The sequence below is a fragment of the Coffea arabica genome, chromosome 8c (genome assembly GCF_036785885.1).
Source record: "Coffea arabica cultivar ET-39 chromosome 8c, Coffea Arabica ET-39 HiFi, whole genome shotgun sequence".
Lineage (NCBI taxonomy): Eukaryota > Viridiplantae > Streptophyta > Magnoliopsida > Gentianales > Rubiaceae > Coffea > Coffea arabica.
Window position 1 is genome coordinate 26,631,011 of NC_092325.1, and position 144,179 is coordinate 26,775,189.

The window sequence follows — 144,179 nt, forward strand, 5'->3', positions numbered from 1 at the left end:
AAAATAAAAAAAAACTTTTAGTTAAATTTCTATTTTCTATCACTAGATCATTTTACAAAACAATAGAAATTCAAGTGCATAAAACGTAATAAGCTATATATGTATTATTACATCAATACATCTATTAATGCACTTATTATAATAATTACTCATTTCTCTATTTTCTCAATTCTATAGTATCAAACTTTGCACAAAAGAAAATCTCAATTTCTAGTGCAAATTAGAAGTACGCAAATAACATTGCTAATGGGATCTAAATCTTGATTTTATATGTTTACGAAGGGAACTTTTAATAATATACAAGTTTATTAGTTCAGATTTTACTTCTAAAATATCAAGTGTCTGTAGAACCAAGCATTAAAACATGCAATTTGGTAGTGCAAAATTGAATTAGAATGCAATAATTATTTGGAAGATTACACAGTTTAACTTTAAAGAAAATTATTTTTATTAATAGATTAATTTTTGACATGTCAATAAGTAACGCTAAAGTAGTTAATAACAAGTTGAATTTTAGCAAGGTCAAAAATATTGAAGAGGGTGCAATAAAATTTTGTCAAAATCTTAAGGTGATAAAAGAAAGGCTTTCTATGAAATTCTTCAACATTTCCTAGGGAATAAAACGAATATATCAAAACCGTTTTTTGTCGGGCAAGGAGAGAGGTGGCTGGGCCCCGTTGGTCCCCTGCCAGCTTCGCCACAACTATGTCAAAATGTTTTGTCTTCTACTTTAAAGCTATATAATGATTTGTGGGGGACAAGATCCACTTATTACTTGTGGACGTGGGTGAATCCTTTAGATTACTCTTAATTGGTCCTTTAACCGTTAATCTCATGAGTATTTTTAATTTAATTGGGTGTGTGTTTCTATCCCTCGACGGAAGAAAAAAAGAGATCCACTTATTACTTCATAAATTTAGGACCAATCAAAGAGAGCTTAAAAAAGATGAAAGCAAGGTAAATAATTTTTTTAAAGAGTTGGTCTATTTCTTCTTTTTATTTTTTTTTTGTATAGATTTTCTTTGCAATACCTAGGATTAATTGGGTGTGGATTTTCTTCTTTGGTCTATTATGTTTTAAGGCATAATTAATCTTTTTCTTTGTAAGAAATGTGGAAGCAAGTCATGAGAATTGGAGGAAAATCCTAGGAATACAAATTGCTGTCAACTTAACATGTTCATATATGACATGACAAAGCTAAAAGAAAATCCTTTTTGTAATTGCAACTTCTGTTTTGTTGGAAGACAAGGTAGTTAGTTATTGCGTGACAAAATATGCTACAAAACATAGATATAATGTAGAGTTGAATAATTGTTTCTCCATTTGGCTGAACTAAAACAAATCTAGTCCTTAAAATTTTTATTTCGGACAACGTAAGATAATTGATAGAAAGTCAACAATTTGGACTTTATATTTTTGGTCTTCAATATTCGGTATCTGGAGCATTATATTTCCTTATGTTCTAAATACTATAGTAAAGGTTTTAGAATGAAATAAGATGTTAATTAAATCAAATATAGGTCAAATGTGCACTAAGAATTTTAATAAATGAAAATATGGAAAAGCTAATTAAAATTTTTCTTCTTTTTATTTCATTTATTTATGCTGTTACTTTCTCATACTTTTCTTATCCTTTGTGTATACATGAAATCAAATTTCGGTATGCATAATCTTATTGTCTTAAAGTTGGTGCGATACACATAATTAAGTTTCTATGGTATGATTAATTGATCATGAGTTCTATCATTTTTTTCACTTGATACTCAAATAATCAATTAAAGGTCCTTTTAAACTATAACAACATATACTATGGATGTTGCTGTGGTATGTTTATTAGTCAAAGAAGAGGTGTGGAAAGGTGGGACTGAGTGATTGTGGCCACAAACGGTAGGGAGAGTGTGTTTGATGGGCACGTGTAAAGGGCTCTTGTGACCTGCAACCTGCGATTGAAGGGGATTGTAGTTGTAAATGTGAAATGTGGAGTGCCTAAATTAAGCAACTTGCAAAGTGAGAGGGTCGCACGCGAAAGTAAGATTTGGAGTGCCTAAATTAAGCAACGTGTAAAGTGAGAGGGTCGTACGCGAAAGTAAGGGCAGGCAAAAGGGCGCGAAGCTAAACAGTGCAGGCATATTAGTAAAGGAAGAAGCGCAAAACCGGACCAAGAAGAATAGCAAAAGATAGAGATTTCTTATGGAAGGGGCGACCGAAATAGATGCTTCGGATATGCAGTGGGATAGTGAAGCAGAAAGCGAAAATGTAGCATCGCTGATGCATAAAAATGGAACACCATCGAATTGTAAAAGTTGCAGCACTGAAAGGAAGCCGCTTCGGCCGACGGCGGAAACAATGGTAAGCCACTCAACTCATACTGTAAAGAATATGATGGATTGCCTGTTGCATGAGCAACGACAGGCTATCAGAGAGTTTGGGTTCGGGTCAATTCTGAATGTGAAGGGAGTAGAGGTTGACGAAGAGATGTTGAATTGGCTGGTGGATAACTTTGATGTAGATGGGAGGACATTGAACGTTCATGGGTACTGTCTACACGTGACGGCCGAGGATGAGGAATGTGTACTTGGCTTGAACAGCCGTGGGAAAGATATTGAAAGCGAAAAGCGAAGGCAAGAGATGGATACAGAGTTGGAAAGAGAATTGAATATCAAAATAAATAGCGAAAAAATTGTATTGGAGGAATTGAGGGACAGTCTATGTAGTTTGTACAACGAAGGCTTAGAATTCAAAGTGAAATTCGTACTGTTTGTTATTGGTAGGGTGTTAGCACCAACTTTGGATGACACAGTGAGTAGGGATCTCGTGGCTGTAGTGGGTAAAGAAGAGAATATGGAAAATTTGAACTGGTCGAAATTCATACTAGACAATTTGGTGAAGAGCATCCGTGAAAGAGACGGCAACGGAATAGCGGGATGTGCACTTTTGTTGATGGTATATAAAGACGCACCATTTTGTATTAGAGACAGGAATTGGTAGAATAATTAAATTTTACGTTGACGTAAAGGACCTGTAAATGATGATTGGAGTTTTTGTCCGTGCAGATTTACTATCTAGAACGATTCTATATCGAAGGTGAGGACGAATTTCGCAAGTTCCAATCGAGAGGGCCGAGACTAAGATTTTGGGGAAGGTACGAGATTAATGAAAGCATGCGAATATTGAGGAGGAATCGCACATTTGAGGGGGAACAGGTAATGTACTGTCGTGTGAATTGTTGTTGAAATTGCAATTGCATTCTGTGACATTAGTAGTAGGACAAAACTGAAGGGTTGTATTGACAGGGCAATGTGCAGTTTTACAATAACATAACCTGTAGAGAAAACATTGATAGAAGACTGATTGAAATTGAACGTGGTAATAAAGATGTGAAGGACAATATTGGTAGAATGGAAGCAATGATTGAAAGTCATTTTGAAACACTAAGGAGCATGTATGAAAGTGGAAGGGTGTGCAAAACAAACCGGCCACTTGCTGTGGAGGATGGGCAGAAGGACGATTGGCGAGGTAACACTAGAAGAGGCGGTGAAGTACATAAATTTAGTCCTAGAACGCCAGATGTAAGGTCCAAAAGTAGGAGTAAAAATGATAGAGTAACTAGGGGTGAAAAGACTACAGCGAAAATTACAAAGCGGAGAAGTAGAAAGAGACTAAGGATGGACAATAATGAGAAGCCTGTGTGGGAAGACAAACAAAACAGAAGGCAAGGTAAAAAAACAAAGGTATGCGAGTAATTGACAAGGTATTTGGTAGCATTAAAAAAGTAAAGTATAAATCGTAGTTTTATGTACAGATTGATAGTAATGGGATAAAAGAGTGTCAAACGAATATGGTTGCTTTATTGGCAAAGGTGAGTATTCCAACGTTCCATAATTACTAAAGGAAACAACTGTAGACAAGGAAAGATGACATATTTTTCTGGTAGCAGGAAACTAGGCTGGCATATGTCGGTGAAAAAGTGAGTGAGGGACACGCAAAAATACTAAAGTTCTTATTTGACACTCAACTCTTTCAAGGGTATGTACTGGCTCATGGATTTGGTAAATCATCAGTTGTATTTAGTTTTATCCTTTATTTGAAATTGCAATGACATAGGGGACGCAAAAGTAGTTGGAAGTATAAGTTTGATTAAATCGGTACTATGATTATCCCCACAGGGGACGGGGCATGTGAACGAAAATTTTATGAAGCAGTTAAATTTGGATTACAAGTAAGCGTCAAATTTACAATTTGTGTGCTGTCAATCATGCCTGGTTATCTAAATAGCAGGTGTAGGTAAGATGCTTGCATATAGAATATAAGGTGAGTATTTAATACATTGAGCGTGGAAGTAGAATGATAATAAACTATAGCAGTACTTAACTGACCTATGTTTTTGTCACACGACCCTTTATGGTCATTGAGTTAGCCCTAAGGAAGTTCAACGTAATTGATGGTTGTATTAATGAGGAAGAGTGAACCTACTCCAACGTGTTAACTCGAGTCATCGAAAATGATGATATCAACTTTGTAGATTATGAAAACGTAATACGCATAGCGAAAAGTTGAATGTAACTTTATAATGACAGGGAAGTATTGGTGTCAATTAAGGGGCAGACAGCAACTCGGGATGCAATGGAGTCCTTGCTGCCTGAAAAAGCCATGGCATGTGATATGAGTAAATGGAGGGATTAAAATTGGGTGGTGTTTCATGGACTGTTACATCACTGACGAAGTGATTTAACGTGAGTTTGGTGCAGATAATAAATTGCTATTGTGCGATGAAAACAGCAAGGCAGCAAAGGCGTGTTGTAGAAGAGTCAATTCGATGGTGGTTCATGCCAACTTGGTTTCAGGTACAAGTGTTCGTCCAAATTTGGGGGTGTAAGTATGTACATTCATTAAAAAATGACTTATTTTAGTTTTGTGTTGTAGCAAGAGATTTTGGAGTTCAACAAATCAGTAGACGAGCTGTATTATACATATCTACAGGAACGTAAAGTAGGAGGTAATATAAAGAAGTGTGAGAAGGTACGACAAGCCGCCCTGTTATCTAGCATAATGGAATAGATACAGATTCGCATAATGATAATTAACTAAGCGCTGCTGTTGTTAGATATTCGTGTCGATGTGGCACGATGCGCATTGGTATATGTGTGTGGTGGACATGACAAGCGAAGAAGTATTAATTTATGATTCAATGAGAGGACACGAGCAAACAGATATGATTAGGCGTGGGTTTGTGGAGACAATGGTAACCTAATCTGGTTTGTCAAACATTTCATGAACATGACCATAAACTTTTGAATTGGTGGCACTAAACTTCAATTTGCATATGTTTTACTACTATTGTCCTCAGATTGAAAGGTTGGAAGTAGCGCTGACTCATAGTTTGGAAGGGCAGTATTCGTCATGCCTTTGGCTGTACAAAATAAAAGCTGCAGACACATGTCCACAGGAACGGAATGCGCAAGTTGAGTGTGTATAGCTTGGCAGGTGTTTACATAGTTTAGCAGCGGTTGTGTCTAAATTTGTGGTTATGATTTGTAATGCAGGTGAGATTGTGGGTTATTCATGCTGAAGTACATGGATATGTTATCAAGTGAAATTGGAAGCTAGAAATGGAAATAGGTAAGGAAAAAAGAGTGCTGTAACAGTAAGTGTGCTTGCTTGCTTTGGTTGCGAACGATGGCGATAGTAACAAATGAATCGGTGCAGTACAATTCAGAACAGGAGCGTCGCAAATTAGCACTGTGTTTGGTTCTAGATGATGCCAACGTTATCCGTCATCAAATTATGCGCAAAGCGAATATGCATAGGAGCTTGGATATGAATGAAGTTGAGGTTGGATAAAGGTGGAAAGAGAGAGAGACAGAGTTTGGCTAGTGGTAGCGCCATTTTGTGGAAAGGGGCATGTAATAGGGGATATATACTGGGACGCACGTCGTCGTAGGCCAAAATCCAGAAGGGGGCGACGGAGATTCCACAAGCTGTCATAGTAAGACAAGCGGTTACAAGGATCTATCATATGCATTAGAAGCAGGACAAGCAATGTAATCAATAGCGAAGTTGAACTTGAACCTAGCAAAATCGCCGGCAGTGGTGTTGGGAGGCCTTGCCTTGGGGATAACGACTAGCACAATCCACATGTGCTCGAGAGTTAAGAGAAGATTTGTGGTTCGTTATGACTGGCTTACAATGATCCATGCTATGCAGTAATTAGAAATAAATAAAAATAATTTAAATATTTGAATCGTAGTAATAATTTACGCGTTTAAATTTATATTCCGTGAGAGTTTATGAATTAAGTGTTTTGAGTTTGTAAAAACAATTAGTCTTGAAACGGAGTTTAAACTTGGTACTTTCCATTGTATCCTAAAGGGCAATATGGCATTCAACCTAATTTAGTTCTGATTTTATTGAACAAATAAATTATCCATAAATAACTGGTGTTTTATTGGAAATCGGGTTTAATTAAATTATATCCGATAAGTAAATTTGTATTTTAGCAAAATGGATACTCTGTTGTTGTAGTGTTGGAAATCCATAAAGTGCTGATGTTCAATTGGAAAATGGATTTAATTTAAATTTAGCCGATAAATGAATATTTTTGTACGGAAAATGGGTACTATGTATGTATAATGAGAAAAAGCCATAAAGAGTTGGTTTTATTATCGAAAAACGCGTTTCAATATAATGTTGTCAGATAAATAAATATTTATTTAAGGAAAATGGGTTTATTGTTCTTATAATGGACGAAAGCATTGAAAAGTGGGGTTCTTTTATTCAACACCGACGTGTTTTTTTTAATGCTTTCCGATAAATAAAGGGATAATTGCAGAAACCTCCCCTGAGGTTTCTAACACTTGCATTGACCTCCCCTCTAGGTTTAGAAACGGCATTCAGCACCCCTGAACAGGAACAATTCATTGCAGAAACCTCCCTGATGCTTGATGTCCCATTAAAAAATTAGTTGTAGAAGTGAGATAAGAAATTTCTTCCAATTGTTGCCCTGATGTTGCTTGACAATTAGTATTAACAAGGGAGGGGACATAGGCATTAAGGATCAAGCAAGTTCAGGGGGTATAAATGCAACATATTTTTCATTCCAATGTCTAGCTTGGTTTGATGAGTGTTTCAGAATTAAATGCAATTAAATTTCAAATTTACCCCTGATATAATAATTCTTATAAAATAAAAGAATTACACATACGACAAATTAACATCTCCATAATTGTAACTACAATAGTTATTAATTTTTTGATAAACTATTAGAAAATCATAAACCATAACAAAAATTAATACTAGAAAATAAATATAGTGGCTGTATTAATAAGGAGTAAATTCCCAAAAAGAGAGAGTTTTTAAACTAATTTTCTGAAGGGTGGCGATTTTTGAGTCTCTTCCCAAAGGGTGAAAAACGCATCGAAGGAATGTGTTCTTCCAAATAAAAATGCAACTTTCAAATACGTTATTTTAATTTTCATAAATTTATTTAAATATGAAAAATTGGTTTAATAATGCATAACCTATTAATGGGAAATTGGCAGTTTTTGTAGTATGTTTTATACCAGCTCTTTATGGATAACATATCAGTTGTTTATGGAAAAATTGGTTAAATAGCGCCCAAAGGGAAACTAGTATGTTTTGCATTTAACATAAATTAAATATGTGAAAGTTTAAAAACAAATTTCCCATAACATACCATCTCTTTATGGGAAACTGGCAGGTTTTATTTTTAATGCGCTATTTAACCAATTTCGTTGGCCTGTGGAGCTAATTACCCAATTAGCACATTAACTAATTAGTTAATTAGACAAACAGAAATTAGTTAATTAGTTAATTAATGAATTAGATAATTATCTAGTTAATTAGTTAATTAATGAATTAGATAATTATCTAGTTAATTAGTTAAGCAGTTAATTAGTTTAACATGCAAATAGTTTGTTACTTTTGGACACATAACAGATTTAGTTAATTAGTTAATTAGATAATTAGTTAATTAGATAAATAGAAAGTAGCTAATTAGTTAATGAATTAATTAGATAATTAGTTAATAGTTAATTAGATAATTAGTTAATTAGGTTAACTATGCAGAAATAGTTAGTTAATTAGTTATTTAGATAATTACATAAATAGAAATTAGTTAATTAGTTAATTAATTTAACTGTGCAGAAATAGTTCTTTTATAAGTTTAATTTGTTTAACAAATTAAACGTTGGTTTTGATGAAAGTACTCAAACCTTTCATCTGGTAAAGTCAAATAGAATTGGGGGTACTCTAGTAAATTCACACACTTTTACCTTTTAAATTGGCTCCAACTTTTTCTAGGGGAGGTTACTGCTATTTCAAAATTGATAGGGAGGTCAGTGCAAATGTCAGAAATCTCAGGGAAGGATTCTACAATTTTCCCATAAATAAATTAGTATTTAAGGAAATTGGGTACTCCTGACTGTATGATTGACGAAAACCGTAAAAAGCTAGTCGTTTATAAGACAACCAGTTTAACTATATTTTATCCGATAATACATTTCTATTTAAGGCACCTTGGATACTTTGTCAGCATAATGGTCGAAAGGCATAAAGAACTGCTCTTTTATTCAACAACGGGTTTATTGTCATTTTATCCGATAAATGAATGTGTGTTTAAGGCACCTTGGGTATTTTGTTGTTTTAATTTAAGAAAGCCATAAAGAGATGAAACTTTTAAATTAAAACACGTGTTTGAATATATGAATAAGCCTTTACGGAAAATGGGTTTAATCTTTACTTGTAGTGGAGGAAAGTCATAAAAAATTAGCTTTTTTTTGAAAAAATCATTTGAATATAATGTTGTCCGCTAAATAAATTTTTATTTAAGGAAAATGGGTACTCCGTTGTTATTATGGACGAAAGCATTGAAAATTGGGGTTCTTTTAAAAAAATTAACGGGTTTATTTTCATGCTTTCTGATAAATAAATTAGTGTTTAAGGAAACTGTGTACTCCTGACTGTATGATGGACGAAAGCCAATAAAGAGCTGGCCTTTTATGAGACAACGGGTTGAATTATATTTTAGCCGATAAATACATTTGTACTCGAGGCACCTTGGGTACCCTGTTGTTGCAATGGAGGAAAGGCATAAAGAGCTGGTCTTTTATTCAATAATGGGTTAATTTTGATTAAATCCAATAACTAATTTTTTATTCACGCAAAAGGGGTTCTGTGCTCGTATGATGAAACTGAGTGCTCTTGCGTGATGGGACAAAACAAGTTAAGAAATCTTTACTGCACACTGTTATGGTTTTGACGCTACTAACAAGATTGGAATCATGTGAATTTAGTCATTCTTTTGTTCTACTCAAACCATACAGTGAAAAGCTATGGAATTAGTATAATGATCAATAATTTCATGTTAAGAATTAATGCAAAAACAAACCAACAGGAACATCACCATCAGTGTTGCTTTCCTACACTTAGCTACCATACCATCACATGTGTCTATACACATGGCATATTTACACTGTTTTATACTAGTAAAACGGGCAGGAATCATAGAATACAGCCTCGAACATTTTGAGTTGTAAACCGTTCATAAATAAATTCAATCAAAGTGCCCTTTGTACACAAACACGACTCTGGTATAACCAGGAAGTTTCCATGAATATTCTCTGGCTTCAATATTCCAATAATAATACTGATTGCTTTCTTCATGCAAGACAATCTCTTTCCTGCCTGAACTCACATCCGCAACAGGTTGTATGGCTAAGCTGTTGGGGATGTTACCTGTTGTGTCGAACCATTTGCATCATGGTTGACATGTGTGCCAGCGTCATGTGGATCCCTTCAATAACATATTCCAATTTCTCCAAGGAATCCATCAAGACAGGTCTATTTTAAAATGCAAGTTGTCGAAACTTGTCAGCAGCATAGACACTCCCATTCAAAAGCTCCAAAATCTTCACCTCCTCAGCCAGCAGCTAATTTTTCCTATCCAGTGACATATTCAACCATGGGTTATCTAAAGGAATAGATTAGTTATACAGACTTCGTGTTGGTAACACATTCCATTTTTGGACTTTATTTTGGTACAGACGCAAAAGGAAGGAGCCTAACTGAAATAATGTCAGGCATTGCTCCCTTAGCCACTGTCAGTATTGCATCTATCCGAGAGGTTAACCAGACGGACAGATTTAGTGAGTGGCATTTACGATTTCTAATGTTTAGATAAGAAAAGTTGCCAAGAAACAAATAGAGTGAAAAAAGGCAAAACTTACTACATTCCAACGTATCTAGCATGAGTATATGACAGGTGCATCCCCTATATGTAAGCAATTAAACACACATTCTGATATTTTTTCCTCATGTGCATTCGAGAACTTGCAAACCACATACACCATTTCCAACTTCCACCAGTTTAAAATGACATTCATAAATTAACTCAAAGACTGCCCTTTGTAAACAAAGAAGCTTAGAAAGTAGTACCAACATGCTCTGTTGTTTCTCGTCCCAATGTCCGACCAAAGCAGACCAGTTGTGCTTCTCTGTCCCATCAGAAGAGAGCTTCTCTACTTCGAAGGGTTTGGAGAAGCTTCCGTTACAATCAACGGTCCATAACCTGATTTTCCTCCTGCTTTCAAATTTTTCTTTTTTGCTTGCTTTGTGCGGATGATTAGCGCAATTTTAGATAACATAACCAGCTGTTGAAGTATTACCAACATATTCCTAAACATGTATGCAATGAATATCTCCGAAGTATATCGTTTTGGGGCTTCCCGTCTGCGCTTCAATTCCTTTGGTGGGTCCTGCAGTCCAAGATTGCTGACAATATTACTGTAAAAGTTCCAATCCTCACAGCCTTCTGTTATGGGTGATTGTCCAAAAGGGTTCTGTTTCCTAAATTCTTGTACATTATTAGCATCGGCCAATTTCTTCAAGTATCGTACAAAATCTCTTTCAGGATTTACAAATATTTTTTTTTTATTAAGGTAGCTAAACATTCTGTGGTTACCGTAGCAAAAACCAAATTTCAAAGCAACAAAAACTGCATCTTACCCAAATAATTGTCCTGTACATTCGAAGATGTATAATTGGTGGGGAAGATGGCATTGTACGACTAAAGAATTAGTAATATGGAAACAGTTAGACATGATCTTCTTATTTGTGAAAACATGAACATATATAACATAAGGATCAGATGGGCCGGTGCACTTACAGAATTAAGGAAGGATTTATACGGAGAATCATCGACTAATATTATGTTAGAGCTATTGTACGACTTATATTCTCCCCACACATGTTTCAGTTCCTTAAACATCACATTTTTTTCTGGATGTTTCCTAAGCCTGGTTTCGGTCACAGTGTAACGAGACTGATCCTGCAAAATATTGAATGTACCCGATTTTCATTTATCATAAGTTGTACACACAGACTAACATAGACGATCGTAATAATTACGATTGACGTCTCACCCAAACAAATAGCAGTTTATGCTCCAAACGTTCATTCATTTCTGTGGACATACTGTCCAACACTGGTTGAATGTTATGCTTGCAGAAAACACAAACGTCAATTATTGCATCTGATAAATAATTGTGGACGTCTGAATCAATTAATTCGAATATAGGTTGGCGGATACCTTAGCTTTGATGACCAAACAACCACATCAAAACATGACAAACAGACCTTCAAAAATTCAAAACAATGTGGTCTAAAGTTATGGTAACGATTTCTGGTCCTCTTAGTAAATGTACTGCCCAGAAGCACTCCATTCAAATCAAGAATAAGAAGCTTCTTGTTTGAATCTTTGGTAGACGCTAGTTCACGTATGCTTGTTGTTAGCCTTGTACCTTCGCCTGGGGATAAAACTTAAGGCATACAACATTACATGACTTGGATTTAGGGGGTGAAATAAAATTTGTGATAACATAATGCCAATTCAAGCAAGAGCAATTGGAAAGTGCAAAGCAAAGTTCTGGAAAGTGCGATTATTACGATTTCGTGAGATGCACCCAGGCAATTAGTATGTTGCTCGACTAGAAAAACAATTACAGAATGCGATGGTCATGAAGAGGTGCGTTGGAACAGATGCACATACATTTTTTCTGGTTTCCTTTATACAATGATTGATTTGGTATCAATAAATTCCTAAAGCCGTAAAGAATTCAAAATGACATTTAGGCAGTAATTTGAATGAACTAATTACAGTAAAAGCGAGACGTAATGTACCGTTCTCGGCCTGCACATGCCCCACATCTTTGGTAGCATCATCTTGCAAATCTCCTCTGCCATCAGCCTCATCTGCATGTTTATTTTCTTTCAGAAAAGCAGCATAAGCGAACGGGTCTGCCAGTTTCCCCAAAGCGATCTCTCACGCAATAAATTTTCTAGCAATGCCAACATCAAACTGTACATACATTCAGAAACAATGTTAGGGGCAATAAAGTGAGGTTATGTTATGCGCAACACAAGGAGTTTGTGCACCTACAACTTGTGGTCGACATCCCATTGCCCAGCATTGCGTAAACTTCAAGCAAAAAACCCCACAACTTGCTGCATCTTTCTGTTTAAGTTGGTGTTTTACACGAATAAATGTCCAAGGGCCTTTTTCATGAAAAATTTTCATCAAGATCCATTCCTAAAAACAGATAGAAATACAGCAAAATGTAATGTTAGGAATATGTAATAGTTGTTTCATATGGAGCTAAGTAAGTATTTTGAAGTATACTTACCACAGACTGCATTAAACCCTGGTAGAATGTGTTGTAATTGTGCATAGAATCAACTATGTACACTTCTTTCTCCTTCACATGTGCAATCATGAGAAACCAATGATTGGAATAAATGATTGGGAAAAAATATGCAATCGCACACAACAATTCGGGTAGAGTGTGTTAAAAGCTATGGAATATTAGGTTGCATCCAATTAAACTAAACAAATAGCTGCTACATTTTTCTATAACAGTTGCATCGAGAGTGATAACTAATGTTTATCTTTTCAGGATTTTTCATGGAGTCGGCATTGGTTTCATCAACAAATGTCTTCTTGGTACTGAGAGATATGCATGGATAGTCTAACACGCATTTCAACTACAATTCAAAGTAAATGACAAACAAGTCTTAGGTATACATTTTGCAATCCACAACAGCATATATAGAAATTTTCTTTACGTACCCAGAACATAGGAGTAAAGAAAACAAATTGTTGATATTGTCTCTGGAGTAAGTGAAGGTATTGGGTCATGACCTTCAAATAATGGAACAAATTCAGACATTCAATACAATGTGTGAATACAAAGACAGGTTGTGAAGAAACTATTTGTGTGCAATCGAATAAACAAATTAACCTTGTCATTGAGATATTGCTCATCATGCATGATGAGCTCCAATTCTTGTCTTGTAATATCAAAGAGATGCTGCTTATCTAGCACACTGACATAGCTGTGTACAAGATGCAGAAGATTACAATAAGCAGGTTAAAGTGATATCAGTGTTATCTATTAAGAGTACCGAGTCTTTCACATACATCTGAGGAACGAGTTCTCTAAAATGGAAGAATACAGCTTCTTTCAAATCCTCATGTGCTACGCCAGAACCTTCTGGCTTACACTACACAATAAAGGAATTAGCATATAAAAAATTAAGTTAAGAAAGCGCAATGAGCATGTCTTACATCTGGTAGAAATGGCAATGTCACAAATCCAAACTCTTTCACTCCGATGGCACCGTCCTTTCGTAAAATTTGGACCACTTTTTGTTCAACCTAGTAATACAACAATTAGGTTATCCAACTGGGTTACTTGAGAAGAAGATTGAAAAAGGAGTAAAATAGCATTTTCACATACACTATTCTGAAATCTGGCAACTTGAGAAAGTATAACAACATCTTCAACGTCTTCCTTATCTCTCACAACCGGGAGCATCTCGACCCCAGCACACTCCCCCCTTTATCCAATACTTTTGTTTCTTGAACTTTTTTATTTTCATCCCCACTCTGACCAATGACAACAGGAATAGTGCTAAATTTCTTCCACATCCAACTCCCATCTTCAGTTTTGAATGCCAGTTTCTTGAAGTACGATACTCCCATTTTCTAACCATAAAATCCTTTGTCGATATGGTCAACATAAAAAGGCACGCTAAACCGCCTAAAGATCCTGGTCAGCAATATACCAAAAGGGAGATGGGTTTTCTTATTCTCCCTACTCTTAATCTTCCTAATCTTGTTGAACATTGTTGCAATGATCAATTTGCCTATGTTCACAGGTTGTTTGTGTAAGAAATGCCACAATATAACTCTTTTCACTGCACTAACGAAACTGATAGTTCCAGTTTTAGGTACAATGTTATGAGTTATTACCAGATGTAGCAGCCTTGGCAACACTTTCAAATCAGGCCTATAAAATTTACTTTTTTTACCCATGTTCATTATTTTGTCACCATTTTGGCGAATTTCTCGCAGAAATTCTGTCACTGTACCCGTCTACAGCAACCTTATCAACGTTCTTTGCACTAATCTGTTTATATTGAACAGTGTATCCACCATCAACCAAACCAAACTCTGAAACCAAAACCTCACTAGATAGCTCGATTTGTATATTCGTAACCATTGAACGCACAACAGACTTCTGCTTATTTGCACTACAGTTGGCGTAGAATTCTCTGACCAGTCCATCATAGCATTTATCATTATTTGCCAGCAAATTCAACAAATTTTGGGCAGGAAGATATTCGCTTATATCAATACACTCACTACTGAGTGCTTCTACATCTACCCACATACCTGCAGAGACAGGAAGACTCAAGCAGGCCTTCATATTCGCAACTACGTCTGCTTCGAGATGCGATTTCAATTCTTGAGTACAATCAGCTGATATTTAAAGAAGCGAACGCTTTAAAACTGATTTGCCGTCGCCTTGCCTCCTAAACTGCTTGAAACTGCTCAAAATTTGAGAAGGGGAGAAAACTTAAACCGCAGCTTTTGAGAAAGTATGAACAACAAGCGAGCTCTTTATGGGTCGTAAGAGCGAAAAAACACTTCGTGCGTGAATAAGACCAGCTTTCTGTGGGATAATTGAACAGGCGGGAACGAGTTTGAATGGGATTCAAACCCAATTCAGCCTTCTAATTTTCAACTAAAATTATTTGAAAGCCAAATATCGATTTGGTATTTGTGCGTGTATTCGTAAGCGGGTTATGCGCACACCACGCTCTGTTCGGATTTAGGTGGGGTTTTTTTTTGGAAAATTAGGAAACGGCTCTAATCCAACAAATGAATTAGCTCATATGAAAGAAAGGGTACTTGGATAGTTTTGGCGAAAAGCGGTTAAATAGCTGGTGTTTTATTGGAGAAAGGGGTTATAATACATTTGTATTTAAGGCAAAAAGGTACTCTATTTTTTAAATGTACGAAAGCCATAAAGAGCAGGCATTTTATTCAACAGCGGGTCTGTATTGAGAAATGGATTTTTTTTCGATAAACAAATTTATGTATGAAAAAATGGGTACTCTGTGATTTGTTTTGAGGAAAGCCATAAAGAGCTGGTCTTTTCCTGAAAAATAAAATTTTTTTGTTTTATCCAAAAAAAAATTTGGGAGGTTGGAAACTGATTACCCTGTTGTTATAATGGAGGAAATCCACAAAGAGTGAAGTGAGTTATTGAAAAATGGATTTATTGTTATTTTATTTGACAAATAAATTTATTTATCGGCAAATGGGTACTCTGTTGTATTCATGAAGGAGGAAACCCATAAAGAACTGGTCTTTTATTGGGAAATTATACTTTATAGGAAGTGGCCGCGAGTTGGTTTATGAAATTATCCCATATAAAAATTTATAATAAATTTGTTTGTTTTGACAACATCACTTACGCCACGTGTTAACGAAAGCCATAAAGAGTTGGTATTTTCCTGAAAAATTGAATTTGTTTGTTTTATCCACAAAATAAATTTGTTCATGGGAAACTAATTACCCTGTTGTTATAATGGAGGAAAGTCATAAAGAACTAGTCTTTTATTGCAAAATGAATTTATTGTTATTTTATTCGACAAATAAATTTATTTACCGGCAAATGGATGAAGCCTGTTGTTATGAAGGAGGAAACCCATAAAGAGCTGGTCTTTTACCAGAAAATTATACGGTTCGTAACTCGTGGCCGCGGTTTGGTTTATGAAATTATCCCAAATAAAAATTTATAATAAATTTGTTTGTTTTGACAACATTACTTACACCACATTGGAACGAAAGCCATAAAGACCTGGTATTTTTTTGGAATATGGGATTTTTTTGTTTTATCCAAAAATAAGTTTGTTCACGGGAAACTGATTACCCTGTTGTTATAATAGAAGAAAGGCATAAAGAACTGGGTTTTTATTGGAAAATGGATTTATTGTTATTTTATTCGACAAATAAATTTATTTACCGGCATATGGGTGAAGCCTGTTGTTATGAAGGAGGAAACTCATAAAGAGTTGGTCTTTTACCGGTGAATTATACGGTTCGTAACTCGTGGCCGCGATTTGGTTTATGAAATTATCCCAAATAAAAATTTATAATAAATTTGTTTGTTTTGACAACATTATTTACGCCACATTGGAACGAAAGCCACAAAGAGGTGGATATATATTTTCATTTAGTCTTATCCTTTCATTTTTCCCAGTCTATACATTTTGTACTTAAGGACCATGGGTGCTGTGTTCTTGTTATGTAGGAAATCCGTAAAGAGCCGGTATTTTATTGGTGTAACTAAGGTCTCCGATGTGGTTTAAAACCTAAAATACATCTGCAACAGAATTAAATAGTTATACTCGTGAAATGAGATGAATAAACTTTTTCCAATAAGATTCAAGTGGCGTACGAATGTTTTTCCTTCTGTTAACACGGAGAAGGGAGTACATCTTCATTCTTGTAGCTAGTTATGCTCTCTGGATATGCTTATTATTTGTCAGCTTGCTCAGATTTTGCTTGCATAGATAAAATTTTTTTTTTCAACTAATCTAACACCATTACTTATGTATTTAATAAAGTTCTAACTTCAGTAGAGTAACCATACAGATTTTCAATACTTTATATCAAAAGCGTAAGATATATGGATGTGAATTCAGTTCATAAACATAAGGAATTTGTAGGTGGTTACAAAGTTGTGCATAAAATGGATTTGCAAAGATTGAAACTTACACAATAAATGGAGGTAAGGCATCACAAATTGTTGCAATTTCATCATCACAAGCACAGCCTTCACATGTGATGTCCTCTTCATCAATTTCATGCATAGGCCATGAACATCTACGACTGTTATGCTGCATGCCATAACAAATGGGCCTTTGGCTTAGAACCACAGGATTTTGTACCCAAATCCTCCTCAGAATCCTTCGCAAACTGTCACGGCAATGTTTCACTTTCCGTTTTTGAGTTTCTGATTTCTTCATGCCGCTAATCAGAGTCATACCTTTCGGATTTAAGTGGTCCCCACCAAAGAGGAAAATTATTCCCAAGGCATAGGCAGCTTCGTCGTGGCCTGATTGCGCAGCTTCGTCGTGGCATTCCAATGCTGCTTCCACATTCTTGCCTCTAAAATAATCAACCTAAGCAGTTCACGGTTGAAAGTACAATAAATGTTACGTAAAACATATTGAAATATTTACAAGACAATGAAAATGAAAAACTGCGGGGAACAGTGGCTTCAAGTGAACACAAAAAATTACTACACTTTGGGTATGCATAAACAATTCCTTCTAACAAAATAGATCAATCCATGATCTCTTTTGTTTCTTGCTTCTTACTTTCCAAAGAAACCCAAGTTGTCGAAGTGCAGAGCTAGAATTATAATGTCATAGACTAAGTTGTTCATTTCTAGCTTGAATGTAAAAAGCAGAATAAAATGAAGCAAATTGCCAAAAACCATGATGCCTACCACCCCTTTCCGATACAAGGCTTCTGGATTTTTACTTTGTCTACACTTCTTCAAGAATTTGGACACTCTATGATTTTTATGCCATGGAACGATTTCAAACTTGTCCAAGGACACGCGCTGGTAAACATTGTTGCCTTCCAAAACTTCGGAAAACAGCTTACAGCTACAATATAAGAATCGTGATCCATTAAACTCAGAAGAAAATGACATGTTTTGCAAAATTAAGGCTGCTCATGTTTCTATCATCAATAGCTGAATGTACCATAGTTTTGCCCAGAAAAGATCAGTGGATGAAGAAGCCGCGACACGTGCAAGAACATCAGCTAGCACCTCTCTCGGAAGGGAGGAGATGGAGGCTATTGTCGGCAAATTTTGTTCGTTGGCCATGCCGGGTTGCCTCCTTTTCTTGGTTGCAGAGTATTCCGGGTAGCACCAAGAATGATGTAAAATTTGATCCACCACTATTTCCTAATAAAATGAAATAATGATTGAACAAGCGTAATGTCTTAAAATATGTTCATTCGTAGATAACAGTAACGGTTTCAAGAAAGTAAGCTTCATTAGTTTTGCAATTAATTTCCAAAATGGAATAGGATTGTAGAAGCTTCAAATAGGATATGAAATTGTTCTGTTTTTGCTATCTGGATTAATTAAGGAATCTTTTACAACAAAACAAAAATAAAAAGGAATTTGCTGAGGCAGTGGAGTGGGAAATGTACCATTGCATCAGTTCAACTACAGTGCATATTTTGACAATTACATTATTTTTTGTTTCCACGATATGAAGTGCTCAGACATAACTTTTGGGGAGCGTCTCACCATAGCAACAAACCAACACAAGCAGGAAAATGGCGATTTGTACTCAAGACGAAATATCAAACACACGTGCAAAAACCACAGCACAAAATTTTTTTAAACACAACAAATTCTACACCGGTAGCAAATCAGTTAACACCATTAAAGTACAGGACGATAGTTATGCAATACGTGCAGAAACAACGTAAGCAGGACATATTGATAACCACCTAGGATCCAAGAACGTACCTGCAATCGAATGTGAAAAACGAAATTCAAAACTTGCTAACAGCGCTTTGCAGACGGGGTCCGCGGGGTAATGGTCAAGCAGAAAGTCGCATCGCTTTGATATATACCCGCCTGACTCCTCAGCTACTGCCACGGACGTCCTTTCATGGACCCCATTTCGCTTATCTCCCACCCATAAAATCTGTTGACTAATTCACTAATTCACTAATTATGTAATTAATTAACCCACTGCACTAATTTCTGTTTATCTAATTATCTAATTGTCTGATTATCTAATTAACTAGTTAACTAAAATTGATGTGTGTCCGAAACTTACAAAATATTTGCACCTAAACCTAATTAACTAGTTCACTGCTTAACTAATTATCTAGCTAATTATCTAATTAATTGTTTAACTAATTAAATTTTTTGTGTTTATCTAATTAACAAATTAACTACTTATCTAATCAATCCCCTATTTTTGGGGTGTTTTTCAAAGAACTCATTTTTCAAATACAATAAACAATTTTTTAAAAGTACTCTAAGAGGTTAAAGGGTTTAGGAATCACAGAATGGAATAAACCCCTTATTTATTGCTTGGGTTAAGCCTATTGGAATGTAATTTTTGGAATCATTTCTTAAAAATCGGACATTGCCCCATTTTCGGGCAAATTGGGGGGTTTTGGACAAAATTCACAACTTATTTCCTTAGACAACATTTGTGACGGACCTACCCTCTCTTTCTCTCCATCACATGTCGCACCTTCTGTTCTTCTTCTTCATCAGATTTCCTATAAAGAGCTGGTATGTTAACCATAAACACAAAACATGTGTGGCTGGTATGTTATGGGCAGTTTTTTGTTAACTTTCACATATTTAATTTATGTTAAATACAAAACATACTGATTTTCCTTTGAACGCTATTTCCCATAAAGAGCTGATACAAAACATACTATCAAACCTGCCAGTTTTTCATAAACAGCTGGTATGTTGTATGCTATTTAACTCAATTCAGGTGTTTTATAAGAATTGATATATCAAGAGTAAATTTGGAATTTTATTGCATTTAATTCCGAAACATTCATCAAACCAAGGCATAATAAATTGGAATGATACTAATTCCAATGTATGAACCAAGTTTGATATTGGAATGAAAAGTTTAATTCGAAAACCAGAGTCTAGAATTCCATTTCCATTTCCAATTCCAATATGTGAAAAAAGCACCCCCTTAATTCAAATTTTTTAAAAATTTTAAAAAAAATCTCAACATACATTCTAAAAACTGTTCTATTTTTAAATATTCCAAAATATTATACACAGACCGTTCCCTGAAACGTCATTCATGGTAAAAAAACTAGGGAACGAGAGCTGAACATGGGGGGAAAGTAATTTGTTTAAAAAAAAAGACAAACCAAAGGGAGGGAAGGCTCATCACCCTTCGTATTTCAACTTCGAACGCGTGGATCGAAATGTAGCCAACTCCGGGTCCGCAAGGGGTCCAATTGTGCAGGCATTCATTAGTCTAAGGACCCGTTAGGTAAAATGGTTGCGAATGGGGGAGCGGTTTACATTGTATAACTAATATTTTTATAATAATGTATATATTTTATAACATTTGTATATTTACATTGGACTAAAATATTTAATGTACCTAGTTACACACAATTAATGATATTCTTATTAATTATACACAATTATGTCACGTCTATACATGTACGTAATCTAATTGATCAGTGGATTTTACTAATAATTATACATGTGTATTGATACAATCTATAAGTGTGTCATCTGCTCACTTGAATTTTTTTCACACCCGGAAAGAAAAACACCCCCCAACCAAAAGTGTCATTCGCACAAAACCTGATTTATTTGGACTCAATTGGCCTTTCCAATTCCCAATTTTCCCATCCATCATCGCCCGACCTTGGCCGCGGTTGGATTGCATTTTTTGTAACTGTTGATTTAGAAAGATTTACTAGAGCAATTTGAAATTCATTTACACAAATGGTGATAGGGTAACGTGTTCATGGACGACGTTGTAATAAGACACCTATAGTAATACTGTGATAATTTATGGTAAAAAAAGAACGCAACGGGTCCTCCAAAAGCAAACTTAGACAAAGCAATTAAATATTACAAATTATCTGTCAACAGTTTTCAACAACAGTTTTCGTAAAGTGCGGAAAATTTTATCACAATTACACAACACACGTGGCGATTGCAAGATTAGGGTTTTATGGGCCCTGGGTGCTCATCAACCAGCAATGTCAATAATCGTGACCTTTAGCTCAAACAAGCTCATCCGTAAATGTCAGTGTCCCGGCACTTGTGTTTCGACGCTTACATCCGAAGGTTTCCCGGCCAGCAATTCCACTGCCACGACAGTGTTTCCCTATCCGCTCTTGGAGCTTCAATGTACTTTGCAAAATGAGCTGTATTTGTTCTAGCCTTTGCTCCACCACATGTGTGTTCTGCGATACATTCGATGTTAAGCGAAATATTTCTGCATTTTTTTCTAAAACTTTCTTTTTCAGACCCATGCACTGTACAAGCAAGCCCTCATACTATTGTTTAGGCACCTAAGTGAAAAAAACACAGATGGCAGTATGAATTTTAAACAAATTGCTCAAACTTAATGACGGCTGAAGTACAGGAGGAAGAAGGCCATACCACATCACCAACAGCACCTGGAAGAGGCAACCCTAATACATCATCACCAACTCTGTGAATGCCCTCTTTCTCCAGTGATCTATCAGTTTGTATGCACATTACTGACCAGGGAGGGTAATTAATTGGATGTTTTAGTGACGGTGTTGCAGTCTCACTTAGTGGAAACTGGTCACATATATGAATTACGCACTCTTTGCCACTGGGTGACAAGGAGGACGAAGTCAGTGGTTTCATTAGCCTGTTGCGGACAAAATCGTCATATGTAGCATATGGCCCGACTCTTGGGTATAGACTTGCAATGGGCAGTCCATGAAGCACATCATGTAGCTGGTTTCTCGAAATTGTATCAGTGCTGTACATATCTGGTGGCCGATGAGGAGGTTGCTTTGCAGATACACCTGCATACACCTGCCTAATAACCCTCTCGTCAAGGTAGTAAAGTCTTCCCATGGGCCCATCCAAAATCAATCTCGTTGCAGTTAGTTCCTTCGATTTGAGATACCGATTCGGCATTTACATTGCAGCCCAGGGCAGCCAGTTGACCTGTGATACAGAATTAAAAAGCGATTTAACATTGCATTGTTCAAGAGGCGGAACTAAGTCGTAACAAATGTAAACACTTTCCCGCTCAAAACTAATGGATGTTCTGAGTACGGCAATAAACATTTTTTGGGTTGACGGTGTCAATAGTGCGGCGAAAATGTTCAACCGTAGACGGTGATTGTCGGATGCCTCTGTTGGATGAACGCCATCACCACATTCTGGGCAATATGTCCCTCTCTTCCTGTTTCAGTTTATACGGACTTAATTGAAGAATTTCATAAGCCCATACCTACACGTTGTTATACAAATTATGTCCACCATTGTAAATGAACAAGTAACTGCCACACCGTTGATATAACAGAACATGAAATTCTCCAAATGACAAAGCGTGAAGTCAATTTTGGACTTACCTCCCACACAAAACTGTAACCGCCAAGGCTTTTCATCAGGCGTCAGGAGACGGCAGACATAAATCTGTACAAGGTTGCCATCCCCGCCCCTCCCCAGTTATAATTCCCTATACGATCTACGTCCTCCAACGCAGACAGATACCACAGGTGAATTGTATCGCCCGTATTGCTAAGCAAAGTGCGGCCAAGCATGTATAGAAAGAAAGCTCTAGTCAGCTGTGGCAGCTGGACATCGTCGTTGTGGTCAATCATCTTGTCTTTGTAGAAAGACAATATATCGGTAACTCCGATCGCACCCCCAGAAGCAAAAGCTGGCACCCAACCCAATTGTTTCTCGATGTAATTGACATTTTCCTTAACATTATAATCCCACGGAATGGGCAAGCCGCCCACTGCAACACCGGTTATATAGGTGAAGTCCAACGGTGTCAGTGTCATCTCTCCGAAAGGCAAATGAAAGGAGTTTGTTGAGTCTCACCATCGCTCCGCAAGTGCGACAGGCAACTTTCTATCTCTATCGGCCACTGGCAATTGGCTCAAAAAATCCCCAAATCCAGCACTAACAACTTTGGCGGCCACCTTTAAAGGCAGCCTCTTCCACCACTCCATAATTTCCACTGACGACCCTCTAGGATAAATTGAGCAGACTTCCTGTGCAGTAATTTAGAACCAATTCAGCCATTTATTGTTACATGTAAACCAAATGAGAGGTTAGGGCTTGTAAGCAGAACTAATTAACGAGATTGATTTTGCAACATTTACCCCCTGTGCAAGGAAAATGTGTGATATGTAGATGTTCCTATCAACCAGTAGTTCTTTCGAGTGTTCTTCATCCCGCGGTGGCCGGTAGCGATGGAGCCTTCCCATTGCAAGTCTGTTGGGGTTGGATGTTGAACGAATACTGTGACGACGCGTACTTTCAGAAACTCACTTTCATCCCAGCCGCGATTATGAACAGCTATGGCGTTAAGTGTTGCGTCGTTGTATGTGCGTAGGGGTCATTCCTCATGTGAAATTTTTATATCAAACAGTTTAGACGGCTGTGGGCAGGTTGGGCGAACAATTTCGTTGTAATACCATTCGTCAAATTAGGGTTGCAAATTAGAAAATATCTGTTACAGTGACGGTCGGCGCGTGTGCTAAGAATGTTTGCATTAGCCATTTAGTTCTGACGTGCATAGCCATTTCGGCTTGTATTGTACAAGTAGCAATACAGTATTGTGGCCAACCTGTGCAGCCTAACCAATTCAATGTCTCGTAGCTTTCGGTGATTGTACTTATGATTTCAAGATAGCGAGGGGGAAATTGGAAAACAAAAGATTCAACAATGGCCACTTCGACAGAACCGCAAATTCGAGAGATTAAAAGCTAAAATTGAAAAGCACCTGTAATGGGTGCTACGGGAGGTTGATAACTATGGGTTGCCCTAACTCCAATCACGTGCTTCCAGAAAAAATACTCATAATTGTGTATTACTGTACATAAAGTTTGACTGTTTCCTTTTAAGGCATAATACAAGTTGTAGGGACAAAATCGTCAAATCAAATCTCGACAGAATTTCTCTGTAAGGGAGAAAACAATTTTTAAGGGCGAAATTGTCTAATAAAATCTTTGCAATTTAAAAAAACTGGCGTCTTTCCCACTCGAGAAATATTTTCCATTTTCATTTTGTTTTGTTTCTCACAAATAATAACTTGATTTTGTTCGATCTCTCGCATTTTCCGTAACGCATTTTTTCTTTTATTCATTTGTCATGTGCACGAATACCTTTTTCTCTATAAATCCACGCACGTGTCTGTTTCATTTGTTCTGAATAGTTTAAATACAACGTAACATATCCGTTCTTTATTTAATCTAAGCAGCCTAATCGTAATTGTGTACATATTCAATAGATATATACAAGAGTTTAAAAGAAAATATTTTGTTTGAAATCCATGTATATAATTGTATGAGTTCACTATTTCAACCTGTTCACATATGTGTCACCTTTCTCTTTTGGTAACAATTTATTTATTGAATTGTATAGTGAGGTTATATTATTAACGGTTCGTAACTCGAATTCTATAATCGTGCTGAAAACTTTAGTTCAAACTTTAAATTTCCAGTTATTATGCAACAAATCAGCAATTGAAGTACTTGACTTGTGAACGTCTCTTATTTTGAAAGTGTGGACCACTTATTTTGCTTGTCCCACCATATTTTTCTTTGATTTATTTTTTCCGTCCAACATTAATGCGATACAGATACTCTATAATATTTAGGATCGAATGTGTTCTTCATTATCAAATGTCAAGTCTAACAAAAAAACCAATGTTCTGCACAATAATGATTGTTGTAGATATATATATGTATATATCTGTTTGATTCCATTTGAGTTGTACAAATAGTGTGCGGTATGGCTGTATTTCATTTCACATTCTATTCATGCTGTTCATATGAAATTAAATAAACATATACACGGAGTAAACAAAAATGTGCTAACACACACAATCAATAATAGATGAAAAAACTCTTTTTCAAATATGTTAAGGATAAAAAAACGGTTTTGTTCAATGTGATGGATTATGCATCGAAAATCTGAAGTTGTGAATTGATGATTTTGCACTTAAAATATGATTACATGCAGTAGGATTGTGGGAATTCAATCAACAACTACAATGACGTGTCATGTATCCGGACCTATTAGTTAGGGGTGCAACCGAATTTCGGGGTAAGGTTTAATGCATAACCGCATTGAAAGTAACTTTGATCACACAAAAAGGGATTGTTAAGTCTAATTCCTAACCGCATTCAATTGCTTTGCTTCAAGTGATGCTCCCCAATGTTTAACAACAAAAAAACTTAATCTAATCCATATGCATTCTATATCTATATAAATTTAACCACAGGATTTTTAGCAACAAGCTTTCACGTATTTTCCCACTACCAATTTTTATTTTCTAGCATTTCACATTTATTTTAATTTATAAAATATATTTCTTTCAACTTCCACATCTACTCTTCACTTTGTTGGTAATTTTTCAAAATCATTTCATTTCAAATATATTCCTTTGTTGGTAATTTTTAAAAATCATTTCATTTCCAATTGTTGCAATTTCATGCATGTTATCCTATTTGAACTTCAACCAATCACGTTTTCGATTGCCTTGCATTATTTATGATTCTACAACAATTAAAACTTGTATAAAACCATAAGAAGAGATAACAAACATAACATCCTTTCATACTTTCTTATTAATTTAAATAAATAAGACTATTTACACTCCATTTTTGTTATTCACACTTCAATAATCATTTTGGTCATATAATGTTCATTAATTACACTATGTGATAAAACAAATAGTCGAATTACAAATACCTTGGTTTGAAGTGCAAGTAACATTGTCTTAAGTAACAAGTGGCTTCCATGCCTTTCTAATTTTAAAAAGTAGTGACTCCACATATATAGGAATTTGGTTTGAAGTTTATTAGTGGGAGGGCAAATAAAAAGAAAGCATTGCCAAACTTAGTAAAAGAAAAAAAGTAAATGACAATATTTTTTCTTTTAACTTAGTAATCCTAAGTAAAAGGGCAAAACTAAATACAAAACAAAAAGGAGATAATGTTGTAGATTTTAAAAAACACGAATGGTACCATTCAAGCAATCCAAATTATGAAACCACTAAATAAAAAAAAGCACTACTTGCCTTTTAACTTGTATCACATTTTTTTTTAGATTTCATTTTTTATAAAAAAATAATTATACGATCCTCCAGTGTATAAACATATACAATATTATTTTGATTTCAAATATAATCCCGTGCATAGCACAGGTCAAAATACTAGTGTGTTAAACTACAAATAAGTTTGGGGGAAAAATTCAGTAATAATTGTTATATCATTAAAGAGCATAATGAAAGATTTTTTTGGCTGATTTAGCAGGCCCAATTTGTAAATTTAAAATTACAAAATCACTTCATACGGGACCATGCCAAAAAAAAGTCTAACTCAAAGCTTATTTTACCCTTGCAAACAAAATAAAATGAACAACGCATTTCAAAAACCCAACTCTTTCATTCTTTCGCTATTCTGAAATCCGCCAAATGTGAAGTACTAGCAAATAAAATTATCAAATACAATGAAATATGTGAATTTGCTGATGTAACATAAGTAACAAGACTAATATCCAAGGCTGCACATTACACATGCTGCAAGAAGAATTACGCAATTGGTCACATTATTCATTAATTAATGCTACATTATAATGGTTACATAGCTAAGCAGCTAAAACTGTACAGAATTTTAAGGGGCATCGATCGATGTAAAGGCGGGAACATGTTGGGATCCTTTCGACCAGCGATTGGATGCTCCAGTGTTGCTGCCCCTACGCACATGTGAAGGGGCAAGGGCCAAGAGTCCATGACATCGTAGCCTTCTTATCGAACATTGCAAATCCCATTCAGAGGTGGGGCACCATCGAAGCCACGCCGTTCATGCCCTGTCCAAGCGCGTCCGACTGAACATACTGATATAACCGTACAGGGGATGCATCTTCTCCTACAAGCATTACTGGCGCTAGTCTTATCATTATCGGACTACCGCCCAACTAAGCTAAATTTTCTGTCTAATCTAAGCTAAACGGACCATGTGACTCGGTTTGATCACCGTAGGCAGACTTTAATCATTCGGCAGCACAATTTGGGCCCCATTTTTTAAGTTTGTATTTGGGGTTTGTCAAAAATTGTACTTTAGCTGAGCGAAGAATTTTAACCAGTTATTTTTTTTTTGGTAAACAATATGTGAATCTGTTGAAGCAATGGTCATGGAAATGCCTTAACAAAAGTTCTGTGATGGGACTGTAGCTCAAGTTTGAATAAACTTGTAGAAGACAGAATTGGCCAAATGCAGTTCAGGCCAAACAGGGCCTTGGCCACGAATAACTCTATCTTTGCATTTTCCTATTAAGCAAGTTGTATTGCCAAGCACCGTAGCCTCTCCTATAACAACTCCACATAACAACTTCTCTCTTAGGGTTGACGTTCAAATCCCACATGGAACGAAAAAAATCTAAGGGTTGTGCCGTAGCACTCCCTTTGTCTAGTTGGGTCTGTATACCCACTAACCCGTACCACAACCTCCATAGACTGCCCCTCGACCCTAGATTAGAATAGAGTAGTTAATACAAATGTATCGACAAAAAAAACTTCTCTCTTGCATGACCCATTGAACCGTATTTGTTTCTTTCAATAGAGGAAAGCCAAATATGGCAGGTGTTTTATGGGAGAATGGACTGGCATTTTATGTCATCCAAAGTTTAAAACACATTATGGGAAAATGGGTAGTCACAGCTCATGAAGGAGGAAACACTTAAAAAGCTGGTGTTTTACCCGCATCCGGACCTATTTTGTTGGTACGTAGTCCGAATTCAAACAAAATTGCTTCGATACCTCAAAATGGGTACTCTGTGATTATAATAGAGCAAAGCCAACAACAGCGTGTGTTGTATTGGACAACGGTTACTTTTTAAGCCAATTATATACTATAGTTAAATGTATTCAGGTTAAATGTGTACTGTGCTCTTACTTATACTGCAGGAAAGGTATAAAGAGCTGGTGTTTTATTTTATAACGGGGCAAATTCAATTTCTTTGTGATAAAGGAGGAAAGACTTAAAGAGCTAGTGTTTTACCCTTTTTCACATTATTTTGTAGGTACATAGTCCGAATTCAAACAAAATTACTTCGATACCTATTAATGGGTACTCTGTGATTATAATGGAGCAAAGCCATAAACAGCGTGTGTTGTATTGGACAACGGTTAATTTTTAATCCAATTATATACTATAGTTAAATGTATTCAAGTTAAATGTGCTGTGTTCTTACTTATACTGCAGGAAAGGCATAAAGAGTTGGTGTTTAATTTTATAACGGGGCAAATTAAATTTCTTTCCGATAAAGGAGGAAAGCCAAAAAGAGCTGATGTGTTATTCGAAAGCATTTTCAATCTTACAAGATGCAGTGCCAACTGTGACCCATTTTTCCACTAACCTAAGTTAGACTCACTAATCATACAGTTTGTTAACCGTAGTCAACAAAAGGATGCCTCAAAGAGCGTAGTCTAACCATAGTCTAACCACTCAAACAATGCACCGTCAGCTACTCCATTTAAACTCAGGTCCATATCCTCTCCTATAAGAGTTTCACACAACTAACTTGTTCCTTGCATGGCCATTCAACTGCATGTTATCACTTCACACAACAGCCTTCGCTCTTGCATGCTGATTCAACTTCATACAACAACTTTCTCAAAAGCTTTGCATCTTTCTGTAGCACCTATAGTCTCTACCTCGTCTGTACACTCGCTTCCTTGTGTATGTTGTAACCCCTGAACCACACTATCCTCTTCCACTTTTAATCGGCCAGCAGACTCAGCCATGGCACTTGGACGACTTCCTGAAATGCATGTGCTCAACAATGGTGGAATGGTCGGCTACTTTCAAGCTGACCAAAATCCACTTCACCACATAGGAGTGAAGTGGATTGTCGAGGAAGAGCTGGTTCGGTTGGATAGGTTTCCTGGCGCTGAGTTTTCGCAGTCGATGTTGGTGTCATGCATCCCTGTGCGAAGCCCCATTGCGAACGAGGAAGTGTTTCGGCTGCTGGCCAAGTGGCGTCGTCGTCCCCTCCCCCTTATGCAGAACCTGAAAGTTTTTTACATCATGACCTACAATACTTGGTTTGTGGGCAAGGACGCATTTGTTGCACACTTCCTCGGTCTGAAGGCACTGCTTCACACGGACGTCTGGATTCTCTTCGGCGCCCACTTTGAAGATTGGTCTGTAACACGGTTTATGGCCGAACAGGGATAGCATACGAGTATGACCTGAAACGTTGCCATTGGAGACAACTTTCACACCGCAACCATTTGTTTGAACCCATCTGCTGTAGAGATCACGTTTGAAGACAGAGATGCTACTGACAGTTTTCTTCTCACTGTGCGTCGCAAGAAATACCGCAGCTTTCTCAGGGTAGCTATCGCGGTTGCCTCCATTAACCTTATGTTTGGTCTTATTGTGGAGCGGTTTGAGTGAACCTTCACAGCTAGAGCGGTGTGCTATTAATTTTAGTAGTGCAACATCATATTTTGATGGTGGGTTGTTTTTGGTTCAAGACACTTTGTCTTTTTGGCCATAGCATGCTTGGTTTTGCTTGTTACCGTAAGAAGGGTAGGGGTTAGAGGCTAATAATATGTAAGGCTTGAAAATTAGTTGTGCACTGCAATGGGCTTTAAACACTATAATATTGTAAGGGAAGCAATTGCAATTCCAAATTTAAAAGTAAGAACTTGTTTCGTCATTCTACTCGACAAATTATAGTGTTTAAAGCTTACTAATGCTGTTGTAGATCAGAAATGGTTCTACATAAGCTTCCGATTGTTCACCTGTATGGCTAAGCAGAAGTACAAAATTAACAACACTGCGATTGCCCTTATAGTCAATAATGAAGTTCATCGCTAAATCAACGTTCCTTACTACCTCATCCTCACACATATTTTGGGGGAAAGAGACAGCTGGCATTTTAAAAAACAAATATAATGCAGATTGTAAACTGGCGCCAAAAACGCATTCTCTCATGTAATATAGTGCAAAATCACCATTTACACAGACACACTCCGCCAGTTTGGGTGGGCAGACGCATATGCGCCACCTTTCGCCTGACGAATGATGGACAAAAGTCAATGCCACAGCACTAGCAAACAAAGGCCAACAGGCTGTAAATGACGCAAAATGCCCATTCTATGCTAATGGACACCATAGTTGAGTACTGTACAGGGGGTGGGAGGGAATGGAATTAGAGCGAACAGACCACTTCATGTTCCTTTGCATGCTTCTCAGTTCAGTTATGACACCAGACACCTTAGCCGTGAGTCTATTGGTGAGGGGGTCAGTATTTGAGGGGGTGGGATCGGGAACTTGAAACCCCGTCACTCGTGCTCACTGATCACACCAGGCAATGAACATTCGACAGGGCCTCTGCAATACAAGTATCTTAGTAATCGGAAATTTGTGTCCGAAACAGTACTACCGAAGAACTTACCTGGGCGTTAGCGCAGCGATAGTAGTGGCGACCCCTGTTTGCTTCAGACTTCCAGACAACACGAACTGCACAGCTACGATCACAATGGCAATATAATGTCGGCCATACCGTACTATTGACCGGCCCAACATAAGAGGATGAAGCCATTCGCAAGGGTTAATCTCCTCCGCTACACCGCCTAACTTTATCTTTAGCAAACACAAGGACACGACGCTCCCACGGTGTCGAGGGACAACGTCTTTAACAAGAATTTTCCGCCTAACTTTAATAGTGTCGAGGGATAACGCCTTTAACACGTAGCTACTATTTCGTTGATGTAATGCAGAAAGGCCATAAAGAGCTAGTACGTTTTGGCCAATATGGTTTTTCCTCATTTTATGTTTAAGATGTGTTAAATACAACATCTACCACTAGGCGAGCATCTCAAAATTTTTCCTTGGGTACACTTTCTCGATCCTAGTATTTTACAACCATTTATGTATTTTACATAAATGTTATGATTCAACGTAAAATTGGCATAAATAGCTGGTATTTTGTTGAGGATTACATAAAAACCCTTAAGGAGCTGGTCTGTTACGGCCAATATCTTTTATTTTTAGCTATGGATTTAAAATTTGTTAAATACAAAATCTAGCAGTTTCCTTTTCCTAAAAAACATTTGTGTGACACTTTTTCAATTTCAGTCACCAACATTTATGTATTTAACAAAAATTAGATTTTTCACAGCAAAATGGCCTTACAGAGGCGAAAATGTGTTCATGTGACCGAACGAAGTCATAATAAACACAAAAATACTTTATGGACCATTTCTTTTTGGGTTCTTATCAGTTTACCCCCTTAAACTATATCATTACTATTAGTTTATCCCCTAACGTTATCTTTTAGTCACTTTACCCCCATAAATAATTCAACTCAACATGTTAAGAATTTTTTGATAAAAATACCCTTTTATTTTATAGCATTACTATATTGTTTTTATCACATTATTCGTTTAGATTATAGTAATACAATCACTTTAATTCATAATATTATTTTTTAGGCCATTTTACCTCATCATTAATCTAACTGGTATGGTCCAAAAATTTTACATCTATTTACCTTTTTTATATATAATTTAAAATAAAACTTTAGAATGATTATTTTTCCATTTTTTCACTTTAAGAGATCCAAAAATATAAAAATAAAAGAATTTTCTCAAAATTCTTTTTTTCACACTTATTAATTCTAAGAAAAGAAAAAGAGATAGAAAAGAAGAAGAAAGAAAGCTAGATTTTACAAAGAAACAAAATAAAGAAAAGTTTAATATTATCATATTACATTAAGATTATCGGGATTAGGATTGGAATTTGGTAGTAAATAGAAAAGTGAAATAATTTTAATAATAAAAATATTTAATTCTTTCTTATTTGTAATTTTTAAAAAAAGAATTGAACTCTCTCCCTCTCCCCCCCTTCTCCATCTTTCTATTCTTTTTTTTTATATATAAATAAGATTGTCTTACCATATGAAATTAATATTTTGACTTTTTTTTTTCTTGATACTAAAAAGGAGAAGAGTCGCTGTAAACTTTTTTTTTTTATTATGCAAATAAGAGGATACTTTCTTCTAAAGTTTTTTAACTTCCTACCTTGGTTTAATGGTAAGATAGATTGTCTAAAAATAACTCTAGGGGGTAAATTGATAATGAAACTACAGTTTATGGGAGTAAAGTGATAATAATTTTAAGGATTAAACATGTCTTTTCACTTTAATTAACAAAATCCATTAAGTCTAGCCGTTAATTTAGGGGGTAAAGTAACTAAAAAATAACGTTAAGGGAAAAATTGGTAGTGACACCAAATGTTAAGAGGGTAAAGTGATAGTAACCCTTTCTTTTTACAAAACTTTTCTTTTTATATCCGTTAAATGGATAACCTACCCGTTTCTTTTTGTAGGAATGTTACTGTAACACTTTTTAGATTTTACTTACAAATATAATGTGGTGTTATGTCGTACATTAAATGTCTGAGAGTGCAATGGCCATAAAGAGCTGGTATTTTGAATAGCTAATGCTCTTTTTCTGCCAGCTTTCCCAACTCTTGAAGTTTATTAATCCCCCGCGGGCCGAATGTCCGCCCAATTACTGTTGATATACAGCTGTAGTCGGATTGGGTGTTATTTAGCAGGGGGTTTAAGTGGAAATGTACACACAAAGTCCGTACAAATACACTGGAATCACAAAATAACTGGGACAGTCAATTGGAATCCACTGTTCCTCAGCCTTGAACGCTTCATGTAAAGTACAGACATGTATTCAATTACATGTGAAACAGGCAACAATCTATCTTCCCATGAACCCAGTTTCCGCAAATTTTAATATTTTACTAAAATAACAATTCAAATCAATTTCAATTCCGTAAATGTTGTTAGAAAAGTCAGAAACCAACACAAAAACGACTCGAATTTATTAAAAATCGGAAAAAGGATCCTGTACTTCAACTCTACAAGTCCCCTAAACCGTCTACATATTACAACATCTAAAATCAAAATAGATTACATAATTAAATAATTTAACATTTCAAACATTATTTCCTTTACTTCAGTTTATTAAATAATGACTATACGTTGCTTCAAAGGCAAATATGACAAGTTGTACAACTTAACAGAGCAAAAACTAGTGCAATGAAGAGACGCATAAGTATTATGAGCATGAAAAGAGATGGGGAGAAATGCTAGTTACTGTTTCTACAAATGAATGGAACGATAGGCAAAAGGATTTCAAAGGCGTTGGGCCTTACGATCATTGATTAGGATCACAGGGAGAGGAAAAAATAGCCCATATCCTAAAAGCTGTTTATAGCAGCAGCGTGTCAACCTGTTTACAAAAGCTGGAGAAGTGAAACTGATTCTCCACTGGGCACTTGGGAAAACGTCTATCCCACGAAGAGATTTTGCGCAACATACGTTTCCAGTTAATTTCCATTTACAAAAACGAAATTCAACAAATTTGGTTACTGTAATAAACAATTTGTCAACTATTTATTGAGGATGTATCCTCTCCTATTAAGCAACTGCAGTAGCACTATTCGCTACAGCAGACAATAGGATGCAACCACAATTGTCATGCATCTGGTGCTGTTTCTTTGCATCAGCCCTGGGGTGGAATTACAATGAGTTACCTATCAACACCTATCACCCTTGAATACTCTTCACCCCACCGATAAATAACAAAAGAGAATCCCTCAAGAAACAATAAGGAGATTTAGACTTTGCGATTTCTCTCTTTTGACGGTGTTGCTCTCTAAAGTGTCTGTCGTCACGACTGCTACTTCCATGCACAACCATACTATCTCTTTCAACCTCTGCATTTGACACATAAAAAAATATATAATAAGATTTAGACACACTGCAAGAGTGAAATAAGAACAACAAAGCCAATGACCAACAAGTAGTGCATCAGTACAAAGACAAGTTACAACTTTTGAGTGGTTGTGGTCATATGAGCTTACAATGGCCTGTCAGACATTCAAACTTACATTATTTCCACTTCAATGGCAATGGAATCAAATTTTATTTTGCACCATGACAAGCTGTTGCCAGCATTCCCCACATTCACGAATATCATGTCGCCTGCTCATGCTCAAAACAAATGAATGCGAAGGAAAGATATAAACCGTTTCATTTCTACAACTTTCTACGTGTTTGATGGAAAGATTACTCTTCGATCTGTACTCACCAAACTACATCTGTCTGATTTATTGCCTTAACTGCACACCACAGCATCACAACAACAGTGGCTCATCTTTCCCCTGAATTTCTTTGTTGGTCACCCGTGTCCCTTCCACCGCTATTGCATGGTTGTGCTACAAATACTTGTCCTCTCCATTCGCTAGAGTCGCTCCAGTCCGTACCAATTTCAAATGATTTTTCTAGTGAGTCATCCAAAGAATTTTTCATCCAATCAACATGATCAGCCTGGTGGGAATTCTTTTTATATGGGCATATTCGTTGGTTGTGGCCTGCCTGCAATCTTCAACCCATATATTACATACAAATCATTTGTGACTGCAAGCAATCAACTCAACTAAGCTGTCAGAATGCTAACATTACACCACTTCAACTTTCTTGCATTGCCATTAACTTTGTGTACTTTGTATGCACTTTTAATTATATGCTTATGTTCTGCTGTTGATAATACCAACGAAAAATACCTACTTTTTCATTATTACCTTCAATGTCCGGTTTATATATTATATCGAATAACTACTTTATAACTACGTATGGAATCCCGAAAATACCTGCAATGTCCGCACTTTCTTTTCTTTTTTACTTCTGCTTGCTTGTGATCACCTTTAGCCCGAGACACCATGGGGTCTAACAATCCGAATGTTCTTCTACTTCTACCGGTTCTCACTCTTGAATCCATTGCAAATCCGTCTCCCCCATATCCTTTGTCAATCCAATTCTCCTGTAGGTCCACTGAATGCTTGTCAAACATCTGCTGCAGGTCATTAAACTCATCATCCATGTAGGAGGCATAGTAACACATACTATTACAGCTAGACTTTAAAGTGCCATATCTGGCCATTTGTGTCATCTGTTCGTCTGCGACAAATGCTGTCATTTCATTATTATTACAGTAAACTCCCTTTGTCCACCGCTTTGCAATGCATGATTCTGGAATCCTATTCATTCCTTCTACCATCATCACGCGAAACATATGAGAACAAGGAATTCCCTTTGACTCGAATTTCATGCAAGAGCAGGTTAACTTCTCCATGGACCTATCATAATCCATCCTCCAACTTATTTCATGTCGACCATATTTCGAGTAATAATATGTGCAACTCTGTCCCTCCTCGCTCCAGCCCTCAGAAATTAGAAGTCCTTGCCTGTTCAAATACTTCCTCACCATGAAAACACATTTCTTGTAAACACCTCTGCTGCGCTTCTCTCTAATTCGGGCAGAATTGTGGTTAACACTGGTTTTGTGTTTTCGCTTGTGTAAACTGCTTTGCTCTCAGTATGTCGAAACCATGCTATTGCCAAATCAAAACTTCTAACGAATTCATATAGTCGCATTTTTTCATTTAAGTACTCGTTCAAAAAAGCATTCATTTTCTCACACCTTTGAGTACTTCTCATACCTGCGAAAAAATGACCGCGCAAATAGGCCTCTGCCCATAACCTTCTCCTCCGGTACAACTTTTTCACTCAGTCATTCTCTCCCACCCCACATTCATTAACTAACCTAGCCTACCGATCCTCAAACTCATGAGTGGTACACTTTCTCGCCATTAGGTTATACAACCTGTTATTAAACTCCTCGCAGCGAATATTACTCCGTACATTTCTATGCAAGTGCCACGAACATAGCTTGTGACAAGCATCCGAGAGAAGATTCTTTATGACTCTTCGCATTACACTATCCCCATCTGTCATCACTACTACTGGCTTTCTACCTTTCATAGCCTCTATAAATGTACTTAGCACCCATTCATATGTTTCAATCCTCTCATCTGATAGCAGTGCACAACAAAAAATAGTACTGTTCAAATGGTTGTTTACTCCTGCGAGTACAACTAGTGGCTTACAGTATTTATTTGTTTTGTATGTCGTATCAAACACCAACACATCTCCAAATATATTGAAGTCCATATGAGATTTAGAATCTGCCCAAAACAACCTTGCCAATCTTCCTTCGGTATCTACATGATATTTATAAAAAAACATGTTATCGGCATTCTTTTTCGTTGCCAAGAACCCAAGTGCCCCTTCTGCATTGCCATTAAAAATATCTTTTCTACATTCCTCGTCCATTCGGTTATACAGATCCTTAATGCAAAATCTCACGTTACTGTACCCTCCAGCTTTGATAACAAAATGTTTCATTATCTGGCATATTCTGGCCCCAACCATCTTCAGACTTTTGGCCTACGCATATTCTGCATCACTGACTTTTCTATGCGACCTAATGTGTTGCACACTTGTCTCTGAGGCCTGCGGGTGATTGTGCTCCATAATAAAACATGTCACCACATACTTTACCGATTCTATGTTATATTTCACGCGAAAGCAAACCCCACACCTGGTTCTTGTTATTGGTTTTGCTTCTCTTTTCCGGTCTTCATAATTAAACTACTTTTCATCCCTATAACCTTCACAACAATATACCCATTTTCTAAATTTTGAAATGCCATTTGCATCTCGTTTGCCATTATTTTTACGAATCTCAAATCCGTTTAGTTTTGCATACAAATTATAGAATTCTCCAACTTCTTCTTCCGTGTCAAATGTTAATTTCATTACGTCATCCACGCCTATTGCGCCCATCAATTTATTTGCCTCCTCATCTTCATGTCCTCCAATTGAACCACCGCTTTCTAGAGTATATGTGCCTCGGTCACACTCAAGTTCCAGGTTAAGGTCAAATGACCTTTTTTTGCCACAACCATCCATCCTTATTTTTCCGTTCTCTATTTCCTGCACCATGTCACGAGTTTGAAGCGTTTGATCCTGCCCAATATTTACAAGCCCTGTGTGGTTCAATATTTTCTCTAACCATGGTCACTTAACATTTTTTTTTCAGCCTCCCGATATGCTTTCGTTTGTAACATAAATACTGATTGTCTATTTATGAAAAAAAACATATATATACGATCATTTAAGTTAAAAAAACGATACTGTACCTCAACAACTTTCATAAAATGCAGACGATAAAAATTACTCTAAGATTCATATACATAGTATTTAGAAGTGTGGCTGATGCAATTATATCAACCTTTAGCACAAAATACCACTATCGCCATGCATATTCATTTATACCAAACAACTCAACCTGTACTGTGAGTTTTTTTAATTCTCTTCACAAAACCATTCGCAATGCAGTCTGGGAGCCAATATCGATGTCCCCACAGCCATCCAAATCACTATGTTTTTAGTCCTGTTACAACGTCTTCTTCACGTGTTTACTTATTTCTCATTATTTTCCTTTACACAATTTAATAAAAATGAAAGGGACCAACATTTCAGTTGTAATCCTACGTACACAATGCTCGGTGCACAAATAAATAGCGATAATTTTCCTTTATCGTTTCCTTTTTGTTCGAAGCCGCTGGGTCTTACTCCCCGTATTTCGTATTTCGTATTCCTTATTCCTCTATCATTGTCTAAGTGTTTTACTCTTTATTTTAATTCATTTTTCAAAGTTATGGACGAAAGTACTCACCTTTGATTTCTCTGCTTCTGTTCCACGCCGCTACATTCAATCAGCACAGTTTCGGAAGGTCCTTCCTCAGATATATCTACTGTCACTGCCTGCGCCTGAAGTTATGCCAGTCGCCACCCCCTCTGTCTATTCCACCTTGCCTTCTTCTTTACTAAATTTTTTCTTCACTTCCGACCTCACCACCTATGTTCAAACACACGTATCACTACTGGCCCCAACATGGCTGTGTTTAGTACGTAATACGCTTCCTCTTCGGTGGCCCCAACATGGCTTTGTTTAGTACTGCTTACGCTTCCTTTTTGGTGTTTTATTCTAGGAAAAATTGCAGAAACCTACCTTGAGTTTTCTGACATTTGCACTGACCTCCCCTATCAATTTTGAAATAGCATTAACCTCCCCTAGGAAAAGTTTGAGCCAATTTAAAAAGTAAAAGTGTGTGAATTTACTAGAATACCCCCAATTGCATTTGACTTTACCAGATGAAAGGTCTTAGTACTTTCATCAAAAGCAACGTTTAATTTGTTAAACAAATTAAACTAATCAAACTATTTCTGCATAGTTAAATTAATTAACTAATTTCTGTTTATCTAATTAACTAATTAACTAAAGCTGTTGTTTGTCTGAAACTAACAAACTATTTGCATGTTAAACTAATAAACTAATTAACTGCTTAACTAATTAACTAACTAATTATCTAATTAACTAATTTCTATTTATGTAATTATCTAATTAACTAATTAACTATTTAACTAATCAAACCATTTCTGCACAGTTAAACTAATTAACTATTAACCAATTAACTAATTATCTAATTAATTAATTAACTAAATTCTATTTATCTAATTGACTAATTAACTAAAGCTGTTATTTGTCCGAAACTAACAAACTATTTGCATGTTAAACTAATTAACTGCTGAACTAATTAACTAACTAATTATCTAATTAATTAATTAACTAATTAGCTACTTTTTGTTTCTCTAATTAACTAATTAACTAATTAGTTAATGTGCTAATTGGTTAATTAGCTCCACAGGCCAACGAAATTGGTTAAATGGCGCATTAAATATAAAACTTTCCAGTTTCCCATAAAGAGTTGGTATGTTATGGGCAATTTTTTTTTAACTTTCACATTTAATTTATGTTAAATACAAAACATACTAGTTTCCCTTTGGCCGCTATTTAACCAATTTTTCCCATAAAGAGCTGATATGTTTTCCATAAAGAGTTGGTATAAAACATACTACAAAACCTGCCAGTTTCCCATAAAGAGCTGGTATGTTATGCGTTATTTAACCAATTTTTCATATTTAAACAAATTTATGAAAATTAAAATAATGTATTTGAAAGTTGCATTTTTATTTGGAAGAACGCATTCTTTCGATGCGTTTTTTACCCTTTGGAAAGAGACTCAAAAAACGCCACCCTTTAGAATGTTAGTTTAAAAACTCTCTTTTTAGGAATTTACTCCTTATTAATACAGCCACTATATTTATTTTCTAGTATTAATTTTTGTTATGGTTTATGATTTTCTTATATTTTATCAAAAAATTTAATAACTATTGTAGTTACAATTATGGAGATATTAATTTGTCATATGTGTAATTCTTTTGTTTTATAAGAATTATTATATTAGAGGTAAATTTGAAATTTAATTGCATGTAATTCCGAAACACTCATCAAACCAAACTAGATATTGAAATGAAAAATATGTTGCATTTATACCCCTTGAACTTGCTTTATCCTTAATGCCTATACCCCTTCCTTGTTAATACTAATTATCAAGCAAGATCAGGGCAAAATTGAAAGAAATTTCTTATCTCACTTCTACAAATAATTTTTTAATGGGACATCAAGCCTCAGCGGAGGTTTCTGCAACGAATTGTTCCTATTTAGGAGTGCTGAATGCCATTTCTAAACCTAAAGGGGAGGTCAGTGCAAGTGTTAGAAACCTCATGGGAGGTTTCTGCAATTATCCCTTTATTTTAGGCCCATTATATTTATGTTAATTCCGTGACACTCCAATACATATCCAGCTTCTGCAGTACGCTACATTTCTAAACCGCGGTTATAGGTCACCACTTGCTTTTTTAGAAATATTCCCTTCATCGTCCGTACATGTCAGGTTGCAACGTGCCGGCTTCTTTGCCATATTCTTTACTTTCCACACCTGTTTTGGATTAGTTGAATACACTACAGAATTTACCCATATACTATGCGTGAATCATGTTGACCTTTATTAATTTCTTTTCAAAGTTCAATTGTTGTCAACTTATTTTCAAATAAAATATATTTTTTATAGAATGGACATTAAAAGAAATACATTAAAACTTTGGATTAATCTTCTATATACCGATAGCATATATATATTGTCAGTTTTAGATGAATGACAATTATGCAGAATTTAAATTTGAAATTTAACTTCTGCATATGTGTCGTGGATCCAATGATGATACTTTATACATTGTCAGTATATAAAAGATTTATTCTAAAACTTAAACTTTATTATTAAAATGTTGGGTTCTAATAGGAAGGGAGACAACCAAAGGAAAAAAGAAAATCTTTTTAAAATTCCAGAAAGCACTTCATGTTCGTACTTAAATTCATTAGTTGTTGCAATTGAAATCCTTAATTACAAATATTTGAAATCCAAGTCCACAAGTCATGTAGGAATTTGTACGGTAAAGTTTAAGAAAAGATATACTAAAATTATAATCTTCGTCTTCTCTTCCACTAGTTTTCTTACTCATATTGATGTTCAATTGACGTTAATTTAACCAACAGGACACTTTTTTTTTTTCCTTTTTAAATCAGCTTAATTGAGCTCGAAAAAATTGGAAAATTTATCAAATAAATAAATTGGTCATTTTATCAAATAAATATTAAAAACAAAAGAAGAACATGTATATTACTAGGTTCAAAGAGCCCACAGAGCGAGTATCTTTGGTTTCTAGCCCTCAAGCACTTAACTAAACTGCTTGATCTTGATTTGAGCTGGTCATAATAAAGTTGAGTTGACCTATTGACCATGTTTGTGAGCTAGTTCAATTCAATTGCATCGGTACTTGTTATTCGGAAGTTTTGGGAAGGAAAAAAGGATAATGGTCAATTAGTTCAATGTATAGTTTTAGAAATTCAGAAAATCAACATAATTTGTAAATTCCTATCAGCCAAAGAACTAAAGAAAATATCCTTAGTCTAGTGGCTAAGGTTAATGTTTTAAAAATTAGAAGTCCTGCTGTCAATTTTCCCCTTCCCCTGCTAAAAGAATTAAGGGGGGAAAAAAAAAGAAAATATAGCTTTCATTTACCCAGAGTCATCAACCACAAATCCCTCCTCTCCCAGCAAAAGGGCTAGAGGGCTCTTCAGACATAATAGGGGCTAGAAAGTACACTTTTTGCTAAAAGCTATTTATTTAGAATGTATTTTCTAAATAAGGAAAGACAAACCATAAGTATAGGAACATCAACATAATATGCTGTAAGAAAAATGGAATTAGTCCTCTTTCTGGTTATGGTCTTTTCTTTTTTCCCTTTTTCCCTTTTTATTTGTTAGATTCTGCCATTGATCGATATTCATCTACACCGTTTCTATGATCCAGATGCCAGTTGAGGTATCTCACTGGAATGCGCATGTACCTAAAATTGTCTCAATTCATCAACAAACAGCTATAAACGATATATGAGGAAGATTTCATGATTGATATTTATCCCGTTAGTGAGCTAATTGAAGACCACGAGGAAGCGCTAAAGTTTCAACTAATTCCGCGAATTAGTATTTGGCTAATTTGACTTTTGAATGGTGACAAACTGTTCAAAGAAAACGTGGTCTCAAGGAAAGAAATGATTTTTCATTCATGTAAATATTTTTCTCAATTAAATATAATAAAATTTTGTAATTTCATATTGTAAAACTGTTTTTTGACAGTATATTTACATTTATAGGGTAAAAGTGATCCTAGCTATCATAATTTAATTTAGTATCGATGATGAGGGTTGTGGTCGACCAATTCTTTCTTTTAAAAAAAAAAAAAAAGAAAAAGAAACAAACAATTAGATCCAATCATTCCTGTCACTTTAAGATCAAATAGAGTGTTTGGATGGAGGATTATTTGAAAAATTTTGAGCATAACGCTATTGTAGTACTTTTTATAATATAATGTATATAAGATTAAAATGAAGTTGGAACGATTAAAAATATAGTTGAAAAAAAGTATTTATAATAAAATTAAATTTTTTTCCCAAATAATGTTGTATTCAGATTCACGGCACGTTGTGATGTCTTTTATTTATTTACGCGCAACCAATCGATTCTACCTAATCCTGAAGAAAAGAGAGATTCACTCCCATCCCTAAAGTCCGAAATTCTTATCATTTGAATCCATTTCACCCCTATTATATAATGCTCTAACTTGCACGACATCTTTCAGTGCAAGGAGAGAACGAAGCAACGTTTTTGTTTCATAGACAGAGAAGCAGCGTTTTTGTTTCATAGACAGAGAAGCAACGTTTTTGTTTCATAGCCACATTCTCTGGCGGTGAATACCAAAAATGGGTGCCTCCAAGATCTCCACCTCCTTGATCTTCCTGTCTTGTTTGCTCCTTGCTTCCTCCGTCACAACAGCGGCATTTAACATCACTGCTATCCTTGGGGACATCCCCAGTTTTAGTAACTTCAATGATCTTTTGAGCAAGGCAGGTTTGGTTAAAGCCATCAATTCTCAATCACCCGTAACTATTCTTGCCATCCCTAATGAGCACATTGGAGACCTTGCTGGTAAACCGGCTGATGTTATTAAAATTACCTTGATGACTCATGTGGTTCTTGACTACTATGATCTCCTAAAGCTCGCAAACGCAAAAAATGGGACAAGAATGACAACCTTGTTCCAAAAAACTGGTGTGGCAACTTACGATCAAGGCTTCTTGATTCTAAACAGAAGTCATGGTCAGCTTATATTTTCCTCGGCTGCCAAAGGTGCTCCCCACAATGTTCAGGTTGTTGCAACAGTAACGCAGCATCCATTTAACTACTCCATCATCAGTGTTTCAAGTGCTATTATGACGCCTGGAGTTGATGGCACCACTCTTCAAGAACCACCCAAGGCAGCTGGTGCTCCTGCTCCAGCCAAGAAGGTGTCTCCTCCTCCAGCTAGCGAGGCCCCCGAGGCACCGACTCCATCAGATGATGCCACAGCTCCCAGTCCTGATGCCCCCTCAGATGCCCCCAAGAGCGATGCACCTGCATCTCAGGCACCAGCTGCAGATGCTGATGATGACAAAAACAAAAATGCAAGTTTCAAGCACCTGGCCTCTAGCGCTCTTGGTCTTGTTGCGGTTTTGGCATCCTTCCTTGCTGCTTATTGAAGTGTTTGATCGCAACAAGGCATTTGTTAGGGAAAATTTTGAGCAAAAAAAAAAAAAAATGAATCCTATGTTTAATGGTAAGAAATGTAATGAAATGTAAATTTGCAACACGAATTTCTTTCCATATAATCATGTTTGTATTGAAAACAAAATCATTCCAATCCATTTTACCAGATAAGTCAATCTTTATCCTACAAAATAAAGTTTACTGACCTAGTGGCGGAGCCACGATTTTCATTCAGTGGATGCACAAATCAAAGGATTTTTTTTTTTTTTTAGAAAAAAAAGATTGTCCTGAATGGAAGTGGAGAATGCTAACATTCATATAGCAAGTAGTGAAACATATTTAATAAGTACAATAATAATATGTAAGAAACTATTAATCCCCTATAACTCGTTAAAATACAAATATTTGTTGTTCAAAAACTCACTAGCAAATCAAACTTCTTATAATATTTGGCTTATACTCTAGCAATCATTAAGGCATGGGTTGTGTGTATCATTTTATTCTTTTTCAATAAGAGTTCTTTTCAAATTACTTACAGGCTCAAATGCAAATGCAAATTAACTTACCGCAAACTATTTGGGGTGAAACCAGAAGTATCTAGTACTTATCAAATGCCAATTTTTCTTTGGTTAGTGGAGTACATTTATCATTTGATAGGACAACATTAAATCATTTTGAAACTATGATGCCTAAAACTGTAATTTTAGTCTGTCCAGCAAGTGCCCTCTTTCAATAATGGTAAAATCCACCTTATATTCGCTTGATTTCATTCACGTTTTTGCTTACATACAGTCAAGAAAAAGATTACGTATACAATATATAAACTCGATTTGATTTGATATAAAAATAACTCAGGGTCCAAAATTCGAAAGTGTTACAAATTAAATGATCTAAACCTGAATTTTTAAAAGCCCGACTTATGTGATCCAATTAACAAGCCTACTCATACGTACAATAAATAATGACTCCGGCTCTTGTACATTTTGTTTCCGTTGCTTCAAGAAACCCGATTACACCGCACCAGTCGAGTTCAGTTGTAAACCACATAACGAGAAACAAATAAAGCAATACACATATCGAAAATAGACTTCGGATCTTGAATGCATCATTACCGCTAACTTCTCTGCCATTCCACGCCTTTGCCATTGTGTATTCACTAGTAGTTTGGCTACAACACTTGCTAAACTTTCCTAGCCGCCAAAACATATAATTCAATTCTCAATTCTAATATCTTCTGACAATTTGTTCCCTCACTGTTTCTCAATATTTCCCTCCTTTCCACAAGATCACTTTCTTCTTTTCAACATGAAATTGGCTTACAATCACTCGAGCTCAAATTAGCGTTATGTCATGTATAATGAATGCCCTGTTACTCTCCAGTCCCCACTTCATGGACGAAGCACCTAAATTTTAAACAGAAAGAATGAAATAAGTTATTAAGCCGGCTTCTGGACACCCACCCACATGAATTTCACTTGCGATGGGCTTCCACATCCGACATTAGCTTTGGCAACTTGCTCTTCTTTTGGTGATATTTCGCATATGAGTACCATATACCACCAGCTGTATTGATTACTAGTCCAGTAACGTTCAGTGCGTGCACTTGCACTCCTCCTAACAATATGAAACCAAAGGTCTGCACAGAAGCAAAGAAATGAGTGCATCAATTATCTAACCTCTTATGAAAAGCATAGAAAAGATGTCCAAAAAAACTGGCTTCAGGCTCTTAGATTTTCTTTAGATAGATATAGTAATTAAACTACAAAGAAAAATTGAATCCTTACATACCGTTGAACCGACCCCCTTGAGGACACCAACTATAGTGGTGGTTAAAGCAGAGTTAACAATGGTACACAAGAACATTGTGTAGTTGAGAACAATTCCCATCACCAGAGAAAGAAGAAGAATAACCAAAAACGATAGTGAAGTACTCTGTCCAGAGAAAAGATGCCCATGCCAAAAAGATGATTTCAGTGAGTATACTGGAAATAAGAACAGCACAAAGCAATATTTTAAAAGACAGCAATGTACGAGCTCAACCTCACATGAAATATAGGAACTCAATGGACTGTAGTATTCAAACAAAATAAACAAAAAATGAGAGAGGAGCTTGCATGCGTGTATCCCTTTTTAGCGGCTTCCATTTGATGAAAAAATGTTAGAGAACAATGTGAAACACTCTAATCAATGTCTATTCAGCAATGTCTTATCCAGCATTTGTCTCTTATGCACACTAGGCCTCCAGCAAAGATTAGGCATACCAATGGTCGGGAATGGGGAGGTACTATGCTTTGACTCAGCTGGAAAGATCAATTATGTTCTAGAATTTCTCTAGGACTTTATGACACCAAATACACAAACATCACACAGTTGACTTGAAGACCCTATTGACTGGTTCCAGTACCTAGTAATGTGCAAGCTGATTGCCTAGTTGCAAAAGGAATCTCCATTCCAGTATGTGCATAGCATACAATGCTAGCATTTAACTTGCATGATTTCTTGAAGGAAGTGCTATCTATGTAGAGAAAGGTAACATTATTTATGCAGGCAGTAGCATGGGGAAAAGAAGAAATTTGATTCATGATCAAAGGTGAGGTTCTTGCAGAAAGCCTAAAGGAAAGCTTGGTCAGGGGGTCTTACTGCCAAAGCTGAAGTTCTATGTGAAGAACTTCACAAAAAACAAAAGAGAGGGGAAGGGGGGGGGGGGGGGGGGGGAACTATCCTTCAATCATAAAAAAACCAGAATCCTACTTTTATACAGACCAACCCTGCTCTACAAAAAATCAATAGGATAAAACATAAGCTAGTCTGACATCATAAAAATAAAAGTAAAATTTGACAAAGGAAATGCTAATACAGTCTTACTGCATCAATATATCTCCAAGGTAGTACTTTCCCAAGGTAGAAAAGGGAAAACTGAGTCATTTTCAAATTCCATCTTAACATTAACATATATGTTGGGGTTTATTAGGGTGTTTCTCATCTTATGTTAACATCCATGAAGATGACCAGATGAACAGCATAACCATCACATTTGATATTCAGGGATCTTGAAAAGGAAACACAAATACAAGTGCATAGTAATAAAATTCTACAGCAAAGTAATAATAATAAATCCAACATCAGAAACCTCACCTGCTAGGTCATGGTATCATATTGACACTCTTACTCAAAATAGTGATTTATCTATTATGAATGAATAGCATTTAAAACATATCCAGACAAAATCTCAGAACATGTCATTTCGGCCATGTAAAATATCATGTGACAACAATATGAATAACTCATTGACAACACTAGACAGGCTCATGGTTACTACTTGCCTATAGTTTCTACCAGCATAAACTCCTCTATTTTCCAGCGAAGGCTAAGACTTACCATGCTTGACTCAGACGGGCATGATTGACCCAGAAATTTTTCTGGAAAATCCCCATTATCAGTGCTACCAAAATTTCCATATTACTCAATTTGGACGGATCTGAAGCACTACAAGTTTTCTACCGTCTAATATACGAGTGCCATACTTTGTGATGTGATTGTGACCTTCACCAATAAGTACCAGAGTTTACAGTTGCTAGGCTCTATCTCTATTTAAGGCTGTTTGACTCCTCACTCCAGATTGATCACCTTGCTTGTCTAGCTTAGGAAACACCTTATTTTGGTTCAATAAGGCATTGGCTTAATGCATGAACACTTACCACAACCACCATGCACCTGTTCCACACTTGCTAAATCCAAAACTCATTCATTGGCCCCTCTTCCCGCTCCTGCTTGCACTGTTCTGACCCCAGGTTCAATAAGGCATTGGCTTAATGCATGAACACTTACCACAACCACCATGCACCTGTTCCACACTTGCTAAATCCAAAACTCATTCATTGGCCCCTCTTCCTGCTCCTGCTTGCACTGTTCTGACCCCATAAACAACATTCAATCCCACATCTCCAATGGTCACCCCAGTGTCCATTTTTACCTGCCCAACTTGATTCCTACTTCCCATCATGCCTTTCCCTCCAGTGACTTTGCCACTCCCCCACAAGCCACTGGCACACCATCCCCACCACCATACCAACCACTACCATAAAGCGCCACAAGACCACCAGCATTCCTCTGCCCACAACAACTGTCGGGAGAGGGAGGGTGATGGATTTTGCTGGAATGCAAGGAGAGAGAAGAAAATGGGGGGAGTGGTGAGGAAAAGCATGTAGATGAAGAGGAAGAGAAAAGGAGAAGGCAGACAAGGTGGGGAAAGTGGCAGAAGATCGAGGGGGTAAAGCTGAGGAGGCATGAAAGAGGTCAACAAGGGGGAGAATAGAGACAGAGGAAAGCATGTAGAATGAGGGTAGGAAAGAGGAATAATACAAAGGGGAGAGAGAAGTAGAGACACATGGCAAGAGAATAAAAAAGAATAAACATTGAGGAAAACAATCACGCAAAAGATCTTCCTGGCTAAAGTGAAACCAAAGTAGACATTTGAAAAAATGAAGATCTTCCTGCCTAAAACATCTTCAAGTAAATATTCGTGTAAGGCATCAAATGTAGAAAAAGTAGAAACTAGAGGGACTAAAATGAAGTTTGCCTAAAATGTATAGAACCATTAGAACAGAAAAAGAATATATCTGAGAAGATAATTATGTCTGAACATCCACCAGATATAGAAACAAAATGTGTGAGTTAGTCCTTCATTTTTGTCGCTTTTTTTATTGTGTGGTTGGAGGTCAGTCTGTGGCATGGGCGCGAACCTGTTTATTAAGTAAACCTGAAAAAGCTACAAGAAAGGGAGTGGGGCATCAACAGTAACCTCCTTTAGAAATCAATTGCAGTATGCAATACAAAAACACTCAGCTTCTGCACGTTAATGAGTCGTCTTATAAATCAAGATATATTAGAGACCTCAGAATGTGTTTATTTGTGAATAGATGACAACATTTTAATCATGTATAGGGAAAAACATAATGAATTTGCTTAAATATTTTAAAAGCTTGCATCTCTGTGCATTGTCCCAACACAACAAGAGAACAAAAGAAGGAATGATCCATGTGCATGCTTCATGGCAGACTTAATAGCTGCACCAAAGCCAAAGATTGTCAGAAAATGCAATAGGAAGAACACAACCTATGGAATTGGTGTCTAACAATTTCCTGGCATTCAGTATGCTCTATAGAAACTGTAAACAGTTCCAAATTCCTAGTTGATTTTTGTAATAATAGAAGTGGAGCAAATACAGACTTAAGCATTTACTTGATTTGGTCTCCCAGTTTATCCTAGAATACCCTGGAAAATAAAGAGAAAAGTCTCTTCTACTTCCCATTTAGTACCCTTCACTCTCTTCTAAGTATTTCATGATAATGCTCCAAGAACAGAAATATTCCTAACCAGCCAAAATATTACTAAAATAGAGTTAACGCCCTTGAATAGCAAAAGAATAAATGCTTCCAAGACACATATATTCCTAACCAGGCAACATATTTGTAAAATACAGTTGATTCCCTTGATTAGCAAAAGAAATGCTAATTTGATGCTTTGGGATAAGAAGTACTCTAACCAACCAAAATATCACTAAAAAATTATACATATGTGTGTCTGCATGTGTTGTACGTGCATGCGTGTGTGTGTGTGTGTATATCACATACATACATACATACATATGGTTGATTCCCTTGATTAGCAAAAGAAATGCTAATTTGATGCTTCACGATAAGAAGTACTCCTAACCAGCCAACGTATCACTAAAATATTATACATATGTATGTGTGTCTGCATGTGTGTATGTGTGTGTGCTATGTGTGTGTAGCAAGTCCACATTCTTGAGCATTCAAAATTCATAAAAGAGATCATCAAATTCATTAAGCTTTAAAATCAGTTCAGTTTTACTTAAATTAAAATAATGTGTATGAATCAAATGTAGAGGAAACTAGAAAGGTCTTAACCTTTGCAAGCAACAATGACAAGGAGTTCGGAAACTCTCCAGTAGCGATGATGAGAAACAGGAGAAATGGTAAAGACAAAAAGCTGTTATAGAACATGATCTCAATTGATGACAGCCCATCCTCCGCACCTGACCTCTCCACCAATACAAGGTACATGGTCTGAATCGAAACAAAAAGTTCCATCAAATAGACATGTTAAGTATCAAAGTAAAAGTTGAAAACAAAACATAAAAAGGCCAGAGGAACAAAAGAACTCAAGCAAGACCTGGAAGAAAACAGAAGTAAGAGCCATGCTATATCCAAAAGGATCAAAAGAAAAATCTCCTAGTGCTGCTATAATTACACCTGCAGCTGTCAGCATAACTGAAAGGGTTACCTGAAATAAGATGAGAAGGACAAGAAGCATAATCAGAAGCTTATTAGTTTGATTGGTAGCCATTGAGATAATGGCTGCAGAGAAATTTGGAAAGAAATTGGAAGATACAAACAGGTAAGGAGAAGTTCTTGGTAACCTTATTCAAGCATAATTTTTAAATTGACAATAAAATGTTAATGCAAAAATTCACATTGACTTTCATATAGTTGAAACACTTGCAATAAGAGTTCAATTCAACTCAAAATATATTAATTGCTTGATTTAATTCAACAATGAGTTATACAAAGATTCCTTTGGTTCAGAATCTCGTATCAGCAGCTTGACATATGGAAATTCAGCTTCAGATTTCAGCACAACTGCTGCATAGATTAAAGGAAGAAGCACTCTAAAACTTATATAAGAGCTAATGAGTCATTTTCAAAATAAAAAATTTCAAAGAGCGCAGAATCAAATTCCATTATTATTCTTTTCTCATATAAATTCTCTCATGTGAAGTAAACAATCATTGTCTGGAGCAAACCATATGGTAAACAATTTCATAGCCATTAACACTTGAAAGTAGTTCCTTCTTATTTCACGAATTTTGAAAAGATAAGGATGGTATTAACAGAAAATGGTACAGGGCAAGATTTTTTAGTCCAAATGTATAAAGCAGGCTCATCAACGCATAATTTTACTTTCTACTCATGGATGCACAACTGATTGTAAGATTTAACTCAAGTATAACTACCGCCGAAAAAAAAAAAAAAGATACAGATTGCTACCAGTTTACAGGAAGGAATTGCTTGACGCATGTACAACATGTGCAGTTAAGAAAAAGATTATCTGGCCGCAAATGAGAATATCCAAGAAGAATGTAAAGGCAGCACTAACAGAAACAAGAAAAGCAGAAAAGAAACAGAACTACTAAAGGTAACTGCACTACTAAGTGTACATGGATAGTCTTGAAGCATAGATGGTGACCTGAGTTGTAGGTTTTCCCTTTCCAGTAAAGAATCCAGCTATTAGAACAGCAAGTGGTGTCAATCTTTTGATGGCAATGTACATTGGAATGTTTACTCCTTTTAAACTTGCTAAAGCAAATGCAACATTTGCATTGTAGAATAACGAAACAAATATAAGTTTTTTGGCTGTCTCCACATTTAGTCCTCTGGCTTTCATGTATCCCATGGATCTACCAAAATGAATGAGCAAAGTAGTTGCCAATTGCTGCTCATAGCTCAAACATGGCAAATAGAAACCTAGTCAATAATCTGAAAACCATTTAAAGCATTACTCTAGCAGGTACCTATCAAATATGAGCTGAATCACATGAGTAGATTTATAGAATACACCAATCATTCGTCAAGTTTTACCTGGAGTGTAAGCAAAGTCATTGAGTGTGCATACTGCATCAGCACTGCCTTATTGATGAAAACCATTGCCATTGAAGCAATCCCATATGAGACTGCAGCAAACAAACTGCATTGCAAGATATCCCTCATGTTTTTAAATCCCAACTGAGCAAACAAAATCCAAAAAGGAAAAAAAAAAAAAAGGCACAGACGCACAAACACACTCTTGCAGTAGTATCGCAGAAAGTATATTTGCAGAAAGTACTTGAACAATTTTACAAAGAGGAACATTATACCACCAGTCAGTAGCACAATTGTGGTGAGGCTTCAGGTGATATGGTAACTATCACAGATTTAATTGAGGAAGAAAAGAAAAAGTCAATAAAACACTAACTAAATGGACAATTAGCTCCAGTCAATGCATTTCTGCATGCATTTTCAAGCTAAACAGTCTAAAGATAGCATACCATATCATAAACCACTTAAGAATAATCAAAGAAAAATACTTCAAAAAAGAAAAGAAAAGAAAGGGGAAACATCATGACATAATTACTGACGACATTGAAGAAGGCAGTTCAGTAAAAGTACAAGAGGCAGAGTACTGAACAGAATCTGTCCTTAGATGTCAAAATCTGCATAACTACAAAAAGCAGAGTACTGAACATAGTCTGTCCCTAGATGTCAAAATCTGCATATTCAGCAAAATCATATCCAGTCCAGAAAGCAAATTTAATGCAAAGAAAAATAAATGCATCACAAAATTCAAGGGTCTGCCAATTAAATTTCAAAAAATAGATAATTAATCAGCATAAATCCAAACCTCAAGAATGAACTCGTGTCTGCAGCATCCATCTCTCAAGCCTGAACCCACCTAATAAATGCCACAAATATTTCAATATCACAATTATTTCAACCTTAAAAACAAAGTTGGGCTTTTCGTCCCAGATGGCAAAAAATGGCGGGCTTCAAGAAAATAAGAGAATTGATTCAAGTAAGAGGGACGCTTAATGTATAAATCAACGATTGGATTAAGAATTGAGTGAAACTAAATTTTTAAAAAAAAAAGTCACATGAATAATTAAATTAATTGATAAATAAGTGAATAAAAGTTCTCCTTGGATCAAGAGAAAGAGTGGTGGTGTTGAATTTTGAGTGAAACCTATGACTAATGTGACTAGTAAAAATTGTTTACGCAATAGTTTAAGGTAATTAGTAAAGTGTTAGTTGTGGGTTTAACGTTCGAGGATGAAACCTGTGTGTACTTGCCTAAACAGCAATGCCACGTTCCTTTTTTGATTTTGTTCTTTTGCTTTTTCCCCTCCAACCACAGATCGCAAAATGGTGTAATGTAACAGGGAGGCATTGGGGATTTGATGGGGAATGGGGATTGGGGGGATTCGTGGATTACGCAAGAGTCGGTGAAGCAGGTGAGGGGTTGACCGTTGGACTGTGAAGCCATCGCCATGTGAGGCGGGTTGATTGCCGGGGAAAGACGGAACGAATGATATGTAGATTGGTATATACGGTTATTATTGGTTCTCAACGAGAAATTGGATAACTATTATTTGGCCAAAAAATTGCATCACAAATATAATTTTTTATCTTTTCAATCACCTTTTTATTTTACATATATCGTATCACAAATGATGAAAACATAAATATCGATCTCAAGAATCATTGAAGATCTGAACTTGTGTCATGCTTATTTCTTGTTATTTATTTAATTAAGTTTTCAGCAATAAGTGTTAGTTAATTAGAGTTAGTCTTGAGTTATTTTTGAATCCTTAATAAGGGGAATAAAGGCTAAGGTCATGTTGACCATAATTAAACCAATTTCAGTTAGTTAAGTTGCTATTCTAATTGAATTAGAGTTTTTGAAAAGTAGTTAATTGCTTCCAAATCTTGATTGATATCTTGATTGATTTTCAAATCTTGATTGGTTTCCAAATCCTGATTGGTTTCCAAATCTTGATTGATGTCTTGATTGATTTCCAAATCTTGATTCCAAATTTATTTAGAAAGTTGTGTTAAGTTTAGAAGTCAAGTCAAATAAGGAAACTTATATTGTTTTCAATTTAGATTATGTTTCAGAGTCTTGTAAGGCTATAAATAACCAACTTTATGTAACTATTCGAATATATGATATTGAAAATGAATTAATAAAAAGAGAGTTGTCTCCTTTTATGGAGTTCCTTGATGGAACTTGAGTTTCTTCTTGAACTGTATCAAGTATTTAGCTTGAATACTTGTGGTGTTCAAGACAAGATGATCACATCATCTTGTTCTTTCAAACCAATAACTAATCCACTAGGTTTCTAGAGACGGGTTCTCTTTAACTCTAGCAAGGTAGTTATTGTTCAAACCAATAACCAATCCACTAGGTTTCTAGAAACGGATTCTCTTTAGATCTAGTAAGATAGTTATTGTTCAAGCCAATAACTAATCTACTAAGTTTCTAGAGACGGGTTCTCTTTAGATCTAGCAAAATAGTTATTGTTCCATAATCTGGTCAAAATAGATTCTTCCGCTGCATGATCGATTCAGTTCTTCAAGATAGATTCATGTTGGGTCGAGTTCGTATCATCTGGTATCAGAGCTTCGGCTCTTGATTTAGGTTAATATCCTTTTCTTTTTATTTTTCTACCAAAACCCTAGCCGCCTTTTGATTTAAAAGAAACAAAAAAAAATTTATTCTTTTTTTTATTTTGAGTCTAACTTACCCCCTTGATTAATTGAGATTAGAATTTCATGGTGTGATTACGTTCTTGAAAACAGGTTTTTCAAGGGTTTAACTCCCATTAAATTTCTTCCAAGTGAAATCGTAACCTTGTGTCAAGTTATAAAAAAAAAAGGACTGTTCACGGGGAGACTGTTCACTATTGTAGTAGCACTGTTCATCCCGTCGCTACTGTAGCAGTACTATTCATCGTACTGTAACAGTACTGTTCATCCGAAATTTTTTTCCTCCCCCATATCTTGTGTTTGTTTCTTGTTGCTCTTGAGTCTTGTAGTTGGCTTGGTTATTTCTTGAAATTCTTGGATTGCATATATTTAGACATTCTCCGAGTTACTTCTTTGTAAGCAATCACTCAATTTGAGGACAAATCGTCTTTCAAGAGAAGGGGAATGATGAGAACATAAAGATCGAACTCAAGAATCATTGAAGATCTGAACTTGTGTCATGATTATTTCTTTTTATTTATTTAATTAAGTTTTCAGCAATAATTGTTATTTAATTAGAGTTAGTCTTGAGTTATTTTTGAATCCTTAATAAGGGGAATAAAGGCTAAGGTCATGTTGACCATAATTAAGCCAATTCAAGTTAGTTAAGTTGCTATTCTAGTTGAATTAGAGTTTTTGAAAAGTAGTTAATTGCTTCCAAATCTTGATTGATATCTTGATTGATTTTCAAATCTTGATTGGTTTCCAAATCTTGATTGATGTCTTAATTGATTTTCAAATCTTGATTCCAAATTTATTTAGGAAGTTATGTCAATTTTAGAAGTCAAGTCAAATAAGGAAACTTGTATTGTTTTCAATTTAAATTACGTTTCAGAGTCTTGTAAGGTTATAAATAGCCAACTTTATGTAACTATTCGAATATATGATATTGAAGATGAATTAATAAAAAGAGAGTTGTCTCCTTTTATGGAGTTCCTTGAACTGTATCAAATATTTAGTTTGGATACTTGTGGTGTTCAAGGCAAGATGATCACATCATCTTATTCTTTCAAATCAATAACCAATCCACTAGGTTTCTAAAGACGGGTTTTCTTTAGATCTAGCAAGGTAGTTATTGTTCAAACCAATAACCAATCCACTAGGTTTCTAGAGACGGGTTCTCTTTAGATTTATCAAGGTAGTTATTATTCTATAATCTGGTCAAAATAGATTCTTCCGCTGCCTGATCGATTCAGTTCTTCAAGATAGGTTCTTGTTGGATCGAGTTCGTATCAACAAAAATTATTATAATAATTATTTCAAATAATCTCCTATCTAAACACAGTATACTGCATGTTTGGCTTTGTTAAAACAAAATCATGTTGATGTATCATGGATTCTTAGAGACTTGAGATGCCAATTATAATCCAATTATATTGACTTATCCAAACTTATTCATTAATTTTGAATGGATCTAAATGAGTATTCAATTAAACCCATTTAATTGGTTGATAGTGAGTTGATTCAAGTCACCCATTTATATACATTTAGAAATAATTATACATTTAAACTCAACTTTTAATGAGTTTTGAGCAAATAAATATGAATTTCTTATCAATCTAATAATAATGATAAAATATCGTTATTTCTTGTCAACATGCAAAAAAATAAAAAAAATAAGTAGAATTGTAAGTTACTCATAAATGGGTAATTTGGCATATTCATACCCATATAAATGGATTAATCCAATTATAATTCGTTCAGACCCATCCAAATCACCCATTTTAATACCTCTGTTAGAGATGCAAACAAGGTTGCACATATTTTGGTGAACTATGCTAAAACTACAATACTCATTAAATTTCTATGGAACCTCCCTTGACTTTGTCAAGTAAATCATGTTGGATGACTTTCAACTAGTCCATTAATAATTAATGCTTAAGGTACATTGCAACAATAAATAAATATATAAAAAAAATTTTAAAGATATTTTTTAAAATTGTTTTTTATGAAATTTGATTTTATATTTTTATAATACATACAAAAATTTCACATTTACATAAAATAAAATATACAAATAGCTTATTATTTGGCAGCGAGTACTTATAGAAAGAGAGGTAAAAGTAGATATGATAGTGGGTAAGAGAGACAAAAGTGGATATGACAGTGGGTAAGAGAGACAAAAGTGGATATGACAATGGGTAGTTATATACAAAGGGTTATTTAGGAAATCAAAAGATAACAACCTTTTGTTTACACCAAAAGTCTCCCTACTGCTTTATATATGATATAGATAGAAATGAGGGTAAATTTGAAAACATATAAAATTAACACCAAATTGGTATTGACTACCTACATAGGCTTTATTATTGTAAAGATATTGGATTTGTGTTTTATTAAAAAAAAAAAAAAATTCTATAGTCCCTTTTAAATACAATTCCTTTAATTTGCATCTCTCAAAAAGATAATAATATAATTTTTAAATATTTAACGATGTTTAATCTAAAAGTCAATAATATTTCTTTCGCCATCTAACGGTTATTCCGTTTATGAGTATGGTATCCAAAAGGGATTAGAATCTCCCCTTATTTAAAACATTTTTCTTCGTTAAAAACTAACTATTCATGAAAACCACTATTTTAACTATTTATTTTCATATATTTTTGTTGGGTATAGATAAGGTTAGTTTTTTTTTTTTTTTTATCTGGTATAGATAAGGTTAGTTAGGGATACGTTTAATCCTTCGAATTCTGTCAAGCTCAGTTTTAAATGATGGGATTCCTCCCGACTTGGTGTCTTTAATTGAATTCGAAATGTACTCACCCATGCTAGGAGTCACAAGTTCTTTCCAATTTCCACTTGGTCCATCCATTCATAGGTTAAGCAGAAGGAACAATTTCACAAGCCCTTTGGCTCATATGATAACATGGGATTGGATTAATCATTTTATGTCATTCCATGTTTGATTCTATTTTATACATAGGGTGATACATCCTATCTAACTGCATTAATCCTTTATTTATGAGATAAAATAATCCCATTGGGAGGTGGTATTAGTCATTCCCGAATGATAAACAAATAGAATTATAAAATTTTAGACTAATTTATCCTTATAAAAAATATAAATTTATACTCTTATAATTATATAACCGTACTCCCACATAATAATCTATATATATACATATATATATTTATGAAAGTATCTATTTTAATTAGAGTGTTTCTCACTCCTAGGTGGCATGCCTAATTAAAGAGAATTAACGAGTTATGGGTCATTTAGATTTTACCCATATTGAATATTATATTATATGTTTAAAAATTATCCCAAATTTTAAAATAATTTTAAAAAATAACTAATCTTATCTTAATGATATCTGCTTTCTATCAAATTATTATATAGAACTATAGTAAAGTCTTTTTCAAATTACAATTATTAAAATCTTATATATTTCACAAATTACTTCCTTTCATCACTATATCGTTGTTTAGTATTTAAATTGTTCATTATCTTTTCCCTTAATTTTGGATTAACTTAGTGTAAAAAAAGAGAATTAATTTTTACATCAACAGAATTACCAATGTTGTTAGAAACTAAATATTTATTGATGAAAAAGTGGATTGTTGGATCATTTCTACTTAATTAAATGTGAATATATAGTTCTAAATTTTTGGACATCATAAAAATTTAAATTATTGATAGGTCATAATTTGTTGCTAAATTTATAATTATTTTTCCCTCGATTTTAACCAAATATTGTTTTAATTATCGGATTTTATTTATATTTGGTGCTTTATGTTAACTGTAGGGTATTGGAGTAAAAAGTGCTAAAAATGGATGATTTTCTTGGAGTTGATTGTCAAGCGCACGTTTTCCAATCCAAGATGGAGTCTATGTGGAATATTGGTTAAAGATTAGGAAGCTGCCACTTTTTATTAGATGTCTTATCAGGGAACAATTAGCATTATCTTGGAAGGTTTCGTTTTTTATTTAGAAGTTCATTATTGGTAGTAGATATCTAGTAGAAAACAAAAAGAATAAAAAAAGAAAGCAGGCATCCCGTATGATTAATATTTGGAGGAGAACCGTGACTCCTAGGGGAGGACAGTCCCTCGGCCTCTCAATTCGCTTAGCTCTTCATTGATTTTAGAGGAAGACAATTGTAAGCTTCCAACGGATTTTCTTGTGGGCATGGCTTGTTCTCCATCAATGAAGAACTAATTTCGTATATCTAATCAAGGAACACCAAGGATTTGGTTCAGCTATTACTGTGAGATCTAATTGATTTTATTTATCTCCTCTGTTCTTTGATATTTGTACGTTTTCCGCTTTATAGAGTATGATTATTGTGTGTGATTGAATAGATGCGCAATATTTAATTATACACGTAATCTATTTGCTAATTAGAAAAATTGAATCCGTAATTGTTTGACTATTCTAATCCTGGTGGCAACTGGCATATTTTGATTTGTGTTAGGGAAACATACAATCTAATTTAAATAAGCTCTCGTAGCGTCTTTATTGATTAGAATAGGGTTTTTTTAGTTTCTAATGCAATTGGTGAATTAAATCCTATGGTCGTACCTAGGGTTATTCCTAAATTAGGAAAATAGTCAATGGTCGTACCTTAATTATCGAAACAGTAAGGAGAAACTGACTGTCAGATCGTATCAGCAGTTGAAAACCTATTTATTAATGAATAAATTATAATTGTATCAATGATCAGTTACTTGAACCATCTCTGAAGTGTAACCTTGGCTAGTGTTTTCCCCATTAATTGTCTTTCCCAATCTCTTTTTGCATGTTTTATTACCTTTGTAATATTTTACTAGTCGTTAAATCTTGAAAATTCCCCAAGAGCAAATTTTTCCCAATCCCTATGGAATCGACCTTGCTTACCGCTATATGCAAATCTATATTTTCGTTGAGTAGGTCTTTATTATTGCACAGGCTTGACACCTATCAATTTTTGGCACCGTTGCCGGGGACTAGTGCCTGATTAATTTATTTCTTTTTGAGTTCATCTTGTTTGCATTTTTTTTATTTTTCTCTTATTTTTCTTTTATATAGTTTATGGCTGCTAACATTCCATATTTTGATGATAGACTGGACTTTATTCCTAGAAGGGGTTATGAGATTCGTGTTTTTCCTATTGATCAATTGGCTATTGCAAATTGTGAAACTTATTTTGCCTCAGATCATTCAACCGACATATGCCCCGCATTTCAAGATAACCTAAGCGCTCCAATCTATACTTTTAGAGATTTTTCACTTTAATTTCAAACGTGGTATGACTCTCATTCAAACGGATATGATAAAGGATGGTGGGATAACTCCAATTTTAATTATGCGACCGGGCCAATGGATTTTCAACAACAAGAGTCTCAAGAACCGTCATCCATGTCAAGTATGTCTCTTGAAAAAATAATGAAATTACTAACTGCTAATACATATCGATTTGAACAGGAGACACAAATGTGAAGTGGAGGGATGAAGGATGAAATGCGTCAAGAACTATTATTTACATGAGATATGTCTCTTGAGGAAGTGGTATATTATTCTCAACAGTACACACAAAGGACGATTAAAAGGATGGAAGATAGAGAGCATGAATTGGCATCTACACTGAGCAAATTGATTTCTCCAATTTATGAAGAATTGCCCTCATAGACCATCATTGACCTTAAGGAAGATGAGAATGTAATTGTCCTGACAAGTGACATAAAATTGCAAGAGTTTCAAGAAAATGGATCTAAAGATGCAGTTGAAAAGGAAGTTGAAGTGTAAGAAATGAGACCCCAACATCAAATTGTTCAAGTGAATGAATCCAGTAAACAATCTTCAACTGCGGTGATATCTCCTCCATTCCTTAATCAATATTCTCCTGACTCTTGTTCTTTAATTCCTATTAGTGAGATTGACTTTATTATACCAGAAGATTTTGAATTTCATGACAAGAATAAATTAAGAATTGCGATGACAAAATATCTTGAACCAACAAGAACGCGTGATAGAGGAATGAGTGAAGAATTGAGATTCTTGTTTACTTGTTTGGTGCCATCTACTAGTCCATGGAAAACCGTACCTCGTGTGTTCAATGATTACTCTATTTACGAGGGATATCAGGACTACATAGAAGATGAAGCATTGAAACGAGTCACACGATTTTATGCTCTGTGAATAAACATTACAATGTCTAGTCAAAGACATTAAAGAAAGACGCTTATTAGGAGGCAGCACAATCCATTTTTTTTAGTTGTTTGATAATTTTTTTATTATTTATCATTTATTATGTGTTTCAATAGGTTTCTCTTAGACTTTTCATATTTGGTGGCTTAATTTTTCGTTGTTGATGATTAGCAGACTTCTTACCATTATGACGTGCCCACGCCTAAAGAAGGCAATTTTCGTCTGCGGACAGAAGACTCTTCAATAGTTAGACGTGCCCACACTAGGTGGTCATGCCTAAGGCATGTGTGAGAATCTAAAATTTTCATACATTTCATTTTGGCTCACTTGCTTGTATATATAATGAATGATAACGGACAGTTGTATCTTATTGCTTCTTTCCATTGATTGCCTAAAGTTTTGTGGCATGAGATATTTATGGCAGAAAGAGATTTTAATACAAGAGATTTCAAACCCTAGTTTTGACCAAGAAAAAAAGATTTTGTTCATTTTTGCTCACTTTTAGATGTTTGCAAGCTGTGTTGTTACCCGATAGTTAGTTACATATTTTCTTTGAATTCATTTACTTGCCTTGAATTCTTAGTTATTTTATTAGTTAAATCATGACTTTGACCTATTTTCTTATTTTACTTGGTGCATGTTTCATGTGATCATGTTAAGTCTCATAATGCATAATATTAGTGCGACCGATTATTGAGGTGTGTATCATAAATTCGGAGGATTAAAGGGAGTTTTGTGTAAAAAGGAATATTGCGCTATAAGGAGTTAAGAGATAATTAGAGATGAGATAGATATTTTAGTGAATGGAAAACAACTAGATAAGGATTTGCCATTTGTCAAGAAGCCACCAAGTTTGACCAAGACTAAAGATTGATCTTTATCCTAAGTAAGCTTCTATTTGACCACAAAAATAACCTCCTTCACCACACTTCTTGGGGTGGACGAAATTTGAGAGGGAAATAAGAGAAAAATACTCCATTTTCAGTCTTGATCTCTTGCTTGAATCATGGAAGAAAAATCAAGATCAACCCTAATCCACTCCAATCAACCTTGAGATAAGATTGAGGGGAAGCTTTTGGAGAAGTTTTGGAGGAAGAAACCCTTGAGTACTTCTTGTTTGGCTGTCCATCTAAGTTTGGAGGTAAAGAGGAGAACTTTGTTAAAAATCCTCCCTTATCTTTGAGTTTCTTTAATATATGATGTTATAGAAGCTAAAGGAAGGATTTGTACGGTGGATTTCACGATTTTCAGGTTGTGTTGTGATTTTTCAGCCTTGTTTTGTGGGATTTAAGAGGTAAACTTGATAGTCACCTTATCTTTCCCACTTGTCTTTATATCTATTTGATGGATGATACTTTATAAGGTAAAAGACATGACATAGCTATCATGGTATTGTTAGGTTTGGTGATTCCAGCCTTGATGTAGTTACTTGAAACTCTATATATACATGGAGTTGTGATGGTTCAATGCTATGTGTATGCTTGATTAGTGAATTGGTGGCTTAGTATGTATATGCTTGATTTGAGACTATTTTGTGGTGAGAATGAAGCCTTGAAAATGGCTTGAAATTAGGCAAAATAAAGGGAAGTGCTGCTGAAAATTTTTTCCGCAGGAAACTTTGAGTAGTTTTGAAAAATCTATTATATCTTGGTATAGAAAAATTCGAATTGAATTCCGTATGTTGCATTTGAAACTAGACTCGTAACTCTTTTAACCGTATAAAATTCATGGTTTGGTTTACTTTCGATAAATACCAGAAAAATTTCAAAGTGGGTTGAAAATCCAAAACTGTCCTGTTTTTGCATTAAGTTGAGGCTGAGATTTGACTAATATATGGGCTGAATTTTATGAAGATGTCTTCTAGAGAGTTGTAGTCTTTTGACTCTATTTTCTAACGGGGTATAAGATTTATGATTTTTGGACTTACAAAATTCAAGTTATGACTTTTCAAAGAGTGTTACAAAAACTGGAATTTTTCTTACGAAATGACAAAAAACTTGGAAGGGTCTTGGAAACATTTTTTGGTTTTTAAACCTAACTTTCTCGATTACTTGCACTCCATTTCATACTTGGATCATGGATTTATTATGTTTATATGCTATAGATAAGTTTAAATTAGTTGGTTTTGTAACTTAGTCTAAGAACCCCTTTTTCGTTATGAGTTGTGGAGTTGATTTGGGTTGTTTTGCCATAAAACTTAGCTTGAAAAATTGGAGAAAAAAATTGAAGAAAGAACTGGGGACTTTCTGTCCATTTTATTTCTTGAAGGATAAGAGAGTGAAACTGAACATAAAGGTGTGATTTGTAATCGATTCGGACTTCACTTGCTTAGGAATGTTTGAGTTAACCTTGGAGGTGATAAGCAAGCTGAATTTTGCCAAAATTATATATATTTTGCAAGGCAAAAGTTATGACCATTTTAAAACATGATTTTTAGTCACACATGTCACGTTTTAAACTTAAAAGTTCCGATTGTTTTCTGTCCAGAACAAAAGCAAGCGTGCATGTATTTTACTTAGTGTTACTAAGCTCATGAAGTCTATTTATATAATTTCTATTCACATGATCTCCTTGTGATATTCACAAGTGAGTGTTGGATATTTGAAAACTCTACTTGATTGTATTTTGTATTCAACATTTGATCATAGATTTTGAATCCGGCCAATGAGCTAGGCCTGAAATTGGTTTTGCTAAACACTAATCCTTCCTTGCATGTGTGTGCTTTAAATGACTATGTGAAATGTTGTGAATGTTGTCGGAATATTAAATGCTTTCCAATGATTGCTAAATGAATTTTCGATGGACGAGTGTGTATTTTATCGCACTCGCCCCAAGCAAAAGTGAATTTTCAATGATTGAATGCTACTTGTGCATGAATATAAGCCTTTTGGCTGAAATTGGCCCTTGCCCTTCGTTACTAGTCGACTCAAGCCAGAAACGGACTCGGTCGGACGGCTGGTGAATCTGGGACAATGTTTGGTATACTCGAGTATTACCATGAAATTTGGTGGAGAACTGGCCAGTGAATTCAATGAATGAATGACATGAACACTGAAGGAGTTTTTACTTGCAAATATTTTCTAATGTCAGAGGGATAAGGAAAATAGTTGGCGAATGAATGAATAAATGGCTCCAAGTGAGCACGTATCCTTTCAATGAATGAATGATTGATTCTTGAATGACTGCTTATTACTGTGCCAAGTGTGCAAAGTGCTAAATATAAATGTTTCCGTGTATGCCTGCTTGATTGCGTATTTGGAAATCTCACTGAGCTTTTAACTCATTTCTGGGAACCTTACTGAACTTTTAGCTCCTTCCATTAATTTGTTTTCCTTACAGGGGTGGAGCCCGGAGCAAGTGAACGTGAACTAGTGTATATAATCTCTTGTACTTGTACTTTTGTAGATGAGATGTATTTGGAATCTTTAGAATGTAATCTTATGTTTTACTTTTGGATTGTAAATTAAGTTTGAATTGTTGGTTGGAAATGAAATTTTTATGTTAATTTCGAGGCCTGAAAGGCTATTTCAAGAATGTTAGTGAGTGAGTTCTAACAAGAGTTGGGCTGGTGGTCCCTCAAACCCTTGGGTATGCTCTAGGGGGAGGTCGGGTCGTTACAACATGAAATTTTCGTCGCTTCGATAGAAGACTCAGCATTAGTTAGGCGTGCCCACATCATGTGGTCATGATTAAGGAACTTAATTTTCGAGGGTTAGTCAGAAGATTCGAGGGCAGTTAGGCGTGACCACGTCTAACGCAGCGGTTCAAAAAAAAAATCCAACGGTGCCCTATTCTTTTTCTCTCTCTCTTTTTCTTTCTCTTCTCCCTCCCTTTTTCTTCCTTTCCTGCTACCGCTGCTATCTATCCCTCTCTCCGCAGATGTATGCGACTGCCAATCACCGCTCGCATGCCATCGCCACTGCTTGTGCCGTTGCTGCTCGTCACCATCACTATCACACCATGATGCTGCCGCCGGTAGCCACCACCCATGACCATTTCCATTTCCGCTATTTGTTGGCATCTCCGATTTTGGTTTGGGGGCAGTGAAGTTCCACCATATTGGCTTCACACCACCATTCCCACCTATGCTATAGTTGTTCAAGACCCTCCATTATGTGCTTAGGGAAGTTTCGTTGCCCCCTTTTGTTTCGTATTCTATTCTTTATTTCTTACATTAGGGACAATGTAAGATTTAGGTGTAGGAGGAGTAGTATATTGATAATATATTGAAAAAGTGCAAGTGTAGGCATTTTTGTTGGAATTTTTTGTTTGACTTTGTCAAATTTTATCCATTTTTTGCCTACCTTTGTGCATATTTGTGATTGTTTCTGATAAATGATGGTTAGATGTCTCAAATTTTTCTATTGCTAAGATTTTACACTCTAAGGTGTTAAGTATGACATAGTTAAGTTTTACGGTATCTCTTTGGTGAATATTTGAAATTATGTGACTTTTGTACTTTTTGGTTAACTTCTTTAAGTATTGTAAATATTTGTCTAGCATTTTTTTTATGCAAATTGGTTCAACTATTAATCTTAGTTCTCCAAATTTAAGAAATGAAGCGGATTATTGTGATTTTTAATTTTAATTTGGTGCTTATTTATGAATAGTATTCGGCTATACTCTACTAGTATTGTTGCCTAGTAACCGGAGCTCTTCACCACAAGTGTCGATTTTTCGAGTCAAAAAGTGACGATAACTATGAGTATGTGGTTTTTAAGCGATGATAGTTGAGTAACAGGCCTCTTTTATTTGGCAAATGTTGGAGTTTGCGTCAAAACGCCTAAATGGCTAAAGACTAAGCATTCCCCCTGAAAAAAAAAACTCAAGTGTGAGGATATTTTAGAAAATAAAAATAAAATTTTTTTTTGTGTTAATAGTGAAAAATGTGGAAGTGTTTGAATGAATTGTTAGCCCGCTAATCCATGAATTTTAATGTTGAGATTTTGCTTAATAGTCGAACCATTTGCTTATGGATGTTGGTTGAATATTTTATATTCTTAGATTAGTTAGTCATAAATTAAAAGAGTCATTGATCTTGAAAGTTAATTAGAGAGATATTTCTTGAAAATTGCCACTAATACTTGACATATGTTTTAATTGTATCTTGACAATAGAAGATTCGAGTAATAGCCACTGTTTGAATTTTTTTTTTTTTAAACAAACGATAACATTTTATAGATATTAACACTTGAAAATACAAGAGTTAATTACAAAAAGGGGTAACTACCCCCATATCTTTCCTAGCAAGAACAGTTAACCATGTTGGAAATGAAGCTTGCCAATCAATGGTATTAACCACCTTGGTTGCAAATTGAGCCATTGCATGACTGCAACCATTCGCACTTCTGGGAACAAAGGAGAAGATACAACTGTCAAAGCTAGTCTTTAGGGCCTCAATGTCTTCTAGGATTGTTTGTAACTTACAATCCTGAACATTGCCCGCATTGATTGAGCTCACAACGTTTCTGCAGTCCGACTGGACTTCTATCTTTGTCCATCCTGCAGCTTGAGCCATTTCCAGCGCACTTCGGATTGCTAAAGATTCCTCCGTGGCAGCTTCCCCTTTTTTCCTTCTACTAATCCCTCAGACTTTCACTAGATCTCCTCGCCAGTTCCATGCAACAATTCCCAATCCGGTCCTGACCATTTTTGCTGAGATTGCTGCGTCCGTATTAATTCTCACTACTCCCTCCATTGGTGGCTCCCAATTATGCTGACTCAATCTTTCCTGCTCTGTTGATTCGAATCCTCGGGGTTGAGGACCAGTTGCCTCTTCAAATTCGATCCACTCTTGCTGGGCTTTGTCAATTATCACTTTTGCGTCCTCGCTCTCCAGCTGGAATACTCTCTTGTTTCTCGCCTTCCAGAGCTGCCAAAGTATATTTACTGTGAGCTTGATGCGGTCCATTCCTTGGGCACCCTTAGCCGATTCCATCACAGCATCCCACCACCTCCACATGTTGCATTGTAGCTCAGCTATCCCTTCCCAACTCACCGGAGCTAGCCTCCAAGCCATTTGAGCTGTTGGACAAAAAAAGAATACATGTTCAATGGTCTCCGTAGCCTCACCACAACATTGGCACTGATTGCTTCCTTTCCCAACTCTTTGGTAGAGAGCTTCACTAGTAGCCAGCCCATTTTGCAAACACCTCCATAAAAAATGCTTGAGCTTCATTTTGATATTTAAGCCCCACAATCTTTTCCACACCGTGTGCTTCCTAATTGCCCAGCTAGTCTCTGATTCAGGTGCAATCCTGTGGTTCATAATCTCCCTTCCCCCTTTGGCAATAACGTAGCCTGTTCTGACTGTATAAGCACCAGACTTGCTATGCAACCAATACAATCTGTCTTTCCTTTCATATAGACTAAGAGGGATGTTAGTTATGAGATCCACATCATCTATGTTAAACCAGCGATGCAATGTATCAGTCTTCCACCTCCCCTCCTCTATTAGTCCATGGACACACTCAAGTTGACACCCTGCTGGTTTTACCGTAGTTAATTTCCCATAGCGCGATCCAGCTACCCATCTGTCTTCCCAGATTTTAATTGACCTTCCATCTCCTACCCTCTTGTATAGGCCCTGCTGAAGCAGCTCACCTCCCTTGTGTAAACTTTTCCAGCGCTCGGGGGCTTTTGAACAAGCCAGTCATTCTTTTTCATGTACTTAGCTTTCAGGACCTTGCTTACTAACAAATTCGGATTTGTAACAACCCTCCAAATTTGTTTTGCAAGCAAGGCAACATTGAAGGCTTCTAAGTCTCTAAAGCCCAAACCCCCTTTCCCTTTAACTTCAGTAAGCTTACTCCACCTCACCCAATGCACTTTGTTCTCTAGACCACCCCCGCCCCACCAGAATCTGGCAATAGTTGCACTAATACCCTTGCACAAGCCTTTAGCCACTGTTTGAATTTGATTGCTTGATTTGTATTCTCATACTTGAGGACAAGTATGGTTTATGTGTAAGAGAAATTATCTAAAAGAATATTTATAAAAAAAATATCTATCAAGTTTTTGATATGGGATACATTATTTGGTACTATCATATTATAGTGAAAGTATGTAAACAAATTTTTAAGAATTAGTAAATAATTGAACATTTAGAATACATTAATTTTTTAAAGTTAATATGAATGGACATGAAGAATTGTTGTTAATTTTCGTATTTAAATTATTCATATTTGTATAAATTCACAATAAATTTTAAAAAAGACCTTGCTAAGGCACAGGAAAAAATTCTAGTATAATATGAATGGAGTAATTTGCCCCTACTGATTAACTTTAAAGTTTTTTTGACTAATTTGCCCCTACTACTAATATAACAATATTTGGACTAATTTGTCCTTATGAATGATTCAAATTCATACTGACTATTATATAACCATACTCTCGCATAATAATATGATAATAAATGGACTAATTAGCCCCTACTAATTATATTAAAAGTTTTTAACTAATTTGCCCCTATTCATTATTTTAAAATTTTGACTTACTCCTATTAATTAATTTAAAATTTTTGACTAGTATTTCATACTAACATCATAATAGAAGGACTATATTGCCCTTGGACTAAATGACCCTTACTGAGCTTATTTTCTAAACCAAATTCTATATAAATACATAACCTTATTTATTGAATTTTGTGAATGAGGATTTCAATAAACTCAAATTCAATCCAAAGAAAAATCTTCTATATTAGCTTGGGTTCGACTCATTTAAAGCTCTTAAATGTGTTAGATTTTAATCAATTTAACCCTAATTTGACCAAAACTCGGCTCATTATTTAATTGGATTTCAAATTTATGTTCAAAAACTATGTCAAAATCTATTTTTAAGGGTCCGAATGGGCTAAATTTGTGTGAATACAAATTTTTATATATCAAAACCCTTGATTTACTTTATAATTCTAAAGTTTCAAACTATTCTATTTTAATAAAAGTTATAAATATTAAATTTTTGGTTAAATTATTTTATTAAAAATATTAATTTATTTTATTAATATTTTATAAAATATTAAATTAATTTTGAAAAAGAGTTTACAAATTAAAAGGTGCTTTGGTCATTAAAATAGTAATCCTACCTCATTCAATCTTCAATCAAACATAGAATAGGATTATTTACCAACATAATTTATCCAAATTAGAACCAACCAAATATTAGATAATTTAGATTATTTATTTGGAGATAACTCAACCTAGGATTAATAATCCGAGGATAAGTCATTCCATATCATCCAGTTCGTGAATCAAACGGACCTGTAGTGGAATATTTAACCGTTATTATGAGGAAATTGTTGTTGCCACCTCATTATTTATTAATAACAGTCTTTTTTTTTTCACTTTTCGATAATGTGAATTTAAAATAAACTCTCATCTTTGGTTATGGTCACCACCGCTCTTTTTTTTTTAATATGAGGTTGCAATTAAAATAAAAATATGAGTCTTTTTTTTTCTTTTTCGATATGAGGGCAAAAGTTAAAAAATTCCTTTTAACAATCATGGAAGTGCCAATATTTAGCATGATTACTACTCTAGCTATTTCCAATCACAAAATTAGCTCCAATGATATTAAAATAGTAAATAATACGGAAAATATGAAGGGCCAAAAAAAATCAAATGAATATAACTATTGAAATAGTAAACAGATCAAAATATGAAGGGCCAAAACAATCTCATAGAGAAGACCTTTGAAGTTTCGCGTATTAGGATATTATGCAAGTAGATTTACCTATTTATCTTCAAAATTAGAGAAAATGTGCATTCGCCAAATATAAGGCTAATCACAAGTTTTTTTTTTAATGGGACTTTTCTTGAAAAACAAAGAAACAGCATACCAAAAAGGAAAAAAAAACATACGAAGGTCCGAGGGAATCCATAATTACAGTACATCGGACTGCAAACAACCACAACAAGAACTAATGACACAAAAATATTATGTGATTAAAGTTCCGAACCAAGCTAAGTTCTCAATTTTTCATAATCCTCTGAACTTCCTGCATCTCGATACTGTCACTATTTATCACCAATAATCTGCCTGACAATATTGGAATGCACAGATATATGCTGAAAGATTAGACCTCCATAGATGGTAAATATAGAGTTGGTGTCAGAGACAGCTTGCATGCTTTCTCAACCAGAGTCTTGGGTGAAAGTGCCCCCGGGGCCTGCCCCCGCTCCCTAAGAGGACATGCGTATTTTGGGCCGGGGAGCCACCAGCCTCACCGCTAAGCCATTTAAGGTTTGGAAAAACCTTGCTTTCCACTAATTATCATATTAAATGGCTTTTTAAAAAATTTAGACGGATGCATAATGTATCCGTTTGATTTGATAGTAGTGCAGTCCTCACCGATTCCCTTAGATTTAGTTGGATCTCCCCTTTAAATTAGAATAGTATAGGATACTATAAATAAAAAGTGACGATTGATAATATATATATATATATATATATATATATATATATTGGGTGGGGTAGGGGGGGTAGGGGTATAAGAGAGGTGTCAAAGATAGTCATACCTGTGGATATAAATACATTGATAAGTTTATCCTTAAAAATGGTGTTAGTATAATTTATTTATTAAAGAACATTGCAGTGTCTAGAAAATGGTGATATAATTGAAGATGTAAATACTTTTAGAAATTACATAAATTATTTTTACTACACATATTTTAGCTACGTATGATAATTATGACGCTTAAATACTTTTCATTAGAAAATACTAGTATATATTGAACCATCCTAAGGAAATATTAATAAGGACAAAGAAAGGAAAATGAAATTAAATATATTTTATGAAAGTTTTATTTTCATTTTTGTAATAAGGAATTATTACTAATTTTTTACAAAAAGATAACAATACATATTTCACCTTTAGAGAAAGAAAGATTGAAAGTGAAATGCATGTAACACTAGTATTGTTCAACAATTAAGTATATACTTTTTATTTTTTTCTATAAAACAGTGTTCCATTTTTATTAATAATTCCTTATCACAGAAACTAGAAATTACATATTTGTAAAAATAATTTCACTTTCATTTTTCTCTTTGTCCTATTAATGTTTTCTATGATGTTTAAACATAAATTGCTATTTTCTTATTTAAAGTATTTAAATACCATAAACTGATATCTAAATTATCACAAGTAACTAAAACATTTTATTTAGTAAAGACAATTTATGTAACTTTCATAATAACTTGCATTTGTATCTATATTTCTATTTTCTAGACACTATAATGTTCTTTAGTAGAAAAAAAAGCATAATAACAACCTAAAAATTAAACTATGAAAGCCACATGTGTTGAGGGCATGATTGTGTTTTCACCCCTCCCCGCCGCCCTGCCGCTCGGCTAAAAATCAAGGTTGAGTATATATACTAGGGCTGTAAATGGGGTTGGGCCAACCCGAACTCGACTCGTTTAACCCGACAGAAAGCTCGATGAGCCGATCTTTTAGTGAGTCGGTCTGAGGTTGAGCCTAAACATTAGGCTCGAAATAAATATGAGTCGAGCTTGGGTCTCATTAGGTTCAAACTCGATATAGGCCCGTCCCTTTAATTATATATGTATATATAATATTTATAGTTTGATATTATGTATAATTATATATCCAAATATATTATTACTAAATACTAAATATATATAAATTACAAAATATAAAAATACATCAGAAAACTCTTCGATGAGCTTTTTTGAGAGCTAATATTAGTAATGCATAACTAAATCTCTAACTTTTCTTATTGGTTGAGTAAATTTTTGTGTTGGCATAATATTGGTTGATTTATTTTTGGTCTAGAACCACAAATCATCAAGCATGTTTGAATTCAAATCACAGGTTATAAAAAAGGTTTCAACTTTTAAGATGTATTGGCTTATGATCGTGTGTTTTATTACTATTTTTCATGCATTTTGAACGAATTAAATATAAATATTGTTGAAAAATTTTTGGTTTATATATTTTTAAGAACTATTATTTATTCATGTTTAGTTTTAATATTATAGTCTTGTAAATGTTAAATTAGTTTTACAACTTAATAGTTATAGTAATTATATTAAGAAAATTAAGGAGTAATATGTAAGCTTGGGTTAAACCCGAATAAGACTCACAACCCAAATATTATGTGAGTTGAGTATGAGTTTCACATTTATTAGCTTGAAACTCGTAACCCGAATCCCGAAAATATTACAAATTAAATGAGCTGACCTTGAGCATATGCCGGCCCAGCTCATTAGGCCCGATTGATAGGCCTAATATATACCCTCGCTCCATCTGCTACCCCGTCACCCGCCGTAACATATTTAATATTTTTAGTTATACTAATAATTATATATTTATATTAATACAAATTATTGATTAGTTATACTAATACATTGATATTAAATTAATAATTACACTTTTTACTAATTATACTTTTATACTAAATTACTAATTTCAAATTTTTATTAATTATATATATTTTTACTAATTATAAGCCTTTTTAGCCACGGGCATCCACGGGGAAGCGAAGAAGGCCTGGGGCGGCCTGGCGCAAGCGGGCGATGGGGGATGGGGTAGGGGCGGGGTGAGGTTTGGGTAGGGGTGGCAATTTTCGACACGACCTGAAAACACGACACGAACCTAACACGAAATTAATGGGTTTGGGTTGAGATTTTGGGAATTCGGGTCAGAATCGGGTTGGACCCGATGAACCCGAAAAGAAAACAGGTCAATTTCGGGTCAACCCGTGATGACCTGATATGATCCGATATGACCCGTTTACGAATTAAAAATAATTTAATAAACATAAAAATAATTTTATCTAACTAAACTAAGTTATTCTTTTTTTCAAAGGCATTAATTACTTAATCCTAAATGAATTTATTTAATTTGTGTGAAGTTGAAATTATTATATTTGGACAAATAATATATTATATTATTTTTTACTTTTATACTGTTTTAATTTATTTTATATTTTGTTTGGGATAAAACACTTTTACGGTGTTTAATTTATTTTAGATTTGGTTTGGAATTATTTATTTAAATTTTTATTACTTGATTATGTAATTAGTTTTGTGAGAAATTGATTTTATTAGAAATTACAATGATAAATTAATAAATTAAAATTAAGTTTCGGGTCATTTCGAGTCGACCCGCCAACCCGTCAACCTGAAATTTTCGGGTTCGGGTCAGCATACCTGACCCGTCACGGGTTGGCGCGTCGGGTTCGGGTCAACAGATTTTCTGACGGGTTGACCCGAACCCGACCTGCCAACCTGATTTGGACCCGAATTGCCACCCCTAGGTTTGGGCAACCCCCCCCCCCCCTCACGTTGCTATTCCCAAGAAAATCATACCCACATATTTGACCATTTGCTACGAGGGACAATTTGTATGTTTTCTAGTCACATGGGGCAGTATGCTACTTAACCAACATTATAAGAAGACAACTTGCAGTTAATCCCAAAATGCAAGGACGAGTTTCCCTCTCAAGTCCCTCTAGCAAACCCAAAATCAATTCGGATAAATACTCTTTTTACCTTTTTCCCAACCCCCAACCTTCACTTGCTTTCATCTCCACCTAGGACAAGTTTCACTGTAAATTCTTGTGTAACAATCTTCCTGGCATCTATTGAAATCTGAAATAAGGGACCTCGTAATGAAAATACTTGAAGTTCTAGTGTTGAAATCTCGTAAAGTTTATTGTCGCCCTCATTTCGTGGCAAAAATTATCTTTGCTGGTTCAGCTTCAGCTTCAGCTTCAAGGTTTCATGTATTAAAAAGCACATGCATTCAATTTGGGATGAATGCAGGTAAATCCCAGTAGATAAGCTTGTCCAAGGTCAATCAGATGTTTCTTCCCCAAATTGGCTAATCGGAAATATTTAATTTGCAATCTATACTCGAGTAATTGTTAACTTGGCTAGTACAGATGCACACTTGAAGTGCGGTAAAATATCTTGCAAGAAAATAAAAAAAAAAAAAAAGAAGAAAGATTTGAGATATCCTTAAGGTTCTATTTACCACCCACTATATTGAAAGATTTGAGATTTGCTAAAGGGATTAGGCAATTTACTTCTTGGATACAATAAGAGGAAAGAAAGTTGGTAACAAATGCCAAGTTTCTCTTAACTAAGAAAAGATCAAAGTTCCCGTCAAATTGATTTATTTGAAGTTGTTATTTTTTAGTGAAAGATACAACTCAATGGTCACAAAATTTTTCAGCGACTTGCTCTTATGCCTTTGACATCAAGAGGCACCATTTTAACTCTTTTAATAGATTAAAGAAGCCAAACCATTTTAGAAAATTTTTGGCTCCCAGAAAGGATCCAGGGTGGATCCACTTCTACGGTCGTGGATCCAATCACGGATTTACTATGCTTACTGATCCTCACACAATCCGCAAATTAAACGAATTTGTTCTTACTTAGAAATGGATACTCTTTGCGGATTCTGATCACTGAGCAGCAAGCTCTCTGAACTCAATCCGTAGCAAGAATCCAACTCACCATTGCCAAGCTAAATCCAGCGACTGACGGACCCGCCAGGATTTGCTCGCGGATCTCGTGTCTAGCTTCGTCCAAAATTTTCAAGTTTCTTTGTTCTAACATGCCACATTCCTATTTCATTTCACGAACTATTCAAACAGTAACAAGTCTTGTTCTTGCTTTGGTGTACTACTTGGAGGATTCACATTTCAAATGGTGTAACTAAAACACTAGTGGTCAAATGCTCTTTTTACCAAGTAACCGCATCAAAAGCTCCACGCAAATGGTTGATCTCAAAACTACTGACAACCATATTTTTTTAGTGTTATGGAGATCACAGAATATCATGCATTTTCTCCCAGTTGCAGCTAAGAAGCCAAATGGGAAAAGCAGAAGAGGAACAGAAGAAGAAGAAGACTAGTACCAGAATCACATGCATTTTTAACTTTAAAAGTTATAAACATATATGAAATTTCCCCAATTGTTACTTTGTGTTGTTTGAGATTTTGCATATTTGTGAAAATGTCAAAGGAAATAAGGGTGATGATATCTAAAGTATTAGGATAAAGAGACAGAATAGAGATAAAATTAGGAAAAGTGGAGATAAACAATAGTCTGAAACTTTCAACATTGCGAAAAGTGGTGATTAGCAGTAGTCTGTAGCATTCCTATCTTCCGAAGACAAGACAACAATTAGAGTGTAGCACATAAAGGACGAGTAAAACTGGGGAAACCACAAGAGAAAAATTACTTAAATTAGCATGTTGGAACTAATATAGGGAATGAAATCAGTAGATTACTAGTTGAGTGCATGCACAACAGATGTGCCAAAGTCGTAGCAAGTCAATCATCTTAATTAACAAGCCCAAATTTCTGAGAGGGACACAAAAATGATATTCGCTTCAATAATTCCTCAAATCAATCGAATTGATTTAATGGCCAAAATCCTCAGGATTTCCTTCAGAGTTTCCCTCAAACCTCTCTATACTCAAGTGTTTCAGCTCCACATCTTTTGTGTGCATATCTATAGCAAGGTCAGCCAGTATCCTCCCAATAACTGGTGCCATCTTAAAACCATGTCCTGAAAATCCTCCACCAACCACTACATCCTTCCCAAATTCTCCAACCAAGAAATCAATTACAAAATCCTCATCTGGTGTCATGGAATACATGCAAGATTGTCTCAACACGGGCCCACTCGAGTCAATGAAATCTCCAAATTTGCTTTGGATCCATTCTTTCAACGCATTTAGCGCAGCAGGCGATGCAGCCCATGTTCTCTTTCTGGCTTGCAGGGGTGGCCACCGTGCACTGCTATTTTGATCAGTCCTGGGAACTCCAGAGATGGAGTGCCATAGATGCAAGGCTCATCATAGCTTGCAAACGTCGGAAACTGCTATCAATCATGAACTCAGCTTCATGCCCTTCTTTGATTTTCCAGTAGTATACAGTTGTTTCCAGGGGTTGTATAGGCAGAGTTAGACTTGTAACTTTCTTAACCAATCTTTTCATCCAGGCCCCAGCTGTGACTTCGCATATTTTCCCCCAAGATCTTTGATCATTTCTGGTGCAGACCAAAATGGCATCTTTTGAATCATCTTTCTTCATATCTACCACTTCCATGTTGTCTCTAAGGCTTGCACCATTCTTGATTGCAAGTGTTTGAAACATGGAAACTGCCTTGGTGGGCTTAATAACGCCACCATGCTCAGTCATCCCACCAATCCAATCCTCAGTTAACTGAAACTCTTGATTATGGTCGAGAACTCAGAATAGAATCTTGTTTTTCTGGCAGCTGGATATAGAGGCCTGGAGGAACTTGTTGTCTGATGAACCCAAGTCAATTTGGGAAGCCTTGAAGTATACCTTGTAACCAGCTTCTGCTTCAACTTCTTCCCACAGTTTCTCTGACTCCAAAACCATTTTGGGGTAGTATTCTTCAGGCTAGATTGCACGAGTGGTCCTTGATTCGCCGTGGGAGCAACCACGGTGGGGCAGGAAATCGAATTGCTCAAAAAGGAGCGTCTGCTTACCGCTTTTAGCAAGTTGTGAAGCTGTAGAACTGCCCATAATGCTTGCTCCAACCACTATTACACCAGAAATTTCACTACAATTTTCCATCCCTTTAACTTTTGTGATTTTCCAGAGATTAATGGAGGTGAGAAAGCTACTTGATTAGGCTTCTCTTTCTCTTTGTTGATGCTCTTATGCCAAAAATACGGTGGACAAATTGAGGAGGAATGCTTTAAGAAGATGAGTTAGGTTCGTATTTATAGCATTTAGGCAGAAATTGGCATACTTGTCCTTTTTTAATAGTTGAAAAGATTGCCCTCTTTATTTTTTTGTTTGAAACCACCCTTTTTATTTAATAAATGAAATATTGGGGTGCCTTTTCTACGAAGTTTCCTTTTAATGGTCTTCTCTATAAAAGGGTAAAATACAACAAGACCCCTGTGGTTTAGCATATGTGCACTTTTGCTTTTTGTGGTTTAAAAACATACAATTGAGCACCTCGTGGTTATAACTAAGGTAAAACTGTTAGATTTCCATTGAAGTTTACAATTGAACTTCAATAGTTAAAATTTTCAAATAAAATTATTTTGAAATTGCCAAATTACCCTTCAATCTAAGGTTCACATACTATTCTAAATAAAATTTGAGGAAAAATTGATCATTTAGAAAATATTGAGGTAAAAATGAAATTTAGAACAAAGCTTATATTTGCATTGTTTTCAATTTTATGTTGAACTGCTATCACAATGATTAAAATAAATCTTATTTGTTCCATCTCATAAAAATGGGCAAGAACAAATTACAATGGCAAGAACAAATAAAAAAATCAAATATAAGTTATTTTTTATCATGGTGGTAGCAATGTGACAGATAAACATTGAATATGAAATAGACATAAACTTTTTTTTTTAAGATTTTCATTTTTACCTCAATTTTTCTAAAAAAAAAGTTTGTCCTCAAATTTTATTTAAAGCATTACATTAACCTTAGATACAAGGGATTTTGTAATTTCATAATAATTATATTTAAAATTTTTTACTATTCAAGTCCAACCGTTAAATCTAACAAAAAAATTTTAACAGTTTCATTTTAATTACAGCCACAAGAGGCTAAATTGTATCTTTTTAAACTATAAGGAGCTAAGAATTGTACATATTCTAAACCACAGGGGGTCTTTTTGTATTTTACCATTACAATAAGTACTTTGTTTTGGTCTTTCTTTATAAAAGGCATCCAACTTACAAGAGTTCTTAAGAAACATTGGAGGGGAGCTCTAAAGAGATTTTTTAAGGTTGGCCAGCTTCACAAAGTGAGCAAAACTATTTACAACCTTGTTAACCTCTTTAGGAATCTATTTTACATCAATAATATTTTTCTCTAATAGGGCTAGTCTAACATTCTCAATTATTAAACCACTATTTGAGAGAATGTCTTCAGAGCTTTGGATAATATTAATAGTTGAGGACGAATTACCCTCCAAAATGTAGCTAGGGATGTTTAGTAGTTTTGCCAGTGAGACCGCTTGCACCTAACAAGAAAAAGACTTATTTTCCACTCTTCCTTCAACTTTCGTTTGAACAAAAATGAACCATGTAAGGGTGCATTTTAGTAAGAAATTTTGCTAATATTGTATAATTGTTTTGACTAAATATTGCACTATTTGGGGGATTCTACTCATGTTTTTTGTTTGGTGTTAATTGCAGGAAGTGGTGAAGAAAAGGTGCTGAAAATAAACATTCCGGAAGACTTCCTGACAGTTAGGCGTGCCCACGCCTAACTCCAACCTTCAAGTCCGGAATTCTCGGGACTATTTGCACGAGGGAAGTTTCCTAAAATGAGTGAAGTAGCTGGCTACAAATTGGGAAATCAGTGGGGTCACTCCAAAAGAAAGCAAAAGCTGAAAAAGTTGAATTGTAATAGGATTGTTATTTAGAAAGTAATTGGTATTTGGATACCAACTAATTAGGAGGAAAAGTAGGAAAAGAGAGAGATTTTAGACACCGTTTCTTTTGGAGGCTGAAAATGCAGAGGAGTATTTCTGTACGTTATTCTTGTCTTTGACTTTGGATGCTTCTTGGCAAAACTTGGAGGAAACTAACAAAAAGCCACAATTGTTGACTTGTTCTTTTTCTTCTTTTTGACCGAATTGGAGAGACATCAGACTCTCTTTATGCTTTTGCTAGAAACAATAGAAGGCAACGAAATTCCTTGCTCTTTCTTTCTCTGTTGACCGATTTTGGGGAGACGAAAAATGATGGCTTTTTTCAATTGTTTCACATGGTTTATTCTCCACTAATGGAGAACTAACTTCTTATTTCTAATCAAGGGAACAACTGAAGATTTGGTTCAACAATAACAGTAAGATCTAAATTATTTTAACTGTTTCCTTTATTTATTGGTATTTGTATGTTTTCTGCTTTTAATTGTTATAACTATTGTGTATGATTGAATAGTCGCAATATTTAATTATTCACATAGTTTATTTGCTATTTGAGGGTAGTTGAATCAGTAATTGTTCGATTACTTCCGTTCTGGTAGCAACTGGTATAATTGGATTTATGTCAAGAAAACATACGATCTAATTTAAACAAACTCTCGTAGCGTGTTTATTAGTTAGGATTGAACTTTTCTAATTCTTAATGCAATTCAGAAATTAAATCCTATGGTCGTACCTAGGGTTATTTCTTCGTTAGAGAAATAGTTAACGGGGGTACCTTAACTAGCGAAAAAGTAAGGAAATGCTGGTTGTTTATTGCGTGTATGACAACTATAACCAATTTATTAATAAATGTCAGAATTATATTTGAATCGATGATCAGTTGCATGAACCATTTCTGAAGTGTATCCTTGGTTAGAGTTTTTTCTAATTATTTCTCTCAATTAATTATTCTTCGCAGTTAATTTATTTAGTTAGCAATTTAGTAGCATTTGCTTCTCAAACCTCCCGTTTGTCTTGGCTTAAAAGAAACAAAATCTTCGCCAGTCTCTGAGGAGACGACCCTACTTGCCACTGTCTGCTAGTTAGTAATTTTGTCAATTAGTCAATTCTGGTATATCGGATTAAGCACACTTTTCGGAGTCAGGGTGAATCAAGTGACACATTGCACATCTAGAGTCCCTGCTCCAGTACCTGGAATTGATTATTGGCTGTTTTTAGTGGTAGTTAGGTTATTATTATTATTGCATAGGCTCAGCACCTGTCAATTTTTGGCGCCGTTGCCGGGAATTGGTGCTTGAATTATTTGTTCTTTTTGAGTTCATTTTATTCTTGGTATTCTTGCTAGTTTATGCCTCGTTCTTCTCGCACAGGTGAATTGATATACGATCCTGAGGTTGAGAAAACAGCGCGTAGGCGAAGACAAGAGACCAAGAAACGCAAAGAGGGACAGCCCTCTACTGTATACATTTTTGAAGAAGCCGAAGTTAGCATGACCAATAACTAAACACTACGGGAGTTGGCTGCTCCGGAGTTGACCTACCAGCCTTTGTGCATTATATTCCCAACTCTGGTGGAAAACACTTTTTTTCGAGCTAAAATCAGGGTTAATTCACCTCTCATCCTCATTCCATGGTCTCTCTGGTGAATAACCCCATAAACACATGTAGGAGTTTAAAGTGGTATATTCTAGCATGAAACCTCTTGGAATTACTGAAGAGCAAATTAAAGTTAGAGTCTTCCCTTTCTCTTTCAAGGATGCAGCGAAAGATTAGCTATACTACCTACCCGCAGGTAGTATCACAACATTGGTCAGTTGAAAAAGAAATTTTTAGAAAAATTCTTCCCTGCATCCCAGGCTGCAAGTCTGAGGAAAGAAATATGCAGCATCAAGTAGTACCCCGAGGAATCTTTGTATGACTATTGGAAAAGGTTCAATAAATTGTGCACTAGATGCCCTCAGTATCAAATTAATGAACAGCTATTGATCCAGTACTTCCATGAAGGGCTGCAAACATCTGACAGAAGTATTATTGACACTGTGAGTGGAGGAACACTGGCAAATAAGATACCGAGAGAAGTATCGGAGTTTATTGAAGCAATGACAGAAAATTATCAGCAATTTAGCTTCCGTGAGAGTAACCCTCTACCACTACCTACCCACAGGGTCAACGAGGTAGAGACGTCATCCATTTAGCAGCAATTGTTGGAGTTGACGTCTTTTGTTTGACAATTAGTCATGGAAAATGCGTACCGAGCGAAGGTCTGTGGAGTTTGCACAAGTATGGACCATCCCATGGATGCATGTTCCATTTTGTAAGAAAATGGAGTTGAACAGGTAAATATGGCTGGAGGCGTACCCATGCCCCATGGCAGTATGACCCGTACTCCAACACGTATAATTTTGGTTAGAAAGACCATTCCAACTTCAGCTATGAGAACAAACCACAAAATTCATTTGTGAATCTTCCTCCAGGATTCAACAACCATGGCAAACAAAGCCCCAGCCTTCGTCTGCAGATTCAGAGACTCTTTGGAAATGCGTAGCGAGCGAAGGTCTGTGAAATTTGTACAAGTATGGATCATCCCACAGATGCATGTCCTATTTTGCAAGAAAATGGAGCTGAACAAGTAAATATGGCTGGAGGTGTGCCCACATCCCATAGGCAGTATGAGTTGTACTCCAACACGTACAATCCTGGTTAGAGAGACCATTCCAACTTCAACTATGGGAACAGGCCGTAGAATTCATTTGTGAATCGTCCTCCAGGATTTCAACAACTATGGCAAGCAAAGCCTCAGCTTTCGTCTGCAGATTCAGGAGACTCTTTAGCAGACATTGTCAAGAATCTGACCACAAGTGCTGCTAAATTTCAAAAGGAAACTAGAGCGGGTCTGTCAGAAACTAGATCTGGTATGAAAAATTTGGAGACTCAAATAAGTTATATTGCAACTGCAATTAATCGCGCCTGGAGTCTCACATTTTTAAAAAATTGCCATCGTAACCCGAGGTAAATCCCAAGAATATAAGTGTTATGACACTGAGAAGTGGTAAGGAAGTGGAGAGGTCTAAATTAACAAATCCAAAAAGCAAAAGCGAGGAACAGATAGAAAAAAAGATTGAAGAAGAATGGCGCATTCGCGAAGACTCTAAGGTAACATTTATTCCTTCAACTCCTATTAAATCTAACTTACCTCATTTTCCTTGTATGTTGAAAAAGACATAAAAGGCAGAGAAGAAAAAAGAGATTCTGGACGTATTCAGGAAAGTGGAGATCAACGTCCACTTGTTGGATGCAATTAAGTAGATACCAAAATACATAAAATTTTTGAAAGATTTGTGCACCCACAAAAAGAAATTAAGAGGTGATGAAAGAGTGGAGGTGGGAGAAAATATGCCGGCTATATTTCAAAAAAAACTTCTACCAAAGTGTAGAAAGCTAGGTATGTTCGCAATTTCATGTAAAATAGGAGATAGCCCAATTAGAAAAGTAATGTTGGATTTAGGGGCGTCGATTAACGTGATGCCTAAAACCATTTATGCTTCGTTAAATCTTGAGCCATTAAAAGGAATAGTCATCATAATCCAACTAGCAGACCGTACCAATGCTTATCCAGAGGGATTAGTTAAAGATATTTTGGTGTAAGTAAATGAGTTAGTATTCCCAACAGATTTTTATGTCCTAGACATAGGAGATAAAAAGTTATTAAATCCGTCACCTATTTTGTTAGGTAGATCGTTTTTAAGTACTACTAGGACAAAAATAGATGTGAATAAGGGTATTTTGTCAATAGAGTTTAATAGAGAAATTATAAATTTCAATATTTTTGATGCGATGAAATACTTGGAGGAATTTAACTCAGTTTTTGCTTTGAGTCTTATTAAACCCCTTGTACAGAAAACTTTCGAATTGAATGGGGAGGATGCACTAGAATTGATTTTGGCGAAATACCTTGAGTTGGGAGCAACTCTTAGTGTGGAAATAAGTGATGAGTTGTACCGTGCGGTTGAAGCACTGTACCCACTTCCATCCATTTTTTCAAGGTATGAGTTTACTTCTCTCTGTGTATCAGAAACTCAGAAAAAGTTGTTGCCATCTGTTGTGCAGACACCAGAGTTGGAGCTCAAGCCTCTTCCGAAACATTTGAACTATGCATTTCTCGGGGACAAGAAAACATTGCCGGTGATCATTTCTGCACACCTATCGTCGAGTCAAGAAGACAACCTGGTTCGATTTCTTCGAGATCATAAGGAGGCGATTGGATGAAGTATAGCAACCATCAAGGGAATCAGTCCATCCTTATGTATGCACCGAATATGGCTTGAAGATGATGCGATACCGGTAAGATAGGCGCAACGAAAATTGAACCCGCTGATGATGGAAGTAGTTAAAAAGGAATACTTAAATTTCTGGAGGTGGGAATTATCTTCGCCATCTCAGATAACCTGTGGGTAAGCCCCGTTCAAGCAGTCCCGAAAAAGGCGGGAGTAACTGTAGAAGAGAATCAGGAAGGTAGGATGGTCCCGGTCAAGAATCCCATAGGACGATGCTAATGCATCGACTACCAGAGATTAAATGCCGTGACAAAAAAGGACCACTTCCCTCTCCCTTTTATTGACCAAATGATAGAGAGATTGGCTGGTTGTATTTATTACTGTTTCTTGGATGATTTTTCAGAGTATTTCCAGATCGCGATAGTACCGGAGGACCAGGAGAAAATCACATTCACCTGCCCATTTGGTACTTTCGCCTACTGTAGGATGCCTTTCGACCTCTACAATGCTCCAACGACTTTTCAAAGGTGCATGATAAGTATCTTCTCCAAGTATGTAGAATAGATTATTGAGATATTCATGAATGACTTTAGTGTATATGGGGACAGTTAGGCATGGCCACGGTTTCAGAACCGCCGGTTTTGGTTCTTCAAAGAGGTAGATCCAGAACCGCATAGTTCTGATTTTGGTTTTTTATGATTCTGGTTCTGATTTCCGGTTTCATATGGTTGTATACAATTTTATTTAATTTCTTATCCTTACCAATTTTAATACGAAAATAACAATATATTTAAAATTTTAAATAATATGTAAAAAAATAAATACAAAATAAAGATCATATTTTAATTTTATTATTATTCTACAAAGTAAGAAGTAATAAATAGATAATATAAATTTTATGAAAAGTACATTACATTGTCAAATTAAAAAATACATTACACTATCAAATGGTTGTCATGTGTTGACTTTTTTAAGTTGGACAATCATCAATGTTGAAGATTCCATTTCAAGAAATATTGCAAAAAATATTTTTTTGCTTGCTTGATTTTGAAGATGAGCTACTACCATCAAAACTTGTCATTTGATAACAAATAAGCAAAAAAAAAAAATTGTAAGTAATAATTTAATACTTACAAATTATAATGATAGATATTAGATGAATAGAAAGAATTAAATAATTAATAAAATATATAGAAAGTCCATAAAATTTAAACTTTCTTAAAACCTATTAAACACAATAATTTTTTTTTTGATTTATCTCACTACTTATATTAATTATTTTTAACGGTTCTGGAACCGGCGGTTCTGGTTCTATTTTTTAGAGAACCAGAATCGGAACCTTTATGCAAGGTTTTACCACGGTTCTGATTCCATGATTTTGGTTCCAGTTTTGGTTCGGTTCCAAACGATCCGATTCCGGTCCGGTTTTCGGTTTCAAATGGAATCATGGCTATGCTTAGGGATAGTTTTGATGAATGTCTTGACAATCTAACTCTAATTTTGAAAAAGTGCATAAAGACAAACTTGATTCTTAATTGAAAAAAATACCACTTTATGGTGGGGTATGGTATCGTATTAGTATATGTAGTGTCGGCTAAAGGAATAGAGGTAGATAAAGTAAAATTTGACCTTATTTCTGCTTTACTTTACCCGTAAGTGTATGGGAAGTACGTTCCTTTTTAGATCATTCAGGGTTCTATAGGAGGCTTGTCAAGGATTTTTCAAAAATTGGAGCATCCTTGTTCAAGTTATTGCAAAAGGATATAGCATTTGACTTCATCGATGAATGCAAGATAGCATTTGATAAGTTGAAGGAGTCTTTGACGTCCCACCCGTCATTCAATCCCCAGACTGGAGCCTCTCATTTGAAATAATGTGTGACGCTAGTGATTACGTAGTGGGAGCAGTGTTGGGACAAAGGATTGGTAGGGCGGCGCATGCAATTTACTATGTATCGAAAACGTTGAATAGAGCACAACTTAACTATTCCATGACGGCGAAAGAATTATTAGCTGTTGTTTTTGCACTAAAGAAATTTAGGTCATATTTGTTGGGTGCAAAAGTAATAGTTTTCTCTGATCACGCAGTCTTAAGGTACTTGTTGACGAAGAAAGAGGCAAAACCAAGGCTCATCAGATGGATTCTGCTCCTGCAAGAGTTTGACTTAGAGATTAAACATAAAAGGGGGGTAGAGAACTTGGTTACTGATCACTTGAACCACTTGCATACAAATAAGGAGGATCAGCAATTGAGAGAGGCATTTCCAGAGGAGCAATTACTCGCCGTTGATTCGTCTGCACCTTGGTATGCTGATATTGTAAATTTCTTAGAAACTAATCAATTACCTGCAGATTGGCCAAAGGCTAAGAGAGACAAATTGAAAAGTGATGTCAAATACTACATTTGGGACGACCCCTACCTTTGGAGGCAATGTTCGGATCAAGTGTTAAGAAAGTGTGTAAGTGTAGGTGAATTCCACTTTATTTTAATTTTTTGCCATTCATTTGCATGTGGAGGGAACTTTGGACCAAAACGAACAGCTCGTAAGGTGTTGGAGAGCGGTTTTTATTGGTCCATCCTTTTTAAAGATGCGTATTTATTCTATAAATCTTGTGATAGGTGTCAAAGGGTAAAAAATATTTTCCGTAGGGACCAAATGCTTCAAACTCCCATGCTGTTTGTTGAAATGTTTTATGTGTAGGGTATAGATTTCATGGGTCCTTTTCCCTCGTATTTTGGATTCTTATATATCTTGCTGCTATTGATTATGTTTCCAAGTGGGTAGAAGTAAAAGCCACTCGAACCAATGATTCTAGAGTGGTTGCAGAGTTTTTAAAGTTTAACATCTTTGTTTGTTTTGGGATGCTGAGAGTTGTAGTGAGTGATAGGGGGACACATTTTTGTAATAAGATTATTGTTGCCTTATTTCGCAAATATGGCGTTCTCCACAAAATATCCACGCCATATCATCCACGGACAAATGATCAAGTTGAAGTGTCAAACAGGGAGATCAAGTCAATCTTGGAGAAGATGGTGCACCCTGATAGAAAGGATTAGAGCTTGAAATTGTAAGATGCACTATGGGGTTATCGCACCGCGTATAAGACGCCGATTGGGATGTCCCCGTATAGACTAGTTTTCGATAAGGTTTGCCATCTTCCAGTGGAGCTCGAGTATAAGGCATTCTGGGCAGTGAAACAATGCAAAATGAATCTTGAGGAAGCGGGGGTCCATAGGAAATTGGAGCTACAAGAGCTGGAAGAGATTAATAATGAGGCACATGAGAATGCAATTGATTTATAAGGAGAAGAGTAAAATTTTTCACGATCAACAAGTTTCAAGAAAATTATTTGTAGTGGGGCAAAAAGTCCTCTTGTATCACTCGAGATTTAAACTTTTTCCCGATAAGTTGTATTCTCGTTGGATTTGTCCATTTATCGTTTCTAATGTTTTTTATTATGGTGCAATGGAGATCCAAATTTTGAAGACGGAGAAAAAGTTCGTGGTGAATGGCCATCGTCTCAAACCTTACTATGAAGGATTCTCTGTTGAGGAAGTCGAGTTCATAACAACTGGAGGATCTAATTTATCCTGCTTGAGAGTTCCAACCAAATCTAGTCAAAGATTTAAAAAAAAAAGGCGCTGCTTGGGAGACAACCCAAGATTTTTTTGATTCAGTTTCCTTATGTTTTTGGAGTTTTTGGTAATTGTTAGTTACATTTAGTGAGTTGTTGTTTTTGTGGCAGGAAGCTAGCAGTTATGCGTGCCCACACTAAGTGGTCACATCTAAGGAAGAAAGTTTGAAATTATCAAACAGAAGACTCTCCAGTAGTTAGGTGTGCTTATGCCAAATGGTCACGCTTAAGGAAGACAATTCTCTTCTGTGATCAGAAAACTCTATAATAGCTAGCCGTGTTCACGTTAGGTGGTCACGTTTAAGGAACTCAATTTCTAAAGATTGGCGAGAAGACTCTATGGTAGTTATATGCGCCCACGTCAGGTGGTAACGCTTAATGATCTTAATTTCGGCGGTTGGTCAGAAAACTCCTAGGCAGTTAGACGTGCTCACGCCTAACACCGGTGTTCAAAAAAAAAGGGGTGAAAGGAAATTGCCCTCTCTTATGATTGAAAAAAAAAGAAAAAAAACCTAAGCCCCATCGGTGCCCTACTTTCTTTTTTCTCTTTTTTTTTTTCTTTTCCTTCTTCTTCTTTCTTTTTCTTCCTTTTCTTTCTTTTCTTCTTCTCTCTCGCCGCCGCCGCCTTAGCCCTCCTCACTGTCCGCCACCGCTCTTCGCCCGTCGCTCACCGTCCGCCGCAACAAGCACTCCGTCCGCCGCAACAAGCACTCTCGCCGATCACCGCAGCGCATAGCCATTGCTTGCTCGAGCGACCAGAACCATCGAGCCGTGCACACCCAGTGCTGCACCAGCGAGCTCGCGCCGAACCCAGGCGCTAGCATGCATGTCCGTTGCACCCCAGCGTGCTCACGCACGAGAGCCAAGTGCGCAAGGTCTATTGGAAATTGCAACTACAAGAAGTGGAAGAGATTAGGAATAAGGCATACGAGAATGTAATGATTTACAAGAAGAAGAGGAATAATTTTCACGATCAACAAGTCTCAAAAAAATCATTTGTAATGGGGCAAAAAGTCCTCTTGTATTACTTGAGATTTAAACTTTTTCCCAGTAAGTTGCGTTCTCGTTGAATTGGTCCATTTGTTGTTTATAATGTCTTTTATTATGGTGCAGTGGAGATCCAAAATTTGAAGACGGAGAAGAAGTTTGTAGTGAATAGCCATCGTCTCAAACCTATTATGAAGGATTCTCCGTTGAAAAAGTCGAGTTCATACAACTCGAGAATCTAATTTATCTTGCTTGAGAGTTTCGGCCAAATCTAGCCAAAAATGTTAAAGAAAGGCGCTGTATGGGAGGCAACCCAGGCTTTTTGATTTAGTTTCCTTATGTTTCTGGAGTTTTTGTTAATTGTTAGTTACATTTAGTGAGTTGTTGTTTTTATGGTATGAAATTGGCAGTTAGGTATGCTCACGTTAAGTGGTCACATCTAAGGAAGGAAGTTTGAAATTGATGGATAGAAAACTCTCCAGTAGTTAAGCGTGCCCATGCCAAATGATCACGTTTAAGAAATACAAATCTCGTCTGCGATCAGAAGACTCTATAGTAGTTAGGTGTGCCCACGCTAGGTAGTCACACTTAAAGAACTCAATTTCTAAAGATTGATGAGAAGGTTCTATGGTAGTTATGCGCGCCCACGCCAGGTGGTCAAATTTAAGGATATTAATTTCAAACGGTTGGTCAGAAGACTCGTAGGTAGTTAGACGTGCCCACGCCTAACATCAGTGTTCAAAAAAGAAGGGTGAAAGGACGAAATTATCCTCTCTTAAAATAAAATAAAAAAAAACCTAAGCCCTACCTGTGCCCTACTTTCTTTCTTCTCATTCTTTTTCTTTTTTCTTTTTTCCTTTTCCTTCTTCTTCTTTCTTTTTCTTCCTTTTCTTTCTTTGCTTCTTCTCTCCCGCCGCTGCCGCCTTCGCCCTCCTCACTGTCCGCCGTTGCTTCTAGCTCGTCGCTCGCTGTCCGTCGTCGCAAGCCCTCTCACCGGCCACCGCAGCGCACAGCCACCGCCGCCGCCTGCTCGCGCGACCAGCCTCGCACAGCAAGTGACCAGAGAGCCGCACCGGCTAGTGCTGCATCAGTGTGCCCAACGCGCACCCAACCTAGGCACCAGCGCGCCTATCCATTGCATCCCTGCACATTTGCGCAAGTGCGCCCAATGCGCACAGCAGTGCTCCTATGCGCTTTCTCCGCACACGACCAGCAGCCTGCACAGGCGTGGCCTCCACGCACACTCTATTGTCGGTGCCGCCGCCGCTCCGTCGTAACCCTCACTGCCTGGTTATCACTTCAAGTCCTTTTTTTCTTTAATTTTCTATTACTTTTAGCTGAGGACAGACATTTAATTTTTAGCTGAGGGCTGAAATTTAATTTTTAGCTGATGACAGATAATTTGTGTGTACTTGGGGTGCTGTGGATTTGTCTTTGGCTACTTTTGATTGTCTGCTTAATTTTGTAGTAAAATCATGGTATTTGGGGGAGTTTTTCTGTGTTTGTCTATTTAATTAGTTTTTGTGTGTTTATTGTGTGTGGGTAGTTATCGTTAAGTGCTGTGTTTGCCAGTTTGCCTATTTCTTTAATTGTCGGTGTTTGGAGCTGTGATTGGGAACCCCTTTGTTTAATTGGTTGCCAGTTGACTTATTTTTAGTGTCTGTACCTTATTCTTGTCCTGTTTACTAGTGTCAAATGGCTAAAACAAAAGATAAAAGTAGGAATAGACCATCCACTTCCACCCCACAACCCACTGTCCCTTTGAGTGGGCCTTCCCAAACAACTATTTCGAGAGGCCCCCGAACCCGCCTTGGGAGGAATAGGGAAGTTCACCTCTCCTCTCTGGCCCATTTCAACGGACATTTGACCTTCACCAGAGTTGCCGATAAGGAACGGTATGCCGCTGCTTGTTCAAAGAAAATTATTTCTTGTAAATTCATCCACGGACCCACACTCATTCTTTTAAATATTAGGGATGAGGTCGCTAAGAGATTAACCGCCATAGGTTGGACAAATTATGCTTCTATTGTTTTACCTACTTTCACTGAGTTAATGTGGGAATTCTATACCACTTTTGAGTTTAATGTACCTGATGAATTCTCCGTTACAACTCCTGAGGTGGTTCGGTTTAGATTGATGGGTAGGGAGTTCAAACAGTCAATCACTGAATTCAATTTGGCTCTTGGTTTTATTGACATTTCCTATTCTCAAACTGAGGAATATATGGCAAGTGCCTGCGAATACATTGAGCCCTTTTTCTCCCATAACACTGACTATTGAAGAGAACTGTCGGTTGACATTCAATCTTATGACCCTAGCCAGTCTAAAGCCTCTTTTCTTAAGAACCCCGTTTTTCGCTATTGGCACCGTTTCATGACTTATAGCTTCTCAGGTAGGAAAGACAGTTCGGATACTTTGACTAAATCCGATTTCTTTTTTATTTAGTGTATACTTGCTGAGGTTAAGGTTAACTTCAGCTGTTGGTTTCCGTCTCACCTCCGCACTGTCTTAAGCAAGAAAAATAAGTCGTTAATTTTAGGTTCGTTTATCACTCAATTGGCTATAAATCTTGGGGTTTTGGATTTGACTAATTATAATCTGCATTTAGCTTGTACCATGGAATCTCTTGATTTAATTTGTTTGGAAAAGATGGATCTAGTGCAACAGATCAATGGTGTCTTCGAGTTCGTTCCTCCGGGGCCAATCCAACTTTCACAGAAGCGTAAAGCTTCCAAATCTGCTACTTCGGAGGCTGGAGGTCCCTCCACTGATGCTCCGGGACCTTTCTCTTCTGCACTCTCGCCGTCTTCCGACCTCTGCTTCCAGTTGCATCACATGGATTCTAAATTGGAGCGGATCGAGCACCAGGTATCAGGAATGGCACAGAACTTGGCTCAGTACTTCACCAACGTGGGCTTTCGTTCACCATTTCCTCCCGAGTCTTAGTTCTTTTCTACCTTTCTCCGTGTTCAGGGAAGTGACGTTGCCCCATTACCTCTATTTTTGGTCTTTATTTGCTTACATTGGGGGCAATGTAAGGTTTAGGTGTGGGGGAGGGTTAGCTATGCTTTTAGTTGTTTGATTTACATTTTCTTTTCCTTAGTTGTTCTTTGTTTTAAACAATGATGAATGCAATTGAGATACGAGTATGGTTAGTAAGTTCATGCCGTGGGGTTTTCTACTTTTTTTTTTCGATGATGAATTAATTGATGAATATGCTGAATTTGATATAATTTTGATCACTTGTGAGATTTTTGGGCTTATTTTTTTCGTTTGTTGAGTGGTTATTGTATATGGTTTGTCGTTCTAGAACTTGCTCGGTTATACATGTCAAAACCACATTTAATTGAATTTGATGCATTAACATGATGGGGCACCTAGGATTGAACCATTTTTAACTTGTTAAAAAACCTACCTTTATCTCATCTACCTTTAGTGAGTCACGTTGAGCTTTTAACCCCTTTTTCGTTTGATATCCTAATTGTTAGCAAAAAAACCTTCTTTTTAGACTTTCTCTTTGTACCTTAAGTTAAAATAATGCTTTGATTTTATTGCATGGGAGTTTGGGATATTATTTGAAAGGCAGTGAATAAAAAAATGCAAGTATGACAAGTGAAGTTGACTTCTATGGTATCGATATTCAAGAACCAAAAAATAGAAAAAAACCAACAGAGAAGCAACAAAAGAAAAAAAAGGAGAAAGAAAAACAATAGAAAAAAAAGGAAGTTGAAATCAAAGTATTTGTGACAAGTACCGACTACTACCTTCACTTGTTGGGTTGCCTTGGAGGTACAAATTTGCAAGAACCTGTGCAGTGAATTTTTAGGCATTTTCTTTGACATTTTTACACCCTTAAAATCCTTTTTATCCTACCCCTTCACCCGAGCCTCATTATAACCTTGTGAAGTCCCTTTGATTGGTGCATTTAATTCATAATTAAGTGGTGAAAATATGATATATGAGCAAGCTTATGGTAATGCCATTTCATTGTGTTGATTTGAGAGCCATCCTATATCCTATACACTTTGGAGTGAATGAGTACATATTAAATGTGAGAATTGTCAGTTTGGTATATCCTGATTTTGATGAGGTTATTGAGGAATTTGGAATACTGTTATTGGTATGAACTGTTGTGAATTGCTTGGTATCTTAATTACACTTCTGAGTTAATTATACTTGAGGGCAAGCATAATTTAGGTGTGGAGAAGATTGATAGGGTGCAATTTAATGAGATATTTTGCTAATATTAAATAATTTTTTGACTAAATATTGCACTATTTGGGGATTCTATTCATGTTTTGTCTTTGGTGTTAATTGCAGGAAGTGGTGAAGAAAAGGTGCTGAAAATAAACATTCCGGAAGACTTCCTGACAGTTAGGCGTGCCCACGCCTAACTCCAACCTTCAAGTCCGGAATTCTCGGGACTATTTGCACGAGGGAAGTTTCCTAAAATGAGTGAAGTAGCTGGCTACAAATTGGGAAATCAGTGGGGTCACTCCAAAAGAAAGCAAAAGCTGAAAAAGTTGAATTGTAATAGGATTGTTATTTAGAAAGTAATTGGTATTTGGATACCAACTAATTAGGAGGAAAAGTAGGAAAAGAGAGAGATTTTAGGCACCGTTTCTTTTGGAGGCTAAAAACGCAAAGGAGTATTTCTGTACATTATTCTTGTCTTTGACTTTGGATGCTTCTTGGCAAAACTTCCAACAAAAAGCCACAATTGTTGACTTGTTCTTTTTCTTCTTTTTGACCAAATTGGAGAGACATCAGACTCTCTTTATGCTTTTGCTAGAAACAATGGAAGGCAACGGTATTCCTTGCTCTTTCTTTCTCTGTTGACCGATTTTGGGGAGACAAAAAGTGACGGCTTTTCTCAATTGTTTCGCATGATTTGTTCTCCACTAATGGAGAACTAATTTCTTATTTTTAGTCAAGGGAACAACTGAAGATTTGGTTCAACAATAACTGTGAGATCCAAATTATTTTAACTATTTCCTTCATTTATTGGTATTTGTATGTTTTCTACTTTTAATTATTATAGCTTTTGTGTATGATTGAATAGTGTCTAATATTCAATTATTCACATAGTATATTTGGGGTAGTTGAATCAGTAATTGTTCGATTACTTTCGTCCCGGAAGCAACTGTGACGTCCCCACTTCTCCCTAAGGCGAAGCAAAATGGTATCGGTGGGACGCTTGCCCAACTTTCGCCAGGACATGGTACAATTCTCATTCAAATTTAATACAATGATAAGTAATAGGCAAAGACAAAATAAGAAGGTAAAGTCGCTTCCATACATATATAAATATCCAGTCTTACACCACCATTCAAAAAACATCAATTTTTTAAAATATACAACTGCCAAAAGCTATCTAATCGATTACAATCGAAACCCTAACACAAAAGTTCATCCCAATGGTTTCTCCGAGTTTCACACCATATCTGTTCCTGTTAAGGAAAACAAATCTACGGGGTGAGTAATAACTTGTGAGGCCAAGAAACACACATGCAAGCACGTTGTCCAAGTAACAATCCCATTTAACAAGTACAAAAGTAATATTCAAGTAAATAACAATTCGGGCGAGAAAAGTAAACATAAACAATTCAAGGATATAAGAGCTCTCAGGAGCTAATTCCCACTTGCACAATTAAGAATCTCCACGAGTTGACAGTCCATCAATGGGGTAGGTTATAATCCGTAGAACTTCACTTACTCGTTTCCCATTCACCTTACTCCTCCTGCTCTGGGCCCGCACGTTCTTTTGTTATAGGCGATACTGCTCTAGTATGCCAAGTAAGATCTCTCCATTAGATCAAACTTATACACGTTTCTCATGCCTCACCACGATTCTCGACCGAACCCATGCCGGCTGGAGTCGTAAGGTCGGCTGAAAAGATCTGGGCGTCCCCCACTAGTATCACTAGGAGTCGAGGAGATTCACTCCAATCGACTTATGCAGCCATAACATAATTAATTATTGAAACACTTCACTTAATTCACTTAACAAGTCATTTCAAGCAATTCACTTCAAGTAATTCAAGTACACTTCACGTAAATATTCACTTCAAGTATTTTATGTCAAGTAATTCAAGTACACTTCACTTAAATGAGAATGAGTGTGGTAAAATACACACTCAATTTAGGATTTTCAAAATATTCAATCACTAATAATGATTAAACACGTAACAAGTTCACATACACTTGACACTCACCTAATCAAAATGAGAGAGTGGTGCACAATTCAAGTGTTTAAGCGTCCGTTGTGAGGTCCTTTTGAAGGTCCCCTTGAATGCCTGAGCAAATAATAATTATCTATCCCACACTATCGTTTAAAACCCTCAATTATCAAGGAAGATTGTACTCTTGTACAATCTAAGAGAATATCATGAAAATGAGCCTTAATTACTCGTAAATCGAGACTCTAAAATGGGGTTTAATAATACAAGGAAAATCTGATTTAAAACGGTCAAGCAATATCGAAGGGAAATGGAGAGTTCTAAAAACTCAATTTTCTTTAAGTTTAGAAATTTCAGATTTGAGGTGCATTCTTTGAAAAATCATATCTCACTCTATGTAAGTCCAAAATTGGAAAACTTGGTACCATTGGAAACTATTTCCAAAGTACTAAAAATTCCTAGAAAACACTTTTCCATGATTTTAAATGGAAGACACTCAAATTTTGGCTTAAAACTACTGACTTACACTTCCAAGACAGATTCGGGGTTGGTTTTTTTGGCAAATTTGGAAAATTCGGTAAAATTCACAGAATGTGAACAAGCCTCTACAATTTGAAACTCAATTAAAAATACAATCAAAGTTTAAAACGCAAAAACAAAACAAGAATCAGAGTTTTGCGCGCCAAGATATAGCAACTCAAAGTTGGTTCAAAATGAGGACCGTTGGGCAATTTTCCAGATTTGGAAGAATAACTTTGGTAACTTATTTGTACATCAAAACCGTCTTAGAATGACACCAAATTTGGCACAATTCAACTTCCATATGAGCACTACTCCTCTACCAAATTTTGATTAAATTTTCACAATGAAAAGTAGTTAACTAAACTACCAAATTTTAAGGAAATCCGAAAACAAAGTTGCCTTCATGCTTCCGTTTTTTTTTCTTTTTGAACCTTTGGCCAAAGAAATCATCTCAAACATGGTTCATTTATGAAGAAAAGGTCTAAGAAACATCCAACATACATTTGGTAAGAGATTGACACCAAAAGTTTCAAAATAACAAGTTCCAATTCGAGCCAAGACATTTGGCTAGCCAAAATTAGGGTTTTCTATCACTGATGCAGTTCTATAATTTGGCCATAACTCAGTCAAACCAACTTGGAATTGGGCATGGTTGATGGTGTTGGAAACTAAATTCATAAAGCTACATTTCATCAGGAGGAATCATTTTGAAATTCAGTTCATAATTAGCACAAATTCAAGAAACAAATCCCAGCACACCACTGACTCTCTAGCACAGTAGTAAAACAGAATGGGTAACTTTGAAGTAACTAGTACGGCTCACTCAATTCGAATCAGGGGATGCATTTTATATCGTTCGATAATTGGAATATGTAGTTATGATCGTCAGAGCAAATAGTTATGATGGTTCAAAATTCATTGCCAGAGAACCCCTGTTACCCGTTTTCCAGATTTGAAGATATTTCGAAAATCCAACTTTTACCCAACCAAATTAAGTGATTTTTGGTGAAAATTTTTCACACATCCTATACAACATATCAACAACAAATTCAAGGTCATTTGATCACAAAAAATTGAACCAAGGGCTCGGCAAGAACAGGGCAAAATTCGGCCCTTCTTAGCTTCAACTTTCCTTTGATTTTCCTTCCATTCTTTCAACTTATATCCACTTGTTTAACACTTAATCAACATAAATAACACCCATAATCATCATATCAGTCCAACATGTCCATTGTGGGATTTCATAGAGTCCATTCAAATGATTTTCAACAAAATAATGTAAGGCCCAAAACAACCAATGCAAAGATCATAAACGAAACAATAAGTAAATAAAAAGGAAAGGATTGCAAACCAATTAACTACCCAACTCCTCTTGAGCTTGTAGATTAATTGAAACAAGCTACTTCAAGTTGATGAATTACAATCACTCTTGTGTACAAAGGAAGGTTCACCTCCTCCTTGCCCCAAGCAGCACTCGGTCAAGCCAGGACGTTTTACTATCCCTCAGGACAACCCTCACAGAGCTACACTCATGAAAGATTCACTCACAAATGAAAAGCTTACAATGAACCTCACACCACTAAGACTACAAATATTCTTTTTGGAGTATTTTCTCACTAAAATCTCTCTAGATCTTTTGTATCTTCAGTGTGCCAAAGTTATTTGAAGTATCTGACCAACCACTATTTATATAGGACCAAGAAAGAGTCTCATTAAAGCTTCCAACGGATAGAAAGTAGCTGAACAGTCAACTAGCCGTTGGTAGTGTCGGACGTCCGATAGCACTGTTTTATGCGTCCGACAGCAAGCAGTGAGTTTGAGAAATTTTCTTCAATTCTTTCGGACGTCCGATAGGCTGGTTTTCTGCGTCCGAAGGTATGATGTAAAACTGAGAATTTTTCTTCAATTCCTTAGGACGTCCGATAGGCTGGTTTTCTGCGTCCGAAGATACTCAATGGTTGTCGGACGTCCGATGCAGTCTTTTTGAGCGTCCGACAGCTTCAGCATACTTTGTTTTCTTCCAATTGCACTTGTTCATGGAATCAAATAATTTCATAACTGAAAATATATCTTGAAGAAATATTAGTATCATCCATTTGTTTTGTAAACATCAAAAGATAGGGATCAAGATCAACAAATAAGGATACCCACATGAAGCTACAAGCTTCTAAGTCAAATTTAACTCACTAGAACCAAGTTTAAAAGGTTAGATGATTACCATCTCTTGGATGATGAAAAATCAGAAATTTTGGATCACTAAGAGCTCCAAAAAATCGTGAGAAAGATGCTCTCTTCCTAGTCTAAGTGAGTCTTCAAGTTGTTGTGAGTTTGTGTGATGAATTTGGAGTGAAAATGTGCGAGAAATGAAGTGAGATGATGAATGGTTTTGCTCTTCTTCTTCCTTTGGAGTTTCGGCCAGCAAGGGGTGAGAGAGAGTGTGAAAAAATCAGATGGTGAAGCTTCTTGAAGAAGCTTGGTAGTTGTAGTTCAAATTTTTGGCACAAAAGTCAACTATCAATAGTGCGCGTATGCGCACGTTTTGTACCCGTTTCCTCTCGGGTTTGTTTCACTTGTGCATTAAACCTCTAATGTACTTCCTTTAACACTATAATTATTCACTCTTAATAGTCCAATAATAATTTTCTAAAGTCCTTCAATTAGTCACGCGTGCGTGAAAACGCGAACATCCAACTTATGCGCGATAAAGTGCAATTTCTAAGAAATTCTTGTAACGATAGTATAACTAACTAATACTTGGATAATTAATCATGAAAATAACTATTTTGGAGTAAAGTAATAAATAAGTGAATTAATTGATAAAATAAATAAAATAAAATAAAATAAAATACGTGTCCTCACATCCTCTCCCCCTTAAGAGAATTTTGTCCTTGAAATTATGCCTTAATTTGAGAACAAGTCTGGATACTTTTCTCGAATTTCTTCTTCAACTTCCCAGGTTGCTTCCTTTAGTCCATGGTTCCTCCAGAGAAATTTCACCGATGGAATCCGCTTGTTCTTCAATTCTTTCACCTTATGATCTAGAAGGTTTATCGGTTTCTCCTCATAGGTCAGCGTCTCATCAATTTCAATATTTTTCGATTGCAGAATATGAGAAAGGTCTGGGTGATATTTCTTGAGTATAGATACATGAAAAACATTGTGAATCCGAGATAGACTTAGTGGCAATTCTAACTTGTAGGCCACAGTCCCTACACGTTGGATAATTTTGTACGATCCCACGAATCTCGGTTGTAACTTATTACCTTTTCCGGACATTAAACTTGTTTTCAGAGGAGTAATCTTAAGAAATACCACAAATTCTAAGTCCTTCCTTCGGTGGTCTGCATAACTCTTCTGATAACTTTGTGCAGTCTAAGTCTTCTGGCGTATCAATTTCACTTTCTCTTGCGCCTCCTCAATCCAAGGCATTGTAGATAGGACTAAAACTTTTTTTTCACCTATTTCGTCCCAACAAATCGGATACCTACACTTCCAACTATAAAGTGCTTCGTACGGGGCCATTTGAATTGAAGAATGAAAGCCATTGTTATAGGCAAATTCCACCAATGTCAAAAACTTACTCCAGTTTTTTCCAAAATCCAAAACACAAGTTCCCAACATGTCTTCAAGAATTTGAATCGTTCTCTCAGACTGTCAATCGATTTGGAGATGGTAGATAGTACTAAAATTCACTTTAGTTTCCAACACTTCTTGCATTTTTTGCCAAAATCTCGAAACAAACTTAGGGTCTTTATCGGACACAACGCCTATAGGTATCCCGTGTAAGCTGATAATTTCATCCAAGTATAACTTAGCTAACTTCTCCAACGGATATTTCATACTAATCAACAAAAAATGAGTCGACTTGATCAATCTATCAACTATTACTCAAATAGCATCATGACCTCTTTGTGTCCTAGATAATCCTGATACAAAATTCATGGTGATGTTTTCCCATTTCCACTCGGGTATCTCTAAAGGTTGCAAAAGTCCTGATGGTTTCTGATATTCGGTTTTAACCTGTTGACAAATCAAACAGGTTAGGACAAATTGAGCGATCTCCTTTTTCATGCTTTCCCACCAATACAAACTCTTCAAGTCTTGGTACGTTTTATTCCCTCCAGAGTGTACCGTAAATTTCGATCGGTGTGTCTCTTCCAAATTCTTATTCTTAAATCCTTCATCCTTTGGCACTACTATTCGATTCTGAAATCTCAATATATCATTCATTCTCAAGTTAAAAACTGACTTTTCTCTCTTTTTGACTTTTTTCAACCACTTTTACACTTCAGTATCCTTATCCTGAGTTTTTTTGATACGTTCCACCAAAGTGGAATTCATTACAATATTTTCAAGAATTACTTTTCTCGGTTCCAGTCGAGAATTCCAATAACTAACTTCTTCTAACAAGTGTAATTCCTTAATCATCAATCCTGCCACTTGCATTTGACGATTCAAAGTATCAGCCACTACATTGACTTTCCCTGGATGGTATTTTATCGTGCAATTATAGTTTTCCAAGAATTTCATCTACCCATGTTGCCTCAAATTTATCTTCTTTTGAGAAAACAAATATTTAAAACTCTTGTGGTCGGTGAAAACCTCAAACGTTACTCCATAAAGGTAATGCCTCCATTTTTTAATGCAAACACTATAGCTGCCAACTCCAAATCATGAGTCGGGTAATTCCTCTCATGTGGTTTTAACTTCTTAGAGGCATACGCTATCACTTTCTCATTTTGCATTAATACACATCCCAAGCCTTCCTTGGAACTATCTGTGTAAACCACAAAACTATCTTTCCCATTCAGTAGAGTTAATATGGGTGCTCTTGTCAAACGTCTCTTTAACTCTTGGAAACTCCCTTTACACTTAGGACTCCATACAAACTTTTCATTTTTCTTGGTTAACTCAGCCATGGGTTCAGCAATTCTAGAAAAATCCTTGATAAATCTCCCATAGTACCCTGCTAACCCTATAAAACTTCGAACCTCAGTAGAATTTTTCGGTTGTTTCCATTTCGAAACAGGTTCAACTTTGGCTGGATCCACTTTAATCCCGTCCTTAGAAATTATGTGACCTAAGAATGTCACTTCTTTTAACCAAAATTCGTACTTGCTAAACTTAGCATACAATTGATGTTTCCTCAAGGTTTGTAAAACAATTCTTAAATGTTTCTCGTGATCCTCCACAGTCTTAGAGTACACCAATATATCACCACAAATTGGTCCAAATAAGGCTTAAAAACCCTGTGCATTAAATCCATAAAAGCAGCAGGTGCATTGGTCAATCCAAATGGCATTACTGCAAATTCAAAGTGCCTATACCTTGAGTTAAAAGCAATCTTGAGTATATCTTTTTCCAAAATCCTCAATTGGTAGTAATCATGTCTCAAATCCAACTTCGAGAATACTACCGCCCTTTGCAATTGGTCAAACAATTCATCAATGTGGGATAACGGGTACTTATTCTTAATAGTGATATCATTCAAGTCTCATTAATCTATGCACAACCTTAAGGTCCCGTCCTTCTTCTTGAAAAATAGGACCGGGTCTCCCCACGGTGAATCACTTTCTTATATAAAACCCTGCTATAGTAAATCCTGCAATTGCAACTTCAATTCTTTCAATTCAGTTAGAGCCATTCAATATGGCATCTTAGAGATAGGTGCTATTTTCGAAATCACATCAATCTTAAAAGTTATTCCCCTTTACGGAGGTAAAGACTCCAACTCTTCGCGAAAGACATTTGGGTACTCTTTCACTACAGGCATATCCTCCAGTCTCATTTTATCATTAGGAGTGTTGATAAGAAAAACCAAGTATCTCTGAGCTCCCTTACTTAACATTTTCCTAGTTCGGATCCCTGAGATAAGTGCAGATGAGACTAACCTATCCCTTACATCCAATTTCAGGGTTGCATCACCCGGAATGCACAATTCTACTATTTTCGTCTTACAGTTCAGTTGGGTATTGTAACGGGTTAACCGGTCCATTCCTAAGATCACATTATACCCTTTTATCGTTTAGCCTATCAGATTGACCAGTAATTTCCGTTCTCCAACCTAGATCTCACAATTCTTATATACCAAATTAGCAATTAAACTTTGATCCCCAGTAGGCGTCCTAACCTCCAAATCATAAGGTAACTTAATTGGTTTCAAGTTTATTCAATCCATGAAGTTAGGGTTTACAAAAGAATGTCCTGCACTCGGATCAATTAAAATCTTAGTTAAACGATGAAAAATAGGGATCGTACCTTCAACCACCTCAGTCGTATCGGGAATCTGTTGATGATCCAGTGCATAAATCCTAGCAGGTACCTTTGGTCGGCTCCCTCCAGCACTAGTCTGCTTAGAGGTTGACCTTTCTGGCCTTTGAGTGCTACCTCCTATTTTTGGCACTTTTGGACAACTTGCGAGTTGATATTCAGCGCTACCACAGAACAAACATTTTCCAGATTTTCTCCAACAATCATTCTCTGAGTGGTTGGGTTTACCAAAGTAACCACAAGTAACTTGTGATATCACTACCGAACCACTAAAAGGTACTCCTTTTGTTTGAACTGGTCCATTACGACCTCCTCTGGATAAAACTCCCCTTGAAGCTCCAGCGGACCTCACTCCTTCCATTTCTCTTCCCATCTTGGAAGGTTGTGTACTCTTACTAGCCTGTCCAGAAGTGTGACTAGAAAAGTTCCTTTTCTTATTGTGGAAGTCCTTAATTTGCATTCTTGTACTTTCGACCATTTGTACTTTCTCTGGAGTCTTAGTAAATATAGAGATTTGGACCGCAGCCAAACCCTTTTGGATTTTTATATTAAACCTTTGTACAAATCGTCTTATCCTTTTCTGCTCGTTGGTCACCAATTCAGGAACGTACTTAGAAAGTTTAGTAAACTTCCCTTCATACTCAGCTACACTAAGAGTTCTTTATTTCAACTTAATGAACTCATCCTCCCTCCTCTCTTGGATTAAAGGTGGAAGAAATTTCTCATTAAATTTGCTCGTGAAATTCTCTCAAATCCAAGGGGTTTGGACTCTCTCCCACTTTCCCTTTATCACATTCCACCAAGTACGTGCTACTCCCTCAAATTAGAAACCAGAAAAATTCACTCGTCTATCTTCAGTATAGTTTAAGGCGGAGAATATGTTGGTCATCCTCTCCAACCAATTCTCCGCCACCTCAGGATTTACGCGGGTTAAATTTCAGGAATCTCTCCAAGGCTCTATCTTCCCCTCTATCCTGTCCTCCAGGTTGGTTAAGTGGTCCTGGATCCCGTCTCTCAGCTAACCGTTCAAGGATATCAGTCATCCTATTAATGGCAGTAACCATTTGGTTACCCTTTACATTTTCTTGTCCCTGGATCAGTCCAGTTGCCGATTCCTGGTCATCCCCGTGAGGTTAAGCTTGTCTAGTCCCTCGTCTACGACTTCGATCACCCATTCGTCCTTCCATTATCCTAGTTGTGTCTAGTGCAAGAAATAAATCAATTACGCGGAAAAGATACTTAAAACATGGACCGATCATGAAAACATTGAAAATAACAATAATTTATACACATTAACACGTTAAGATCCATACAATTAGCAAGTCATGGGGGAGTATAAAAATATAGCACACAGGTGCCACAAAAGTACTTTTAGTCACATACGACTAAAGTAAAGTCAAGTGCCTCAAAAGTAGGCCACACAGTCATACAAAAGTACAATGACCTTGGCACTAGTATCACCCCAACTAATTCTAACTATATCAGTCAAAAGGGTCTATCACTCTGGATCTAGTCCACAGTAGAGTTACTAGGTGGAATCTCTTTCTCATGATTCTCCTCTGGGTCCTCCTCCGGATCCTCCTCCTGTGCCGGACTCTGGATAATGTCCATCACCTCATCAACCAACATACTAGTATCTGCTAAGATTCCAGAAACCCGATCTCGGATTTCCTTATCTAACCTAGTAAGTCGAGCCCTGGTTCTCTTAAGCTCACGCGAGTGACCTCAACCGTGGCCACCTCGCCTGCCAATACCTCCTTAAGCTCGGCAATTCTCTCACTCTGAGTACTCACCATCTGGCTCAGCTCCTCTACCTCCTGGAGTAGATCTCGGTTGGTGTTTACCAACTAACAACGCTCATCTTCAAAGGGTAGTACAAGGTAGTTCGGGTATGCATACGTTAACCTACACGGACATCGAGAATACCTAGTAGCGGGCAAGCAGCGCACGCTGATAAAAATATATTTTATGTATTTTTAGTGTGTTTTATTAGTTAATTTTGGTTTGATTATTTAGTTTTATAACTAAAATGACTAAGATTTTGGTAAAAATCTACATTTTATGATAAAGTGGCTAACATTGCATTTCTATTGATTTTTATGGTAAAAACTTCATATTTTGTAGGTTTAATGATTCAATCATCAAATGAAGTGCATTGAGAAAATATTTGAATGATTGATGATGGATTAAAGTGGTGAAAATAAAATATGAAGTGTAAAAGGAAAAAATGCAATTTGAGGACAAAAAAAATCAAGAAAAGTCAGTTTTGACAACTCAGACACATTTTCGTATTTTGACTATATCTGGAGTTACACATATTGGATTGAGGTGATCTTTATACCATTTTGAAGCTAAAAGATAAATCTAAATTCGGTATAAGACATCAGAATCCAATTCTACCGATTACTCAGTCAAAAAGTCGAAATGCCAAAATTCAACACTGCTGTCCAAAGTTGAAAACAGGGGTTTGACCAAGTGTTAGTATTTCGGTCATATCTCAGTCTACAAATCTCTGATTTGGATGATTTTTGAATCATTGAAAAGGTAATTCAAAGGGCTACTTTTGTGTTTTGCACAAAAGGTAGTTCGGCCTCTATCATAGAGAACATTGCAGTTGAAGTGAAGCCAAAAACACAGAATTGAAAACGCGGGTTGACAAAACGTGACTACAAGCCACGTTTTTTGTAGGCAGTTTTGTAACCGAAATTCTGCAATTTATTCAACCATTTCTCTTGTGTTCAGACTACTTTTTATCTATAAGTTGCAAGGGAATTTGGTACACATGCTTCAGAAGAAAAAAGGACAAGAAAGGTGGCTTATTTTCAAGTCAAAAATAATTGTTATTGACTATCTTAACAATTTTAGATTTGGGAATCAAGTGTGGAAAGTTTGACCAGTGGAAAATGAGTTTTGGAGTAGTTTATATGCAGAAACATTTGGGAGCTCTGGAAGGATCATACGGGAGAAGCTTGAAATTTGCAGAAATGTAGTTCTTCCATTTCTTTAGTGTAGGATAGTTTTAGTTAGTTAGTTCATCCTTCTTGTATATTAGCTAGATTAGGATGAAAATTAAGGATGAAGAAGGCAAGGAGATGAACTCAGATGACAAGGGTTACATTCCTTCCAAACTCTTTATCTTTTGTACTTGATTCTATTGTTGGTTAACATATAAGTCCGGATTTTATATTATTTATGTGTTTCTAAAGTTTATACCTAGAGTATGGATGAACTTTCTATATTTTGTTAGTGATGTTAATTTGGTTATTTAGTGATATTATTTTGAACAAGTTATTTATCACTTTTGATTTTCTAATCTTAATTAGCTGGCCATTAATTATGATTATCTAAAGGTGTTAAATTTGCAATGAGAATTGGAATTTAACAATAGTTCAAAGAAGTGATAAACATGGGGAGTTCACTCACGAGAGTAGAGGTGCACCTATGTGGTTTAAGTGATTTGTTTCATGTAATTTCATAGAAGAAATGAGTTTGTAATTAATTCATAACCACGAGAGTAGATATGATTTAGTTACAAGTATAGTTGATTCACTACGAGAGTAGGTTTCACATACATTAGGAAATTATACCATAACTAGCCAAGATAATAACATATAAGTAACCGGTAATGTCATTTGCAAGAGTGGTAAGAAATTCCATATCTCTAGGAGTTTTCTAGTATTAATTTTCATTACTTTTATATTTATGGTAGTTTAGATAATAAAGGAATTCGAAAAACACCGGTAATTGCAATCTTTCCTGTGGGATCGACCTTTAATACCCTATATTCGCTCACAATTCGTATACTTGCGATAAATCGCGTGTGGGATATTTAAGAGTTTATAAATATAAAACTTGATTGGGATGAGTTTAATATTATATGTATACCTTGCGCAAGTCAAGTTTTTGGAGCCTTTATCGGGGAAGATTTATCAATATCGGTGCTAAGAGCAACTTTATTAATTTAGACATTTTTATTTGTTTTTCTTGTGTTTGTTGTGTCTATTGTCTCAATTTTTGTTTTTAGTGTCTTTGTGAGTTTTTGTATTTTTTTTATGTTAGAGTTATATATTCTTTTTGACTAAACTTGTTTTTGAGTTATTTTGAAGATATGTTTAGGAGATCAAGGAGAGTAGAAAATATGAGGAGACAATGCATGAGAAGTGGAAGATCGGCAATGGATGGTTACCAAGTCCAAAACTCTTGCAATAGAGGTAACCAAGGAATTACCGAAGGTATGTCTTTTGAAAATGGTTTGAAGTGCTTAAAGGGTAAATTTGATGTTATAATGTTACAAGTTCAAAAGGGCAAAATTATGCATGAAATTGAGCAAAGGAGGAATGTTAATGCTTTTAATTTTATGATTTGTGACTTGTGTAAAGGTTATCATGTTACTAATATATTTAAGCAAGCACAAAATGTGGATTATTTTGATGAATTTAGACATTGCAATTCTTGTTTTGATCAATATGGATATAATTGGGGTAATTCATATGCTTATGGTTGGAATAATCAATGTACTTATAGTAATTCTTCATATTTTTACGATTACCAACCTGAATGTATCCGATATGAATTAAAACCATCTTGGGAGTTGGCAATAGAAATAGTAGCTAATGATTCTAAGCCATCTTGGGAGTTAGTTATAGATAATAACATACAAGTAACCGATAATGTCATTTGCAAGAGCGGTTAGAAATTTCATATCTCTAGGAGCTTTCTAGTGTTAATTTTCATTACTTTTATATTTATGGTAGTCCAGATAATAAAGGAGTTTGAAAAACACCGGTAATTGCAATATTTCCTGTGAGATCGACCTTTAATACCCTATACTCGCTCACGATTCGTATACTTGCGATAAATTGCGTGTGGGGTATTTAAGAGTTTATAAATGTAAAACTTGATTGGGATGAACTTAAAATTATATGTATACCCCGCGCATGTCACACGCGAGCTCCTCCACCAAGAGCTCGATAGTAAATAGGCCTATGAGGCTCTACATAGCCATTGGCATGACCATTCCCATTAGTAGCAGGGTTCCCGTTTCCATTCTCCATCCCTGGAAACTACCACAATTTATTTTGGATTAGAACTTAGTCACTAACTCGCTCAGATAACATTTAAAGTATGACTAAGTCATCTTATCTCAAATCTTAAGGGTAAGGTTTCTAATATATCTCCCAAATAAATCTCTAACCTAGCGCTCTGATACCAACTGTGACGTCTCCACTTCTCCCTAAGGCGAACCAAAGGGTATCAGCGGGATGCCTGCCCAACTCTCTCCAGGACTCGGTATAATTCTCGTTCAAGTTTAATACAATGATAATTAATACGTCAAGACAAAATAAGAAGGTAAAATCGCTTCTATACATATATAAATATCTAGTCTTACACCACCATTCAAAATACATTAATTTTCCAAAATATACAACTGCTAAAAGCTGTCTAATCGATTACAATCGAAACCCTAATACAAAAGTTCATCCCAATGGTTTCTCCGAGTTTCACTCCATATCCGTTCCTGTTAAGGAAAACAAATCTGCGGGGTGAGCGATTGCTCGTGAGGCCAAGAAACACACATGCAAGCACATTGTCCAAGTAACAATCCCATTTAACAAGTACAACAGTAATATTTAAGTAAATAACAATTCGGGCGAGAAAAGTAAACAGAAACAATTCAAGGATATAAGAACTCTTAGGAGCTAATTTCCACTTGCACGATCAAGAACCTCCACAAGTTGACACTCCGTCAATTGGGTAGGTTATAATCCGTAGAAATTCACTTACTCGTTCCCCGTTCACCGTTACTCCCCCTGCTCTGGGCCCGCATGTTCTTTTGTTATAGGCGATACTGTTCGAGTATGCCAACCAAAATCTCCCCATTAGATCAAGTGTATACACGTTTCTCATGGCTCACCAAGGTTCTCGACCGAACTCATGCCGACTGGAGTTGTAAGGTCGGTCGATGAGATTTGGGCGTCCCCCACTAGTATCACTAAGAGTCGAGGAGATTCACTTCAACCGACTTATGCAGTCATAGCATATTTAATCATTGAAACACTTCACTTAATTCACTTAACAAGTCACATCAAGTAATTCAAGTACACTTCACGTAAATATTCACTTCAAGTATTTCATGTCAAGTAATTCAAGTACACTTCACTTAAATGAGAACAAGTGTGGTAAAGTACACACTCAACTCAGGATTTTCAAAATATTCAATCACTAATAATGATTAAGCATGTAACAAGTTCACATACACTTGACACTCACCTAGTCAAAATGAGAGAGTGGTGCACAATTCAAGAGTTTAAGCGTCCGTTGTTAGGTCCTCTTGAAGGTCCCCTTGAATGCCTGAGCAAACAATAATTATCTATCACACACTATCGCTTAAAACCCTCAATTATCAAGGAAGATTGTACTCTTGTACAATCTAAGAGAATATCATGAAAATGAGCCTTAATTACTCGTAAATCGACACTCTAAAATGGGGTTTAATAATACAAGGAAAATCTGATTTTTCTCTTTGAAATCAAGTATAAAATGGTCAAGCAATATCGAAGGAAAATGGAGAGTTCTAAAAACTCAATTTCCTTTAAGTTCAGAAATTTTAGATTTGAGGTGCATTCTTTGAAAAATCATATCTCACTCTATATAAGTCCAAAATTGAAAAACTTGGTACCGTTGAAAACTACTTCCAAAGTACTAAAAGTTCCTAGAAGACACTTTTCCATGATTCTAAATGAAAGACACTCAAATTTCTGCTTAAAGCTACTGACTTGCACTTTCAAGACAGATTTGGGGTTGGTTTTTTGGCAAATTTTGGAAATTCGGTAAAATTCACAGAATGTGAACTAGGCTCTAAAATTTGAAACTTAATTAGATTCACAATCAAAGTTTAAAACACAATAAATGGAACAAGAATCAGAGTTTTGAACGCCAAGATATAGCAGCTCAAATTTGGTTCAAAATGAGGATTGTTGGGCAATTTTCTAGATTTGTAAGAATAACTTTGGTAACTTATTTGTTACATCAAAACAGTCTTAGAATGACACCAAAATTGGTATAATTCAACTTTCATATGAGGACTACTAAATTTTCACAAGGGAAGATAGTTAACTAAACTACCAAAGTTTAAGGAAATCCGAAGACAAAGCTGCCTTCATGCTTCCGTTTTTTTTTTCCTTTTTCAACCTTTGGCCAAAGAAATCATCTCAAACATGGTTCAATTATGAAGAAAAGGTCTAAGAAACATCCAACATACATTTGGTAGGAGATTGACACCAAAAGTTTCAAAATAACAAGTCCCAATTCGAGCCAAGCCATTGGGCTAGCCAAAATTTGGGTTTTCAATCACTAGTGCAGTTCTGTAATTTGGCCATAACTCAGTCAATTCAACTTGGAATTGGGCATGGTTGATGGCGTTGGAAACTACATTCATAAAGCTCATTTCATCAGAAGGAATTGTTTTGAAATTCAGTTCATAGCTAGCTCAAATTCAAGCAACAAATCCCAGCACACCACTGACTCTCTAGCACAGTAGTAAAACAGAACAGGTAATTTTGAAGAACTAGTATGGCTCACTCAATTTGAATCAGGGGATGCATTTTATATCTTTAGAAAATTGGAAGTATCTAGTTTCAAATGCCAGAAACGGCACTTAATTTCGATGTCGGAGCAAAGAGTTATGATCATTCAAAATTCACTGCCAGAGAACCCCTGTTACCCGTTTTCCAGATTTGAAGATATTTCGAAAATCCAACTTTTGCGCAACCAAATCGAGTGATTTTTGGTGGAAACTTTTCACACATCCTATACAACATATCTACAACAAATTCAAGGTCATTTGATCACAAAAAAATCGAACCAAGGGCTTGGCAAGAATAGGGCAGAATTCGGCCCTTCTTAGCTTCAACTTTCCTTTGATTTTCCTTCCACTCTTTCAACTTATATCCACTTGTTTAACACTTAATCAATATAAATAACACCCATAATCATCATATCAGTCCAACATGTCTATTGTGGGATTCCATAGAGCCCACTCAAATGATTTTCAACCAAATAAGGATACCCACATGAAGCTACAAGCTTCCAAGTCAAATTTAACTCATTAGAACCAAGTTTAAAAGGTTAGATGATTACCACGTCTTGGATGATGAAAAATCAGAAATTTTGGGTCACTAAGAGCTCCAAGAAACCGTGAGAAAGATGCTCTCTTTCTAGTCCAAGTGAGTCTCCAAATTGTTGTGAGTTTGTGTGATGAATTTGGAGTGAAAAGATGCAAGAAATGAAGTGAGATGATGAAGGGTTTTGCTCTTCTTCTTCCTTTGGAGTTTCGGCTAGCAAGGGGTGAGAGAGAGTGGAAAAATTTGATGGTGAAACTTCTTGAAGAAGCTTGGTAGTTATAGTTCAAATTTTTGGCACAAAAGTCAACTCTCAATAGTGCGCGTATGCGCGCGTTTCTAAGAAATTTCTAAGAAAAATCCGACTTATGCGCGATAAAGTGCAATTTCTAAAAAATTCTTGTAACGATAGTATAACTAACTAATACTTGGATAATTAATTATAAAAATAACTATTTTGGAGTAAACCAATAAATAAGTGAATAAATCGATAAAATAAATAAATAAAATAAAATAAGATATGAGTCCTCACAGCAACTGTTATAATTAAGTTTATGTCAGGAAAACATACGATCTAATTTAAACAAATTCTTGTAGCGTGTTTGTTAATTAGGATTGAGTTTTTCTAATTCTTAATGCAATCCAGAAATTAAATCTTATGGTCGTATCTAAGGTTATTTTTTGGTTGGAGAAATAGTTAACGGTCGTACCTTAACTATCGAAAAAGTAAGAAAAGATTGGTTGTTTATCGCATGTATGACAGTTATAACCAATTTATTAATAAATATCAAAATTATATTTGAATCGATGATCAGTTGCATGAACCATTTATGAAGTGTATCCTTAGCTAGAGTTTTTTCCAATTATTTCTCTCAATTAATTATTCTTCGCAGTTAATTTATTTAGTTGGCAATTTAGTAGCATTTGATTCTCAAATCCCCCGTTTGTCTTGGCTTATAAAGAAAAACTTTTCTCCAGTCCCTGAGGAGACGACCCTGCTTGCCACTGTTTGCTAGTTAGTAATTTTGTCAATTAGTCAATTCTGGTATATCGGATTAAGCACACTCTTCAGAGCCAAGGTAAATCAAGTAACCCATTGCACATTTAGAGTCCCTACTCCAGTACCTGGAATTGATTATTGGTTGCTTTTGGTAGTCGTTAAGTTTTTATTATTATTGTATAGGCTCGGCACATGTCAAACCATGACCGTTTTCTCTTCGACCATAGACTGTTTTTTTCAAAGAAATTATTACTATGATTTCATTATTTCTTTTTAAGTCGACAAATTTGGTTTTGATACATGCATCTTCATATCTTCTGCACTTCTTCCTAACTTGCGTCGTTCGAGTTTTGGAGTTTTAGAAACGACAAAATAGCTGCCATGGTTGTCTTTTCAGGAGTCGCTATTCCTACATTGCCACATCTTTTGCAATTTGGTTTCTTCAGGTTGGGGATAGTTCAATGTACTGTACAATTTAGTGAACATATTGCACAAAAGAATGCATAAACTCTGAACACTACTTGTGCCGCCAATCACGTAAGAATGTGAATACAAATCAAAGGTCAAAATTTAGGTAAACTTGATCCTATAGAACAGGTGATTGTAGTTAGGCATGTCAATGGGTAGGATTCCGGTTGGATTCTTTGATCTAGATCCAAACTCATTAAATTTAGTTAAACCCAAACACAGATCTAGATTCTTATGGGTCTGAAAAAATAAGTCGAAACCAGATTCTTCTGAATCTGGGCATCTAGTGGATATCCATTGTATTTTTTTAAACACGCAAAAGTCAAAATATATAGATTTCAAAAAAAAAAAATATAAACACCATCCAATTTTTATTCTCAAATAATAATATTAATATTCAAGCAATTGAATGCAATATTATGAACTCAAAAAAATAATTATTATCAATTGCTTCTGTTTATTTTTAAAACTTAATTGTATATATGCCCAATCTTTTATTTATTTGCTTTTACTTTTTCTTATTTTTCTGAAAAAGTTTGTACTAATTACAATGATAACTATAATTAGTCTGAAAAAAGAACAATCATTAAGTCTTACTGTATTCGACCCAATGGCTATAGAATATTAGAATATTTTATAAATTTACTAATATATATAATTTAATTATATATATATTCGCCTGGTTAAGGTCTAAAATGGATATGGATTTGGATATAGATTATAAAAATCAAACCCTATTTAGACCCCTAACTCTTTTACAGAGTCTGGATTTGAGTAGGGTTTGGATTAGATTTGGGTAAAATCCGACCCATTGCCATGTCTAATTGTAGTAATTATAGGATTTGTATTAGTATGTTTTGCTTTTCAAAAAGTTGCAAGCAATTGAATTATGCTGATAGACAAGGCAAGATGTATCTATAACATTGACTCTCTCACCATTCAAATCTCTAGTCAATTTCAACCCCTAATCTTGCCAACCTATAGCTTGTGGTATTATTTTGCTATGGGAAATGTTAATCACACTCCCTTTTTTTTCAATTGCACTCTTACTATTATTTTTATCATATGATTCATATTGATTAGACTATATGATAAAACAAATAGTGGGAGTAAGATCAACAAAAAAAAAGAGCGCAATTAACATTTTTTGCTAATTAAGTATAGTGTTCTTGTTGCTTCCTTAGGTAAAGTCCATTTGGATGATGTGTTTTTTGAGATTTTTATATACAATTTACTATAATTTGCTATATTTATTTTATAAAGATATTGACATTTGTCAAAACACTTGAGTTTTTCGAAACATCCTCTCTCTTCTTCTCCCACCCTTCTCCTCCCCCTAACCTATCACTCCCATTTTTCTCCACTTCCCTTCTCTCCATCACCTTCTCATCCCTTTCCCCTACTTCCTTCTCCTCCCGGCTACCCCTCTCCCATCCCCATCCCTTCCACTTTCCTTCCTACTGCTCTCATGCCTTCTTTATCCTCCCTAGATGTGATCAACATTAGTGGCCAGCACGATCATTGGTTGTAACCAAATCTAGTTATTGCACAGGAAGGAAGGGACAAGGGTAGTAGGATTGGAGGGGAAAGTGACAAGCCAAGCTGAGTCGAATTTTTAACTTTCTAGCTAAGCTTGTTAAGTTATCGAGCCGAGCTCGTTTGTTTAACGAGTCGAAAGTGATGTTCAAACTTGACTCATAAAAAGAAAATTACAAGTTTGAATTCAACTTGTATGACACAAACAAATGAAGTTTGAGCTTGAAAAAACTCAAATGTGCTTGAATATACAATATTACATGATGACAAATTTAACCAATTTAATTAGGCTATTAAATGAGAAAAATTTCCCCAAATATAATATGGTCCAATTTTTTAACAACAAATTCTAACAATTGAGACAAGCTAAATCTACATAATTTTTAATAAAAATTAGACATACTAGCTTGAATAAACAAGCCTAAACAAGTTTAAATGAATGGTTGGTGAGTCAAACTAAGCTTTGCATATCTAGAAAACTAGTATAATTTAATGTTTAAACTTAGTATGTTTAGTTAAACAAATGAGCTGATCGAAATCAAGCTCATAAATAGTTTAGTTCATTTAATAGCTCTAGGGAATGAGCGAGAAGGAGAAGGAGAAGGGAGAAGAGGAAAGAGAAGAAGGAGGGAGGGGGTGATGGCGGTGGTGATGCAAGGGTGGAGGTGTTTTTTTAGGGTATACTTTTTGGGTTCTCTTATGATCATTTGGATGCTTTAAGGTATTTTAGAATGTTTTTAACAAAATGTTTTGGATGGTGTTATAAGAAAAATTTGTATTTTTAATGCACTCTAAAAACTGGAGCGCCAAACAAAGCCGAATATTCTAAAAATTATTTTAAAAAACAACCATTTGATCAAAGTCTTGTTCACCCATTCGAGCCCCTTATGGTTTAGGTTGTTTGGAGTTTGATGATCCTTTCTTCAATATCTGGTTACCCGGCCCCTGATTTGTTGTTGGCTCATGTGACAATTTGTTTGGATTATATAGACTCATTCATATTAACTAACTATCTTTTAGGATTTGCTTTGTGCTGGATTTGGCTTTTATATTAATTAACTCTCTATTAGGATTTGCTTTGTGTTGGATTTGGCTTTTAAAACATATACACAAAACCCATGAAATTGTCATGGGTGGACATTGCATTTGGTTAATTCCCAATTCTTACTCGTGCGAACTGCTAACCATAGTTAGCCGAAAAGTTGTTTATTTAATTTATTTGGTTTTAAGGAGCTATGTTAACCAAAGGCAACTTTGGCAGCAAAAATATGATGCATCTATGGTGGCAGCAAATTTGTCTAGAAACTGTGTTTTGAAAATTGTAATAGCTGTATTGCTTAGTACTCAGCTAGGAACATTATTATAATCTCCTTCCCTTGCTTAGTCACAATGAATGGATGAGTCATCAACAGCCATCAAGTTAGGCGCAAAGTTCCAACATATGTAGGAACTTGGAAAGTACTTGTAACAATCAGTTTTTCCACTTTCACTATCAACATAAGTTTTCTGCGTTTATTTCACTTCTAACTTTGCTCTCTCACCTTCTTCACTATTCAAAATCAGATTAAGATAATACTCAAACTCAACTCAATCAACAGCACTACTACACACCAAGAAGACAGAATATACTGCTAGGTGCTTGATTTGCAAGTCTTTCATTTCAATTTTTGCATTTAATTTTTCCTATATCTTGTTATCCTAATGTGGCTTTGGTATCAAAGCCGTGCTACGCTAAAAATGTAAAGAAAGTGTTGGTGCAATATTTACAACTCATCGGCAGCATTTATTTGAAGCAGATTAATAATCGACATGATGGCTGATATTTACCCGATGTTGATTGATTGTAATCGGCTGATAGAAACTTATCGGTAGCATCTATTTGAAACCAATTAATAATCGGCATGATAAATGATATTTAGACACCTCTCGATATGCACAAAGATATGCTGATATGTGCAGAAAGAAAAGGGAGAAAGGAAGCCGATTATGCTAGCAAATATATTTTGGGCTAATAGGTCATCAATAATCACCATAAAAATAATTGGCTATCATCAGGAGCTCACCAATTGTGGCATACAAAAGCTAGATTGGGGTTTGACTGGCAACTAGTCCTCAAAAATTGGCGAGCAGGAATGTATCACCAGCGGCACCAGTTCAAGACTGATAGGTGTGAGTAGTAAAAGTTCTATGGGAGATCAATGATAAGGGTCAATATCTACATACTCATTGGTGCGTACAAAGGCATAATAAGCACATGTCCATCAACGCGGGTGACGATTCAAAGGGAGTTGATACGATCGATCAAGTATCGATAAGGATAGAGCCAATAGTGGCAGTTGGCTAGGTAAAAGATGTGCGCATCAACTCATGTCCCTACAAATTAAGGATGAGGTAGTTACATGATCCCAAAAACTATGGAAGTGGGCAATTATCACTACCCACGCTTGGAGACCAATATGGCTGACATGGAGCATAACGTGGCATTACGAGGGTTTGAGCTGTTGATTTTGAGGGAAAACTCTATGTTATAAATATCCAAATATACATCGGATTGAGGGACTGCGTTCCAACTCCACAAAATGACAAATCTGATGTTTCTTTCCTTTTAAACTGCTTTTCTTGGAAACTATAGGCTAGAATTCAGATTTCCACAGCTTTCTTAGAAGATTTACGCTAATTTATAGGATTTCTAGATTTTCATGCAATCAATTCATTTCTATTCCAGATTTCCAGCAGTTTCATGTTTGTCTTTGTTTAAATCACAAGTTTAGTTTGAGAGTTCTTCCATTTTCAAGGAGAAAATTCTATCTTTATGATAATTTTTAAAAAAATTCTACAAAGGGGGTATTTTGTATAGTGGTTTCTGTTTTTGGGGTCTTCGCATTCCTCAAATGCGAGCTCATGGAGCTCGCATTTGAGAAATGCGAAGTCTCCTTAAATTTTCTACATCCGAGATTAAAAAAAAATGGAAAAAAAAAGCTGACCTCGTATTTCTGAAATGCGAGGTACATGACCTCGCATTTTTGAAATGCGAGTTATATGTACCTCGCACTTAAGAAATGCGAGGTATATCTACCTCCAATTAAACCACAAAACTCCGTTGTCTAGTGTGTGCTCTGCAAGGTGCAATTTTACACTTATGATCAAGTACTGACTATGTACCTATGTTGTTTGCTTTCCAATAACAGGATTCTAGATTTTGCCTAAAAATATTTCTTTTCGCTTCTGTTGTAATGCCATGTTCTCTTACTTTATGATTTACAATTTGCAATGCAAATTTCTACAAATTTGACTACTTAAGGCTCTAAATTCATCACAACTGCTTAAAAAAAGATCCCATAATATTGACATCAATAGTTGATAATAAGTTCGGGAAATAAATGTTAACCAATGTAGCAAGCTTTTTGGTTGGACTTTAGCTTGCTCTAAATTCATCACACATTTTCCTCCCCTACACTTAGAATAATATTGAATAACACAATCACACAAGTAGAGTTTTGAATATCAGTGATGTCCAAGTTTTCCATGAGTGCCACATCCTCGAGGTTTGTGTACTCTTTGTGTTCGACGTGGTTGGGCTGGCATCACTATATCGACTTGAGTAATTTGTGACTCAAGTCTAGCATCCAGTGCTTGGGTACCTTGGCCTGCATCTATACATCCCACATGTTGTTCACCACTGCCGTGATGTAAGTCTGTATTGGCCGTGAACTCCGCCATAGACACTGGGGACCTAGAATGAGCAATAGGTCCCGTAGAGGTGCATGGATGCTCAGTAGCCTGTGAGCTAGTAGCAAATCCAGTTTGGACGGTGGGTTCTGGTGATCGAAATCTACGACGCTGTCCACCACCATGCTGGCCTCCGTGAACATTCCTAGGAGCTCTTTCAACGCGACGCGAGTCTACTGGCTGTGGAATTTGCTGTGGCACTCGTGGAGGGCGAAATGCAAGTCGGGAAGACTCCTCTACACTTTCCAATGTCATGGATGCAAAGTCCTTCATTGCATTAAAATAATTCGCGTGCTGTTCGTCACTCTGTGTTACAGAGGTCTCTGCCATGTAATACACCTGAGTCATAGCATCCATCTGGTGTGCAAATATAGGGATGCATAAGGGTTAATATAGTTAAATCTATAGCGACCTGGATGGGAATCTATTTCATAAATTGTAAGAAAAACTTACCAGATATTGAACTCTGGCGCTATCACCTTGAAAGCCCTCCGGGAAAGTGAGCTGCCTAGTAGGATTTGAAACATACAGCACTGTCCGCTCGCGATACCACTGACGATACTCATCGGACGGATATCTAGGATCTTCAGCTACAACACCGTCTTCCACATGAGAATGACGATCAGTCCACACATCAATGTATGCTCCATGTGTAGTTATCCAGTTCTGATTCCCCTTGCCACGACGATCCAAAGAATGTAGTGCTGCTTGATTTTCGGTCAATCTCATATCAGGCACGGACTGATGATATCCAAACTGTCTCATGACGCGATACGGAAGATGTGGCTCGACAACTCCCCAACATATTAGATATGTGACAGATCTCCAAATAGCGCGTCCTGCTGTACAATATGCAGGCAGAGAAGCAAGCACATCCTCCGAATATGGCTGCCATATGAACTGCAAGACAATAATTATTCCAACTTCCAAATTATTTACTATGGTATAATATAGCCAAATTAGATACAGGAAAATACAGTGCTTTTTATATCTAAAAATAAGACCTGAAGATCACGTAGGCTTGTCAACTGATCTCGAAATATGGACACAACATGTCTCGCTACTCTGTGTAGATCTAATTGAACATTCCACCTGCATTGAATAAATCATGACTCTTTACAACTCCAAAATGTCTCGAGTGTCTTCTCGTTTTTAGGTGCATATATATATATCTGATATACATACCGAGCTCCATATGGACCAGGATAGTGCTCTAACGGTTGCACTCGATCAGGACGCATTGTAGGTATCCGTTCCCACGCCCATAGCTGGAAAAAAAGTTAGATTTGAATTCGACTGCCTTTGATGTTGGAGTAAATTAACAGGTACATAAAGCCAAGATACCAATTACGGTACTGTACCTGTAGCAAAACTAATGGTCCGGCAATAGAAGATCTTAAGGGAGATGTTGCGGCACACAATGAACGATACAGAGTCGTTAAAACCGCACTGCCCCAACTGTATTGTCTAACAGTTTCCAAGTCTCGTAATAATGGCATATACAATAGCGGGACTTTATTGCCGGATTTATCGGACAATAAATGGCCCCCTAACAGCAGAAGTAGATATTTTTTGTAACAATTTTTGAATTTTACTTACAAACATTGATGTTTTTATCATAAATTAAATGTTTGAAAGTAAAATACCCATAAAGAGCCGATACTTTAAATAGGTAATGCATACTGCATATAGTTTAACATGCAAATAGTTTGTTAATTAGTTAGTTAATTAATTAGTTGATTAGTTAAACAGTTAATTAGTTAATTAGCTTAACATGCAAATAGTTTGTTAGTTTCGGATAGACAACAACTTTAGTTAATTAGTTAAGCAGTTAATTAGATAAATAGAAATTAGTTAATTAGTTAATTAATTAATTAGATAATTAGTTAATTAGTTAATAATTAATCAGATAATTAGTTAATAATTAATTAGTTTAACTATTAACTAATTAGATAATTAGTTAAGCAATTGTCAAGCAAATAATAATTGTCAAGCAAGAAGAGGGCAAAATTGGAAGAAATTTCTTATCTCACTTCTACAAAAGCTGTCAGGGAGGTTTCTGCAACGAATTATTACTGTTCAGGGGAGGTGAATGCAATTTCAAAACCTAGGGGGGAGGTCAGTACAAATGTCAGAAATCTCAGGGGAGGTTTCTGCAATTATCCCTTAGTTTAATACAATAAAAAAACAAATACCTATCAAATAATATTATGAACTGCAAAAACATAAAGAATCAAGCATTTTCACCATATTTTCAATAAACATTTTCATCCTATATTGATCCACTGCAGTGCCCAGATGATTGATCTCAATTTCCTAAAATATAAAATAATAAATATCACTGAAATATTAAAATTAATGAATTATGTACAACTCTTAAATTTTATCAAATATACAACTCTTTTGAAAGAAGATGCGGACCTTTTGACTGATGCTTGGGTTTAAGATTAGGAGCCTAATCTCTTAATTACTTGGGCCAAAGCTAGACTTTACGTGCTTCTAATGTTTCCTTCAATTTTTTTCCATATGGCTGGCTTCGGTACAAAAGCCCATCTTCTATTTAGTGTAGCCACACCTCGAGTCTTCCTTTCAGTTTTAGCCGTATCTTCCTCTGACTCTTCCCTTCATTTTTTTTGCCAATTTCCGTTTCTCACTTTTTTCACCTCCTTCACGGCCAAATAATGTGAAAATTGAAGAGCCCGCCGTCACCTTTACTCTTTCTTTTGTTTTCCCTTTCTCGCTATTGTTGTCTTCCTCCAACAACCTGCCGTCACCTCTGTTTTGAGCCACAGCCGGACGATGAAGAAATTGAAGAGCCGATTGGCTTGTTTCTCCAATTGGCCGTCACCTTTATTCTGGAGTGAAACTTAAAAACTAGTGATGGATTACGGAGGAATTACTGGTATGGTTCTCTTTATCCCCACTTTTCCCTAAAGCTTGTCTTTGTGGCTGAAAAATGAAACAATAAAGCATGGGAAAAGACTGCAACAACCGTGTGGACCACCTTTTGTAATTGTAGTTTTGTTTGGTTTTGTAAAAGGCTCTGCAACAGCCGTAGCTAGCTGTGGTATGATGCCTTTTGTGTCCTTTCGGTGTCGGTTCCTTTTTTGTTTGGTTTTGGCTTCCCAGTTGCTGTTTAAACTTGTTTACTGGTACATATCCGAGTCGAATCCAAGAATTTGGCCGTTATCTTGCTACACAGTGCTAATTCGGAGGATATCGGCTGATTCGGAGCGATTCAAATCGGATATGTTGTAATTGGCGTTTCGGGTACCGGTATCGGAACAACACCTATTGTTCCGGTTATGACTCGGCCGAGTCATCTCGGACTCGGCCGAGTTGACGAACCTTGCTCTTGGCATGAATTTTAAGTTCTTGAGGCTGCTCAAGGTGGGATGAACAACAGTCTTCCTAGAAGTCAGCATAATTGATGCACTTTTATTTTCACCAGATCGGTTCATTAGTAAGGTTTTCCTAATTTTCTTCGAACAAATGGTGTCACGCTATCAACAACAGTTCATCGACAACTGTTTGTACGTCAGTAAAAATTGGAACTAACATAGTGGCATGCTCAATGGGACATCTCAGGAATGACCGATAAAGAACATAATCTGTAATGGATCGAACTAAATGAATTGAAAAAGTATCTGAGGTAAGGAAGAAGAAATAAGAGAGAGAGAGAGAAATGAGAGGAAGATCAGAAATAAGAAAGAGGGGAGAGAGAGAGAGAGGAAGAAGGTCTGACTTGTTATTGAGAGGAAGTTTCAATACAATGAATCTCATGATCTGCATAAAATGCAGATGAATTACTTATACAAATCCTAGCTTCGAGCTCAAGAAACAGCCTGCTAGTAACTAACTAACTTTCCCGCCAAATAACTAACTCTTCATTCTGTTATAGCAATGCTAAGCCACGTGATCCTCTCCATGTTATCACATTTCTACTGCTACTCCCTTGCTGACTCATCTTGGTAGTTTGTGAATGAAGATTGGATTGATTCCAGGCCATAACAATGCCTCCCCCTAAAACAATTCTAGCCTCTAGGATTGATTGATTTTGAAAGAAGGAAATTGACCATGCATGAACGTCCAATCTTCCCAAATTGGCTTCCTCGGGTTCCATGTTTTCCCACTGCACCAACACCAGCTCAACTCCCTGACCCTTCCTATAAATTGTCCTTCTATCCAACACTGCTTAGGGGATGACCTCAAACTCACTATCTGCATTCATGGTAGGCAAGGTAGTGCTGACTGAAGCCTCCTTTGGTGACTTCTTGAGTAATGAGACATGAAAAATAGGATGTATGGTGGACCCTGTAGGTAGTTTCAACCTATAAGCTACAATCCCCACCTTTTGCTCTACCTAATAAGGTCCATAGTACTTAGCAGTCAGTTTTAAATTCCTTTTTACAGCTATAGAAGTTTGTCTGTAAGGTTGGAGCTTCAAATAAGGCCACTCTCCCACTTCAAATTCCTTGTCACTCCTCCCTTTATCAGCCATTTGTTTCATCCTATTCTGAGCCTTAAACAGGTTTTCCTTGAGCAAGGAACTCTAGCCCACTGTCTCCTATGCCCCAATCCTCCATAATAGCTACTAATGTGCTATCAGGCCTCAGGTTCAGTTGTATAGGTTTGTCACCATATAAGGCCTGGAAGGGAGACATTTGTAGATTGCTATGATAGTTAGTGTTATACCACCATTCTGCTGCAGGAAGCCATTTCCTCTATTTCCCTGGTTGATACATACACACCCCCCTCAGATAGCTCTCTACACATCTGTTAACCCTCTCAGTCTGTCCATCAGACTAAGGGTGATATGCAGAAGAAAGATTTAGCTCTGTGCCAAGCATCTTGAAGAGTTCCGGCCAGAACAAACTAGTAAAGGCCTTGTCCCTATCAGAGACAATATGTGTTGGTAGGCCATGCAACCTAAAATTCTGATCAAAGAATGCCTCTGCTACACTTTTAACAGTGTAATGAGAGGTCATAGGGATCAAATGTGCATATTTAGTAAGTCTATCCACCACCACATAGATGACATTATAGCCAAAGGACTTAGGTAAACCTTCTATGAAATCCATAGAAATTTGTTGCCAAGCTTGCTCAGGTATGGCCAATGGCTGTAACAGTCCTGGATAAGAGGAATACTCATTTTTACTTCTCTTGCAGACATCACAACTCTGTACATATCGTTCAACTTCCCTTTTTATCCCAGGCTAATATAATAGCTCTTGATCCTCTGATAAGTACCATGATTCCCAAAGTGTCCTCCCAGATAAGAATCATTAAAATAGGAAATCAACTTTTGCCTTAGTCCAGCATCTGCCCCTACCCATATCCTTTCTTTGAATCTCAAAATCCCTTGGTCATAAGAGTAATCAGGTAGTGCATCAGCTCCCATGGCCAACTTCAGTAGAACTTTCTTTGCCATGTCATCACCATTGTAGCTCTCAGCTACCATTGACAACCATTGGGGCTTGATGGTAGTGATAGCATGCACAGACGTTTCTACTGACTCCTCTTGTTCACCTCTCCTTGATAATGTATCAGCAACCACATTGTCCTTACCCCTTTTGTACTGGATCTCATAATCCATTCTTATAAGTTTAATCAACCATTTTGTTGAAGGGAAGTGTTTATTTTTTGATCCAGTAAGTATTTGAGGCTCTCATGATCAGTCTTTATAATGAAATGGTTTCCCATCAAATAATGTTTCCATTTTTGAACTGCAGTGATGAGTGATAGAAGTTCTTTTTCATAGGTGAATCTGGTCTGGTTCTTCTGCCCCTAGCACTTGACTGTAGTAGGCTATAGGTCTCTCTTGTTGCGTCAGAACAACCCCAATAGCTACCTGACTAGCATCAGTTTCCAACAGAAATGGCTTTGAGAAGTCAAGCAATGCTAACACTAGTGATTTACTCATTGCCACTTTCAATTGTTGAAATGCAGATTCTGCAATAGCATTCCAAGCAAATTGATCTCTTTTCAGTAACTCAGCGAGGGGCTTAGCAATTTCTCCATACCCCTTAACAAACCTCCTGTAATACCCTGTCAGGCCCAAGAATCCTCTGAGGGCCTTCAAACAGGCAGGAGTTGGCTGGACAACATAGCTTCCACCTTGGATGGGTCAGTTTTCACCTCTTCACTATTAATTACATGTCCCAGATACTCCACTTGGTTCTGACCAAAAGAACACTTAGACATCTTTGTATATAGGGAGTATTTTCTCAAGGTTTCCAATACTATGGATAAGTGATGTAGGTGAGTTTTGTAGTCTGGACTATAGATCAGAATGTCATCAAAGAACACAAGGACAAATTTTCTGATATAAGGCTCAAAAACTAAGTTCATTAGTACTTGAAAGGTGGCTGGGGCGTTTGTTAGACCAAATGGCATTACAAGGAATTCATATAGTCCAGAGTGAGCTCTAAAAGCAGTTTTATGGATGTCATCAGATTTCATTCTGATTTGATAATAGCCTGATCTTAGGTCAATTTTATAGAAGATCCTGGCTCCATGTAGTTCATCCAGTAAATCATCTATAATAGGGATTGGAAATTTATCCTTGATGGTAAGGTTGTTCAGTTGTCTATAGTCAATACAAAGCCTCCATCTCCCATCCTTCTTTTTAACCAATAGGGCAGGGGATGCCAATGGGTTGTGGCTGTTTTGTATGAGGCCAGAGTTTAACATATCATTCACCTACTTGTCAATTTCATTTTTCTGTAAAATGTGGGTATCTGCATTGGGGAATTTTGAAAGGTTTGGCATCTGGTTTAAGAGGGATGTGGTGATCATGGCATCTGTTTGGGATAAGGGTCGTAGGTTTTGCAAAGACACCATCATATTTGGCCAATAACTCAGTGAGAGAATCTGGTTCAGAAATTACTTGTGAGTTGTGAACCTTCACCATACAAGATTGCTGCAGAGCCTTCCTGATTTTATGCCTAACATACTTATGAGCTGATGAGCCATGCTACATCCTAACGTTGGCGCTGTTGGAATCCCCTTTTAACACCACTTGCTCCCCTTCCTTTTCAAAAGACAGGTTCAATTTCTTGAAATCAAAGCTAATAGGACTGTAGGATTTCATCCAATCTACCCTAAGGATCAGATCATAAGGTTCTAGATCCAGGACAAACACATCATGTATAAATCTGTGGCCCTGCATGTCCCACTGCATCCGTGGAATCCACTAGTCACACTGCAACTCCTTGCCATCAGCTATTTTGACCTTAAAAGGCCTATGCTTCTGCACAGCTTCTGGGTATAACTGAGCCACAGATCTCCTGATAAAACAATTGGTACTTCCTCCATCCAGAAGGATTGTCAAATGATGATTCTTATACTGCCCCTGCATTTTGATGATACTTGAAGATAATTCCCTTGACATTGCATGCAAGGTCAACATCGCATCATGCTCCTACTGGTTCCCCATGTACTCAATAACTTCCTCCTCTTCTGCTGTTTGGTCTGCATCGCATTTTTCCTCATCTTCTACTAACATCATGTGGATCCCCTTGCTTTTACAATTGTGTCCTGGACTAAATTTTTCTCCACACCTAAAGCATAGGTTGTGCTCCTTCCTGTATTGAAATTCAGTAGGGGAGATCTTCTTGAAAACTTGCTATGAATTGGACTTCTTGCTATAATATGTTGGCAAAGTACCAGCCTGCCTTGCTCCTGGATCCTGGACTCGATGCACTCCCTTGGTAGGACCATAGGAGGCTGAATGTAAGGCACTTTTGAATGTGGTTCTACTGAACTTATGGACAAGCTCCAAGTGGTGCTCCTGCAATCTGGCCATCTCAAAGGCAGCTTGTAGACTATCAGGTCTATGCATTTTCACTGCAGATTAATTTCCCCCTTCAATCCACTTAGGAAGCTAGCAATGCAGTAGGATTCAGTCAGTTCTGGCACCTGGATCATTACAATGGACCTCAACTCTTCAAACTTCTCATTGTAAGCCAAAACAGTGGATAATTGACTGAGTTTGCTAAATTCCTCTACCGCATTTGCTTTCCCTACAGTGTTGAATCTCCTACACACTTCCAAACTAAAATCCACTGGACTACTCCTCTATTTTTTTTTTGAAATTCTAATACCAGAGATCTGCCTTGCCTTCTAAGTGCAATTCCACCAAATCCATCTGCTGTTCTTCAGGAGTGCGAAACAGTTGGAAGAACTTTTCACACTTCCTGACTCACTCCTTGGGATTGTGGCCATCAAATCTGGGAAATTCTAGCCTGGGGACCCCTATGGGCCAATGTTAACCCTCTCTACTGGATGAACTGCCAAATTCACCATGCCTAACACTTTGAACTCCAGCATTTCGATTATTAGGAGTTCTTTCTGCAGAACCAGTAGCATTTCCCAAGATTCCCCTATCGCCTTGCAAACTCCTCAAAATTGAGCTGATTTGATTACTCACGAAGTTTTTCATCTCTGTATTATTGGCCTCCATTAAAGTTCGCATCTCCCTTTGATTAGTTTCTAGCCTTTCTTCCATAACTTGCTTGTCTGCAACCATGGAATCAAGGACTACTTGAATTCTGGCATCTTGTTTCCTGAGTTGCTCCTCAAAACTCTTCATTCGAGTACCTTCCACCATGCTTGTCTGTGATTTGAAGCTTGCAATCCAAGGATCGCAAGCTCTGATACAACTGTAATGGATCGAACCAAATGAATAGAAAAAGTATCTGAGGTAAGGAAGAAGAAATGAGAGAGAGAGAGAAATGAGAGGAAGATCAGAAATAAGAAAGAGGGGGGGAGAGAGAGAGGAAGAAGGTCTGAGTTGTTATTGAGAGGAAGTTTCAATACAATGAATCTCATGATCTGCATGAAATGCAGATGAATTACTTATACAAATCCTAGCTTCGAGCTCAAGAAACAGCTTGCTAGTAACTAACTAACTTTTCCGCCAAATAACTAACTCTTCATTTTGTTATAGCAATGCTAAGCCACGTGATCCTCTCCATGTTATCACATTTCTACTGCTACTCCATGTTATCACATTTCTACTGCTACTCCATGTTATCACATCTTGGTAGTTTGTGAATGAAGATTGGACTGATTCCAGGCCATAACATAATCCAAACGCTAGATGCATGGTGGAATATCATAGAGCAGATGCAAAAGCATGGTTGGAACAGATGATGAAGAGACTAACCGATAGGATATCAGGCAAAATCGTTCAAGATATTCAAGGAGTGAAAAATGCATCACACCAAGCAACTGAGTCATTAGTGTGTTTTGCTACTGATTTATCTGTACATGATAACATCGATTTATTAGTGCATCTAGATGAAGATATTTCTTACAAAGGTGGTCATAATTACAACGCCCTAAAAAGATGGAGCACTTTTAATGGCTGATGGCAAGATAATGATTTGTGACAAGCCATATACTTGGCTTAGACGATAATCATTAGAAGGTGAATTATCGACAACTACAAATGGTAAGACAGTGAAAAGTGACAGGTGTCCGTTTTACCTAATAGTTTATGCATATTTTAGTTTATTTATAGTTAATTCTGAGCTCCTAAGATAATGTGAGTGACTATTTTGGCAATATTTGATGTTTTTGAGAAACATTGAGAAGACTTGTGAATTCGTCCTTTTTAATTGTTAATGTTTATCATATTTTGGTAAGGATGAAGAAACAAGGACAATACGGGTCGTTTACAAAAAGATATAATCAGATTGGATGAGAGTATATGGGGTCGGACAGTGAACTTCGAGTTAGACATCAAACCGGATACCTGCTAGAATGTTTTGCAAGAGAAAGGGTGTTGAGCAATATATGGCATTGGATTAAGGGATTGAAGTCGAATAATCACACCAGATACTTGTCAGAGAATTTTTCGACGAAGAGTGTTTAGTAGTATCCGGCGTCGGATAGTGAAATTCGCTTCAGATACTGCATCGGATACTTTGGCAGGAAAAATCTGCAGCTTGCACAGCTTTTCATCCTTCTTTCTTGCAGCATTTATGACGTTTTGGCAGCTACATATTAGGTCCAAGACATCAATTCCTGTCAACTTTATATCACTCAATTATGAGGTAGATAATCAAAACTTCACAACAAAATTTAGTAGTTACAAAAATATTATATTTAAATTATTATACTCACATGCAAAGTACATGCAGTATTTACTATATATACTTATATATATATATATATATATATATAGACACACATACACATGGTTATACTCGCCATCCATTCACGTATATACACGAATAAAGTTTGAGTGTACAAAAAATTTATATGAGGATACAATAGATCATATCGCAAATGCAATCAAACAACTGATCTCTACTCGTAAATTTGTTCTAGGGAGTCTAGGGGTGCTCCTATGTGTATCATTTCTTACTTGTTAGATGGAGGGAAATTTCAAGAACATTTGAAAATTAGGAGCTAGCAATGTGCTAGAATTTTAGTCCTCTACTCATCTTTTCTGTGAAAAGTCAAAAGATTCAAAAGGTCTCAAAGGATTCAAACACGAAAATCCTTTGAAAAACTGGAAAGCATACAAGTTTAGTAGCCCATATATGTCAATCATTAGGGTCCCAACCACATCAGAAATATTCTTACTGTGCAACATCCATAGAGATGGATTTATCTCATTAAATTCCATTTACTTTGAAGAAATATGCTAAAACTTGCAAAATTTTAGTTGAAGTTGTGAATGGTCTCCATTAGAATTCATGGACGAAGGTGGCGTGGTAGAGATGACTGAGGGCATAGGCGCAACGAAAGAAACATAAAATTGGAGTGGAAATCTTCCTTTACAGTCACTTAAACTTTTTTCCATATGTGAATAAGGAAACTTAATGAAACTAAAAACTTTCTGAAATTCAAATATTCCAAAATCAAACAACTTTAGTTTCTAAATTTAGAAAAAAAAGGCAATTATGATGTGGCATTTCTTATATATGGACATCCACATTAGATTTCATATGTGTAAAACACCAGTGATATATATCATTACTTTTTTTTTTTTTTGATAAAATTACGGTTCTGCTTCATACATTACGCTCTTGATGGTATTTAATTTGATCCGGAATGTGCAAATTTCATCTGAAGCCTGTATGTGTAGAATTAATTACTTGGGCTCCTCTTCGCCAAATTACGGACCTCGCAAGTTCCATTTCAGACGAACTGACGGCATAATGGTCCTTTTGAATTTTTTGTACCACAATGCTACCAGTTTACACCCTACCTAAATTTATTTACACCATTCCTCCACCTATTTATACCTTGGGACAAACTACTTTCAATAAAAACTTGTGAGGCGTATGATCCCTTTCCTCCATAGCTGTCAGAAGCACGACTGGATACTGATAAATGCTTTTTCTACCAAAAAAAAAAAAAAGACCTAAAATTGCACTAGAATATAGATTATACTAGTGCTTGAGAAATATGCTATTTGCCGAAAGAAACATGATGTCATGGTTAATTTATTAAATCTTTGCCTAATGTATTCACTTTGTTCTTTTCTAACTACTGGAATTATTCGCTTAGTAATGAGAGCAACCATTCGGTTTAGGCATGCTAATTTAAAAAAATTAGATACCATGTACCTTGGATTTTTCTTCAACCGAAGAATCTGCTTTATCAATTGATTAATGTTGATGATATCATTATTGATCCATATAATGGAAAATTTGCACGTCTGATGCTCTATGCTGATCATTCGTGGTGGTTTCATCATTTTACTTAAATATAATCTATACCAACACACATCATTGGCTATGCCGAGTGCAAACATTGAAAAACAAAATAGCAAGAATAAACATTATACGTGAATGTGTTTTGGATACAAGATTATTTAGAATATTTTTTAAAATACTATAGTATTTTTTGTGATATAATGTATGTGAAATAAAAAAATTTATTGAAAAGATAAAAAAAATAGGTAAAAAATGTATTTATGATATATCAAATAATTTTTTAACAAATAAGAACCTATTTTGACATGCTCAAGTATGCTTGAATTTTAAGTTTATATACTTTCGATTTTGGATGATTCTGCCGAAGAATATATTCCCAATTATTAATGATGGATGAAAGCATAAGTTTCGTGGACCATCCTAGAATTTGTTTAGTTAAAAATGATTCGGTAGATCTATTTTCTTAAAATATAGGATCTGCTTGGAATGCCTTTTTTTTTTTGTTAAATAAAATTTTGCAGTTATCTTTAAAAACAATACTCAAAAAATACTGCAAAAATATATTTTTTATCCTATCACATTACTATACCTGGCAATTGGGCGGGTTAGAAGGGTTTTGGGCGGGTTAATATCGGGTTTTCACTTAAATGGGTTATACCCAACCCGTCCAATTTTAGATTGGGTTGATTTTGGGTCGGGTCATATTAAGTTATCTCAAACCCATGACTCAAATATGACCCAACAAATTAATTAATACATTTTAATACATAAACTTTTTCACATACATTTTAACACACAAAAAAGATTTTGTTCACACATATAAACACATTTTCACATACATAAATACATTTTCACACACATAAACACACACTCACTTCTTAAGTTCCTTGGAAACACATCATAAATAGAATAATATTTTATATTGCTTGTATTGTGAATTTTAGATAATAAATTATACATTTAAATAGATTAGCTAAAAAATTTTTTTACTTTATACTTTTTTAATACTACTAATTGATTAAAACTTATTTTTGTCACAACTTATTAACACTTTTACTATTCATATCTGTTTTATTGTAAATTGTAATATTCTATGTATTTAAATTATTGAATGCTAGATTATATTATACTTGAAAATGTAAGAAAGAGACATATAATTTGTTGTATAATAATTTTGAAATTATAGAAAATAAGTTTATACTTTAGTCCTTATATTCTCAAAAATTTTATGATTCATGACTCTAGAAATTTTGCAAACTATTGTGAAAGGTCCATGCATCAGAACTACATTCTGGGGATAATATGCAAATTGCTTTCTTCCATTAAATGATTGGAGACATTACTACATTTGGGTTCTTGGACTCGCTAATTAAGAGGAAAAATTAATTGTCTTGCTGATTGTAAGCTTCTCATAAAGTTGAAGATTGGAGGTATTTGCTTCGGACGAAATGAAATCGTTGGACTAGCCATGCCCAAGTTGTCATAATTAATCAAAACAAAATAGAATCTGCAAGTCAACTATATTGATTCGAAGTTAATATCATGGTCTATAGACATATAATATATGTTAGAAGATATTTTTTTTATTGATTTGATATAGTTAGATAATTCATCACCTAATCAATTAGAATCATCTAGAATCATACTTGATGCTATGGTCATATTAATCTTTTAGAATTACCACAGCTCTAATATAAAGCAGAAAATATTATATGCTTGTAAAAAGTACTGGTATTGGTCCCCAAAAAATTATTAAGTAAATCCCAAACTTTTTAAGAAATAAATGAGAGGAGAATTCATGAACTATTCTGATATTTTTACCACAAAAAAAAAAGAAAAAAAGGGGAGGAAAACAACATACTCTTAAAAGGCATAATAAATTATTGTAGAAGTTGAGCAAGCTTAACTACTATTATAAAAGTAAAATAAGCATGAGTTTTTATTTCAAATTTCTGTTTTCTTTTAAATAAAATTAAAAAAATTGATTGAAAAAATATATAGGAGAATTTTGAATACAAATTAATTAATGAATCATTAACACATGTCGAAATGTAAATAGTTGGGCATATGTGTATTAAATCTTGTATTTATTATTTTGAATTACTTTTAAACAAGTTGGGTATTGGGTACCCAAATAAAAAATCCAACCGACCCAATGAATAAGTTGAGTTGTTCTTACCCAATCCAATAAAATCCATAACCCAATTGACCCAACCCATCCTTTAAAATTAATGGGCGGATTGGGCTGGTTGTTGGGTTTTGACGATTTATGCCAGCTCTACACATTACCACTCCTCCCTCCAACACCGCTGCTTCTCTTTCCTTCCACGACTATCACCACCTGCTCTCTATCCTTACACCCTCCATTCCTCTTCTTCCTCTCCTCTCCACCATCTCCTTTGCTCTCTCTCTCGAAGGCCTCTTACCTATCCCTCTCCTTCTTCCCCCTCCTATACCACCAACTTTCCCTACTCAACCTCCCCAACACTTTTTTTTCCACTCTCTTTTCTCTCCTATTACCCTTCCCTCTCTTCTTTCCCCAAATCGAGCGAAGAGCGCGTGGGACATGGTGTTTGGAAAAAATAGGAAATGGGAGTGGAGGGTAAGAAGAGACAAAGAGAGGGGATTAGGGTGGGAGGAGGGAGAGAGGGGCAAGATTGGGACCTATAACTAGTGGGGGCAGTATTGTACAACTAGAATGATGTCATTATTATGCAACGAGAAGATTATTTCTTCATTATGAGATTTTGCATTGTAATTGTATTGAAATTATTTCTTATTCAAGTAGTAATTATTTTTGTGATTTAATAGCTAATGAGGTTTTGGTCTAATGGTTAAGGTTTAGACACCTAGGAATTAGAGGTCCTAAATTCTAATCCCCTTCGCCTTCCCTGCTTCTTAAATTCCATCCTTCCCTTGCTAGAAATAATTGTAAATCAAAGTTTCGTTATTTAACAACTTTAAAATATTTGTATCATAGGAAAGATATTTAAAAGAAATTGATTGTTTAGGAAGGTAATGTGAGGAAAATGAGAATTTCTCATAATAAAGGAGGGCAATGTTAAAGATTTTTCAAAATTTAGGGGCGAGGGGGAGGGGAAGAGGGAGGGAAATTATGAGAAAAAAATAAATATTTGGGTAAAATTCACAAAACTCCCTTGTACTATTGTTCAAAGACACAAAACACCCGTATTATTTAAAAGCACCACACAACCACCTTATGTTTTTTAATTAAAATGGAAAGGTGATTTTTGACTTGTTACAGCATCGGTAGCAGGTCACATTCCTTTTTATTAGCAAGATTATAATTTATTTTATACTTTATATTTTCTTTCCTTTTTCTTTTTTTATTTAAGAAAATTTCATTTTTTGTTCATTTTTCTCTTTTCTTTTTTCTCCTCTCCTCCTTCCCCCACTACCACCTCACACCATTATCCTCTCTACCCTAACCATCAACACCACTCACACCACCCTTCCTCTTCCCTTTCTTCTTTCTTCTCCTCTTCCTTCCTCCCCAACTCCAACCATCCCCCTTCTTTCCCCCTTCCCTCTTCTTTCCCCTTTCTACATCCCACCCTTTCTTGTCTCCTTCCTTCCTCAACTGTCCCCCTCTTTCTGCCGATGACTTGAACTTAACTCAACTCCTAAGTTAACTAAAACCATTCAAAAGTTTAGGTAAATGGGAACTAATATCTTCCTTGAAGTACCCGGTCTTATGGAAAAAATAGAAACAACCATATGGAAACTCAAATCGAAACACAACCATGTTTTCAAAATCAACTTGGATTTTCAAATTGAGAACAACTCATTTGAGAATTGCCACTTGGATAGCATTTTATCGCAAATTTCTGCAATAAGAAAAGCAACTATATCTGGTAAACAAACCATAAATAAATGTGAGAAAACAATGAACAAAAAGCAATATGCAACAAAATTATTCAACCTGAAATTTGGACATCTAGCATTATTTATCTCCTGTGAAACTCTATTTCCCAATTGAGAATTTGGATTAGAGTTTTTCCAATTCAGAGTATGGGTCATTATTGAAAAAGCCATGATAATCTCCTTCAAACTCCACATATTCAACTTTTTTTCTTACTTCCTTCAACCTTGTTGCTAGTTCTCTAGCCTATCTCTTTGCAGCTCAATTTCTCTGGCAATCACCAACAATGGGTCAAACATTGTCGATTCATATGACCGATTCAAGAATTTTACTAAAAGGGCCAAAGGGGTTGGCTACTAGATGGTCTGCACCCCTAATGGCAAGGAGAGCTTCCAAAATTTGTCGTAGAATTTCAATTAGATAAAGCACGCAATCTAATCAAGCATGAAAAAGAATACTAGTACTATCTCGCGATTAGGTCACGACCAAATTTGATCCCTCATTACTAGACCTAGTCATTGGTGAAAGGAGGGGGAAGGTTAAGGGAAGAGGGAGGCGAGAAAGGGGGAGATGGAGAGAAGAAAAAGGGAAGAAGAGAGAGAGGTTTGGTATTGGAGAGGAAGAAGGAAGAGGAGAACGAAGTAGGGAGAAAGGGGAGGATGGTACGAATGGTGATGGATGGGGTGGTGCGGATGGCAACGGGAGGTGGTGGAGAAGGAAGGGGAGAAGGAGGAAGAAGATTTATTTTTTCGTCAATTTTTTCTTCTTAAGGGAAGAAAATTTAATTGACCACATAGTTTGACCCCATTTTATTTTAAAAATGGCGTTAAATCTGCAACGAATCTTTTGTCCCATTTTTTGTGTCACTCTCTATTTCATTTTTTTTATTATATTACTATTTCTCTTTCATAAACATTGTATTTTAATTCTTTTTGTTTTCTTAAAATCCAACAACTTTTCATTGAATAAAAAAAATAAATAAAACAGTTTCAATAAAGCAATATATAATAGAAAATTTAAAAAATATAGCAAAAAGTTCATAAAAAATCTTATTTCTTTGTGTATTTTGATTTTTTGAGTTTGTTAAATTTTGTGTATTACTCAATTAATAATTGTTGAATTTTATGGAAACAAACAGAATTAAAATATGATGTTTATGAAAGAAAAAAAATTGTAATATATTAAAAAGTGGGACAAAGTGGTACAGGGAGTGGAACAGAAGATCTGTTACACATTAAATCCCTTAATCTTTTTATTTTTCTCAAGTGATAATAGAATTTTATTGAAAACTCATAAACGGTCTATACATCTAGAGCAACTATCCCTACATCCTTTATGGCTAAACTGCTAAGCCAAGCTAGAAAAGATTCTTTCCATTCCAATTCACCTATTAAATCCAATGAGCATTCTCATGAAAGTAGGGAAATACCTTTGTGGTTTTAACCAAATAATTTCATAGATTTTAATATGTTTATAGCTAGTTTCTTCATCATGAAACATAAGTGAGGGATAGTTATAGATATGGTTGGTACATTGGTAAAAATGGGTATTACGTATTTTAAGAAATTAGGCATAGTTAGCTAAGGTAAATAAACTCATTGAACCAATAATTCTCACTCACAAGAGTATTTAGAAATTCCATAACCCTAGAAATATTTTTCTTATCATTTTTATTACTTTTGTTGCATAATGGTAGTATAGATTTATTTGCTTAATTTGTGGTAATTTAAATAATAGAGGAGTTCGAATCATACCGATAATTGACAATTTTTTCTGTTGGATCGACACACAATATCTCCTATTCTTGATAAACGATTTGTATACTTATAGAAAATGGAGTATTTAGGTTTTCAATATTTGAAACGAAGTAAAACCTCGTTAGTAATCTTATCGATTCCCAAGTAACCAATAAGACCTTTCCTATGTAAATGACCAATTAGATTTTCATGTAAACAAACACAGAGATGTAAAGATGACTACCTTTGAAAAGGTAACCAAAGGAAGTGAAAATTATCCTGTGTCAAGCCACGTTTCCCCTTGAGACCATTATTATCAACGTCCAAATCTAGCAACAACTCAAATCCGATAACATCATGGCTCAAAGTCACCGGTAAAGTCACACGTTGACTCGGGGTATCCGCTTCTTTATTCTACTACCCAGATTTTTGCTTCAAGATAGAAAGCAAGTGCTGACGATAAGCACTTCAACGTGCATACCTATTGCCCATGTGCTTTTGATTGTTGATGTATGATGAGAAGGTCGAGGGAGCTATTCAAGTGGAACAAATGAAGGTGCTATTGGGGCCTATGACAAGAGCTCGAGCAAAACGGTTGAATGACGCCTTACAAATCTTGGTTCGTGCGGCCCGAGATTCTAGTGAAGAGCCAAAGGTCATTGAGGGTCTCAACGAGTCAAAACATGTCATTTTACTTGCGGCACTCGAGGCGGACTAGCTTACTATGGATCGCTTGGGGATCATGGTTCATTGTTAGTTTAGTAGTATTTAATAAAACGGTTCAACTAGCTTGTGGTTCGGACCTTGGTCAAGTCTAGTTATTTGGATCATTTAGTTCGGCCATGTGGGTTAGTCTTGGTGGGCTCACTTGGCCCATTAGTCATTAGTTGTTGGTTGACGTGAGTTAGTATTTAAGAGGAAGAGACCGTGTGTATTAGGCAATATTTGATAATTAATAAAACACATTTTGAGAGCTCTCACAAAAGCTTTATTGAAGCAACTTTGAATATCTCAGAATTGTCTTTGGTATTTGAATCGACTTATCAATCTAGAACCGCGTTAGATTGTGGCGTCTTCTACCAATACTGAGGTTCATTGACCACGTGATCAACGGGTTTAGGTAATTCCGCTGCGTATTCGAGTCATCAACGTGAATATCGCCTTCTAAATTCTAGCCTTTCTGTACGGGTTTCGTCACTTGGCGCTTGGCGCCGTTCGTATCAATGTACTAGAAGTACCGGTGATCAGCATAGATTGAAAACTAATTTTGAATAAAATAACGGTCCCAATACCTTGTGGCAAGAACCACAATGCAAACCTCTTCCTCGTGAATGTTACTGACAAGCTTCACTCAACTTCTTGCCGAAGAAAGCCGCCAGTTTATCTTCTACAGATAAGAAAGCCCCAATGCTTGTGGCAGAGCTAGGACCTTATGGTGAAGAAATGCAACGGTCAAGTTCCGTATAAATAATGCTCCTAAATATATAAAAGAAATATACTACGTACTTCGACTGAAAAGGTCAAATTCCTTTTTTCATTAATGTGCCGTCAATATTTAATTTGAAATAAGTTCAAAATTTTTGTTAAAGGAGGTAATCAATAAAGGTGCTCAACATAGAATGAGGAGGAAATATATAGATAAGAGGATAATCTATGTATAGAAAGGAATTTTCTTAAATCTAAAGGGGGCAATGCAACTAAATAGGAGAATTTTATAAAATTCAAGGGGTGCAAATATGGTTTAAACTTAAAAATTTTAAAAACGTTTTAAGGCCATTATATAATTTTATCAAATTTGATGGGAGGGAAGGAAATTGCCCACTTTCACTTCTATGTGGCCCCGCCACCGTCCAATGCCCATCCCATAAGCATCACGCTCCATGACAAAGAGTTTGTCAACACTATAAAGAACCAAATATGGGGCACTATTTAACTTCTCCTTATTTAAAGCAAAGTTCCTACTTTTGCTCAGTACCTATTGAAACTTTCCCTTCTTCAACCAATATGCCAATAGAGCAACAATAACACTGAAATTGTGAATAAAATGCCGATAGAAGGTGGCGAAACCATGGGAACACTTAACATCAGCGACAGTGTGTGGAGTAGGCCAGTCATATATAGCCTTCACCTTTTCCTCACATCCTCCTCATCCACATAAATGCCATTTACACTAACAATGAAACATTAGAATGTAAGGAATCATACGAGTATGTACAATGGAAAACTTAAAAATTTCATCCCTTAATAGAGCAAATGCGCGCTTGACCACAATCAAATACTTGATCTCTTGCACCTCTTTGTTTTAGTCGGATTTGTATATATTCTAGGGTTAATCACATTTTATCCCCTTAAAGAATACCCCATTTCTCAGTTTACCCCCTAACCTTTAATTTTGCTCACTTAACCCCCTTTAGGGCAAAATTGTCCTTGCATTATTTTGACTTTTCATTTACCTTGTTTTCCTTTTTTTAATTTCTTTTTCTCTTTCTTTTTTATTTAATTCTTCCTCTTTCCCACAAAAATTTTCACCTTAATGATTGAAATTAAAAAAAAAAAAGAATTGCAGAGATCTATCTTCTCCTTAAATGATTAAAAAAATACTCAAATCACTTTCCTAAAATACAATTTTTTAGCCTTTCAATTCTTTGAATTTTGGATTTTCCTCTTTCCTTTCGAGTTTCTCATTTTATTCCCAAGAAAATATCTTAAGATGAAATTGTGACCTGATTAATAATCATCAATTGAAATTTGTGACACGTGGCATTATATAAAAAATTAAAATTAGTTTTTGATGCCTTTTAAACTTTCATCCAGAAATATGCAATTACAATCTTAAAACAAAAATTTTCATTGAAATGGAATTTCTATTGGGAAGGATGAAAGAGAGAAGAAAACGAAAAAGAAATAAAAGAAAGGAAAACAATTTTATCTTATGATATTTTCTTGCGAATAAAATGAGAAACTAGAAAGAAAAGAGGAAAACCAAAAATTTAAAAGAATTGAAAGGCTAAAAAAATTGTATTTTAGGAAAGTGATTTGAATATTTTTTTTAATCATTTAAGGAGAAGATAGATCTCTGCAATTCCTCTTTTTTAATTTCAATCATTAAGGTGAAAATTTTTGTGGAAAAGAGGAAGAATTAAATAAAAAAAGAAAGAGAAAAAGAAATAAAAGAAAGGAAAACAAGGTAAATGAAAAGTTAAAATAATGCAAGGGTAATTTTGTCCTAAGGGGGTTAAGTGGGCAAAATTAAAGGTTAGAGGATAAACTGAGAAATAAGGTATTCTTTAAGGGGATAAAATGTGATTAGCCCTATATTCTAATCTCTTATACAATCTCTTTAGACCCCCTCCATGTAGAATAAAAAAGATAATAGGAATGTTATTGTAGTTGGGAAAAAAAAAAAAAAAAAAAAGAACACATGATCTCTTGCATATTTTCCCAAGTTCCCATTGCTAGATGACTTCTTAGCACTATTTAATGGCTTTTAATTATTTTGATGACTTCCTCGAATTTCTAAATGTTTCTTATTTCTGCCCCTAAAATACATTTTATTTTCTCTAAGCACTCTCTTTAAATACTAAACAACAGCAAAACTTAAATTCTTTCAATAAAACTGTAGTTGTCCAGAAATCCTTTTGATTAAATACTTTAGCTGAAATTTATTACTCCTTATACTCTATATTCTTTATAAAGAAATGAATTAGTAAAATGACATATTACTAGAACTTGTTCTTATGACAAAAGTTATTTTCAATAAAATTTTACACTTGAAAGATCAAAGTAATTAAAAATGAAATTTTACACATGAAAATTGATTGGATTAGTGATTTTAAATTTATATTTTCTAATTCATAATGTAATAAATTTTCTAATGAACTTTATTAAATATTTGTACCATATATCTTGTATTAAAAGTAATGAATACTATATTTAACTTTAAGAAATATTTTATTAATAACACGTATGTTCAACCACTCAGCACAGGATTCCTTGTCTGGCCGAGTTCAATAATTATGTCTAGAAATCATGAAAACTAGTTGCTAGCGTACAGTGGGGATTGTCTTTTGCTGTCTTATTTTCAAGTATATCATACGCTTTGGTATATAATTGAGATTTCGTTTTCTTTATAGAAACCTTTTTGCTTATATCAATAAAGGATTTGCAGTTTCGCTTAACAGAAACTTGGGAAACAACTTATGATTTGCGGTGCGATATAATAGAATTTGAATACCAATGTAATTAGAAAATTAGATTCAAATAAATATATGGTGGGCACACATAGGCATCCTCACCTAATGCATGTGAATAAAAGACTATTACTCCAATAATAGCAATTGATGATGCCAAGTCATTTACGTCCAAATTTCAAAATTTATTACTCATTGTAAGCTCCATTCCGATGACATACAAATGCACGTGGTTTGACATTTATTTAATTGACATGTTAATTCATGGCCTTTCACTCTTTTCTTTAATGGAGCCAGTTGCCAACCACAATAGCAATAGGCAATCGAATTTAAAAAATCGCTGCTTTCATGCACCGGTCTATACCAATCCCTCATGAGCCACTAGTATCATAATAGGCTTCGGGGTGAATTTAATATGCCGAAACACAACGGAATCAGAAAGATAACTAATCTAATTAAATTAGACTAAATTTTATATATATTGTTAGTATATACACTATCACGATTGGATGAATAATTCATGACTAAATTTTGAATTTCAAATTTAAATTTTATATATATGTCATATATATATACACACACATATATATATATATCTAATAGTGATAGTGTATACACCGATAGTATATATAAGATTAATCCATTAAATTAACATGACCATCAGAATACTGTCAGCGAAGTTTAACATTAAAGCACGAGATTACGAATGTCCTGGAAGTTTATTATAGATTCTAATAGTTTTGTCCTAAATTTAATGAGCCAAACAAGGACAAAATTAAGACATTATTGATTAACAAGCCATGAATGAGGAAACCTAATGCTTTGACATCTCTACTAGACATAAAAACAAGATCTTTAATTCATATTTGTAAGTCACGGTAGATACATTTAGGGTGTATCTTATGAGTCATAAGGTGCAATTCATTAATATAGTGACATCAAGTGCACGATAATTTGATTAGTACAAGGATGATAGATTAATATAGTGACATCAAGTGCACGATAACTTGGTTAGTACCAAGACGATCTGTCGATATTTTGTGATGTTGCCTCTCTATCACTCTATTATATTTGTGTAAATGTTGAGTCAAGACACAAGGATAGTTATAATTAAAGAGAGCAATCAAGAACTTGTATTTATAGTATTTAAGCCCCAACGTTGCAGTGTCATAGATAGGTTAAATGTGTTATCATATGTAAAAATAAAGTTTGGGTGATCATATTGAAAATATGAATCTATCCATATTGACATAGATCTCCTTACTTTCTCTAATTATTCATTTTTTAAATTCCTATCCATATTTATATACGTGATTATTTATGCTTTCATTTATTGAGCAAATATCTTAAAATTACATATAAAGAATATCATGTGTGATCATGTATGCCACACAAAAATACTTTAGAATAAAATATTAAGATAATTAAAATTTCCGAAGAGGTTAGGAAATTAGGATTTTAAGACATGTTGTCCAACACAAAAAATGCGACTAGCTTCGACATGCTTCCTCCATATACTTTCGGTATTCTTTTTGTTGTGGATGACAATTATTTAAAATAAAAGAGATATTGGCTGTAATTAAATTTGTAAGACAACCTAGCATTTGGTCTAAACTCCTATCAAATATTCAAAGGTCACCTCTGAACCCCATCAAAGGACTCTTTGTCCACAAGGGTTAAAAGTATTAAACCCCTAAATAGTTGTACTTTGTTCCCTTCAATTCAATAATTAGGCACTTTTCTCCCAACTTTATGCTTCAGGACAAAAATGCTCCTTCTATATTAATATTATTTTATTTATTTTTCTTCTTTTTTGTCCTTTTCTACTTGTCCCCTTTTTTTTGTATTTTTTAATCTTTCTCCCTTCTCTCATATGATCAACTACTTTCTTCTCTTTGCTATTATTATCTATATAATAATTTTAATCTTTTTAAACTTATTTTTTATTTATTTCTAGCTCTTTTACCTTTTCTTATTGGAAGTAACAATGATCATAAAGTCCATGCAATAACAAGGTATACGTTATCTATGCACATCGACTATTTTATATGTTACCTAAATAAATACATCTAGAGTTTAGAATAAATTAATTTTAATAACAATTACAATAAATTTGGATCATAATAACATAATGGTTAATCAATTATACATAAAAAAGTAAATAAAAAATATTAGCTATTTTATTTTTTTGGACATACTTTTAAATATTAAGTAATTTAAAATTCTAGTTTGATAATCTCTTTTTAAATAGTCAAATTGCTAGTAAATATACAATTTTTTATTATGACAGGCATATATCAATTTTTTACACCATATAGTTTGTCTTGAATCCTCTAACAATGCAAATACATAAAACAAGAATGAAATTATAAGTAAAAGATAATTACACTATTATAATAAGCATACAAATTTTAATACTAATAGGAAAGTGAAACAAAATACTAACACGAGGGAAGTGAAAAAAAGTTTAAAAAGAGAAGAAAGTAGTGGCAAAGAAAAAAAAGAAAATGAATAAATAAAAAAGAAACAAAATAAAATAGTAAAAGCACTAATGTTTTAAACTGTCAAATAGGTGGACAAAATGTTTATTTAATGAGTTCAGAAGGCAAAACACAAATAAAGATAAAGTTGGGAAGGGTTTAGTACATTTAGCCCTTTCCTCAAGCTATCATACTTTCAGGAAACGACTTAAAATTCATAGTCAAAGCACATTCATGAAATTCTTTGCAACATAATGCTGGTAATTTGGATCATCAAACTCCACAATAAGATTTGATTTTACATTCAGATCTCCTTCCCCCCTCAGTCATGCAAAAGAGAAGATACTTGTAGGGATCAAATGGCGTAAACTGCAGTGGGTGTTCATCATCAACTAATTCTTTGGGTACTTGAACTATCAAGTCCCTCACGAATGCAAATAGGCCAATAGAATACCTTTCTGCATTTCCAGACATCATAACCCGATGATGTGGAGCTTTAATCCTGCCATTAGTCCATGCCTGGCCAGTCCACCAACAACATTACAATCAAGAACCCTTGTACTGAACATTATATTACTAACTCGTATATATGACAAAATAGATTACACTACCCTTAAGAACATTTCAACTTCGCCTAACTTGATTACCTTAAAATTTTGAAATATTAACGGGTTGCATTTTACAAGCTATGCGTCTTCTGCTACGCACTAATGTATAACACCAAGGTTGCATACCCTGATGCATTTACATATGCCCTTTCCGAGAGTTAAACTTAATTAGGGGTATAATTGTGATAATTTAATGAGAAAAAGTGTCAATATATTAGAGTGTATGACATAGACGTTACATTCACTGTGTAACATAAGATGTTACATTCACTGTGTAACCTATTAGCTCATATTATAATAGATCGGATTAATGTAAGAATATTCGAAAACTACATCAATCTAGAATTTATAAAAATTCTTGCATTACAGAATTTTATAAAAATTCTTACAAAATTCTAGATGGGACATCCCTTACAAAAATTCTTTATTTACTTTTCTCCTACATGTGTAGAATTTAAAGAGAAACAGTGTGTGGCGTACCGTACATACATCCCCGGCGATGACAACTGATAAGTGAATATTTAACGTACATTTTGTATGAATTTGGCATTAATTTTTGGTATGTTCTGAGAAGATTAAGCCATATTTGAACTCTTTTGGTGATAATTGCTTAAATATTGATTAATGTTTCAAAAATTGATAAATGAGTGAATTAATGCGTTAATCTTGTGAAATTGTGAAGGTAATTGATGTATGAAATTCATGCACAAGTTCAAAGAAATGTAAGGGTCATCCAGAGGATAAAGTACACAAGAAATTGGGAGCAAAAAAATGTAGAAAAAGAGAAGAAGTGAAAAACTGGAAATTGGTCAACACGGATCCGAGCTCGGATCCGTGTGCACAAGATGGATCTGAACCCTCGTCTGTACTTCTGGCGGAGAGCATCCGAGGTCAGGACGATCCGACCTCGGATCCATTATGAAATCCCTCGGATCCTGAAGATCCGAGCTCGGATCCATTTTCACTCCTCGGATCCGAGGCTCGGATCTGTCTCTCTCCTCAGAAAGTGCCACAGCCGTTTTTCTTTACCTTTTTCACAACTTTTCAGCTATTTTGAGGGACAGAAATCGGTGGCACATGCTTCTGCAACAAAAGAGAAGACCAAATGAGTATGGACAAAAGAAAATATCATATCTTTGACTTCTTTTACAAAATCTGAGTGGAGGAAATTATGAAGTGAGAGGAATGGAATTTCTTCCACCTTTTATGCAGAAACACAGAGGAGAAGCCTGGATTACCATACATAGCTAGTTTTCTTTCTTGTATCTAGTTTTCTCTCTAGATAGGAGTTCTTGGAAAAGTACTTGGAGAGTTTCACTTATAATCATATTGTGCAAGAACATAGCAGGAATTGGAGAGCTTCACCTTCAATTGGCTAAGCTTTCTTTTATCTTTCTTATACTTGTATTTTATGAGGTTTTGCATTAATAAACTTGTGAGTTTGATTGTTAAATCATTCATGAGTAGCTAAACTCTTTCATCTAGGGAGTAGATGAAACTTATGGCTAAATAATACTAATTGAATGTGATTTACACTTGTTATATCTTGTGTTAACTTGTCTACTTGTGTAGCTGTTGTACTTGTTATTGATTGATCACCAATAGCATGTTTATAGTGTTATTATTCAATGAGAATTGGTAATAACAATTGAAACACATGAGTAGAGCTTGAGTTGTATGTTCATGAAAATAGAGATACACTTAGGTGGATTATTGAGCATTTCATGAAATAAAACGGAGTAGTAGTAGTATTTCACCATGAAAATAGGGAAATCTATATTGCTCTAGGCCATTTCATCATGAAAATGAGACTTGGTATTCTTGGAAATAAATCTCTGGTTAAGCAAGAATAATAGCAAGGAGTAAATCCATTCATTTGTGTAGTTTATGCCATAAGTGGAATCTACATCCTCAGAATCTTCCTTAAGTAAAATTTCTCTATTTGTATTCAGTATTTGTTAAACTAGATTTGTATATCAGATTTGTAGATTACAGCATTAGACTTTCTCTGCTCAAATTAATTGTAAGTCTAAATAATAGAGAGAACAAGGGCTTAGTAATTGTTTAAATTGCTCCTCGTGGGATCGACCCGATACACATCTTGTACTACAATTGCGACCTGTATACTTGCAGTCCAACGGGTGTAAAATCGGAATTAAACTTGTATAGATACAAATATCCCGTCAAGTTTTTGGCGCCGTTGCCGGGGAGCGGCAATATTAGGGCCTAATCATCTCTATTACTTTAGATATTTTCATTTTTTTTTTATTATTTCAAGTTGTTGAATTTAAAATGAAAAATTTCTCTTGTTTTTGTTTGTAGTGTATGCACCGATCAAATCGAGAAGTTGCACATTTCGATCCTGAAATTGAAAGAACATTACACAGACAAAGGAGAAGTACATCACATCAAGAGGAACAAGAGGTTTGGCAACCAATAGAAGATATCTTAATAGAGCTTCCATTTGAAGAAGACATGGCAGAAAACGAATCACATAGGCGAGTTCTACGAGATTTTGCTTTACCGGGAACACAAGGATCTCAAACAAGCATAGCAAGGCCTACGGTAAATGCTAACAATTTTGAGATTAAACCAGCACTTATCCAAATGGTTCAACAATCTCAATTTGGAGGTAATGCAGTAGAAGACCCTAATACACACTTAGCTACATTCTTGGAAATTTGTGATACAATTAAAATGAATGGAGTTAGTGATGATGCTATAAGGCTAAGATTGTTCCCATTTTCATTGAGAGATAAGGCCAAACTTTGGCTACACTCTCATGCTCCTAATACTTTCACTGGATGGGATGATTTATCAAGAGCATTCTTAAATAAGTATTTTCCACCAGGTAAGACGGCTAAGCTTAGAATGGATATCACTAGTTTTAGCCAATTGGAAGGTGAATCATTATATGAAGCATGGGAAAGGTTTAGAGATTTGCTTCGAAAATGTCCGCATCATGGACTGTCGGAGTGGTTAATCATACAAACCTTCTATAATGGTTTAGTTTTTTCTACTAAAACTATGATTGATGCAGCTGCAGGTGGAGCTTTAATGGGTAAATCACCCCAAGAAGCTCATAATTTGATAGAAGAAATGGCAGCAAATAACTACCAATGGGCAAATGAGAGAGGTAATACAAGACGTCACGCAGGTATGATAGAAATGGACACTCTCAATATGCTAAGTGCTCAAATGAATAATGTGATGAAGTTGCTAAGTAAACAAGGTGGAGTTGGTCCAAGTAATGCACATGTAGCATATTGTTCTATATGTGGAGGTGAACATGATACTAATGAGTGTGTTGATTCTGAACAGGTACAATTCGTCAATAATTACAATCGTAATGCTCCAAATAATCCCTACTCGAATACTTACAATCCGGGGTGGAGAAATCATCCAAACTTTGGATGGAAATATCAAGGCAATCAACAAAGGCCAACCAATCCGCCGGGATTTCAACCAAGGCAACCACAGGCTGAAACTAAACCAAGTTGGGAGATCGCGGTGGAAAAACTTGCTAAGGTGACTTCGGATAGATTCGAGCAAGTTGAGGGGCGGTTGGACCAATTAGCTGGGATGTACAGAAACTTGGAGGTTCAAATTGGTCAAATTGCCAATGTAATCAACAATAGAAACCCTGGTGAATTACCAAGTAAAACCGAAGTGAATCCGAGAGAGCATGTCAATGCAATCATTCTTAGAAGTGGTAAAACGGTTGAGGGATTCGATTTTGAAAATTCAAGTGGTGAAAAAGACAAGAAGCAAGCAATTGAAGGGGAGCAAGAAAGTCAAAATGATCATGTTATCATTGATATTGATGCACTTCATCCCAAATTAAATTCTAATGTGATACCTTTTCCTCACAGGTTGAAGAAAGATGGACAGGATCGGGAGTTTGAAAAGTTCTTCAAAATGTTTAAACAATTGCACATTAACATTCCTTTCATTGATGCTATAACACAGATTCCCTCTTATGCACGTTTCTTGAAAGACATCATGTCAAAGAAGAGGAAAATTGTAGATAATGAGATGATAGCATTAACGGAAGAGTGTAGTGCATTGATTAAGAATAAACTCCCTCCTAAATTGAAAGATCCGGGAAGTTTTTCTATTCCTTGCACTATTGGTCAATTGCATTTTTCTAATGCTTTATGTGACTTAGGTGCAAGTGTGTCACTTATGCCGTTATCGGTTGCCCGGAAATTGGGACTTCAAGAGCTAAAAGCTACCAATATTACATTGCAATTGGCGGATCGGTCAATCACACGTCCCATGGGTATTTTGGAAAATGTGCTCATAAAGGTAAGACAATCTATAATACCTGTGGATTTTGTTGTCTTAGATATTGAAGAAGATGTGAGAATGCCAATTATTCTAGGACGACCGTTTTTAGCCACTGCACGAACTATAATTGATGTAGAAAAAGGTAAGCTTATATTACGGGTTAATGGTGAGGAATTGGAATTCAATTTGGATAATAAAGATGGGAGTATAGAGCCTACTGCTCTTGTTTCTAATATGCCATCTGATGAAAAGGTTAACCAAGAAAGGACCGAAGAAGTTAAATTTATAAATGTCCTTGGTACTAACTTTCATGGTGTAGGAACAAAGGAGGAGAAGATAAGGATGGAAGTTGGCTTAATAAATTCGCCATTCCATGAAGAAAATGGTGAAAAGTTGAGCCAATTCAGAAAAGACAAGCAAAATTCACTCCAAGGTGAAGTTGAGCCTCTCTATGACAAGTCTAATATTCCTCCTTGGCATTTGAGGAAATTGGATTATGAAGATCAATGCATGGTTCACCTCATGGTGGATTGGCTCGGGAGTTTCGACCCATGGGGAGAAAATCTCTCTCTAATGCTCTAAAGTGATTCAACTTTTTCAGTCGAGCCAACGACTATAAACAAAAGCGCTTGTTGGGAGGCAACCCAATAATAATAGTGTATTTGTGTGTTTTTATGTGTTTCTTACATTTTGGTGTGATTTAATTGACTAATTAGATGTATTTCACTTGTTTGTAGAAAGTACGGGAGTGTTATCATCCATCTCGGTGGTGCACTTGAAGAATATGTGTAAAAGGGAGCTTTTCTTACCAAATTGTATTTTAAGTGCTTAAAATTCCCATGCATATACATACATTGTGCATTTCAAGTATATTTAAGTGAGTTTTGGTGATATCATGGTTATAAAGGCTCATGGACTCATTTGATATACATTTAATGCCCAAAAATGCCATTTTAGTGTAAAAATGTAAAAATGATCAGAGAACCTCACCCCTCGATTTTCAATGTAGATGTGTTTGTTGTGTTTTGAGAGATTGGATATTATGTTTATGGTATATTACATGTGCATGGGACGTTGGAATTGAGAAAAGGGATGTCCAATGTGTAATTTGGAATTGGCCGAAAAAGGGAGAAAAAGTTTAGAAAAATTGCAGTTTCTGCAATTAGTGCAGAGAAATACAGATCCGAGCTCGGATCCTAAAAAGCCAGACAGATCCGACCGCGGATCCATAGATCCGACCTCGGATCATTCCAACCCAGATCAATCCGAGGGCTCGTCTGTGTTTCTGTTGGGACTGATCCGAGCCTTGACGGATCCGAGGCCTTCCAGAACAGATCCGACCTCGGATCCGTTCGCGATAAGAAAGGAAACGAGGCCTCGGTTCCTCATTTTCCAGCTCCTTTCTCTTTCTCTCTCACCGAACCCTAACCCACCTTCATCAATCTTCCATTTTGCCCATTAATCCTTTGATCTTTCTCAACAAAAACATCCCAAATACTCTTGTGAGCATTAACCCTCAAC

The 144,179-nt window shown here is 35.7% G+C and overlaps 5 protein-coding genes, 1 non-coding gene and 1 pseudogene across 10 annotated transcripts; 1 reads left to right on the forward strand and 6 right to left on the reverse strand.

The window, feature by feature from the left end:
• Positions 1-17,139: 17,139 nt before the first annotated feature.
• Positions 17,140-18,266, reverse strand: LOC113705860 (putative F-box protein At1g67623). The gene is made up of 3 exons (XM_027227768.1): positions 18,142-18,266; positions 17,749-18,042; positions 17,140-17,536 (listed from the first exon to the last, which is right to left on the reverse strand). Exons 1-3 carry the CDS (start codon positions 18,264-18,266, stop codon positions 17,140-17,142), a joined length of 816 nt encoding a protein of 271 aa, XP_027083569.1.
• A 17,568-nt stretch (positions 18,267-35,834) lies between these two features.
• LOC113705861 (protein FAR1-RELATED SEQUENCE 5-like) lies at positions 35,835-36,497 on the reverse strand. Its single transcript, XM_027227769.1, has one exon. It carries the CDS (start codon positions 36,495-36,497, stop codon positions 35,835-35,837), a length of 663 nt encoding a protein of 220 aa, XP_027083570.1.
• Positions 36,498-44,284: 7,787 nt separating this feature from the next.
• LOC113707271 (UDP-galactose/UDP-glucose transporter 7) lies at positions 44,285-52,325 on the reverse strand. Of its 5 annotated transcripts, none has more exons than XM_027229515.2 (8): positions 52,083-52,325; positions 51,637-51,677; positions 50,838-50,943; positions 50,446-50,691; positions 49,372-49,482; positions 49,107-49,265; positions 44,965-45,108; positions 44,285-44,812 (listed from the first exon to the last, which is right to left on the reverse strand). In XM_027229515.2, the coding sequence occupies exons 2-8, from the start codon at positions 51,666-51,668 to the stop codon at positions 44,648-44,650; spliced, it is 963 nt and encodes a 320-aa protein (XP_027085316.1). In that variant the 5' UTR covers positions 51,669-51,677; positions 52,083-52,325; the 3' UTR covers positions 44,285-44,647. The 5 variants fall into 5 exon arrangements, with proteins under 5 accessions (XP_027085316.1, XP_027085313.1, XP_027085315.1 ...); XM_027229512.2 differs by having other exon boundaries at positions 51,637-51,687; XM_027229514.2 differs by having other exon boundaries at positions 51,637-51,687; positions 52,069-52,325.
• A 12,926-nt stretch (positions 52,326-65,251) lies between these two features.
• On the reverse strand, positions 65,252-66,320 carry LOC140013437 (uncharacterized). The gene is made up of 2 exons (XM_072062717.1): positions 66,268-66,320; positions 65,252-66,197 (listed from the first exon to the last, which is right to left on the reverse strand). Exons 1-2 carry the CDS (start codon positions 66,318-66,320, stop codon positions 65,252-65,254), a joined length of 999 nt encoding a protein of 332 aa, XP_071918818.1.
• A 7,536-nt stretch (positions 66,321-73,856) lies between these two features.
• LOC113705864 (probable sarcosine oxidase) lies at positions 73,857-75,246 on the reverse strand (annotated as a pseudogene).
• Positions 75,247-83,340: 8,094 nt separating this feature from the next.
• LOC140013438 (uncharacterized) lies at positions 83,341-84,407 on the forward strand. The gene is made up of 2 exons (XM_072062718.1): positions 83,341-83,734; positions 84,052-84,407. Exons 1-2 carry the CDS (start codon positions 83,341-83,343, stop codon positions 84,405-84,407), a joined length of 750 nt encoding a protein of 249 aa, XP_071918819.1.
• Positions 84,408-141,230: 56,823 nt separating this feature from the next.
• LOC113707556 (small nucleolar RNA R71) lies at positions 141,231-141,337 on the reverse strand. Its single transcript, XR_003452279.2, has one exon. It is a non-coding gene; the product is annotated as a small nucleolar RNA R71 (small nucleolar RNA).
• Between the last annotated feature and the right edge of the window lie 2,842 nt (positions 141,338-144,179).

Bases quoted from the DNA above. Each gene is read 5' to 3' on its own strand.
- LOC113707271 (XM_027229515.2), bottom strand. From the start codon at position 51,668: ATGGATGCTGCAGACACGAGTTCATTCTTGAG. The intron at 50,944-51,636 runs GTTTGGATTTAT...CTTGCAATGCAG, and splicing joins GACACGAGTTCATTCTTGAG to TTTGTTTGCTGCAGTCTCAT. The intron at 44,813-44,964 runs GTATGTAAGGAT...GCTTCTGTGCAG, and splicing joins TCAAGGGGGTCGGTTCAACG to ACCTTTGGTTTCATATTGTT.
- LOC113705860 (XM_027227768.1), bottom strand. From the start codon at position 18,266: ATGGCCAACGAACAAAATTTGCCGACAATAGCCTCCATCTCCTCCCTT. The intron at 18,043-18,141 runs GTACATTCAGCT...CTTATATTGTAG, and splicing joins CTTTTCTGGGCAAAACTATG to CTGTAAGCTGTTTTCCGAAG. The intron at 17,537-17,748 runs GTAAGAAGCAAG...TGATTATTTTAG, and splicing joins AACTTGGGTTTCTTTGGAAA to AGGCAAGAATGTGGAAGCAG.
- LOC140013437 (XM_072062717.1), bottom strand. From the start codon at position 66,320: ATGACTGGCTTGTTCAAAAGCCCCCGAGCGCTGGAAAAGTTTACACAA. The intron at 66,198-66,267 runs GTGAGCTGCTTC...CTGGGAAGACAG, and splicing joins GAAAAGTTTACACAAGGGAG to ATGGGTAGCTGGATCGCGCT.
- LOC113705861 (XM_027227769.1), bottom strand. From the start codon at position 36,497: ATGGTTGGGGCCAGAATATGCCAGATAATGAAACATTTTGTTATCAAA.
- LOC140013438 (XM_072062718.1), top strand. From the start codon at position 83,341: ATGACGGCGAAAGAATTATTAGCTGTTGTTTTTGCACTAAAGAAATTT. The intron at 83,735-84,051 runs GTGATGTCAAAT...TTTTATGTGTAG, and splicing joins TAAGAGAGACAAATTGAAAA to GGTATAGATTTCATGGGTCC.